Source organism: Symphalangus syndactylus, chromosome 2 (genome assembly GCF_028878055.3).
Source record: "Symphalangus syndactylus isolate Jambi chromosome 2, NHGRI_mSymSyn1-v2.1_pri, whole genome shotgun sequence".
NCBI classification, from domain to species: Eukaryota; Metazoa; Chordata; class Mammalia; order Primates; family Hylobatidae; genus Symphalangus; species Symphalangus syndactylus.
In genome coordinates, this window is record NC_072424.2 from 39210036 (window position 1) to 39354214 (window position 144179).

At 43.5% G+C, this 144179-nt stretch overlaps 2 protein-coding genes and 1 long non-coding RNA gene across 9 annotated transcripts; 2 read left to right on the forward strand and 1 right to left on the reverse strand.

Moving 5' to 3' along the window:
* The first annotated feature begins 1550 nt into the window (after positions 1-1550).
* On the forward strand, positions 1551-38328 carry GOT1 (glutamic-oxaloacetic transaminase 1). The gene is made up of 9 exons (XM_055252524.2): positions 1551-7413; positions 14378-14559; positions 28311-28434; positions 28900-29012; positions 29295-29399; positions 31297-31447; positions 31537-31702; positions 32444-32586; positions 37507-38328. Exons 1-9 carry the CDS (start codon positions 7296-7298, stop codon positions 37644-37646), a joined length of 1242 nt encoding a protein of 413 aa, XP_055108499.1. The 5' UTR covers positions 1551-7295; the 3' UTR covers positions 37647-38328.
* A 2515-nt stretch (positions 38329-40843) lies between these two features.
* Positions 40844-109359, reverse strand: CNNM1 (cyclin and CBS domain divalent metal cation transport mediator 1). Of its 7 annotated transcripts, XM_055252393.2 has the most exons (12): positions 107492-109348; positions 78289-78432; positions 74994-75134; positions 73595-73764; positions 71474-71573; positions 70989-71036; positions 67290-67352; positions 58929-59092; positions 47171-47354; positions 46873-47022; positions 44768-44869; positions 40844-43739 (listed from the first exon to the last, which is right to left on the reverse strand). In XM_055252393.2, exons 1-12 carry the CDS (start codon positions 109062-109064, stop codon positions 43660-43662), a joined length of 2919 nt encoding a protein of 972 aa, XP_055108368.1. In that variant the 5' UTR covers positions 109065-109348; the 3' UTR covers positions 40844-43659. The 7 variants fall into 7 exon arrangements, with proteins under 7 accessions (XP_055108368.1, XP_055108382.1, XP_055108371.1 ...); XM_055252407.2 differs by lacking the exon at positions 46873-47022 and having other exon boundaries at positions 107492-109349; XM_055252396.2 differs by lacking the exon at positions 67290-67352 and having other exon boundaries at positions 107492-109345.
* Positions 75148-86276, forward strand: LOC129467845 (uncharacterized). Its single transcript, XR_008652493.2, has 3 exons — positions 75148-75861; positions 80070-80152; positions 85801-86276. It is a non-coding gene; the product is annotated as an uncharacterized lncRNA (long non-coding RNA).
* Positions 109360-144179: the final 34820 nt, after the last annotated feature.

Sequence of the window (144179 nt, forward strand, 5' to 3'; positions counted from 1 at the left end):
CCTAGCCAACATGGTAAAACACCATTTCTACTAAAAATACAAAAATTTGCCAGGCGTGGTGGCAGGCACATGTAATCCCAGCTACTCGGGAGGTTGAGGCAGGAGAATCACTTGAACCTGGGAGGCAGAGGTTGCAGTGAGCCAAGATGGTGCCACTGAACTCCAACTTGGGTGACAGAGCAAGACTCTGTCTCAAAAAAAAAAAAAAAAAAAAATTCTAGATGAAAAAGTCCTAGAGATGTGTTGCACAACAATGCATATAGTAAATGCATGTAGTAAATGCAATGTAGATAGTAAACACTAATATATAGTATACTTAAAAATGATTAAGATGATAAATACATTTTTTTACCACAATTTTAAAAAGAGTTAATTATGTCTTGTGGTTTATGTTTTTAATCAACCAACAAATATTTGAGTACCTAGATACCTTGTTGTGGAGGATACCAAGAAGTGCAATTGATGGTTTCAGTTCTCAAGGAACTAGCAACCAAGGTGGGAGAAAATATTGAGTATGCATAAAAGTTAATTAACAATCTCAGGCAATAGAATGATACCAGATGAGGAGAAGAGACATAAAGTCTTCTAGGCAGGAATCTTTTTGGGCTACAGTGATAGAAATATTCATTAGGTACTTAAATGGCTTTCAAACCATTTTAATACATATTTTCTAAATTGACCCTTTTAATAAATCTAGGAGGTATTATCTCCATTTAACAGATGAAATAAAAGCTCAGAGATTGTAATTTGCCCAACTTCACATGGCAGAGCTGGGAACTAGACTCAATGTCTTTCAGTGCTTATTCCTAGTGGGATTTATCTAAATTGGCATTGAAGATTTGCTGCCAAAAGAGTTTTCAGGGTTAAACAGAATCCAAATGTGCTAGGATTATCATGGCTTTGTATTTGCTAAAATTAGAATTATTCTGTCAACCTGCTAAAGAGCATCAAGTAACTTTTAGTAAAAAGTAACAGATCATTTTTTCTTGCTATTTACTGGTTAGGGAAACTCAAATCATACTGTGATAGAATGACGATGAGCATACAAGGCTTCAATTTCACTATTTATACACAGCCATTTAGCCAACTGCAGTCCTATGAAAGACATTCCTTACCCATCTTGTCTGACACCACTCCTTAAAGTCATAATACACATACTGTATTTGAGATAGTTCTGATCTGACCCACGTATGACAGAGAGCAACATTAACACAGCAGAATAAAGGCAGTGAATAAAAATTTAGAAGCACTTATCAAGGCTAAGACTATATGAGTTACACACATTTTTAAAAACCACATCCTGCTATTTCAGTAGATTGACTTCTATCCACAACGTGCAGGAGCATTAGGTTTGTTCATACAATAACCCTATCTGATTACCCAGGGTCAAGCTACTGTTTATCTTTACTAGACAGAACCCATATCCTGAGTGGGGGACCTCAAATCTTCTGTGTTTTTTGCATTACCTGGTGTGCCACTTCTAGGCAATCCAGGCTCTGACATTCTTTATACATAATCACCTAAACCATAATAAAAATACTCCATTTTTTTTTTTTTTAAATGGTAAAAGTAAACACAGACACAGGGGTCAGGAGCTTTGCCTTTATTTTCCTTCTCAAGAGTGCTCAACATTTTGCAAAAGAAGGACAGTGCTGCCCTCTACTGCTGAATGTTGAAATATTATTAATACCTGAGGTTCCTACCAGCTTTGTGTACTAGATTACCACAATTTATTATATTGTTTTAAACGAACCCTTTAAGAGTTATTTAAAAGACTGTGTGCTTGGCAAACACATTGAATTTGTTTCCTTCATTATCTCTTCATACACCTTCATCTTGTACCAAAGCGCAGGATTTTAGGACATGACGCAATCAAAAGAAGGACATTACAACTTTGGGGAAGAATGCTTAACATGGCTCTAGAAGTAAAAGACTGTACTGGTGATCCATTTAAGGAGAAACAGGGCAAGGAGAGGAAATTTTCTTCTGACTTCAAGGTCTGTAGCCTTCCCATTCTTCTGCTATTTGGAGTGTCTTCATTTGTTTTTTTGCTAAGGCAATCCATTTCCTTCTTTGTGTTTCTTTGGAGAAGGCTGCTGCCCCAGGATGTGGAGAGAATAGTGTTTCTAAAACATTTTTCTATTCTTCAGAAAAACATAATATAGCTATACAAAGGGCTGTCATTAACATTTACATTTTAATTAATTATTAATAAAGTTGTCTTGTTATCTTTAAATTGCCTTGAGATTTTATAGATCTCTACAACGACTTCTTGGAGGGCTCTAGATATTTTGAAAATTGTGTTCTGTTTTCTTTTCCATTTGAAAAATATTTCAGAATACATGCCTGCAAAGGGCCAGATCAGGCAGACTTCAAAGAGAGTTTGCCTAACCATTAGCACCCTACAGCAACCCAGGGACTAATTTCCTCATATCTATGACAATAGTAAAAACAATAATTTCTGTAACTGTGTTAAATGTGTGTATATCAACACTAAGCAAAATTCTTTTTAAAAATAATTTACATATAAGAATATTAAAACTCAGACACATCAAGTAATTTACTCAAAGTTTCAAAACTACAAGAGGCAAAGCTAGAATTTGACGCCAGGCCCAAGCCTACGTACTGTTCTACTATGCCGCTCGTAATTTAATAAAAAAGCTAAACAAATCTCAAAGGCAAGTGCTTGTAAACAACATCTGTAATGATAATGACGGTCCCAGTTAACACTTGAGTACTAAGTGTCAAGTACAATTCAGAGTTTTGTATGAAATCATTAAATTAAATTAAATCATTTAATCCTCACAGCAACCCCATGAGGTAGAACTATTATTATTCCCAGATGAGGAAACTGAGGCATACAGAGGCAATCTAGTTCCAGAGGCCATGCTTTTAACCATTACGCTAAACTGTTTCTTAAGCAACATACGAAAACTATACAGCACAATTTCTAAATGGTGCCATAGAACTTAATCACGTTCAACAAGTAGGTAAAACCATCAGTAGTTTTCAGTCCTATTGATCTGTTATACAAAGATTTCAGCAGCTTTAAATAAAGTTCTGCATATGTGGGTACTCAGTTCAGGAACTAACCTTAGACCCTGTCCACTCTATGCCCTTCTATGAGGTAGGAAACAGAAAAATATCCTCACTGGGTTCAATCCATGTGTGCGGATTATGAGAGGAGTCATACATAAGTGAGGGAAGGAGAGAACTGAGGGAACAGAAGGAGACATGATTCCATGAAGGCACACTCAGGAACAAGCCAGTTAATTTGAGAGGAGAAGTTGATAAAGGATCACTTTCCTTAGCAAGAAGAGTAAACTCATTACAGTGGGAGAACAGCACCACCTCAGGAGCCCTATGTTTATCTTATAACACACTATTTAGCCACACTGTGACTCTATAACAGATATCCACATACAGCTTTGGTTTTTAAAGAAATATTTGCTCAGCACACAACTCAAGCTTCTAAATATCCTACCCGTAGTGCCAGCACTCACCCAAATATAACGACTCCAAAGCACTTTGTGCTTGAGTGCAAAGAATGATAAACTCATCCCTCCCCTGACTTTTTCCTGAGTTTAGACCTTCTGGGTATTCAGGGGCAAGACTGAGTAAAATAAGCATGTGTGGCTTGGTGCAGTGGCTCACGCCTGTAATCCCAACACTTTGGGAGGCTGATTGCTCAGCCCAGGAGTTCGAGACCAGCTTGGCCAACACGGCGAAACCCCATCTCTACAAAAATTAGCTGCGCATGTTGGTGCACACCCGTGGTCCCAGCTACTTGAGAGGTTGAGGTGGGACAATCACCTGAGCCCAGGATGCAGAGGTTGCAGTGAGCCGAGATCGTGCCACTGCACTCCAGCCTAGGCAACAGAGTAAGGCTGTGTCTCAAAAAAAACCCAAAAAACCATCCATACGCAGATTTGCTTACAGGTTCATGCAGTGCTCACTGCTCTTCTTGCCTGTCCAGCCCTGCAGGCTTCAGATTTCCAAGACAGTATGTTCTAAAGGAATTCATTCCAGGTGATGCTGTTGCTATATGGGTTCTCAGTTCCTCTTTTCCACTTCTGAAGAAAAGGTTTCAGGGACAGGAGCAGGGAAAGGCAGAAGGGAGATGCTAGGAGGACTCCTGAACAGACAGTCATAAGGAAGGCAGGAGGCAGTGAGAACACCAGCCTTTCTCTTCTGACCCTTACTGCCCTTTCCCTGGACACTCACTTTATCTGGCTGCCTACCTGTCTGGGCAGCATCTAGCTCTTGAGTCTTTTGCTTGAATTATCCATTCAGCAAGGAGGCAGTGTTGAGTCAATTCTAAGCCAAAGTGTTAAAATTAGCGATGACTTGGAAAGCATTCTGTTTATTTCAAGACTGGCATTAAATTAGAGGGGCAGCCTACAGGGCTCAAGACAGAAAGGTACTGCACTTAATCTCCAAGAACCTCACCGTCCCTAAGAAAGCAGTTTGAGACTTGGATGCTACATAATATATAGGCTTCCTTCTCCCCCAGTAATTGCCCTTTTTAAAATTCAGAGTGGATATTGTGGGGACATGGAGAAAAACTGCACATGGCACCTTCTTTGTCCCTATCAGCATTGGCTTGATTATGGGGCTGCTTAGGATGTTAATAAATATTTGGTCTTAGCCAACAGTGTTTAGGTAACCTAGGGTTGTTTTTCTCCCAGGGAATGACATAGGGAGTGACCATGATATTGCTGGCCAACGCTGTGAAGATCATACTTTTAAATCAAATTCTGGGAAGGTTAGGCTATACAATGCCCCCCTCAGCAGTTGCCCTCTGCCCCTGCTTTTGGAAGCACTGAAAGTTCATTGTCATTTGACCTTCAGTGTTGAACTTGTAATGCTTAAAATGTTATTAGTGAAACACTGTGGGCAGTTACCTTTAAAACCAGAGGCAATGTTTCAGAAAAGAAATAGATAACACAGAAAGTTGACAGATGTTACACAAAGTTCTTTGGCTTGTGTTTATTACTCTGAATGAAAATTCATTTTAAGATTTATAGTACTATCCAGTGGAGAGGGGCTGTGATATTGTTTTCTTCTGAAACACCAAGAGAATTGACTCTTCTACCATTTGTTGAAGGCTTAGTAAGTGCAAGAAACCTAGGGAGACTTACAGGTCCCTAGCCAAAAGAAGCTACATGGCCAACAAGCATATAAAATACTCAACATCACTAATCACTAGAGAAATCCAAATCAAAACTACAATGAGATATCATCTCACACCAGTCAGAATGGCTATTAATAAAAGTCAAGAAATAACAGATGCTGGTTTCTGGTGAGGTTGTGGAGAAAAGGGAATGCTTATACAATACTGGTGGGAACGTAAATTAGTTCAGTAACTGCGGAAAGCAGTGTGGCGATTTCTCAAAGAACTTTAAACAGAATTACCATTCGACCCAACAATCCCAGTATTGGGTCTATACCCAAAAGAACATAAATCGTTCTACCATAAAGATACATGTACATGTATGTTCACTGCAGCACTATTCACAATTGTAAAGACATGGCATCAACCTAAATGCCCATCACCAGTAGACTGAAGAAAATACGGTGCATATACACCATGGACTACTATGCAGCCATAAAAAAGAAAGAGATCATGTCCTTTGTAGCAACATGGATGGAGCTGGAGGCCTTTATCCTAAGTGAACTAATGCGGAAGAGAAAACCAAATACTGCATGTTCTGACTCACAAGTGGGAGCTAAACATTGAGAATACATGGACACAAAGGAGAGAACAACAGACACTGGGACCTACTTGAAGCTAGAAGGCGGGAGGTGGGAGAGGATCAGAAAAAATACCTGTCAAGTACTATGCTTACTATCTGGGTGATAAAATAATTTGTACACCAAACCCACATGACAAGCAATTTACCTATAAAACAAACCTGTGCATGTATCCCGAACCTAAAATAAAAGTTAAAAAAAAAAAGGCAGTTTACCATCTACGAAGGGTGTGGCAGATATGCAATGTTAACAATAGCTGACATTTACAGTCCTTCTTATATGCAACTAACCACTTCGTATATCTATTAACTCACAAACTCCCCACACCAACTCTGAGGAAAATACTATTATTTCCACAGAGCGGGAACTTCCACAGAGAGGTTAAAATAACTTGACTAAACCTGCCCAAATTCGTAAGCGGTAGCCAGAATCTAAACCTAGATAGTCCGGTCCCGGAGATAGGTTCTTAACCACAAAGGCATTTTCTAAAATTGTTAAAGTACAGAAGCACAGGAAAGAGACATTTTGGCCAGAATAACGGTCAAGGGAAGGCTTCATGGATGAAGTGGCATTCGCTCTGGGTCTTGAAGGTCAACAGATGGAAGGGCTCCTGGGGAGGAAGGACTCTAACGGGGAAGGAACAGCCTGACGAAGAGGAACTTTGGGTACCAGCCAGCTGACGACAGCAAGATCTGGTCCGGTGCGCGCGGGAGGAAGCTGGGAAGGGACGCCACGCCCAGATCCCGAGGTCCTTGAGGACCAGGCCCTCTCTGCAAGGAATCGGGGAGGAAAATCTCAAACTATTAATAGAAGAGCGGCCAAAAGGAATTCATGGGCACCCCTCCCTGTTGGAAGGACCTTCCCGGCCAGAGACCAAGGCTGGCAGCACAGCCATACTTCCCTCAGGGGGAAACAGCCGACAAAGGTGGTCAAGGTCGCCCGCGCGGGCTCCGGCGCTGCACGTCCTAGCCGAACACTCGCGTCCCGAGCACAGACGCTGGGTATTTGGCTGCCAGCCCGGGCCCGCCAGGCCGGGCCTGGCAGCGCCAACACCTGCTCGGCGGGAACAGGAAGACCTGTGTTCGGGAACTCCCTCCGGCCACCTCCCCGTATCCTCCTGGCCCTCGAAGGTCGAAGAGGTGGCCTCTCAGGGACACCCGCAGCACTCTCGGCTCCTCCCCTCAGCCGGGAGACCCAAGGAACAACAGCCTCTGCGATAGGAGCACGCTCTACCAATCAACCGCAGTCTCCGCCCACGCCTCAGCCGGAGTAAATTGCATTGGTTGCATCATTCTCGGCCGCCGATAAGATTGTTTTCTTGGATTGGCTAATAGCGTTCCTTCTCCCCTGTCTCTTCGTCGTCAGAAGCTGACGATTGGTTAATCGCGTTGCCAAGCTCTGGACGCGGCTCGACCATTGGAGGCCGCGGGCCCGCCTCCGCCGGCTAGGTGAAGGTGAGAGTCTCCTCCAGTCGCAACGGCCAGACCTGACCGGCCAGCTCCGAGCGCGGGGTGAAACCTCTTGATTCCTACTCTCTCGATATGGCACCTCCGTCAGTCTTTGCCGAGGTTCCGCAGGCCCAGCCTGTCCTGGTTTTCAAGCTCACTGCCGACTTCAGGGAGGATCCGGACCCCCGCAAGGTCAACCTGGGAGTGGGAGGTAAGGATGTAGTGCTCTGGAGTGTGAGCAGCTCGGGTAGTGGAGCGGACAACCCAGGTCATGGAGACTGCGGGAGAAGCCGAGGCCCAGTGTGGCGCTGCCTGGAGAGGGCGGCGCCGGAGAGCAGGCTGGATCCACAAAGGCTTCCTAAAACCTGCCCATTTTACAGATGCGGGTGTGGAGTCCCTGGAAAGGGGCGTTGTGTCCGAGGCCGCACAAACCAGGTGTAGCAGCCAAGACACAGACTCAGTCTTTCTGATTCCCCGTTCTGCTACATCCTCCTAAGAAATGAGGCTGCCGGAGCTTGTAGGGAGAGGGAGAAAAATAGGAAGCCTGATAGGCTTAGGGTTCAGGTTGCTAGGAAATGGGTAAAGGAGAACTTTTAACGCTAGGAAGCTCTGTTCTGGGTCGGTAAATATTTGAATGACCACCGAGTATCAATCAGGCACCTTATTAAGCTTTGGAGGGGGAGACTGAGGCTTGATTTTGCCCTTAAGGATTTAAAAATCTGCTGGTGTTACACAATGCTTTGAGACGGGTTAACACTGCCCCCGGGGGGTCTGGGGAGATGGTTCTGGCCGTCACAGATGTGGTAGGAATGGGTAGAGATGGTGCAAAGGAGTGGAGAGAAGTATGGATGGTAGAAGCTTACTTTCCACACATCCTGTCTTCATTTCTTGATTCAAGTGATTCTCATCTGTACCTTGGACAGCTCAGAGCATGGGCCTCAGTTTCCCCATCTGCCAAGAAGATTTATATTGGAGTGCCTCTCAAATTTTTTACCCCTAACCCTCTCTGATGAATTTGTTATTCTTCTCACTATCATTTGGATGTTTGAAGCCCCACAGACACTTACTTTCTCCATTTGGATTTTGCCACGTGCAAAGACCAGCCAGAGAGATGAAAATGGGTAGAATAAAGTCTTATGCTAGGGAATAGACTTAGAATAAAAGGACTAGAAATTGTGGAAAGAGAAGGTGGAATCATTTTGTAGCAGAGTGTGACATGAAGGACGCTCAGAATCAGGTTTCTCATAGATAACGTTTTGTCTGTGCGTAGCATTTGTTAAAAAAAAAAAAAAAAAAAAAAGTCGGCCGGGCGCGGTGGCTCAGGCCTGTAATCCCAGCACTTTGGGAGGCCGAGACGGGCGGATCACGAGGTCAGGAGATGAGACCATCCTGGCTAACACGGGGAAACCCCGTCTCTACTAAAAATACAAAAAATTAGCCGGGGGTGATGTTGGGCGCCTGTAGTCTCAGGTACTCGGGAGGCTGAGGCAGGAGAATTGCTTAAACCCAGGAGACGGAGGTTGCAGTGAGCCGAGATCGCGCCATTGTACTCCAGCCTGGGCGACAGAGCGAGACTCTGTCTCAAAAAAAAAAAAAAAAGTCTTCACTAAGGAGTATGGGGAGGGGTAAGGAAAAATCCATTGAAAAGTGATGGTTTGTTGTAGCTGGTAATTTGTTGAAGGTGGGTGATGGGTACATGGGCATACGTTATATTATTCTCTCAGCTTTTGTATAGGTTTGAAATTTTTCATCATAAAGCTTTTAAAGTAAGTCAGTACTACGTAGTTTGGCCCATTGAGGGAAAATGATGTTTTTAGCGGGCAACAGAGTGGGAGAAATATTGAAAGATTGCCTCAAATTGAATTTGAATGGACACCATTCGGTCTCTTAATTTAAATCCAGTCCAAAACCTCCAAGCGTTTCTTTGCAGCCAGATACATAAAGAACTAGTATTACTGTCCATCTAAATACATCTTTTCAAAACATCAGATTTTGCCTGCCACGGTGGCTCACGCCTGTAATCCCAGCACTTTGGGAGGCCAAGGCAGGTGGATCACCTGAGGTCAGGAGTTCGAGACCAGCTTGGCTAACATGGTGAAACCCCATCTTTACTAAAAATACAAAAATTAGCCAGATGTGGTGGTGCACACTGGTAGTCACAGCTACTCAGGAGGCTGAAGCAGGAGAATCGCTTGAACCTGGGAGGTGGCAGTTGCAGTGAGCCAAGATCACGCCATTGTACTCCAGCCTGGGTGACAGAGTGAGACTCCGTCTCAAGAAAGAAAAAAAAAAAAAACAAAAAACCACATCAGATTTATTTTATTAATTCAATTTACCTTTGAACTATCTTACAGGGTTTCTGTGAGGATTAAGTACATTTAAAGTGTTTATAGCTGTATCTGGCACATAAGTAGGATTTATATAAGTGTTAGGTATTACTGTTATTGTTGTTTTGGCATTTCTTTGAGTGATTCTCATAAAAGATATTGAATAAAAATTTTCAGTTCAAGAACTGCAAAATGAACTAATTTATGACATTGGTTCAGAAATAAACTGCTCATGCAGAGAAAAAGCACCCCGACAGCACAGGCCAGAAGCGATGGACTCAGGATTGGAGTCATTGACTCAGACGGCCACCTCAGCTGTGATGGTGCCTTTGTCATGTTTTCCAGGAACTCCAACTCCTTACCATGAGCAAATTATTTATGCATGTAATCCCATTTAATGCTCACAACTCTGGAGGGTGGTTTATTACTATTACTGTTTAGAGGCAAGGAAGCCGAAGACTGGAGAGGTGAAGCAATTAGCCCCAGGTCATTTGACCACTGGGTGGTAGAGCTGGGAATCCAGGCCAGGTCTCTCAGGCCTCAGAGTCTCTGCCCACACCTCTATTTCAGGTACCTCCAGGTGGTAGCCAGTACACTGTAGTGGGAAGAGCCAGGAGACCTTGGTACAGGCCCAGCACCCTGGTCCAGCCGTGTGACTTGGAAGGGTTATTTAACATCCCTAGGGCTCATCTGTTAAATGAGGAGTCAAGACTGAATGACCTCTCTCCCAAATTCTACTCTTAAGATTCTACTGGGCCAGGTGCAGTGGCTCACGCCTCTAATCCCAGCACTTTGGGAGGCTGAGGAGGGCGGATCACGAGGTCAGGAGATTCAGACCATCCTGGCTAACACGGTGAAACCCCGTCTCTACTAAAAATACAAAAAATTAGCCGGGCGTGGTGGCAGGCGCCTGTAGTCCCAGCTACTCGGGAGGCTGAGGCAGGAGAATGGCGTGAACCCGGGAGGTGGAGCTTGCAGTGAGCCGAGATCGCGCCACTGCACTCCAGCCTGGGCAACAGAGCGAGACTCCGTCTCAAAAAATAAATAAATAAAAAAGATTCTACTGTACTAAAAGTCTACTCCACAATTCACTAGCACATTCTATGACTGTAGCATAGGATAATAATTTTACTGGCCTCATCGGTTGTCTGAGGATTAAATGAATAATTGTGTGTGAAATGTGTTATGTAAAGAAAAGTGTTATATATAAATGTTATTTTTGATCATCACTGTGACCCGTCTTTTTGTGGATAGCAGGTGTTTGGATAAGGATCTAATTAGAGTAGAATAAAAGGTCTCCTTCCAGCCCTTATATGTCCTAGTCTTATTTATACATATCCCCAAGTATACCCCTTGTGAAGTAAATGTAATTAATCATTGACCTTAGGGAAGATACTTTTTTCCCCCAAGTTAAGATAAAACCTAATGGAGGTTATCTAGTTAATGTTCCAGTGATTCTGGACACATTTAGAATAAACTGCAACTGTAATCTCAGACAGTTCCTACTTGCAGCTAGTTTCCTCAGTTTTTCTTCTTGCTGTGATGATTTAAATAATTTCCTTATAGGTAAACAGACGAGAGTATCACATTTTCCACTGCTAAGCACAATGCTTTCTAAGTTGATCATTTTAGTGCTTCTCAAAGCTTCAGACTGAAGTGGTTTTAAGGACATGGGAAATGGATCCAATCTGGTGCAACCTGTAGCAAGAAGTTTCTTCAAAGACTCCAGTCCATTTTTTCATGTGAGCCTAGCTTTCTTTTGGCCCAGATAAACTCTGCTAGCTTTAATATTTCTTATTTTCCACATGGTTTCCTAGCATCTTCAAATAAAATAGTTGGAAAGATATGCTTTATCAGATGTTTCTGAGTACCCCTGCCCTTCTCCCAATTAGGCTCTTGAGTGGGAATAGGTGAGGGAAGTGGCAATCTTAGGAGGAAGATGAGGGTGATGGTTTGACCATTTAAATCTGTGTTCTTTCTTCCTTTCCTTCTGCAAAGCAAGACTGCTGGGCCCACCTGTAGACTGTGTGACTCCCCTAAAAGGGTTTATGTCCAGGAAGAAGAGCAGTGGGGCATGGAGCTGGGGAGCATGCTGATAAAAAGGCCCCTGACATGGTCCCAGGGGCCTGCTTGCTTCAGGCTTTCTCTAGACATCTCTTGCTTTTAAAAAAGCACATGGATCCATGAACTTAATAGTATGACAGCCTAGCTCTTGTCATCTCTGTGATCCTGGGCAAATGATTTGACTTTTCTGGCTGCAGCAGCCAGATCCTTAAAATAGACATCACAATATCTATTTTGTGGGTTGCTATATGAATTAAATGAGAGTAAAGAAATGTATTTAGTGCAGTACCTTGTATGTACAGAGTATTTAGTAAATCCGTGTTGTTATTTCTCTGCCCTCAGGTTCCGTCAATGTCTTTCTCCATGCCCCAGACCTCATCTCTGAATGTCAGGCCTACAGTGGACACATCCTACAACTCCCTCAAATTCAGCATGTTCAAAGCACAGCTCATCGTTTCCACCTTCCCCTTGATCTTTTCTTTTATCTTCCCCTCGTGTTCTAGATCTTGGTCGACCCCACCACCACCACCCACTCATTATCCAGACTTGAGGGAGACTTTGGAGTCAACAGCAGCCCTTTCCCCAATCCCCTGTCTTTTTATTTGGTCAATAGGTTCTGTCTTTTCTACCTCGAATCTGTTTCCAGTGGCACCCCTTTTCTTCATCCCTGCTGCCATTGTGTGAACTCAAGGCCTCATTATTTCGCTTCTGGAATATTGCAGTAGCTTTCTACTGCTTCTACTTCTAGTAACTCACCCTTCTTAACTACCGTCTCTGTCCTTCTCTCCGGTTTATTTTCTGTGGTGTCACTCAAATGATCCCGTTAAAATGTGCAGCTGCTCATGTCACTCTCTTGCTTAAATGCTTTCAGTGGTTACCCATTGAAACTGAAGTTCCCTAAAAGAGACTCCAGGATTCTTTTAGCCACTCCCCGCTAATCCTTAATGGATTCCACGTCAGAGTCATGAAAATGCAGATCCTCAAAGACCTCATGCTCCCCAGGCCCCTGGGGCCTTGCACAGGTGTGCCCTCTGGCATGCCCTTCTTCCCTTGTTTACCTTTTCAACTCTGATTCATCTTTCATTCTTCATTCTCTGTAAAATCTTCTCTGATTCCTCAAATTAGAATTAAAGGCTCTATCTATGCTCTGTGTTTCTTGGAGGGCAGATGAGATCTTATTTTATCAATCTCTGTAGCTTCTACTAGCCAGTGCCTGGCTTATGGTGAGACTTAGTAAGTACTTGTTATGTGAGCGAGTGAATGAAAGAGTGAATGAGAAACTCAAGGGTCCAACAAACAGGAATGAAAACTCTTGGGGAGAGCAGGAATAGTGGTTGTTGTTAATGCCTGACCTCATTGCTCCAGTCACCCAAGAGAAATCTGGTTCTGCTTCACTAGGGCAGTTAGGAGAAGCATTGGGAACAAATCTAGAACTCAACCTGGGAAAAACTGGGCAATGGAGAAAGAAGGGGAGTTGTAAATTGGCCAGTTTTTTTTTTAGTCACAGTATAGACACAATGCCTCTCCAACCATCCCCAACCCAAGTAGTAGTATTAGAATTTTAGAGTTTCACAGAGTATTCAGTAGTGGTAAGAACATCAGTATTCCAGTCTTTTCTTTCTCTTTCATACTTTATTTATTCATAGCACATTATTTATGAATGACGTATTATCATAAATATAAACACATAGCCTAATAATGTTATCGAATAGATATAACACCCAGACACAGAACTGAAACATAACAGAACTGGTTTTTCTATAAACATCCCAGATTTTTTTGCATCTACATAGTATCCTTTGTAGGTAGTTCAAATATGCTTTTCTTGTTCCAAGATTTCTAGAAACCCCTTTTAGACTGGCTATCAAGGCATGTAGGACCCACACAAGAGATCATTTTTTAAAATAATTGTTCTCCGTGAGTTTTACCCAGTTTATTCACCCACTCTTTTCAATGGAGATGATGCAAATGCTATTCCTGAAAAATAATTGACTTTCAAAGGACAAAGATTTGGCACTATTGAGGATATTCAAAATAATGAGATGTTGCCTCTAAAAACAATTCCAAAAGAAGTTTCAAGAATATTTTGAACAATGGTAGCATTGTGATCATAGATAGGTTGATGTGCTTTAGGGACAATTCTTACTTGGAAGTAGTTAAGGACCTGTTTAAGCAGGTCCTTGGGTGATTGTGTCACCTGTCATTGAAATCGTCAGGGCATTTGCTTATCATTCATCTTATTTCTGCTCTTCTAGGACAAGAGGAGTGGTGGGCCTTCTTCCACTCCTTCTCCACGTTTGTGTTAAAGGTGCCAGGTTCATGTGGAAGTAGCACCTAGGCTTTTTCCGGAAGTCTCTTGGGGAGATGGAGAAGGAAGAAGACTGCTGGGCCAATGGCCTAGAGACCTCAGTGCACTAGCGATATTGACATGACATTTGCAAGATGCTTTTTACTTTGCAGAGTGCTTTTCTATGTGCTTTCTCATGTGACCAGGCACTGTGATGTCCCAGTTTTATTTCAGCATTCTACTTTTTGGAGGTCACGTAGTTAAGAGCTATAAGTTCCACAAGGATGGGGACCACATCTGCCCTTATGTTTGCCCAGCACCTAGCCCAATGCTTGGCTCAAATTAGGTACTCAGTAAGTGAACAAATTTTTCTCCAATTTCCTTCACTGTTCTGTTTTGACCGGAAGGTGGTGGGATTCTCCTGGTTCACAGTTACAAACTCTTAACTTGGACACAGCCTGAGCCTCCTCTATGTATAACTCTTTTCCATTTTCCAGCGTATCGCACGGATGACTGCCATCCCTGGGTTTTGCCAGTAGTGAAGAAAGTGGAGCAGAAGATTGCTAATGACAATAGCCTAAACCACGAGTATCTGCCAATCCTGGGCCTGGCTGAGTTCCGGAGCTGTGCTTCTCGTCTTGCCCTTGGGGATGACAGCCCAGCTCTCAAGGAGAAGCGGGTAAGTTTTGGGTAAGGATGTATTTTCTCTTTAGAAACTGAAAGTAAAAAGATGTTGAGAATAGTTTGTTTAAAATATTAGGCGTTATGTCTATTGAACTGCCAATGAATAAGGGTTTCAGTAGCGCAAGTTCAGGAACCTGATAGTGCAAATAATGTGGCCATGTACAAAGCACGGCTTTTTCACTTGTTCAGTTTTGCCCAGTAGATCATCAGATTTTAGCTACTGCATTTGAAGCAGTCAGTGGAGATGCCAAGTAGAAAGAATTTAATGGAATGATAAAGACACCAGGGTTCTAGATCCAACTCTGCCACTACTTTTGATCATAGGCAAGTCATTTAGTTCTCTGGCCTCACATACACGTTAGAAAAAGACCACATAGTGCGAGTCTATGATCCCATGAGGAGCACTTGCATAGGGAATTGTTTAAGGGGCCTCTGAGTCCCCTGAAATTATATGCAGAATTTTGTGTGTACTTATTTCTCGGGAGAAGGTGCATAGCTTTTATCAGATTTTCAAAAGGTGTCTGTGGCCCCCCAAGGGTTCAGGAGCTACTAGGAGATGCCGTCTAAAGTCCCTGCCAGTTCTAATATTCTTTAATACTTCTACTGTTGATCTCAGCATCTATCATTTAAGTGCTTCCTGGTATATATTCTATGTGCAACTGGAGATACATGGAGGAAGAACACATTTGGAAGTAGACACAGCGAGATAGGCTGTGTGTTCCAGGAAGTGGAACAGATTCTCAGTGTTGTAGGAATTCAGAGGGGAGAGAGATCTATGAGTGCTGGAGATGGCATTTGAGCTGAACCTTAGAGAATGTGTGAGTGAGGCCGGGATGCTGGTTCTCAGCTCCAGCTGGATGTTAGTATTACCTGGGGAGTTTTTAAAAACATACTATGGCTGGGCCCTGTGGACCCCATGCCAGGCCAGGTAAATCAGAATCTTGGAGGCACCACCCTTCTCCCCTCTCTTTCACTCCCTTTTCTTCTCCCCCATGGGCATATTTTTTAAATACTCCCCAGGTGTTTCCAAAGTATAGCCAGTTTTGAGAACCACAAAATATGGAAGAGGGGCAAGGATATTCATCTTGAATGGTAGGAGTCCAGGGACAGAGGCAAGAGCTAAGCAGGTCTAGCTTGTAAAGAGACCTACCTGATGAGAGCTGGGAACATGTTGGATAGGTTAGACAGGCTGATTCTGGCAGCCAGGGCAGGAAAAGCCAACTGAAGGTTGGAGCAGAGGAGTTACCCAGTAAAAGTATTGTTTGAAAAAGATAAGTCTGATTGGGTGGGTGGAAAAAGGAAGAGCTCAGATTTTTGCACTAGTCCAGTTGGGAATTGTGCAGTTTAAACCAGTGGCCACTATTGTTCCCCTGGGTCAGTGTTGTGATGTAGCCTGTAGTTCATGCGTTGAGGAGACTGCATCTTGGAGTCATCTGATTTATTCCCCACATGCTGTGTATGGTAGGTTTTTCTTTTGTATATCATGTTACCCAGTTGCCCTGATAAGCAGAATGGCAGAGTACAATAAAGGTTGCACACACGTACATTTGTACATGTACCAGGAAGCTGGGAAGGCCCTGGTGAAGGTCTTGGGACTCAGGTCCATGATTAGGCAAGTAATGAATTTGATTAAAGTTTTGTATGGATTGGAATGAGAGACTATGATTTGCCTCAAGGAACTGAAGGCATATGGTTAGAATAGTTAAGAGTATAGAGATTATTAATCATATTGGGAAGTTGTTCTGAAAATCCAGTGTTTCTGCAGAGGTAGAGGAGAATCCTAATGAAGTTTGAAAGTGGGGAACTGGCTGGGCGTGGTGGTGCACACCTGTAATCCCAGCACTTCTGGAGGCCAAGGTGGGCAGATTACTTGAGCTCAGGAGTTCAAGACCAGCCTGGGCAACATGGCAAAAACCCGTCTCTACAAAGACATACAAAAATTAGCTGGGCATGGTGGCATGCACCTGTAGTCCCAGGTACTTGGGAGACTGAGGTGGGAGGATTGCTTGACCCCAAGAAGTGGAGGCTGCAGTGAGCCATGATTGCACCACTGCATTCCAGCCTGGGCACCAGAATGGGACCCTGTCTCAAAAAAAAAAAGAAAAAGAAAGTGGGGAATGTAGGCCACTGGGGCCTCTCTTCTGAAACTAAATAAATTAGTTGGAATTCTGTTACTGACAAATGAAAATAGAGATTCCGTGTTGGGAGTTTCTTCCTCTAAGACTGCATTTCTTATATAGTTGTTAACTATATTGGACAGATGCTGTTCCTCTGCCCATTGATCTCCATTTGATGACTTACCCTGTTAAGACTTAAGGCTATTGTTTGTAGCTTTGACCCTGGGAATACAGCCCTCCCTCTTAGTCTAGTTCATCCTGTTTTATATTTTTGATCATAAAACAATTTTAAAAGGCCATCTTCATGGCAGCAAATATTTGAAGATACTTTTTGGATACACTCTTAGCATCTATTAATACATCACTCTGGGTACCAGTTGTTACTGAGCTCTGAGCCTTTATATATATATATATTTTTTTTTATTATTATACTGTAAGTTCTAGGGTACATGTGCACAACGTGCAGGTTTGTTACATATGTATACATGTGCCATGTTGGTGTGCTCCACCCATTAACTCATCATTTACATTAGGTATATCTCCTAATGCTGTCTGTTCCCCCTCCCCCCACCCCACAACAGGCCCCTGTGTGTGATGTTCTCCTTCCTGTGTCCAAGTGTTCTCATTCTTCAATTCCCACCTATGAGTGAGAACATGCAGTGTTTGGTTTTTTGTCCTTGCGATAGTTTGCTGAGAATGATGGTTTCTAGCTTCATCCACGTCCCTACAAAAGGACGTGAACTCATCCTTTTTTATGGCTGCATAGTATTCCATGGTGTGTATGTGCCACATTTTCTTAATCCAGTCTATCATTGTTGGACATTTGGGTTGGTTCCAAGTCTTTGCTATTGTGAATAGTGCCGCAATAAACATACGTGTGCATGTGTCTTTATAGCAATATGATTTATAATCCTTTGGGTATATACCCAGTAATGGGATGGCTGGGTCAAATGATATTTCTAGTTCTAGATCCCTGAGGAATTGCCACACTGTCTTCCACAATGGTTGAACTAGTTTACAGTCCCACCAACAGTGTAAAAGTGTTCCTATTTCTCCACATCCTCTCCAGCACCTGTTGTTTCCTGACTTTTTAATGATCACCATTCTAACTGGTGTGAGATGGTATCTCATTGTGGTTTTGATTTGCATTTCTCTGATGGCCAGTGGTGATGAGCATTTTTTCATGTGTTTTTTTGGCTGCATAAATGTCTTCTTTTGAGAAGTGTCTGTTCATATCCTTCACCTACTTGTTGATGGGGTTGTTTTTTTCTTGTAAATTTGTTTCAGTTCTTTGTAGATTCTGGATATTAGTCCTTTGTCAGATGAGTAGATTGCAAAAATTTTCTCCCATTCTGTAGGTTGCCTGTTCACTCTGATGGTAGTTTCTTTTGCTGTGCAGAAGCTCTTTAGTTTAATTAGATCCCATTTGTCAATTTTGGCTTTTGTTGCCATTGCTTTTGGTGTTTAAGACATGAAGTCCTTGCCCATGCCTATGTCCTGAATGGTATTGCCCAGGTTTTCTTCTAGGGTTTTTATGGTTTTAGGTCTAACATGTAAGTCTTTAATCCATCTTGAATTAATTTTTGTATAAGGTGTAAGGAAGGGATCCAGTTTCAGCTTTCTACATATGGCTAGCCAGTCTTCCCAGCACCATTTATTAAATAGGGAATCCTTTCCCCATTTCTTGTTTTTGTCAGATTTGTCAAAGATCAGATAATTGTAGATGTGTGGTATTATTTCTGAGGGCTCTGTTCTGTTCCATTGGTCTATTTCTCTGTTTTGGTACCAGTACCATGCTGTTTTGGTTACTGTAGCCTTGTAGTATAGTTTGAAGTCAGGTAGCGTGATGCCTCCAGCTTAGGATTGACTTGGTAATGCGGGCTCTTTTTTGGTTCCATATGAACTTTAAAGTAGTTTTTCCCAATTCTGTGAAGAAAGTCATTGGTAGCTTGATGGGGATGGCATTGAATCTATAAATTACCTTGGGCAGTATGGCCATTTTCACGATATTGATTCTTCCTATCCATGAGCATGGAATGTTCTTCTATTTGTTTGTATCCTCTTTTATTTTGTTGAGCAGTGGTTTGTAGTTCTCCTTGAAGAGGTTCTTCACATCCCTTGTAAGTTGGATTCCTAGGTATTTTATTCTCTTTGAAGCAATTGTGAATGGGAGTTCACTCATGATTTGGCTCTCTGTTTGTCTGTTATTGGTGTATAAGAATGCTTGTGATTTTTGCACATTGATTTTGTATCCTGAGACTTTGCTGAAGTTGCTAATCAGCTTAAGGAGATTTTGTGGTGAGACAATGGGGTTTTCTAGATATACAATCATGTCATCTGCAAACAGGGACAATTTGACTTCCTCTTTTCCTAATTGAATACCCTTTATTTCTTTCTCCTGACTGATTGCCCTGGCCAGAACTTTCAACACTATGTTGAATAGGAGTGGTGAGAGAGGACATCCCTGTCTTGTGCCAATTTTCAAAGGGAATGCTTTCAGTTTTTGCCCATTCAGTATGATATTGGCTGTGGGTTTGTCATAGATAGCTCTTATGATTTTGAGATATGTCCCATCAATACCTAATTTATTGAGAGTTTTTAGCATGAAGGGCTGTTGAATTTTGTCAAAGGCCTTTTCTGCATCTATTGAGATAATCATGTGGTTTTTGTCTTTGGTTCTGTTTACATGCTGGATTACATTTATTGATTTGTGTATGTTGAAACAGCCTTGCATCCCAGGGATGAAGCCCACTTGATCATGGTGGATAAGCTTTTTGATGTGCTGCTGGATTTGGTTTGCCAGTATTTTATTGAGGATTTTTGCATCGATGTTCATCAGGGATATTGGTCTAAAATTCTCTTTTTTTGTTGTGTCTCTGCCAGGCTTTGGTATCAGGATGATGCTGGCCTCATAAAATGAGTTAGGGAGGATTCTCTCTTTTTCTATTGATTGAAATAGTTTCAGAAGGAATGGTACCAGCTCCTCCTTGTATCTCTGGTAGAATTCGGCTGTGAATCCATCTGGTCCTGGACTTTTTTTGGTTGGTAAGCTATTATTTACTGCCTCAATTTCAGAGCCTGTTATTGGTCTATTCAGAGATTCAACTTCTTTCTGGTTTAGTCTTGGGAGGGTGTATGTGTCGAGGAATTTATCCATTTCTTCTAGATTTTCTAGTTTATTTCTGTAGAGGTGTTTATAGTATTCTCTGATGGTAGTTTGTATTTCTGTGGGATTGGTGGTGATATCCCCTTTATCATTTTTTATTGTGTCTATTTGATTCTTCTCTCTTCTTTATTAATCTTGTTAGTGGTCTATCAATTTTGTTGATCTTTTCAAAAAACCAGTTCCTGGATTCATTGATTTTTTTGAAGGGTTTTTTATATCTCTGTCTCCTTCAGTTCTGCTCTGATCTTAGTTATTTCTTGCCTTCTGCTAGCTTTTGAATGTGTTTGCTCTTGCTTCTCTAGTTCTTTTAATTGTGATGTTAGGGTGTTAATTTTAGACCTTTCCTGCTTTCTCTTGTGGGCATTTAGTGCTATAAATTTCCCTCCACACACTGCTTTAAATGTGTCCCAGAGATTCCGGTATGTTGTTTCTTTGTTCTTGGTGGTTTTAAAGAACATCTTTATTTCTGCCTTCATTTCGTTATGTACCCAGTAGTCATTCAGGAGCAGGTTGTTCAGTTTTCATGTAGTTGAGTGGTTTTGAGTGAGTTTCTTAATCCTGAGTGCTAGTTTGATTGCACTGTGGTCTGAGAGACAGTTTGTTATAATTTATGTTCTTTTACATTTGCTGAGGAGTGCTTTACTTCCAACTATGTGGTCAGTTTTGAAGTAAGTGTGGTGTGGTGCTGAGAAGAATGTATATTCTGTTGATTTGGGGTGGAGAGTTCTGTAGATGTCTATTAGGTCCGCTTGGTGCAGAGCTGAGTTCAATTCCTGGATATCCTTGTTAACTTTCTGCCTTCGTTGTTCTGTCTAATGCTGACAATGGGGTGTTAAAGTCTCCCATTATTATTGTGTGGGGGTCTAAGTCTCTTTGTAGGTCCCTAAGGACTTGCTTTATGAATCTGGGTGCTCCTGTATTGGGTGCATATATATTTAGGATAGTTAGCTCTTCTTGTTGAATTGATCCCTTTACAATTATGTAATGGCCTTCTTTATCTCTTTTGATCTTTGTTGGTTTAAAGTCTGTTTTATGAGAGACTAGGATTGCAACACCTGCCTTTTTTTTGTTTTTTATTTGCTTGGTAGATCTTCCTCCATCCCCGTATTTGGAGCCTATGTATGTCTCTGCACGTGAGATGGGTTTCCTGAATACAGCACACTGATGGGTCTTGACTCTTTATCCAGTTTGCCAGTCTGTGTCTTTTTATTGGAGCATTTAGCCCATTTACATTTAAGTTTAATATTGTTATGTGTGAATTTGATCCTGTTATTATGATGTTAGCTGGTTATTTTGCTTGTTAGTTGATGCAGTTTCTTCCTAGCCTCGATGGTCTTTACAATTTGGCGTGTTTTTGCAGTGGCTGGTACTGGTTGTTCCTTTCTATGTTTAGTGCTTCCTTCAGGAGCTCTTGTAGGGCAGGGCTGGTGGTGACAAAATCTCTCAGCATTTGCTTGTCTGTAAAGTATTTTATTTCTCCTTCACTTATGAAGCTTAGTTTGGCTGGATATGAAATTCTGGGTTGAAAATTCTTTTCTTTAAGAATGTTGAATATTGGCCCCCACTCTCTTCTGGCTTGTAGAGTTTCTGCTGAGATATCAGCTGTTAGTCTGATGGGCTTCCCTTTGTGGGTAACCCGACCTTTCTCTCTGGCTGCCCTTAACATTTTTTCCTTCATTTCAACTTTGGTGAATCTGACAATTATGTGTCCTGGAGTTGCTCTTCTCAAGGAGTAACTTCGTGGCGTTCTCTGTATTTCCTGAATTTGAATGTTGGCCTGCCTTACTAGGTTGGGGGAGTTCTCCTGGATAATATCCTGCAGAATGTTTTCCAACTTGGTTCCATTCTCCTGTCACTTTCAGGTACACCAATCAGACGTAGATTTGGTCTTTTCACATAGTCCCATATTTCTTGGAGGCTTTGTTCGTTTCTTTTTACTCTTTTTTCTCTAAACTTCTCTTCTCACTTCATTTCATCTTCCATCACTGGTACCCTTTCTTCCAGTTGATTGAATTGGGTACTGAAGCTTGTGCATTCATCACATAGTTCTTGTGCCATGGTTTTCAGCTCTGTCAGGTCCTTTAAGGACTTCTCTGCATTGGTTATTCTAGTTAGCCATTCATCTAATCTTTTTTCAAGGTTTTTAACTTCTTTGCGATGGGTTCGAACTTCCTCCTTTAGCTCAGAGAAATTTGATCTTCTGAAGCCTTCTTCTCTCAACTCGTCAAAGTCATTCTCCGTCTAGCTTTGTTCCGTTGCTGGTGAGGAGCTGCGTTCCTTTGTAGGAGGACAGGCACTCTGATTTTTAGAATTTTCAGTTTTTCTGCTCTGTTTTTTTCCCATCTTTGTGGTTTTATCTACCTTGGGTCTTTGATGATGGTGACGTACAGATGGGGTTTTGGTGTGGATGTCCTTTCTGTTTGTTAGTTATCCTTTTAACAGTCAGGACCCTCAGCTGCAGGTCTGTTGGAGTTTGCTGGAGGTCCACTCCAGACCCTGTTTGCCTGGGTATCAGCAGCAGAAGCTGCAGAACAGAGAATATTGCTGAACAGCAAATGCTGCCTGATCGTTCCTCTGGAAATTTCGTCTCAGAGGGGTGCCTGGCCGTGTGAGGTGTCAGTCTGCCCCTACTGGGGGGTGCCTCCCAGTTAGGCTACTCGGGGGTCAGGGACCCACTTGAGGAGGCAGTCTGTTCGTTCTCAGATCTCAAACTCCATGCTGAGAGAACCACTACTCTCTGCAAAGCTGTCAAACAGGGACATTTAAGTCTGCAGAGGTTTCTGCTGCCTTTTGTTCAAGCTCTGAGCCTTTCTTCTGCTTGGAAGGCCTCACCATTCCCAGGCTGCTGTCTTAGTTCACTAATAGCCTCTTAATTTACCTTCCTGCCTCTAGTCTCTTCCCTATTTTAGTTCATTCTGCATGCTGCAGCTAGGATGACCTTCCTTGGCAAAACAAGCTACTCATGTCACCTGTTCCCACTCCCCACCCCCACTACCCATAGCTCCCCCATTGCCTGTAGGGTAAAATCCAGACTTTGAGCTTGGCATGCAGTGAATGTAGGTGACAGGTGACGGTCTTCATCCTGTTCTTACAGTTGCTGATTTCCCCTCACTCCACTAGAGGTCCTGCCATTCTAAGAGCCTTGCTGTTTTCTAGACCTACTGGGCCCTGTCATGACTAAGAACCTTTGCCTGGCCCTTCTCTCCACTTGGAATGCCCTCCCTTACTGCTCTAGCTCTCCAGTCCCCACCTCTAAGTCCTTCAAGAGCTGATCAAGGGTCACTTCCACCCTGAATCCTTAGGTATTTTAGGCAGAGCTTGTTTAAGCTCTCTGAGTTATCACAGGACTTTGTTCACAGCTTGGGAATAACAGTACTTAACTGTGCTTACTATAATGGATAATTTTATAAGTCTTCATCTCCCACAAGACCCTAACTTTCCCCAGGGCAGGGATCATTGTTTACTTATTTACCTTGCAGATTTTCAGCATTTGGCTCCTATCCAGGTACCTCAGATTCCAGAGGTTTGGATTCATTCATTCCTTTAGTCATCAGATGCCCACTACTAGAGCCAGGCACTATTCTAGATGCTGGAGCACAGCAGTGACTCAAACACACAGAATCCCCTGCCCTTGCATTCAGTTTTGGGGAGAGGAACAGACTCTAAATGTAATCTTATTGACTATATCAATAAGAAAATGATATAGTATACTAAAGATATAAATGCTATAAAAATAGAGTAGGAGGAGGCATGTTAGGAATTCTGGGAGTGGATACAGTTTTAACTAGGGTGGTTATGATAGAAATAGAAATGACATTTGAGCCAAAACTTAAAGATGAGATATAAATGAAAGAATGAGTGAACAAGCAAACCAACAGTAATCATTTATTCCCTTAGATTTTTCTTCTCCAGATTCAACATTTCCAGATCCTTTACCCATTTTGAGGAGACCTATTTTCTAGACTCCTCACTGCCTTGTATTACTTTTCTACTTTCAGATCTTAGGATCCAGACAGAAATGTCCATTGTTCATCCCTGGCATAGTACTGTTTCAGCTTTGAGATTACTGAGCATTGCAGAAAGGAGGGCTCATGGGCCATAACTCATTGTCACATCATGACATCCCACTCTCACTTTGATTGCCTCTAGGAGACTTGGGGCTTTTGCTGTGGCTCAGATCTTTTCACCACTGTCTTCTTTCTTCATCTAGTTCAGCACATGCTTATGTAGTACCATGTGCCAGATGCCATGAGAGATGCTGGGGGCACCCAGATAAATGCAGCATGACTCTGGCCACAGGCAGCTCCCGGTTGCTCTCCTACTCCTCACGGTGAAGTCATAGTATCGGCAAGTTGTTAGACAAGGGTTCTAGAATCCAGCAATCATATGCTGACATGTCCAGCAGAGGCCTGCTCTGTCTAGTTTCATACCAAGTCTTCCTGGATTTCCCTTGTTCTGGATACTCTTATTTACCCAGGTCGAGTTGCCTGGCTCCTTGAGAAGTCTGTACTTACTTCCTTTGATGTTATGATTTTCCTTTATAATAAGTACAGGACATTCTTAGGCTGTAGGACAATTTGCCAAAAATCAGTTCACAGAATGACCAAATTACTATGTTATTGATTCACCAAAAACTTGTTTCCGTTAGTTGCTGATGTTTAGAGCAACTTGTGTTTCACTGAAGCCATCCAGTATTTAATATAGTTTTAGGGAGTGATAACTTCTTGAGAATTTGATATTTGAAGTGTCATATATGTCATGAATGTCAAGGATTAGTTAATGTAGAGTGGGTTTATCTCTTCTAAGCACATTTTTAATGTATTCTACTGACTTTTTTTAAAAATGAATTTGCTTTCTGTAGTGGGAGAGAAAGGGTGGAGTTAAAAGTTGAGCGCAGGAAATGAAAAATTATGCCTGGGAATGTTTCCACTGGTGTCTATGCATCTGTCATGTTTCTAGAAGTTAAAACCATGTTCAAGGGAGGTCTTGCTCATTTGCTTAGGAAGTATTAGCACTCTAGAGTGGTTTAGGTATCTGAAATGTGCAGTCATGTATGAAATTGACATTCAACTTAGCTGGATGACAAATCCTTAAAAAATAAATGCACATTTGTGTTGTATCATCTTGGTAGCAATTTGCATAAAGAATTCAGGTAAGCCACAATGTGGGGGCAAAACTTTTAAAGTAATAGCAAGGGATGAGTGCTCAGTAAGAATCACTGTAAAGAACAGAGAAGTTGGCACACCAAATCTGACACACACTGAGCATTTTCACCCCAGTGCACTGCCTTTGCCCCTCTCTGTAATGTACAGCTGTGTTTAGTTTTGCATCCCCTTGAATGTCAACTTTGCTTACGTTTCACATTTCAGGTAGTATTCTTTCACAGATGTTCACACCTATAAATACAAACAGAACATTGGTGCATAATAGTGCCGATAATTGGTAACATTGCCTTGTTCCTGGCTTAAATGGGATTTCTACTAAATGATTCATTGTTTTTAAACTGACTTATGGGTTAAATGAATTTTTTTCATCATTTTCAGGAAGTATCCACTGTTTACTGTTTTACTAAGCATTTATCTCAGGAATAGCCAAGCTTTTCTTACCTGTTGTGGTGATCATTTGGGTTTTCTCTATCTAGCAGCATGACTGGTTTTATATCTCTTATAATCCATTCATGGGATGACTCTCAATCAAGGGGGTAATTTTAATGTACTGCTGGATTAATATTGTTCATTAATGTTTACTTGGGAAGTTGGTATCAAGGTACGAGCTAGGTCTCTCATTCTACTTTTTTCCCTTTTGTTGTCTTTTAGCAGCAATGTTATGTTAGGTTCTTAAAAAGATTTAGGAAGCTTTTCTTCTCTAAGAAGAGTTTTAAAACCTTTTTATTGGCCAGGCGTGGTGGCTCACGTCTGTAATCCCAGCACTTTGGGAGGCCGAGGCAGGTGGATCACGAGGTCAGGAGTTCGAGAGCAGCCTGACCAACATGGTGAAACCCCATCTCTACTAAAAATAAAACAATTAGCTGGGTGTGGTGGCACGTGCCTGTAGTTCCAGCTACTCAGGAGTCTGAGGCAGGAGAATCACTTGAACCCAGGAAGCTGAGGTTGCGGTAAGCCGAGATCGTGTCACTGCACTCCAGCCTGGGCAACAGAGCGAGATTCTGTCTCAAAAAACAAACAAACAAAAAAAACCCAAAAAAACCTTCTTTATTATGGAAAATTTCAAATCTATATGAAAGTAGAGAAAACAGTATAAAGAATGAATCCCTATGTATCCATCACCTAGCTTCAACAATTATCTGTATAGGGTCAATCCTGTGTATTTCCCTCTACCCCACTCCCTGCCTCCCTGCCTCCCTGCCCTCCACCAAACCTGGATTATTATTTAATAATAAATCCCAGACATCTAAATAGGTGTTTTAAATTGTTGTAAAATGTTATGGCTAATACATGAATACATTCATCTTATTTTTAAAAAAACAACTTATAGATTAGGCCAAAGTCCCTTTCAACCACTATTCCTACATCCTTGGACCCCTCCCCAGAGGTTGCCACTGTTAGAAGATTGGCGTGTGTCCCTCCTTGTATTTGTTTATTTATTTGAGACAGAGTCTCACTGTGTTGCCCAGGCTGGAGGGCAGTGGTGCAATCTTGGCTCACTGCAACCTCTGCCTCCCAGGTTCAAATGATTCTCATGCCTCAGCCTCCCGAGTAGCTGAGATTACAGGTGTGTGCCACCATGCCCAGCTAATTTTTTTTGTATTTTTAGCAGAGACAGGGTTTCACCATGTTGGCCAGGCTGGTCTCAAACTCCTGGGCTCAAGTGATCTACCCACCTTGGCCTCCCAAAGTGCTGGGATTACAGGCGTGAACCACCACGCCTGGCTAGATAGACTTTTTCGTGTGATCTTTCTCTTCCTTTCTCTTCAGTCCTTTAGACAAATTGGGCAACATGTGGTTTATGACATTTTTCTGCTGAGAGACTTATGCTGAAACCTAATTAGAATTTTGAAGAGGCGAAATCAAAGATCTATAGGCAGAGAACTACATCATTAGAATGTAGTGACTCGGTCTAGAATGGAAAACCTGGATTTGTGCTGAGCTGTGCCACTTAACAGCTGTGTATCCTTTGGGAAAAACATGTCTCTGAATCAGTTCCTCATGTGTCAGGGGATATAGACTTGACTTTAGAGGGGATGTGGGCATTGAATGTACGTGAAAGCATTTTGTAAATGATAAAATATAGGAACAGAAAACCAAACACCGCATGCTCTCACTTATAAATGGGAGTTGAACAATGAGAACACATGGAAGCAGGGAGGGGAACATCACGCACCGGGGCCTGTTGGTGGGTGGGAGGCAAGGGGAGGGAGAGCATTAGGACAAATATCTAATGCATGCGGGGCTTAAAACCTAGATGACGGGTTGATGGGTGCCACAAACCACCATGGCACATGTATATCTATGTAACAAACCTGCACATTCTGCACATGTATCCCAGAACTTAAAGTAAAATAAATAAATAAAATATGACTTTTATTATTGCCTATGTTAGGTCACTTTAGGATGAGAGGAGGCTGGCCAGGCGCAGTGGCTCACACCTGTAATCCCAGCAGTTTGAGAGGCCAAGGCAGGCAGATCACAAGGTCAGGAGTTCAAGACCAACCAGGCCAAAATGGTGAAACCCCGTCTCTACTAAATATACAAAAAATTAGCCGGGCGTGGTGGCAGGCGCCTGTAGTCCCAGCTACTTGGGAGGCTGAGGCAGGAGAATCACTTGAACCTGGGAGGCGGAAGTTGCAGTGAGCCGAGACCATGCCACTGCATTCCAGCCTAGGCGACAAAATGAGACTCTGTCTCAAAAAGAAAAAAAAAAAGATGACAGGAAGCCAAGGAGAGGAAAGTAGTATTCATGCATCACCTCTGTTTTGTTAGAACATACTTCTAAGGATTAATAAGGCTGAATTCTAGAGATGAGGAGTAGCACAGATTGATATCAATGACAAGTTAGGAACACTGTTTTAGAGGCTTATGCTAGAGAGTAAGTTTGATCTTAGGATGGGTGCTGAAGAGATGGGTTTGCCTTCCAAGGCATGTGCACGCATGCACACACACACACACACACATACAAATGTGGCCTCGGTGTGTCCTCTACCTCTGTGTTCAGAAAGGAAGCTTCTTCTAGTGTCAGACCTCCTAGGTTGAAGACTGGCACTCCTGCTCAGTAGCTGGTAACTTTGAGCAAGTTTCTTCACCTCTCTCAGCCTCAGTTTCCTTAGTTGTAAACATGGGCAAATCATAGTACCTTTTTCATGTAGTTGTTGTAAGGTTTTGATGAGATAATATGATTAAAAGGCTTAGCACAGAGCAGGCACAGAGGAAGTGCTATTACCTTATTTTTGTAAATATTATCTGACCTCAGCATTATCAGCCTGTGACCCTGTTTCTTCTCTTTCAGGTAGGAGGTGTGCAGTCTTTGGGGGGAACAGGTGCACTTCGAATTGGAGCTGATTTCTTAGCGCGCTGGTACAATGGAACAAACAACAAGAACACACCCGTCTATGTGTCTTCACCAACGTGGGGTGAGTCTTTCAGCTGAAGTGAGAGGAAAAACAGAAACCAGAGAGAATTATCTTCATGACTCTCCCCGGTTACACAGAAAATGTAATCCAGCCCTGGAACAACTGACCGTTGGGAATGGCTTGAACAGTGGGTTATGGCAGTGCATGAGAAACCTGCTGCTCAAAATCAAGTTAAGAATACTGTTTCTCAAGACTCTTAGTAGGCTTATATCTACCAAGGTTATGTTGAAACTCCCCAGAGGAGGCATAGAATGTAGATGCAGGAAGTATCATTGTAGTAGAATATAAGTCTGGCATTAATGTGACTGGTTGAACTTGTTCTTGGTTACAATCATTCCTCTACATCTTAACCCCCAGCCTGGATGATGCCCAATGGACATTGAGCCTGGGAAGCTGACTTGCATCCTTTCCACTCATGCCTCCTAGTGTTTGTAAAGTGCTTAACTTTTTACTCCTTTGATGCAGAGAATCACAATGCTGTGTTTTCCGCTGCTGGTTTTAAAGACATTCGGTCCTATCGCTACTGGGATGCAGAGAAGAGAGGACTGGACCTCCAGGGCTTCCTAAATGATCTGGAGGTGGGTGATTTAGAGGAAAAAGTAGAGAATTACATGGTGTCAGGAATCTCAGGCAAAGTCTTTGGACCAGTTGCTAAGTGAAGGAGTCTGAGACACCTTCCCCACACCCGATGGTGGTTTCTGACATAGCATGTAAGAGAGAGGGCACAAAAGAGACATGAAAGAGTGACAAGAATATGGTTGCCCTTTGCCCTCCATCACTGACCAGTCTGCTGCTGACTCTGTCTCCCTCTCCCAATATTCCCATCAGTGTCAGAGCTGACATAGCTTCCTTCTCCTCAGAACGCTCCTGAGTTCTCCATCGTTGTCCTCCACGCCTGTGCACACAACCCAACTGGGACCGACCCAACTCCAGAGCAGTGGAAGCAGATTGCTTCTGTCATGAAGGTAACTGCCCCTTCAGAGCATCTCTTAAAAAATAGTATGTATTCTTATTTAATGTATGCAGAAGCAATACCTGTTTGCTGTTTGCTGAGGAATTACGAAAATGGAGAAAAGTCCAAAGAAGAAAATAAGTATTAACTGTAAATTGTATTACCTAAAGAAGGATACTGTTAATGTTTTGGTAGATAGAATGTGAGACTGTGTGTGTGTGTGTGTGTGTGTGTGTGTGTGTGTGTGTGTGTGTGTGTCTAGTTCTATGTATATGTTTTACAAAGATGAGATCATTTTGTCTGTACTGTTTTTTGCAACACAATTTGTTTTTCATTTTCACTTCTTTATATACATGTCATTGAATATTTTGCAGCATCATTTTTCATAGCTATATTATATTCCTTTCATGGATATGTCGTATTAGGGATGGGGTAAATCATCTGATGAATATTTAGGTTTACTTCAGATTGCTTGATCTGATGAAAAATTATGTAACAAAATTTCCTTTTATTATTTCTTTGGCATAACTTGCTAGGTGGGAATTCCTAGCTGAAAGTGTGTATATTCTTCCCTAACAAGTTTGTAGAATACTTATTAAGGAACTGCTGTGTATTGGACACTGTGGGAATACAGTATTGAATGGAGCAGATGCAGTCCCTACCCTCAAAGACAGACAGCCTGTTTGGGGAGATGGACGAGTACTAAGGCAGCTGTGATGCTGTGAGATAGCTGTGTTGACAGTGTTATATGGGGGTACATAGCCCAGACTTTGGGCAGTGTATATGTGGGAGTTTGGGGGTTGGTGGCAGGAACCTTCCTGGAAGAAGTGGTTTCCATGTTGAGTCCTGTAGGATGGGGAGGAGTTAAGAAGGCATCAGCAGACGGGTTGACAGGGAAGGGATGCGCTCCGCAGAGGACAGAGCATGGTCAGAAGCCCCAGGCAGAAATCATGGGGAGTGTGAGTGATGAGGCTAGAGTGAATAGGGGCAGGCTCTGTGCTGAGGCTTGGACTTTATTCTCAGGGTAGTGGGGAGCCACTGAAATCTTGGATGTCGGGGAGTGACATGATTGGATGTGCATGATCTTAAGGTCACCCTGATGTCATGGCAGGGAATGGATCAGAGAGAGGCAACACTAGACAGGCTGTGGGAGCAGTTAGGAGACCGTTGCCATAACCCCGGTAGGAGTTGATGGTGACCTGGATGAAGTAGGTAGCAGTGGGGACAGTGAGATGCAAAAGGATTTGGGAGCTCTTAAGAGACAGGACTGATGGGACTTGGGGAGTGCCAGGATGTGGGGGATGAGCTGTAGAGTTAGGAGTCCAGACTCCCCCCAGTCCTGCCTAGTCAAGATACACCTAAGAAATGGGAATCAAAGTACAATCAAAGGCTTGGACAGTTCCGGGGAGGGAAGTGGCGTCCACTCAGAGAGGACAGCTATAGAAGCAGGTTCCCTGTGGAGAGCTCTTTGAGGAGATGAGTGACAAGAATGGAGGCTACTCTGTTCCCTTCCTCTTGAGTACCTAGCAGAATAGCCTCGAGGTTGTGAAGAGCCCTGGGGATACCAAGCCTACACTTGACTAAGGCTCTCACACCAGAAATTCACTGAGGAAAATCCACCAGTGTAGGACATTGTCTCCTTGCGTCAAAAGTAAGCCCTGTTTCTCTAAGCTGAATTGGGACACTCTAGGACAATGTACTTTTAAAAAGTAAAGCTTACGGAAAAGGTTACACTTGTTGGTTGTAGAGAGAAATGGATGTAAAGTGGTGTTTGGGTGCATATAGTCAAGAAATAGGAGAAATGGACAGTGTTTGAAATTCCCTCCAGGCATCAGCTGGGGAAGGAAGGCCGGTGTCTGAGATTGGTGCCAGAAGGATTTCCTGCCCTGACTCACTTTCCTTCCCCACAGCACCGGTTTCTGTTCCCCTTCTTTGACTCAGCCTATCAGGGCTTCGCATCTGGAAACCTGGAGAGAGATGCCTGGGCCATTCGCTATTTTGTGTCTGAAGGCTTCGAGTTCTTCTGTGCCCAGTCCTTCTCCAAGAACTTCGGGCTCTACAGTGAGTGCTCTCCCGAGGAGTTACAGCCCCACCTCCTTGCATCACTCCCCACTTCGGCAGCCACAGCTGATTCTGGCCCCTCTCTTTAGATGAGAGAGTCGGGAATCTGACTGTGGTTGGAAAAGAACCTGAGAGCATCCTGCGAGTCCTTTCCCAGATGGAGAAGATCGTGCGGATTACTTGGTCCAATCCCCCCGCCCAGGGAGCACGAATCGTGGCCAGCACCCTCTCTAACCCTGAGCTCTTTGAGGAATGGTAAGGGGCTCCCAGTCTGGTGGGCCGGGGGGTGGGGAGTGCAGAACAGTAATTGTCCCAGTACATTTAACTGGGTCTCTTCCTTTCATTTTGGCAGAAGCAGGATAAAATTACTTTAACTTCTTTGACTCTCAGATATTTGTAAAACAGGGACTGATACCTACCTCACATGTGCATAACACAACACCTGGAAGACAGGAGGGGGCGCTCAATGAATGGTAGTTTTTCCCAATTTCCCCTCCACCCAGTCTTCCTCCCCATAAAGTTGGAAAACCCAAGAAGGTATTCCTAGCAAAACAGAATATCCAACGTCTAGGCAGTTTAACAGTTTGGGAGCTCTTGGTTTTTATCTGTAATTTACATATACTTTATCTTATTTTAGAACAGTAATTTTTATATAGTAGCTAAATCTGCAATCTCTAGTAAGTCCTGATGAAACATATTACCCTATTAATATCTATAGCAGCACCTCGGTGAAGCCTCAGTTGAAATGTGAGTGTATTCTAGCCAGTATACCCGAGACTAGCACTAGACTCACTAGTAAATGCAGTCCTTTCCTTCTGACCCCTAAGTCTCCCTCTCTGGTATGTTAATCCACCCATCCAGACATCCGCATGCCATAATAGGCAGGTTGTGATCCCATTGTCAGCTGTCATTTAAATTACGGTTTTTAAACCTGTGTGTTTTCGGGTACCATCTTTCCTGTCTGGATTGGTATTTACGTCGCTGTCCATGCTTCAGGACAGGTAATGTGAAGACAATGGCTGACCGGATTCTGACCATGAGATCTGAACTCAGGGCACGACTAGAAGCCCTCAAAACCCCTGGGACCTGGAACCACATCACTGATCAAATTGGCATGTTCAGCTTCACCGGGTTGAACCGTAAGTGGTCCCCACCACCTCCAGCCCATGCTTGCATGTAGACACACAACATTCCTTTCAGTTGCTCGCCTTGAGCTCACCTTCATGGCCTTTGCCTAATTGGGCAGCCATTGCTTTGGACCAGGACAAGTTAGGTTTTCTTAGGGTGTCCCACCGTCTCATAAACTCTTTGGGTCTCAGAAGAGTATTGTGGTCTGCCCTGCTGACCCACAGCCAAGATATTTCCATGTTTGTGGGCTGGGAAGTGGCTCAGAGCCAGCTGGGAGGTAACAGGATTGGTAGCTGGGAGCTTTAATTTATGAAAAGTTCTTATAAATGCTCAGGTACATTTTGGGTTTGCCTTAATCCTGAATATAAGTATGTATGATTATTCAGGGACCTGATTTCTTAACAGGTCTTTCCTATTTCTAGGTATTATCCTCAAAAAGAGGTTACAAAGTTATCTCTGCATTTCATAAACAAGAACCTAGATTGGGCTGGGCGCAGTGGCTCACGCCTGTAATCCCAACACTTTGGGAGGCCGAGGTGGGCGGATCACGAGGTCAGGAGATCAAGACCATCCTGGCTAACACGGTGAAACCCTGTCTCTACTAAAAATACAAAAAAATTAGCTGGGCGTGGTGGCGGGCGCCTGTAGTCCCAGCTACTCGGGAGACTGAAGCAGGAGAATTACTTGAATCCAGGAGGCAGAGCTTGCAGTGAGTCGAGACCGCACCACTGCACTCCAGCCTGGGTGACAGAGTGAGACTCCATCTCAAAAAAAAAAAAAAAGAACCTAGATTGGTGGTTGGAATTAAAAGCTGATTGAAAATCTAGTAGGCGATCATGCATGATCTTGGTCAGTTGTCAGTAGGGCACATCTGCCATCTGCAGTCCCATCTGATGACAGAAGAGTCATTTCTTCTTCTTCTTCTTCTTCTTTTTTTTTTTGAGATGGAGTCTTGCTCTGTTGCCCAGGCTGGAGTGCAGTGGTGTGATCTCGACTCACTGCAACCTCCACCTCCCAGATTCAGGTGATTCTCCTGCCTCAGCCTCCCGAGTAGCTGAGATTATTCTTTAGTAATTCCCACAGTGCAGATGTGACGACTCACCTGTGTGTCCCAGTGACTCTAGGGAGGGATGTGTGGCTGGCTTGGTTTGTAGGTAGAATAGCAGAGGCCGTGGGGAGGTATTTAACTGGGGCCATCACAGTGCCAGTGTGAAGTGGGCTCAGAAAAATCCAAAGGAAATAAATATAAATGAGAGTTAATAGAGCTTATATTGTGGACCCCTCAAAATACTTTGGGGTAAAATGAAGCTACCTAAGAAAGTAAAGAAATAGCTCAGTTAGCTGTAGATGTCCTCTTGACTGTGGAATGGAGAATTAGTTCACTCACAATTATAAAAATATTACATGTAACAGAAATATTAATAGTCTTTAGTAGTTATAGTCTAAAAGTTCACAATATGGGACTGTCTACCTGTAAAATATCCATATCTTCCCATTATCCACAGGAGGAAATTAGTTTTATTAATATTATGAATTGGAAAAATGATGAGGATAGAACTGTGCTTATAATACAAAAGTTATATTTTTAGCACTTGACATCATTTGCCCTTATTAAAAACAGAGGTTTTGTTTTCCTCCCAACTTTTTTTTTTTTTTTTCTTTTTGAGACAGAGTCCTGCTCTGTTGCTCAGGCTGGAGTGCAGTGGCAGAATCTTGGCTCACTGCAACCTCCACCTCCTGGATTCCAGCGATTCTTCTGCCTCAGCCTCTCAAGTAGCTGGGACTACAGGCATGAGCCACCACACCCAGCTAATTTTTGTATTTTTAGTAGAGACAGGGTTTCACCATGTTGACCAGGCTGGTCTCAAACTCCTGACCTCAAGTGATCCACCTGCCTCAGCCTCCCAAAGTGCTGGGATTACAGGCGTGAGCCACTGTGCCTGGCCTTTTTTTTTTTTTTTTTTGAGACAGGGTCTCGCTCTGTCACCCAGGGTGGAGTGCAGTGGTGCAATCTCGGGTCACTGCCACTTCCACCCCCTGGGCTCAGGTGATCGTTCCACCTCAGCGTCCGAGTGGCTGGGACCACAGGCGTGAACCACCATGCCTGGCTAATTTTTTATAGAAACGGGGTTTCACCATATTGCTCAGGCTGGTCTCAAACTCCTGAGCTCAAGTGATCTGCCCGCCTCAGTCTCCCAAGGTGCTGGGATTACAGGCATGAGCCACTGCACCTGGCCGGAAAAGTTTTAAACATACAGAAAAGTTGGAGGAATTGTACAGTGAACCTCCATATATCCGCCACCTAGTTTCTACAATTCTCACATTACAATACTTCCTTTGTTATCTTTTTTCTGTCAGAATTAGGCTTTTAACCTGGAGTCCCTGGATGTATGTTTAGGAGAACTGTGAAGCCCCTGAAATGATGTTTAAAAAATTGTATATGTGTATTTTGGCCCTGCTCTAGGGAAAGAGTCCATAACTTTTACTAGCTTCTCAAACTGTGACACTTCCCTTCTCTGAAAAAGTAGAAAGGCCTAAAACTTTCTAAACAAAAACTTACTAAAACAAAACCAAAAACCAGGGTAGGAGCCGTTTAATCACTGCTTCAGGGCACAGGCTTTTAGAAACAGTGGTGCACCCGGGGCTGTGTTGGCTTGAGGCTCTATCCCCTTGGGTGACCAATTCACACAGGTAAACCTCTTCTGAAGCTTGCTTTGTTTGTTCACTGGTTTGGAGGGGTCAAGGGAAAACTTACCCTTTGCCCTCTGAAAGTTTGCTGGAAATCAGCTGACAAGAGGCAGATTAATAGGAGAAAAGGCATACAAATTTATTTATTTATTTTTGAGTCAGAGTCTCACTCTGTTGCCCAGGCTGGAGTGCAGCGGCACGATCATGGCCTACTGTAGCCTCAACCTCCCAGGCCCAAGCAATCCACCCACCTCAGCCTTCGTAGTACCTGGGACCACAGGTGTGTGCCGCCATGCCTGGCTAATTTTTAAGATTTTTTTTATAGAGACAGGGTCTCCTTATGATGCCCAGGCTGGTCTTCAACTCCTGGGCTCAAGCAATCCTCCCTCCTCGGCCTCCCAAAGTACTTGGATTACACGCATGAGCCACTGTGCCTGGCCAGCATGCAAATTTATTAACTTGCACGGATGTCTTACAAAATAGAACTCAAATAAATGGCCAGATGATTGATGCTTTTATACCATCTCGGGGTTACAGAAAGAATGGGAGCTTGGAGCTTGCCAAAACAGATTATGGCAGGCAGAGAAGAGAAGGCCTGGTTAGCAAAGGTGGTCTTGTTATATTATGTAGATAAGTCACAGGTAGCAGCCCTCGGAGAAAATAGCAGTAAAGGTCTATTTCTTTTAGACCTTTAAAGGCATCAGACTCTCAGTTAATCTCCCCTAGATCTGGACAAGGGAGGGCCTCAGAGAAAGCCTAGCTGTAGCCACACAGATTTTCTCTACAGATACAGATCTCTCCCACAAAAGACAGCTTTGCAGGGCTACTTCTGTATGCAGGCCCTTCCACAGCCATCTTGAAATATGTCAAAGTATATTTTGGGGTGAACTATTTTGGTTTCCTTCAAGGAGCACTGAGTCCAGGGTCCAGATTTTTCACTTCCATAGAGAGGCAGTGTAGCATTATGGAAGCAGTGTACAGCCCAGACTTAAAATCCTGCCTGAAAATCCCACATCCACCACTGACCAGCTGTGCGACCTCGGAAGGCCATTTAACGTCTTTATGGCCTATCTGTAAAACGGGCATGATAAAGTTATTATCAGGATGAACTAAGATGCAGTGCTTAGAACACTGCCTGGCACATAGTGTTCACACCTCTGATTATGATGATTTTATTATTATTCCATTTCCTCAGGTTGGTGGTATCTTAAAGGTACTAATTACTTAAGCAATAATTCACTAAAATTCTTTATTTTTTTGAGACAGAGTCTCACTCTGTCACCCAGGCTGGAGTGCAGTGGTGTGATCTTGGCTCACTGCAACTTCCTCCTCTTGGGTTTCAAGCAATTCTCCTGCCTCAGCCTCCTGAGTAGCTGGGACCATAGGCACATGCCACCACGCCTGGCTAATTTTTGTATTTTTAGTAGAGACTGGGTCTCAGTATGTTGGCCAGGCTGATCTCGAACTTCTGACCTCAGGTAATCCACCAGCCTCAGCCTCCTGAAGTGCTGGGATCACAGGCGTGAACCACTGTGCCTAGCCAAATTCACTAAAATTCTATCAATGGATTTGCCAAATAGCAAAACTGCTCTAGAGACTGCCGTATAAAGGAAGTACAGGTAGTCTCTTCTTACTCATACGTGATGCATTTCTGCAAACATGGAAAAACTACTGCATCTGAGAGAGAACTGAGGAATGAACAGAAGTCTGATGGTGCCAGTTCAGAGAGGTCTGTGTCATTTCTCAGCTCGTTGGTTAATTCACACAGGATTGATCAGGTACCTCTTGCATGGGGCCTTGCCCAATGTATTGTAAAAATGAAATGTCAAAGGGAGGCTGCCGCGGGTGCTCAGCGCAAGTCCAGGTTAGGGAAGAACTAAAGGAAGCACTTCATAGCCAGCGTTTCATATCGCTCTCCATCTGATGGTTGTTTTTAGGTGATAGGGGTGTCCCGGTGGATGTAATGTATAAGGCTTGGTTGGAAGGCAATCTCAGATTAAAATTCCCATCAGTAGTAGCCATATTGAATTTTCTGGGGATTCAAAGGTGAACTAGTAAGAGTACTTTCCAGAATCTAGTGAGTATATTTTTCTGTTTGTCAGTTGGACAAAATAGCGCCTTTTGTTTTGCTTCTCTCTGTTAAGGGGAAAGAAATAAAGCTGTAATTGTCATATAATTGCTGAGCCTCCACTGCTTTAAGGATCCCCTCTGCTCTGATTATGTCTTCTTTTGGTTTTCAACAGCCAAGCAGGTTGAGTATCTGGTCAATGAAAAGCACATCTACCTGCTGCCAAGTGGTCGAATCAACGTGAGTGGCTTAACCACCAAAAATCTAGATTATGTGGCCACCTCCATCCATGAAGCAGTCACCAAAATCCAGTGAAGAAACACCACCCATCCAGTACCACCAAAGTAGTTCTCTGTCATGTGTGTTCCCTGCCTGCACAAACCTACATGTACATATCATGGATTAGAGACACTTGCAGGACTAAAAGGCTGCTCTGGTGAGGCGGCCTCTGTTTAAACCGGCCCCACATGAAGAGAACATCCCTTGAGACGAATTTGGAGACTGGGATTAGAGCCTTTGGAGGTCAAAGCAAATTAAGATTTTTATTTAAGAATAAAAGAGTACTTTGATCATGAGACATAGGTATCTTGTCCCTCTCACTAAAAAGCAGGAGTGTTGCATGTGGCGGCCACGTGCTTCTGTGTGGTGTTTGACTCTGTACGAAGTCTAGTCCCAAAGATCAAGTTGTCTGAAGGAGCCAAAGTGTGAATGTGGGTGTCGGCTGTGGCATTAAACTCATCATCTCAACCCAGAGTGTCTGGTCTCCCCGCTCTTTCTGCATGGTGGTGTCCCTAGTCCTAAGCTTTGGTTCTTTAGGGTGACTGTGGTAAGAAGGATATTTAATCATGACACGCACAGACACACACATATTTAACTGAAACAGAAGTTTCATCAAACAGTATTTACTCGTGATGTGTGTAGTGCATTCTGATGTTTTCGAGCCATTCTATTGTGTTCTACTTCACCTAAAAAAATAAAATTAAAATGTTGATCAAGACATGGAGTTGATTTTGTGACCACTAATGGGTTGTGACCCACAGTTTAAAATGAATGTTTTAGAGGGTTTTACTGGGGGCTAAAGGAAAAACTACAATGTATTCTTACAGTATAGCTTCCTTCAGTGAACTCACCATGTAACTCCCTGGTGATTTTGCGGGCTTGTCATTTGGAGGCCAGCTGTCTTCTTGTTACTTAAGAAACTGGACTTCTTGGACTTGTGAGAGGAGATGACATCACTCAGGTTGATTATAGAACATCAGCCCGTCCCCTGCTGTCAGAGTCCCTCCTGGTTTATTGAAACAGAACCACAAAAACATAGATCACAATTTCCAGAGTCCAAGGGCCGCTCCAAATGGCCATTTTGTAGAATTTGGTGGGCTTGGATGTTACTTCACACAAGAGGTCTATTATTTGGAGTTTTTAAATATTTAAAGTTAATTCTTGTGATTTTAATAGGATCTGCCACTTTCTAGGACTCGTTTGGGTTGTTAGAAAATCCTACAGTCCTGAGGGATGGCAGCGGCCTTAGAAGTCATCAAGTCCTGCCTCTCCCCCAGTGAAATAGTCTCTCCATATTGTGTCTGACTCATCCATTTCAACTGGTGGGGTGGTGGTGGTGATGGATTCTTTAAATACCTGGTGAGGCATCCCCTTCTGCTGGTGGAGCCTCTTAATTAAAAAAAAGAGGCTCATTTACCTTTAGCTCATGGTAAAAGTTCATCTTTGTTCCACTCCCCTGCCCCTCCTTTCCTTCCTTTAAACCACAGATAGTAAATCTACTGGCACTTCTAATCTACCACCTTTCGAATATTTGAAAGTAGCAGTTGTCATTCCTTGTTTACACTTTTCCATGTGAACTGCCTCTCCCCCACCACTTTTGTTTCTGCACAGGATGTGGTTTCCAGATCCTTCTCTGTCTGGCTGGAGCCCCGGGAGTCCTTCAGAGGACACTCACTCTGCCACTGTGTGGTTGGGCTGGTGGAAGTTCATGAGTGAATGTGATTAGATGCCCTCCCACCCATCTCTTCACAGCTTTCTGAACAAATCAGTCTTTGTTCTCCTTCCAATGTAAAGATGCTTGTTAGTAAGGGAAGGCAGCCAATAGAGAAGTTGAACGATTCCACCTTCTGTCAATCTGCCATTCTCTCCAAATGCTTTAAACCACTCATTCTCCATGGGGATGATGCTGCCTCCATGGGGACGAAAATTGGCTCTTTGGGGCAAAAAAAAAAAAAGCCTGAAATACTAAAATGTCGCCTTCCAAAGTGCAATTCTACCTGACCATCTTATTAGTATTTGATTTCTCTTGTTAGGGAAAATGAAAATTTTCTCTTTAGGGGGCTGCCAAAACCATCAAAGATAAACACATCTTTAAATCTAAGTGACAGTACCAAAGTGCTGAAATGTTTTTAGGACTCGAAAAAAGCCCATCTCAATGGGAATCTGGCCTCTTGTATTCCAACAGATATGTTGGTCAGTGTGGCTCCCACTGCATTCACCTGAAAAAGGGTTGTGAGTCTGGGAAGCCGGCAGGACTCCTCAGGCCTCTGACATGCCAGTGAACTTCAGAGGTGGGATTGTTTCACCAATTTTGCCCACTCGAGAGTAGGGCACTCCAACCTCCAGGCTCTGCCAGTTCCCAGGCGTGTAACCGTGAGCAAGAAGACAGTAACCTTGCAGACAGTAACCCCTCCTCCACAGGGTGGTTGAGAAAGAAATGAGCTAATGGGTACTTAGCACAATACTTGGAACATAAAGCCCTTGGCAAAATAGTTGTTTCCATCATTTATTATTACCATTAGTGAAATGAATAGCCTCTACTGAGGTTCCTGAGAAGAATCTTAAGAGGTTTTGGCATAGGCCCCTAATCCTCCTGTTTGCTTTGAGAAATTAGTAGTAGGTGTCAGATTTCAGCCTTCCTTCCACACAGGTATTAAATGCCCAAACACATCTTCCCACCTGCCTGGCTGTTCCCTCCCTCCAGCATCGGCTTAAAACTGACCAACAGGCCTGGCCCATTCTTGTATTCTGTTCCCTAGCCTTTGGTTGCAAACTGCCAGAGTCATGCCACTTGGACTCCTTTCTGAAGGTTCTGCAGAAGCGAGCTAGTGTGACCAACATTCTATCTCAGGGGCTTGTCTGGGTTTAGCCCCCAAGACCTTGAATTTGGACGGCACCCAGCACAGCACCTCACCCATCATGTGGGTTCAGCAAATGCCAGCCCTTCTCACTGTCGTCTTAGTTCCTTCCTTGTCTTTATGCACACTGGCTTCTCATTTGGGTTTTACTTCTCATTTCTGGCATTCACTCCTGCAAAATCTTACCATCTGGCCTCCCAAAGTACTGTGCCAAGGCTTCCCCATGACCTCACTGCAGCCTCACACCTGGCCCGGAGCAGCATGCCTCTTCAGGCAGGTGGGCCACAGGTGAGATCGTCACACATGGGCATCACTCAACCTGCATCTCAAATGAAGCCACGTCAGAAGATTCCAGGGGCAAGGAAAACAGCCACATTCCAGGAAAGGCATTTTCATTTTATTTAAAAATTATTTACAATTTATTGAGCCTTCATAAATGCTTTATTTTAAAATCTTTTTTTTAAACTCTTTTTTTTTTAACCTGAAGAAAATCTTTGTGGGGTGAGGGTATACAGGGAGGAGAGTGGTGACAGGCTCCATAGGGATTTTGCAAAGGGATGGTTGTAACGCAACAGCAGTGGCTTGAGCCTGGTGGCCTCAGGGGTGATGAAGACCAGCCAGGCAGGCACCCCTGGGCCAGTGGTCAGCTGGGCAGGAAGCCTGATGATGGTAATTCTTGCTCAAAACTCACCATTTATTGGTTTGCATCTTAAGTACCCAACACTGAGGGCTGACACTTTGCCTATTCCTACCAGGCAAGAGCAGGTGTTGGGACTGGATGGCTGTGAAGTTATCTACGAGAAGTCATGCACTGCTGAGCCTCAGGCCAGGCCAGGCCAGGCAAGGGGTGTGGTGAAGTCAATAATCATTGCTGGAAAAGGCATCTCTAGCTCCAAAGTCTTTACTTCCGCATGCTGTGGCCCTCCTGTCTGCAACACCTGCTCTGGGTTGTTGGGGAAGAGGGGACAAAGTTATGTGGGGGTATTGGTTGTACAATACTCTAGGGTGTGCCAAGAATTTCTGAGGACTTCCACTTCTTGGTGGGTGCCAGCCTTCCCCATCAATTGATGGACACTTGAGAAGACCACTTATAATTAAAAACCTGTCTCGAACTGCCCAGTATTCACTTCACTCTGCATTGCAGAAACGCTGGGCTGAAAGTTCCACTATTTAAAATAGTAGTGTTTTTTGTTTGTTTGTTTGTTTTAACTCTTTGTAGGTCTGAGACCTTTGAGAACCTTATGAAAGCTTTAATGCTCTGGAAAAAACATACAAGAATAAATACATTAAATACTGACAGTTTTAGGGGTTTCATAGACCCTCTGAAGGTCTATGAAACTATGGACCCCCTGGGGTGATGGACCCCAAGTTAAGAACCCCTGAGTTAACAGTTCCTGTGGGTAAGCATTTTCTTTTGAGATGCAGATAACCCAGAGGAATGATCAGTCTCCCTCCTCCCTGTGAATGACTGAATGGGTGTGGGGAGGTGGGAGTGAGGGTTTCGGAGGAACGGGAGGGAAGCTGGATGGTGTACCACAGGGAAAGGTTTGGGAATGGTTTGGAGACAGCACTCGATCAATGAGTTCAATGAGTACCTGACTGAGAACATCTAAAGGGTAGGAGACAGATCAGAAAGGGAGACAGTTATTCTGAAGACAAATTTCACTTACTTCCAAGTTTTCCCTAAGGCTGGCTGTGGTTGCTTTTCTTTTCTCTTTCTTTCTTTCTTTTTTTTTTTTTTTTTTGCGAGGGGAGACAGAGTCTCGCTCTGTTGCCTAGGATGAAGTGCAGTGGTGTGATCTCAGCTCACTGCAACCTCTGCCTCCCAGGTTCAAGCGATTCTGCTGCCTCAGCCTCCCGAGTAGCTGGAACTACACGCCCAGGAGAGATGGGGTTTCACCATGTTGGCCAGGCTGGTCTCAAATTTCTGACTTCAAGTGATCCACCCGCCTTGGCCTTCCAAAATGTTGGGATTACAGGCATGAGCCACCGCGCCCTGCTTTGTGGTTGCTTTTCAGAACTGTTTTAGTCTTGGAAGCAGGTATGCGTGGTCACTCTGCCATCTGGTGGTTATGCTTGGAATTACAGCTGCCCCAACTTCAGGAGAAAAACCAGAGATCTACTAAGTCCTTGGAATAAAGGACACTCAGCTGATCTGCTAGGGTGTAGTAAGGGGTGGGAGAGAGATAAATGCATGAAAAAGAAGAATGATTCTTCAACGTTCCTGTGTAACTCTCACTGAAGTCCCATGAGTTATGTATCTTTCTTGGCTGACCTGGGCACTCTTTGGTTTGTCATGGCTAAACTTGTTTTCAGCACTTACAGTTTTTCCATGTACGTTTTGTTTGTTTTTTGCTTTGATTTGCACTTAAGACCTGAAGTTCCATCTCTGGCTCCCAATTGCGTCTCTCTGCTCCCCGTTCCTTCTCTTCCAGAGCAGAATTATTGATCGATTGACGACTGCTGATTAGGAGCCAAAACAGATGTGTCCCTGGTAAAAACAGTGACTTGAGGTTCCATCTCACATTCTTTCCATTCCAGCTGAGACATACTTCCCCAGGCTGCTGGAACCCTTATTTAACAAGAAACCAGTCACTAACAGTTTTCTGTGCTGTAATGTCAATCACATGCCAACATGGCTAAGTCCCACTTCTTTAAAGCTCTGGGGGAAATTCTTAGTCCATCCCCTGAACTAATCTTCAGACCTCCTACTCCAGCCTCCCATGTGCCTGTCTGCCAATGGCACCTTCTGAGCCAAGCTATGCATGAAATATATTAGAAAGTTAATATTTTGTTCTGGAGGAAAGAATGGCAAGTTCCAAGACAATAGGTCTCCTATGGCATCAGGGGATCCCAAAGAACAAAGAAGAACATCAGGGTCCCAGAGTGGCATTGTCAGCTTGCAGTCGGGCATCTCTTCTCCAGTCCCAGACTATGCTGTGGAAAAGACCATTTCTAGCACGTTCTATTAGAGCCACCTCCTTCTGTTATGGCCATGTCAAGGTTCTGAGTTGAACTGGAGGTAATGAGGGAAAATCTGCCAAACTGACAGCTAGGGGCGAAGAGATGGAAGGGAAGGCAGAACGTTCTGTCACCTGTGGGAGGCCTTGGGGGAAGCACATGATGGGAGAGTGGGTTCTCCCCCAAAGCTCTGGAATTTCACACACCCAGTGAATGCTGGCTTTGCCCTGTCATGTGATCAGAGGCGTTAAATTGGAGTTGTCCTCAGAGGTTCTCTCTCCTTCTGGTGACCTCTTCCTTTTTTGGCCACCTGAAAAAAACAGGTTGCAAGTATCAGCCTGTAACACTGGAGGAACATTCATAATTGCTTGGCAGTCTGAGTTCTTTTCAAAACAGAAGCAGAAATGGAGACAAAGCCCTTGACAGCGTGGCTAGAACTAACCTGCATTGTATGCTGGTGCTGATATTGGCATATTTACATCTTGAAAGATTAGGACGTACTTTCCACATAAGATGCCATCTCTGAAAAGTCACAAACCCAGGCTTGTGCCTGGAATTGAGACTTCCTGGGGGGGACTGAGTAAAGCCCATGTAACACCTCAGGCCCATGCCTCCTGCGCCCTTGGGGGCCAGCCCCTCTGATGGCCAGACACCCTCAGAGAGGACCAATCTCATAGACTTTGATGTCCCATGAATCAGGGTTGGTGGCTGTAGCTGGGAGCCATTTCCAGAGACCTGCATTCTCTAGCTCTGAAGCAACCTCCCTTCTGCAGTGGGGCAGGTGGGCATAATTACATAGTTGTCCTCAAGGATGAGAGAGCAATCTGTTCCCAGGTCTGTTTTTAGGAAGGAATATCTTCACCTTGTTCTCTCCACCATTGACTTCCATCTGTGGAGGAGATTGCTCTCTTTCTATTGAGTCTCCTGGACACCAATTCTTTAAAGGACTAGACAGAAAATATTAGAGGCCTGTGGGCCATATGGTCTCTGTCACAATTACTTGACTCTGACATTATTGCCATAGATAACAAATGGATCTGTCTGTGATCCAATAAGTCCTTACTTACAAAAACAAGCAAAGGAGGGAGGTCAGAATTGACCTTTGGGCATGGTGTGCAGACTCCTGTCCTAGAGGACAAATGACTGAATGGGACAGATCCCAAAACTATCAAGGGTGCAGTGCTGGCCCAACCCCTTTTGCGGATTTCCACAATTGTACCTCATTAGGGTTTCTAAGAGGAGTCCATGGCTCCTCCCCCAAGAGGAAGATGCTAACATGCTTTTCCTACTAACCATCAGCAGGGCGGCTTTCATCTGGGTGAAGAACTAGCTACTCACTCAAGGTTCTCAGCAGCTTCTTGCCCACGTTTTCCTCAAAATCGCTACTGCAGGGGCTGGTCTCTGTATCCAGGTTGATGTTACAACATTCACTATCTGATGCTGAGAAAGGAAAGAAGAGAGAACTCAAGTTGTCTCAACCTACACACTCAGGCATCAAGACAGGGTGATTCTGAGTGACATCCCTCAGCAAGTGAAGTTTAAGACGTGAGCCAAGGCGAGCATGGTGTAACAAGGCAGGGATGCCCAGGGAAGTACTGGGTGTCATTAGTTAGCAAGAGGCATTTTAGTGCCACAAAAGGAACAAAAAGATGGAGAACAGGAGCCGGAATCCAACGATCCATGCAAAGTCAGAAATCATTCCCTCTTCTCAAACACTGTTTGGCAAGAGAGAGGGGTTAGAGAACAATGTGTTCTCCACCCAGTCTATTTGCCAGACTAAAAGCACACATGAGGATAGGTGGAGGTCTCCTTGGTCTATTTGCACAAACCCTGGAAAGCCACAGGGTTCAACAACAATGCCCCTGTCTTCTCCCGCAGGACTCAATGGGAATTCAAAGAGTTACAGAATCTGAGAGCCCAGAAGGGGCTAAGCCTTACCACCAATGCAAATAAAAACCTAAGGCAGAGTGGTGTGTTGGAAACAGCACTGCACTGAAGCCATGAGGCTGAGCCTGCCTCTGATGCAGTTTTTGGACTTGAGCAAGTTATTTCCCTTCTCTAGGCCTCCAGGGTCCTCATGTGTCACAGGACGAGGGTGGACTAGATGATCTCCAAGACCACTCCATCGCCTTCATTCTTATTCCTTTGTTACATTTTCTTGCTATGTGCTTTAGCTACTAGATTTGGTGTTGGGGGCAGAAAAAGAACATCAGTTCTAAATTCAGGTCCTGGAACAGTGACTATGTATGTCCCAGATTTTCTGGGTCAGCCACAAGTTTAAACAGATTGTCTTGTTGACTTTAATTTTTTTTTTTTTTTTTTGAGACAGAGTCTCGCTCTGTCGCCCAGGCTAGAGTGCAATGGCGCCATCTCAGCTCACTGCAACCTCAGCCTCCCAGGTTCAAGCAATTCTCCTGCCTTAGCCTCCTGAGTAGCTGGGATTACAGGCACCCACCACCACGCCCGGCTAATTTTTGTTTTTTTTTTTAGTAGAGATAGGGTTTCACCATGTTGGTCAGGCTGGTCTCGAACCACAGACCTTAGGTGATCCGCCTGCCTGGGCCTCCCAAACTGCTGGGATTACAGGCATGAGCCACCATGCCTGGCCAACTTTAAAAATCTTGGAGCACTTTTTCAGGTTGTTGCTCTGGACTTGAGAGGTCTTATACTATGGATTGAAGTAGGTCTGACAGGTCGGGTAGGGGAACTGCTGGCTTGGGTGCAGGCATAGGGGGCTACTGAAAGCTTGGGGAAGTACATCTTAGTGAGGCAAACACAGAAGCTTCTCAGGACTGCTGGGACCCTGGGAGCTCAGAGCAACACCACTGTCAAGGCAGAAATGTTCAGTGTCTCAGAGGGAGGTGATATGGTCTGAGACCTCAGGAAAAGTCTTATAGACTACACCTTTGGTCAAAGCCACAGCTAGTTAGAATGACGGCTGATTTCAGTTTCCTAATCTGTAAGGTAGGCCTAATAATAGCTATGTAACATTTATAAAGCATGGTACTGAACACTGTGATATGCCTTTTATGTACGTTATCTCATTTCTACTCAAAGCTACTTTATAAGATAGCTGTCATAATTTATACCTATTAACATAAGGATACTTATCTATTCAGATAAAAAAAAAACTGAGTCTTAGGTTCAATAACTTGCCTAAAATTGCTTAACTCCTAAATGAAGGAGCCAGGGTCTGAATCCAGGCAGAAACCCAACTCCTAATACTGCCCTACACAGTTTTCCTAGGAGAATGAATCAGACAGGGCCTGATGCATGGTAGATGCTCAGTAAATGTTTCCTTTCCCTGGCTGTGTAAGGAGGTCGGAGGTTTAACGCAGGGGCTGCAGTCCCAGGGCTCCCCTCAGCCAGCTTTCCCTGGGCCATCCCAGTGCCCAAAGGCAATGATCCCCCTTGCTGCACTGGGCCCAGGTGGCCTCCCTGACCTGCTCTTGTGGGAACGGCTGCAGGAGACAGCGTGAGCTGCTGTGTGCTGTGCTCCTCGAAGTCAGTCATTTCTTCCTGGGTGAAGGCCAGCTCCTCCATCCTCAGGTATACTACCTCGCTGGGGCTTCTCAGCCCGTCTGAGCGGCTGCCTGGGGAGGACAGTGAGCGCATCACCTCTCTGCTTTGGAGAAGACCCAGGGCTCAGGTGGTGTGAGCCCTGGGCAGGGCTAGAAGAGGAAGGCAGGGTCGTCCTCATCCCACACCAGCCCGGCCTGCCCGTCTGCCCAGCTGACTTACACGGCAGGCTGTTCCTGTTGTTCAGGAGCGTGATGGCGGGGTCATCCTTGGGGGTCTGGGGTGTGCCCCGGGTTGTGGGGGCCTTAGTGGAGTCCCCGTCTGTGAAGGCCTCCATGTCAGGGGACTGAGGTGAGCTGTCCATGTGGCAGGCAGTGAGTGCGTTCTGATACTGCTGCCGTGTGATCTGGAAGGAAGAGGGCAGGAGCTTAGGAGCAGCTAGGCAGAGACCTCCCGGATGCAGCCAGCCTTCCCAGGCTCAGAGGCAGCCTCGCTGGGGTGCTTGGAACCCTCGGCCTCTGAGGCCTGAGATCCATGAACGGGGGCCTTACCCACGCTGTAGCAGTCCAGCAGGGACAGTGAGGGGGCCTTTTGCTGGTCTGCCACCAGCTCCCACTGTTCATTTTTACTGGCACCTGGAAGAGCCAAACCTTCTGAGACCCTGGAGAGGATGGAGGGCATCTTCTGAGAGCAGGGTGGGTGCCCATGGAGAAGTTTAAAACACCCATTTATACTATTGCCAAAGGCCCAAAGGGTCAGTCGGGGGTGACTTGGTGAGAATAAGGTAGGACTCCAGCAGGGAAGCTCTCATGCCCCAGGTCTCAGTGTTGGGAAGCTGGAGGCTAAGGCCTGAGAGAACACGGACATTTCTGATTTGGACTAAGTCCATCCCTGGATGTAGGGTCATGCTCCTATGCTGGCTAGGACAACATCAGGGAGGTTTCCCAGCTGTCTCCTCAAATCACAGGAGTCAGACTTGTTACTGTCCTCATGGAGAACTGTGGTTCCATGCCATAAAGCATAGAACATACCATTTTGATCTGAAAGTGAAGGCATCTGGAGGGTCAGGCTGCAGCCAGACCAGACAGGAGTCTCCACTATTCCAGGCAGGAAAAATATGGATCAAATATCTCTTCTAAGAGGCAGGAGGGTGTCTCTGTCACCCCTGTTCTCTGGATGTACATAACAAACTGGCACTGTGAATCCTTGCTAGCAGTGAAAACAGACTAGGTTGTGTGCCACCCAGTACCGGAATGTGAAACCGCTCATCAGCGGCTGGCACTGGGGGAAGGATGGAAATGGTACACGGCATAATATCCTTCCCAATCATACCATCTCCTAAAGCATTTTCATCCCTCCTTCACTGCATTAGCGCTAGAGAATGGACAAAACCACAAATTCTGCTCATTTTGCCTTCTGTTTCCTCTGGGGCAGAATTGGTATTACATGTTGAAACAGAAAAGATTTCTGCTGGAAATAGGAGAGGGGATGGTTAAGGCTTACATATTGGGACGGAGAGTAGGCTTGAAGTTAGCTTTGTATCCAGCAAGGTCTCAACAGTGGCTCCTTGTCAACTACTGACAAGACCCATTATTTTACTGGACACGATCAATCCTTTCTTTAACAAACGTCAGGATATTTTGCAAGAGAACCAAGCAAATTCTAAGCACAACTAATCTAATCACAAAACACCAGTTAAGAATGCATGCCTGGCCAGGTGCAGTGGCTCACGCCTGTAATCCCAGCACTTTGGGAGGCCGAGGCAAGCGGATCACCTGAAGTCAGGAATTTGAGACCAGCCTGGCCAACATGGTGAAACCCAGTCTCTACTAAAAAATACAAAAATTAGCCAAGCGTGGTGGCAGGCGACTTAATCCCAGCTATTTGGGAGGCAGAGGCAGGAGAATCGTTTGAACCTGGGAGGCGGAGGTTGCAGTGAGCCAAGATTGAGCCATTGCATTCAAACCTGGGGGGTAAGCGCGAGACTTCTCTCAAAAAAAAAAAAAAAAAAAAAATGCGTGCCTTTTTGCAGAGCATATGGGACACACACATGCAGAGATTCCAGGCCTGCAATCATACTATTGCCCATTTGAGTGGGCAAATAGAGTTTTCTCTTGATGGTTTAAATGAGTGATTCTCAAACCTCAGCATCAGAATTATCTGAAGGACTTGTTAAAACAAGATTGTTGGGTTTAACTCTCAGAGTTTCTAATTTACTAGGTCTGGGGTGGAGACTGAGAATTTGCATTTTTAGCAAGTTCCTCTGTTCCTGGTGCTGCTAGTCTGGAGATCACACTTTGAGAACTGCTAACTTAAGACCTAGTTAAAATCAGATACAGGTACTACACAGGTTTTGGCTTTTTTCTTCTAAAGGATTTTAAAGGACAAAGCAGCAAAGTGTTAACAACTGACTTCGATATTTTTCAGGTCAAAATGGTATGTTCTATGCTTTATGGCATGGAACCACAGTTCTCCACTTAGCATTTATCCAAACTCTTCAATCGATTCAATGTTCTTATTGAGAACACCTGACTTTTGCAACTCCCTCTGTTGGGAAGTGAGAAGTCAGGTTCCAAAATTGCCCCTAAAGATGAGGAAATTTGGCTCTAACACCAAAGGATGGGAAAATTCCCTAAATGACACTTGGTATGCCCAGTAAAGCAGTTGATCTTACTCTGTTTGGGTTCTTTAGTTATTTTAGCTTTGGCTTCTAGTTTAGTCAAAGGCCAAATGTCCCTTCACCTAAGAAATATGGCAGGAAACACATCGCCAAGAACTAAAGTTCAAGTCCCAATTTTACCACTTTCAAGCTGGGCGACCTTGGCCAAATATATATACATTTTTTTTTTTTTTTTTTTTTTTTTTTTGAGAAGGAGTCTCACTCTTTCACCCAGGCTGGAGTGCAGTGGCACGATCTCGGCTCACTGCAGGCTCCGCCCCCTGGGGTTCACGCCATTCTCCTGCCTCAGCCTCCCGTGTAGCTGGGACTACAGGCGCCCACCACCTCGCCCGGCTAATTTTTTGTATTTTTAGTAGAGACAGGGTTTCACCGTGTTAGCCAGGATGGTCTCGATCTCCTGACCTTGTGATCCGCCCGCTTCGGCCTCCCGAAGTGCTGGGATTACAGGCGTGAGCCACCGTGCCTGGCCAATATATGTACATTTTTAATCAGCCAACGGGCAAATGAATACACTGGCCACGTTGTTAACCTCTCTGATCTTATAAAAGAGGCCCAGAGATAATGAGATAACATGAGTGAATCCATTACACAAAACTGTTAGGAATGGTTGTTTAAAACATGCCCACATGCATGTCTCACCATTTGACTTTATAATGGACATACATTTCAAAGACAGCTGTCAAGCTTACCATCTCATTATGTCTAAATTGCCGATGCCACACACAAGGTGGAGGTGGGGGAAGGAGCAGTGTCCCCTCTGCCCCCAGAGTCAGTGTGACTGGAGATGCTGTGAAAGCAAGACTAGGTCTTGGAAAAATAAATCCTTAATCAAGAAAATAAAGCAAAAGGGAAAGTAGGGGAAGGCAGGCAATTCCAAGTATGGACAGTGGAGAAGGGGGACAGAAGGAAAGGCACAGTGAGTGAAGAAAGGAGAAGAGGAAGAAAGAAGGAAGGGGCTGTTTCAGTAGGCTTTGAAATGGATTTCCTGGCTCAGGGCCCCTATGAGTTGGTAGACTGGCTGCGTCCCCCAAGCTGAAAGTCTCTTGGGAATGACTACTGTTGCAAAATGCTCTATATTATTTAACTAATTTATTTTTGGAAAAGTCCAGATTTTATCTTCAGTGAGTTGTACCACTCTTTTTTTTTTAATTTTTTTTCTTTTTTTTTTTTGAGATGGAGTCTCGCTCTGTCTTGCCCAGGCTGGAGTGCAGTGGTGCAACCTCTGCCTCCCAGATTCAAGCAATTCTCCTGTTTCAGCCTCCTGAATAGATGGGACCATAGGTGCACACCACGACGCCCAGCTTATTTTTTTGTATTTTTAATAGATACGGGGTTTCACCATATTGGTCAGGCTGATTTTGAACTCCCGACCTCAGGTGACATCACCCTCCTCGGCCTCCCAAAGTGCTGGGATTACAGGTGTGAGCCACTGCGCCCGGCCTCTTTTTTCTTTCTGTTTTTTTTTTTTTTTTTGAGATGAGTCTCACTCTGTCTCCCAGGCTGGAGTGCAGTGGCGCAATCTCGGCTCACTGCAAGCTCCGCCTCCCTGGTTCACGCCATTCTCCTGCCTCAGCCTCTCCGAGTAGCTGGGACTACAGGCGCCCGCCACCACGCCCGGCTAATTTTTTTGTATTTTTAGTAGAGACGGGGTTTCACCGTGGTCTCGATCTCCTGACCTCGTGATCCGCCCGCCTCGGCCTCCCAAAGTGCTGGGATTACAGGCGTGAGCCACCGCGCCCGGCCACTTTTTGTTTTTAAGAAACAATGATAAGCCCCTCTTGTTACCTGGAATCAAGGATCCAGGAACTCCAACCCTCTTTTTAAGCACTGTCAGGGAGGAAAGGATGGGAAGAAAGTATTTTTGGTAACAATGCTGAGTGAATGGGACACACTTCCTCGTAAGGTACCGAGTTCCTCATCATTGGAGGCATTCACACAGATGTTAAACCACCACTTGTCAGTGATGCTAAAGAGAAGATTCAGACAGCCACAGCCAGGGTCTGACATTAGTGGGAAGAAGCATGGCAGTGTATGGCAGTGAGGCTGGGGAGGGGTAGGGGCTGGAGAGGGTCTGCAATGTTGGTAGGTGTTTATATAAAAGGAAAGGTACTGCCCAATGGCTAAATCCTCTATGTGACTCACAGCTTTAACAGCCTTGCTTTCACACAGCTTTTTTAAAAAAATTTTTTTTAAATCATGAACTTCTGCCATGTCAATGTGTTGCCTTAAAAGAAATTGTTGACAAGGTGCCAATGTATCCAGGGAAGCAACTCTGCTCTGCCTCTCCCAAAGGCATTTCTAGGTTCGGGTATCACTTCTTGTCAGTTCCTTCCCCTTGTTCAACAACTTATGACAACTTATTTTAATCTAGCATAATACTGTTGAAGAGAAATGTAACGTGAGTCCCATGGATAATTCAAAGTTTTCTAGTAGTCACAGTTTAAAAAGTAAAAACAGGTAAAGTTAATTTTAATAACATATTTCATTTAACCCAATATATCCAAAATAATTTCACATCATCATGTGATTAGTTAAAGTGATTAGTGAGGAATTTTACATTCTTTTTCACACTGGTCTTGAAATACAATGTGTATTTTGCACTTATAGCACATCAGTTTGAAAGAGTCACACTTCATGCGTTCAATAGCCACATGTACTAAATGGCTGTATTTATACATGGCTACTGGCTACTGTACTGGATGGTGAAGGTTTAGTGGACCACCTAAACGGCTGTGCCCAGTTTCGATGACCTGGCCTTGCAGGGCCAGCAGCACTCCCACTACTCACCAGGACAGAACCACTGGTCCTGCCCAGCTTCTCTCTCTACCCAGTCCCTCGAATGCATCATGTCTACTTGCCTTCCATACCCGTTTAAGGGTGTCCCTTTGCATGGCATTGCCTTAACTCTCCTCTTGTTCTTTCCAAATTCCTAAAGTACATTCACCAGCCAATTAGTGCTTAAAAAATTCCAGATAGTGGTTCACACCTGTAATCCCAGCACTTTGGGAGGCCAAGGTGGGCGGATCACGAGGTCAGGAGTTCAAGATCAGCCTGACCAACATGGTGAAACCTTGTCTCTACTAAAAATACAAAAATTAGCCAGGCGTGGTGGCACACGCCTGTAATCCTGACTACTCAGGAGGCTGAGGCAGGAGAATCGCTTGAACCCAGGAGGCAGAGGTTGCAGTGAGCCAAGATCGCACCACTGCACTCCAGCCTGGGGGACAGAGCAAGACTCCATCAAAAAAAAAAAATTCCACATAATTTTGTAATGAATTAGATAGTACCCTGCATTGGTCACTATTTTTCAACTTACCTTAAGCTTCCTCTCTCTAACTAGGTCTTAATCTACTTATAAGGCAGAGGATATATTTTTATTAGATTTATATTTCTGTAGTATAGCTCATGGCACCGAGAACCATTGTTAATGCTTAACAAATACTTATCAATTAGTTGACTGAGGGAATCAAGCCACTTTTCAACAGACTCCATGTTTTTGTTTACTCTTCTTTGCAGTAGATATAACCATTTATTAGCAACAGCTTTAGTTCAAATTGTCTTCTCTTATAGAGTGGCCAGTTTAGAATCCAAGCACCCACTACGCTACAAAGGACGCGGAGGTCTGTTTATTCTGAAAGTAGTGAAAAGCAAGGGTGCCTTTCTGGACTTTTTGACTTAGCAGCCAAGGTGTCCAGAAGTTAACCTTTAGGCTAATGTGATATCTCCTGTCATTTTATTTTAGAGACAGGGTCTCGCCCTGTTGCGCAGGCTGGAGTGCAGTGGCATGATCACAGCTCACTGTAACCTTGAACTCCTGGGTTTAAGCAATCTTCCTGCCTCAGCCTCCCAAGTAGCTGGGACTACAAGTGCATGCCACCATGCCTGGCTAATTTAAAAATTTATTTTTGTAGAGATGGGGTCTCACTTTGTTGCCCAGGCTGGTCTCACACTCCTGGCCTCAAGTGATTCTCCTGTCTCAGCTTCCCAAAGTGGTGGGATTACAGGTGTGAGCCACTGCACCTGGCCTCCTACCACGGTATAATGTTCTGTTTTCACTTTCAAGTGGTTTATTCATCCCTGAAGACACAATGCTGCAACCTAGGGATTTGGCCACCAGACGGTGATGAGGAATCTTGGTCAAGGTTACACAGTCCAGACTGTAAGACATCTGCCAAGTATTCTTAGCTTAATGATGACACAGAACACATTTCAAAAAACCTTCATAAGAATTCTTTGGTACCTTCATAACTTATTAACTACTATTAATCATGGCTTTGTTTAACACCTTTCCCAGATAACTATTAGATGCACCTTTCCATCTCATTTTGTAACTTATCTTGAAGTTCAATTACTCCTGGACTTAATTCTGGACCTTCAGTCTGTTGGATATAAAAAGCCCTTGCGAAACCTTCCAGCAGCCAACCACAGGGGCTTCGACCTGTGAAAACACTCATCTTGCAGTCTTCTCTTTAGCTTCCCCCAAAACTCTCATGTTAAAAAACACAATAACAACAAAAGGAAAGATGGGGAGAGATGGGTGAGGGAGGTAGATAAATGGGCAGCCTAAATAACGTCCCTAACACAGTCTAATCAATCAGGAGGAGGTAATTTTCAATGTTAATCTAAGGCAGAATCTTATATTAAAAAAAAAAAGAAAAGAGAAAATCAAAACAAAAAAGACACTTGTGTTAAAAAAAAAAAGAGCTTGAACTCACAGAATTCCTTTTTGGAGAACTACCCATTTTAATCAAAGTTTTTTTTTTTTTTTTTTGAGACGGAGTTTTGCTCTTGTTGCCCAGGCTGGAGTGCAGTGGTGCCGATCTCGGCTCACCGCAATCTCTGCCTCCCAGGTTCAAGCAATTCTCCTGCCTCAGCCTCCCGAGTAGCTGGGATTATAGGTGCCCGCCACCATGCCTGGGTAATTTTTGTATTTTTAGTAGAGATGGGGTTTCGCCATCTTGGCCAGGGTGGTCTTGAACTCCTGACCTCAAGTGATCTGCCTGCCTCAGCCTCCCAAATTGCTGGGATTACAGGTGTGAGCCACTGTGCCTGGCCTGAAGAGGTTTTTGAATAACACTCTTTTTTTTTGTTTTTTGAAGACAGAGTCTCACTCTTGTCACTCAGGTGGAGTGCAATGGCCTCGGCTCACTACAACCTCCGTGTCCTGGGTTGAAGTGATTCTCCTGCCTCAGCCTCCTGAATAGCTGGGATTACAGATGCCCACCACCATGCCTGGCTAATTTTTCTTGTATTTTTAGTAGAGACAGGGTTTCACCATGTTGGCCAGGCTGGTCTGAAACTCCTGACCTCAGGTGATCTGCCCACATCAGCCTCCCAAAGTGCTGGGATTACAGGCGTGAGCCGCCGCGCCCGGTTAAATAACACTTAATTGGTTTCCACCTTCCTCTCAACTTCTCTACTTTTGACATTTTTTCTTCTTGATTTCAAAATATCCAGATGGAAAGAAAAATCAAATTCTGTGCTGCTCAGCTTCACTGATCCAGCAAAGTCTTCTGTTTGGACAAAAAGGACAGACACCTACACCTGAGAACTGACCTGGGACTTGGGGTTTTCAACACTGACACTATCTCACATTGGGAAACAGACTTTTATGTTCCTTGTGATTTGTAGAATGTTCCTTTTCCTTATGTTCTAGGGTTGGAGATCATTGGCAAGTTTTTTTTTTTTTTTTTTTTTTTTGAGGCCGAGTCCCTCTGTCACCCAGGCTGGAGTGCAGTGGCACGATCTCAGCTCGCTGCCACCTCCGCCTCCCAGGTTCAAGTGATTTTCCTGCCTCAGCCTCCTGAATAGCTGGGATTACAGATGCCTGCCACCACACCTGGCTAATTTTTGTATTTTTAGTACAGATAGGGTTTCTCCATGTTGGCCAGGCTGGTCACGAACTCCTGACCTCAGGTGATCCACCCGCCTCGGCCTCCCAAAGTGCTGGGATTACAGGCGTGAGCCACGGCGCCCAGCCCATTGGCAAGTTTTAAGAAAATCCTTACAAACTTAATGCTAGGTAATCATCTTAGCACATTCCTCTGAGGAGTTGCCAAATCCATCTCCTGAAAGTACTGTCCAATCTGTAAAGCCTAATGATGTTTTGCCCATTGAACATGACTCTTCAAAATCTCCTTCACTTTTCTACTCCAAGCAGCAAACCAAATCTTCATACTGATTTTCTCAACTTCTGATATGAATGGTTATGGACTGAATGTTTGTGTCTCCTCAATATTCATATGTTGAAATCCTAACCCCAATGTGGTGGTATTAGCAGCTGGGGCCTTTGGGAGGTGATTAGGATAAAAGGGTGAATTTCTCATGAAGGGGATTAGTGCCCTTATAAGAAGAGAGCTTGTCAGCACTTTGGGAGGCTGAGGCAAGAGGATCACTTGAGGCCAGGAGTTTAAGACCAGCCTAGTCAACATAGTGAGACCCTGTCTCAATTAAAAAAAAAAAAAAGAGAGAGAGTTTGCTTCCTTTCTTTGCTCTCCACCGTGTGAGAATACAATGAGAGGCAATCTGCAAATTAGGTAGTAAGCCTTCATCAGATGCTGGATCTGCTGGCACCTTGATATTGGACTTCCCAGCCTCCAGAATGGTGAGAAATAAATATCTGTTGCTTAAGCCACACAGTCTATGGTAATTTGTTACAGTGGCCGAAAATGACTAATATAAATGAAAAGAGAAACAAACTTAAAAATTCTGGCTGAGTGCCATGGCTCATGCCTGTAATCACATCACTTTGGGAGGCTGAGGTGGGAGGATCGCTGGAGGCCAAGAGTTTGAGACCAGTCTGGGAAACACAGTGAGAATCCTGTCTCTCTACACACACACACACACACACACACACACACACACACACACACACATCCCACCACACTTAAAATAGAATCCAAATTCCCTACTATGGCCTAAAGATCCCAGGTGATACCACCTGTGATGGTGCATTCTCATGGAGCCTCTGCCTTTGCACACCATGGGCCGGCACTCAGACCCTTAAACTACCAAGCTCCTTCCAGCCTCTGTTGTTTCTATCTTGAACATTCTCCCCCTCCCCTTTCAAGTCTCAGCAAAAATGTCCTTCCTCAGCCTGTCTGATAACCATTTCAAGAACAGTCTCCTTGCCTTCTCTGCCCAATCACTGATCCCAATGACCTCTTTATTTCCTTCACAGCCCTTAGTACTACCTGAAATTACCTAGGTTACGTATGTGGTTGTCGTCTTTCTCCCTCATTAGCCTGTAAGCTCCCGAAAGGCAGCCGCTTGCTGTCTTCACCACAGTACCTCAACAGTGCCAAGAACAGAGCAGGCCTCCATTCAATATTTGTTGAATCACATACTCTATACGACTTTCCATTTCTTTCCCCACAGATCACATGTCCAACACGAAAACCAACCAGACTTAACATATTAGAGTTCCTCTTTTCCCACTTTTTCCCTACCTCCCCTTCTGGGGAACGTCTGCATTAGCAATGAGAAGCCTTCAGGGCTGGAAGCTATGAGGGGCAGAATCGTGGGCTATGGTTTTCTAAGGTTTAACCTCCTTGTCACGTTAGACTTAAGTGTCCACAGTCATATGCACCCATGAGCATTGCTTGGTCAGCTCGTAAAGGCACTTCCCTCGGGTTCCTTTAGCTCCGATGTCCTACCACTCACTCTAAAGCCCACTGACTTCAGGGCTTGGATTCTGGAGGCAGAAAGATCCAACTTTGAAGCCTGGCTGTGCCATTTACTAGACATGTGACCTTATACTCCTCAAACCTCAACTCTTCATCTAGAAAATGGGAATGACAGCGATACCTACCTCATAGGGTGGCTGTGAGACTAAATGGATAATTCAAACAAAGGACTCAGTAAAGTGACTTGCACAGTTTATTGCAAAAAACAGTTATCGTCTCACCCCATCCCCCAGGTTCTATCCCTCCCTCTGGCAACATTCCATGGTTACTTTTCAAGGTTACTTTTATAGGCTGATGTCAGTTTTAACTCAGGGCTGTCCACAAAGTCCTGAAACACAGAAAGCTGACCAGCACACACCCCTCTCCAAATAATGAAGGCGTGTGTTCTAGAAAGAAGGACCTTCTTCCACCCTGGTGATTTCAGTGCACCTCTCATGACCCAGCCTGCAACTGTACAACAGCTACCAAGTGAGCTCACTGGGTGTTCTGCTGGCCTGGGATAAATGGAGCTCTAGCTAGATCTCAGGACAAAGTTTGTCATGGTTTGCAGAATACTAGGAAACAAAACAGGCTGGGCGCAGTGGCTCACGCCTGTAATCCCAGCACTTTGGGAGGCTGAGGCAGGTGGATCATGAAGTCAAGAGATCAAGACCAACCTGACCAACATGGTGAAACCCCGTCTCTACTAAAAACACAAAAATTAGCTGGACGCGGTGGCGTGTGCCTGTAGTCCCAGCTACTCAGGAGGCTGAGGCAGGAGAATTGCTTGAACCTGGGAGGCGGACGTTGCAGTGAGCCGAGATCACGCCACTGCACTCCAGCCTGGGCAGCAGAGCAAGATTCTGTCTCAAAAAAAAAAAAAAAAAAAAAAAATAGAACCTATGGAAACAAGAGGAAAGCGGAAAATGTTAAAGGCTCCTGTGTGATGCCAATCCCAGTGAGGGGATGAAGAAACAGCTCTCCTCCTCTTTAATTATGAGGCCATGAGCCTTTTGCTACCTCTCTCCTGGGCAATTGCACATGGTTCTCTTCAAATAGCTTAGTAATTTTCAAGGGGTCCTACTAGTGACTACAAAAGATTTTCAGTTAACAGACAGGTCAAGTTGTGTTTTAGACTTTAAGGTATAAAAATATATTATCATATGTAAAAGTATAGCATGGTTTCTTCTTTTTAACCAATAGACAGGCAGATGTATAGCATGGTTTCTTCTATACATCACTTGGTTTATTAATCACCTGCAAACTTATCTTAGAAAAATCTTATCTTAGAAAGACCAATGAACAAATCAAACTGATGCCAATGGTAGGGGATCCAAAGGAAATGATTCTGGCAGCAACTTGTGTCAGGCAAGCTAATCTATTGCTTTGTGCCTCATTTCCCCACATGAAAAAAGGGGGCCAGGAGATGTTAAAAGAGTGACAAATAATGAACAGTCCTAAAGCTCACTGAAAACAGCCTTTATACAGCCAGTAGCAGTTACCACCCAGCACTGTATTGGAACACAGGGGAATGGTGGGCACATCCCGCCTAGGAATGGGGGTGGTCTTCTTGTCCCGCTCACCCAGCCAACACTGCCCACTGAGGGGGAGAGGATAACCTTCCTGGGGGAGTTACCTTCACAAACTGCACATCGCTGAGGATGTGGACTGAGTAGTCGGGCATGTAGAGGTTGTTGTTGCTGCTGTACAGCTGAGTGTTGCTGCCCCCAAAGTCACTGCGCTCTCGGTTTGGAGACTCAGAACGATTCAACCCACTGCAGCGAGAAGGGGACCGGTTTACTGCAGATGGTGAGAGATGGAGAAAAGACAAGGAGGGATGGGTGGGGAGGAAGAAGGGGCAGGGAAGGAGACAGGGAAGGAGGGAGAGACAGGTGTTATTTACTGAGGTCCCATACGACTTTCAGGCAATGGTAACACTGGGTGGTGGTGACGAGCCTCACCCTTCCCATCAGAGCCCGGGAAGGAGCTGAGCTGCTTTGTTGATGTTTATTCCTAAGAGGAGCAAACACTTAAGACAAACTCATGGCTCCCTTCCACTCAGCCGCTCCCCACAACCTCTCCCAATGAGGAGCTGGAGCATCTGTTTTCCCCAGACAGCGGGGATGGGTGGTTCACATCTTCCTTGGTTCTTGTCTTCAGGTTAGGTGCACAAGGACCCCGAATGAGATGAGGTCGGTACTATAAGCATGGCTTGCTACCCTAGACCATGCGCCCCTCTACCATGGTGAGGTATTTTACATCAACTCCAATCACAAACCTTATTTTAGAAAGGCCAAGGCCTTGGGTGTGCCCTCAAAACCATCTGTCACAGCACAGGCAACCAATCCTCATGTGGCCATACATTTTAGTGGGAAGAACTCAGGCCTGCCCCCACATTGGCAGGGCCTGGGACAAACGGAAGCCCACAAACCACAAGGATAAATATTTTTAAGTTAGAAGTTACATTGATAAATGGTAAAAATAGGCTTTATCCTCTTCCTTGACGAATGTTCATAGCAACCATGCCAGAAAACAGAGCTGTGAGTGGATAGCCAGCACTGGCCTTAGGGCTTCTGGACCCCTGGTCCCCTAGGATTGTTTGGGTGGGGATTCCAGGATTCTGGATATCTGAAATGTGGTTTAGAAGGGAGGACACAGGCTCTGGCTCAGCACATCCCTTTGGCCCTGAGAACTGTTTGCCCCATACAGATGGGCTGGACTGAGAAGGGCCACAGTGTGGGTCTAGGGCTGGGCTCCCTCTTGCATAGGCCTGAGGGGGGCACTGGGATAATCTGCAGGCCTTCTGTCAAAGATCTCCTGAATTCTTAGCCAGGTTCTTTTCACATTTTTAAGAAATACTTCTTGGAAAAGTTCAATTAAGACCATGTCACTTGGTTTTATGTGAGCTGCCCTCTCTAGGAACAACAGAAAAGAGGATACCAAAGGTGACTCCAAACATCTTCTCAACCATGGAACTACCCCAAGTGGTAGACTGCAAAGCTCCCCCAATCCTTCTGCTTCTTCCAAAAAAGGGGATGAGGAGGCTGTCAGCTTCTCTTAACACAGATTTAGCTCAGGGGGCTCAAATGAAAAATCAGATTCTTTATAGATTCTGCTCTTTCAGGGTAGAACCTTGGGAATGTAATCCTGTCTCTTGAGATAAAGCAAAATATTTGATTGGCCTCTATTTGGATTGAGTCATGGAAGGTTGATGATCTATCTATTTAGCTGCCAAGCTGTTGTCTGGCAAACCATGTAGCAGAAAGAGTAAAATAATAGGTTGAATCATTTTCTCATTAGAACCATAATCATCACTGTCTTGATCTGATTATGGAATTAAGGAGTCCACTTCCAGTCTTCCCCCTTCTCAGTAAGTGTCATCCACTTGTATGCAGTTCCTGAAACCAGAAACCCCAGGATTGTCCTTGACTCCTGCCGCTCCCTCAGCCCCACATGGAGCCTTGCTATCCATCTGACATAATGAGCCCATCGGTCCTATCTCTGTCTCCACTCAAATCCCAGCTACCTCAGCCTCACCTGGACCACAGTCTCCCCACTTAGAATCTTATAATCTGTTTTCACCTCAGCTGCCAGAATCACATTTTTAAAACACAAATCAGCTTCCTGTTTTGTCTGAATAAAATCCAAATTCCTTGCTGTGACCTGGCCCCTGCTTTCCTATCTGATCTTATCTTGGGACCTCCTTTCCCCTCTCTTGCTTTGCTTTAGCCACTGGCCTCCTGGGCGTCCTTAACCATGCAGGCTTTCCCCACCTCAAGGAATGCCATTTCCCCTTCCTACCCCACCTCCTCCCGCCTCAGCTAATGGCTGTCTGCTCCTCAGTCACTAGTTCTCAGCTGAGGCACCACCTTCTCTGAAGAACTTGTCTGGTCACCTAAGAAGATTCCTCTTGTTCTCCTCTATCATGACCCCCGTCCATCCTTTCAAAGCACTTTCACAAGTATTAATTACATATTAGTAACTACTTGTTACATCTACTTAATTCAACTTTTAATTCCACAAGGGCAGAGAGACCTTGTCTTCTCTGGTTATCCTCATTGTACGCCCAGCACCTAGCACAGTGCCTGGCCTAGAGAAGGTACTCAAGGAAAACGTGTAGAATAAATGAATCAGCACGTCAGGGTCCCACAGGGTGATACAATGACTCTTAAAGTTTATAATCTAAATTTGTTTTAAAAAAAGGTTTCAGAGCTCTTAAATCATCACAAAGCTAAAGTCATTAAAGCTCTTAAATCATCAAACTAAAGCTCTTAAAGTCACTAAAGCTCTTAAATCATCACAAACCTAAAGTCATTCTGGGGAAGCTGACTTCCCCAAGAAGTGAGGGTGGGGAGCAAGACACTCCAGAAATGTGGCTGGATAGAGTAAAATAGTGTGCAACTAGAATCAAAGGGCACCAAGAAGCCTCAGGCCTTGACCCAGTAACTTGAGGAAGAGGCCACATGGAGCAGCAAGACTGTTTGTTTAATAAGGGCATGTGAAACAGGGGGTCCTGAAGTCAGGTGCCTAGGGCCCTACCCATTCACTGTATGATGAAGGACCAGACCCTTCTCCAGAGCGACTAAGAACTGACAGGACAGGGACAGTGATGGTGCTGTAGAGAACAACATGAAGCACCAAGGCGATTGTAAAAAGCAGTAGTGTTGGGCAGAAAAAGGTACATTTCACTTCTGGGCCTGATTCCTTGAAAACAAACTGATGAGTTCTTAAAAATAGAACTAGCATTCAAGCCAGCAATCCCACAACCGGGTATCTACCCAAAGGAAAATAAATTACGTAAAAAAGATACCTGTACGTGTATGTTTCTTGCAGCACTATTCACAATAGCAAAGATACAGAATCAACCCAAGCGTCCATCAATGGATGACTGGATAAAGAAAATGTGATTTTGTGTATATATATATATATATATGTGTGTGTGTGTGTGTGTGTGTCTGTGTGTCCGTGTGTGGGTGTGTATGTGTGTACACACAATGAAATATTACTCAGCCATAAAAAGAATGAAATCATGTCTTTTGCAGCAACATGGATGGAAATAGAGGCCATTATCTTAAGTGAAATAACTCAGAAAGTCAAAGACTGCATCATTTCCCTTGTAAGCGGGAGCTAAATAATATGTACAAGTGGACATAGGGAAATAATAGACCTTGAAGACCCAGAAGGGCAGGAGAAGGTGAGGGATAGAAATTATATAATGAGTACAATGTATACTATTTGGGTGATGGCCACACTAAAAGCTCAGACTTCACGACTATGCAATATATCTATGTAACAAAAATGCACTTGTACCCCCTAAATCTATAAAAAAAAGAAGAAGAGAAAGCAAATTGATGAGTTCTGGCTTGGCCAGACCCATTTGTGGCTATTTTAGGGTGGTGGCTGGATAAGTCTGTGTTCTTTCCTCCAGGCTAATTGTTGCAGAAAAGTGGAGCAGACAGTCCTGCCCAAGAGTAGCTTCTTTGGCCCCAGTGCAGCATCTGGAAAACCATACCTTGACCTGGTGGGTTTTGACCTCAACTCAGTTTGGACATAACCAAGGGAAGAGAGTGTGAGCAGGGCTTGTGGCTTCAGCTGCCCAGAGAATCACCACCATTCCTCAATAATCCTCCACTTTGCCTGGTCAGACATGGGCTTCACACACCCTACACCAGTTGTTCCACATCCTCATCTCTTACGTCACAATTCAAGATATGTTCACGGAGGACAACAGGGAAATAGCCCTATTTTATCTACTAAACTCCTTCCATCCGTGGAAGCTTCTCCTGTTGGAGACAGAGGCAACGGCTACATCCCAGTTCCCTCCAAAGCTCTCATCATTTCACTGGCACCCAGTGTAGATGACAACCACAGGGACTCACATGTCAAACACAAGCTACATCACTATTGTGCTGGGAGGAGGAAAAACATGTCTTTTTTTTATTTTTAAGTAAAAACAATGCTATTGAGAGTTTATTTATAAAATCATAAAGGATTCCCAACACCAAACGATACAACTGTCTTACAAAGATCGAGTCTATAAAAGCAATTTTTAAAAGAAAAAAGAACCTTTACTCCATGAGAAGGTCCCAGCTCCTCTGAGTATTGTGCGAGATCAACGTTTTCGTGTCCTGGAGTCTGACATTCCTCAATAGGTGGGATGCTGATGACACGGCATTTTGGTAATTGTGCACATACACTCAGAGGTTTCTGAGCAAGGGACATGGAAATGCTTTTACTAAAAAGCAGAAGAAATCAGTAACAGACAAGTGTCCTAGCAGCATGGCAAACTAGTTCAAGTTGTGTAATTCCCCTTGGCATATCCTAAGAGCACAGAGGCACAGCTTGGGGGAGTGAAGCGAGGAGGAATATCCTAAGTATAGTGCAAGGAGTCTGGAAGGAGACAGATCAAACAGTGATATGTAACACCAATATATTTGGGTGGAGAAGGCACTAGGGTAAAACTGGGGGCAGGGTGGCAAAGGGTATGGTAGAGGACTTCACACTGTAATTGGGGCTGGATGGAATCTCCTCTCCTTCTGCAGTAATAGTCAGGGGCCCTGAAAATCTATACACAGCAGCTCTGGGAATCTTGCTTCATTTGCGACACCTGTATCCAGGGAGCCTTCGCAACCCTATCCTGGAATCAGACCCCAAGACACAGAAGTAGAATGCTAAGCTCCCATTTTCCTTATGGGGATTTGAGGAAAAAGGAGGGTTCAGGGGTTGCCTGCCTACATCTTTTGTACCGTCAGTGAGGGATGAGGGGGAATGGCCTACTTTGGTCTGACTGTAATTGTGCCATGGGCCATCTCTGTTCTCCAAAATGAATGAGGAAGCTTAATTACACAGACCTGTAAGAGTACAAACCAGAATTATTAAAATTCATTATACTGGGGTAATATTTAGCATCAGACAACCTAACACCAAAGCCAGCTGTCTGTCAAAACTACAGTGTGAACTTTAAGCCGAAGTTAGGATCCCAGATGAACTCATTCACTTTACACGGAGCTTTAATGGTTCCCAAATGTTCATTACACAAGAGCCAACCTGAAGGAATATTTCCACTTACCACATTTTGCAAAGTAGAAATATTATTTTTAGAGATTCCCTGTATATTCAAGCAGAAAACTGTCATTATTGATCTCAGTGCACATTATGAATAGATAACCGAGCACTGAAAAAGAACCCTTGGTTCCAAAGTCTCTGTCTCTGTGCTTTTGTGGATTTGAAAGGACTGTCATGGGGAATTCAAAATTATCTCCACCACCAGGAGAAGAAAGAAGGAGTGAATCTGGGGAAAGGGAATGATAATTGCAGTGGGGCTGTGTACTTTCAGGGGAAACCCCTGATCAGAAGTTTCATTTTTAAATGAAAGCACCTGCCAAGTTGGTTAACCACACCACACCCTGGAGGTAATCTGTGAACCACTGTGCTCTTATTTCAAACTAAGGCTCAAATAGAAAGAGACTCCCTATGGATAATGATGGCAATATTTGGTGCAGAGACCCCTGGCCTCAATCTAGTGTGAGCACCAGATTCGTAATTAGCACTGCTTTCAAAATGCAAATAAATCACAGCCCTCTAGGGGGCACAAAATGTCTATATTCGGAGGTGCAGCAAGGTCGCAGGCTGTAGATGGAGAGCAGGATCTAAGATTTAGATTCCAGTCCTTGTCCCTCTACCTACCTACTACACATACAACACTGACTGACTTTCTCAGAACCTGTTTTTTAATCTGTTGTTTTTCAATGACAATTCCTGCCTATCTCCCAAAGTGATTGTGGGGAGTCAAATAAGACAATGACGGTTCTTTTTTAGACTTAAAGGCCCTACTAATTTCTAGGATTTATTTTCCCCCCATATAAGATAGGGTTGAGATTTAGCATATATGTAAATTAATGTATCTGGATCAGAAATCAATATTTCCACTTAGCATATTTTGCAAAGTAAAAAAATTTTTTAGGTACTTTGGTATATTCTAGGAGAAAATGGCATCATTGTTGATCTCAATGCACATTATGAATGGACGATCAAGCACTGAATAAGAACCCTTGGTTCCAAAGTCTGTGCTTATAGGGCCAGAAGTTACCTGGAACTTCTTTCTACAAAATCCCAGACCTCTGAGGCTACTTCTTTTAATGATATGGAACAAAAGCAAGAGTGACAGAGGAAATAGGTCCTGTGGATGTCACCTGATCACTGGGAAGGCAGAGTGATTAGCTCTAGATAGAGACCAGACATAAGGTGGACAGGAATAAGCCAAAGGAGAAACTAGGCACTCCCTACCTCTGTTTTCTCCAACTGTACCCACCATTGCTCCACCCTGCAGAGTTAAACCAAGGGTGGGAATAAGCTTACCTCTTTATGGGTAGGGTTTCCATTGTGTTGACACTAATCTCCTGTTGTGTTGAATATCCACAGTCATGGAAAAGGGGGGAAAGTTGAAAATACTCCCAGGGGCACATGACACCACCCAGAGTTGGATCAGAAGTCTCAGCACTTCCTGGGGGTTCTGCACAGCAGGAGGGAATCACTTTCATCTCTGTATGACATTGGGTTATCATGAACTTTATCACAATCAATACAGATGAACTAGAATTAACCTTCCTTTAATTGGGAAGTTACAATTAACTAGGTCATCTGGTTAACTGAAGGTTAATTAAAAAGGAAAACACATCCTCGCTTTGATCTTTTGGGCTGAAAGTCTTTTAAAATGTGCATCTCCCCTTTCCTCTGAACCTTCACAGCACACTCTTGGCATTCACCAAGATTCACTGCATGTGAAGGAACTTGAAGGTCCATCAAGTGGTCATTTCTAATTTTGCTGGCATGTAGGAGTAGACCATTTAGCTGGTGAGGGCACCAGACTGGCATTTCACATTGACTGTCCGATCCTGTAGTCATTATGAAGGCATGAGCTCTCACGAAGCAAGAAAAACTATTTCTTAGTGGAAAATCACCATTGAGAGACAGACAGAAAACTTCGGTGAAATTTGAGAAGGTGGTTAACTTATCTTGTATAGATCAACATGAGGACCAGATGGTTTTTGATGAAAAAAAGCGATGTGGGGAAAAAAACAGAAGTCAACATAAACACTTCTGCGGTTGCAAATTGGAGCGTTTGAAGTCTCAAAACATAGCCTTTTTTAAATGTTGAGGGTCTACTATACAGACGGAGAAACATAAGCGATTTCTCGATGACTGAGGATATGGTAGGGTCTTAGTATCATTACCCCAGCAACATGATAAGGGATACAGATTTAGAGGGTAGAGGAAATTGGACTGTGTTCTAACTGCAGGGCAATTTAACAAATACTTTCCTGGTTTAGTCATTACTTGCTCTATGAGCCCAAGAGAACAACCTCTAGAGATGAAAACAAACCGTTGATCATTCAGATTTGTTGCATTCTTCTCAGTCATTGAATTATTGTCTAGCTCTATGAGGAATTGTTACCCGATTAAAAAGAAACCCAGTGACTATTTCATTTATCAACAAAAGAGGTTAAACCTAATGAAAAGTTGTTTGAAAGTTTTACATATAGCATCTTTTGTACGAGCAGAGCTAGTGAGAATATGATCATCACAGAGTAACATTATTAGGAAGATGAGGACATGGAAGGAAAGAAAGGTAGAAAGAAAACAGGTAGAAATAAAGCATAGTATTCCACTATTCCTGCTTCATTCATGCTGTACTCCTCATCCCTCCATTCTGTAGTCAGACAAATGAGGAAAAACTCACACTATCCCTCACCCCCACCATTTTTCCATGTGCATACACAGATACATTCCTGGGAGGTAAACTCACAAATGACACCACTGAACCAGCAATGCCTGGGTGGTATGTGCAAATGAGTACTATTTGTGCAAAGTGCTATGCCTTAGTCACAGGAGTGCCTGTTGGAGAGATTAGTTCTCATGCAGGAAAGTGACAGAGGCCAAAGGCTTCTTGCAAACCCCTCTGGATCTACAGAGACCCGAGACACCCATGCATGTTTACCTGGGGAGCCTGCCAGAGAGTCCCCTCTGCTGACAGCGAAGGTACGAGACACAGAGACGGGCACTAAAGAGTCAGGGGCCAAGGATTTGTGAGTTGCAAAAGGGAAGATATAAACACAAAAGGAAAGAGACAAAGAACAAAGTGGGTGAGACAGTCTGTTCCTGGATCTTCACAACATCACATTTCTCTGCAAAAAGGAATCCTGACTCTGAAAACACAGGAATCACATCCTCTTACAAAGTCACTCTCCAGAAAGACAAGAAAATAAAATGGATTTTGCTGAAGGTCATCTGAAAAGATGTGCAACACATCTTGGAATCAGAGGTACAAGCACAAGCCGAGCCCTGTGGGAAGCATGTAGGCAGCATTCTCTGAGGCTCCCATTTTGAGCCAGCAAACATGCTGGGAGCCCAGCGCTGCATTCCCACCAAGCTCTCCCAGCTCCCATGGAGCTCAACTGCCAAGGGCACCTGCATAGGTACTCAGAGGCCTGAATGGAAAGCGTGTGCTCCTGCTAGGGGCATCCTTGAGGAAGCTAGATCCTGCCTCAGACTCCTAGGAGATGCCTCTGGTCACAGTGTTGGTGAAGAACTGTGCATTGCTAGAGGATAGGGATAAAGGAAGAACAATATCTCTAGCAGTGTTAATGTGAATCAACTTGATGAATTAAATAAAGCCACTTCGTGGTAAGTACCAGTGGTCCAAAGTATCTCTCCGTTCCCTTTTCCTTCTCTTTCCCCACAGAGTTTGAAACGGTGCTGGCTATCACTTGGGGGCCCGGGTAGAGTTGAGTGTGTAGTAACGGTCCAGCCCCTCCCCCTTCAAGCAGTGTCTGGGCATGGGAATGATGGGAACCTGTCTTCATCTCTCTTATCTGATCATTCCCAGAGTCCTTTTTAAGGAGCTAAATGAAACCAGTCTGCAGATGATAGCATACGGAAATAGACTGCTTCTGCAGTTTTATTTGCTCCACCAAATGATTTTATTTGAAATTACCTACCTGATAATCCTTTACTCTGACATGAGATGTTAATGAATATTAGAATGGGCCTCTAATATTATGAGACACAATGGAGTTAAGAAACTCTCTATTCTCAAGAAGAATCATAGTTCTAAATGTATAAATGTATACACCAAACTGTATACATTGTATACAATGCATAAATGTATATACCAAACAGACAGGAGACCTGTTCTTTCCACATCTGCACACCTGTGTGTGCACCTATTCCAGCTACCCTGGGTTCCTGGCAATCAGAACCAAGAAGAAGAAGACAGTGTAGATTATGTTCCCTTCACCTCATAGGGGAAAGCCAGAGACTTCTTTGTAGCCTCAAGTTCAACTTTGAAGCATAGGTCATCGTGCCAGTATTCCAGCAAACTCATAATCTCACTCCTCATCCTCTAAGGCTGATTAAGCTAGCTTCAAGCATAGGTGGACGGGGCTGGGCCAAGACCCTACAAGATTTTATTGCCTTTTAGCTTAGACTTAAGCTCTCCCTCAACCTATAGGTTGAGGTTCTTGGCCAGTGAAAGATGCTGGGTGGCTGGACCATGGGCTGAGCATTCACCTGGGATAACTGTGGGGTATGGGCGGCCTTTGAAGTTTTCACACTTCACTACACTAAGTATGGGTTTGGGGAGGATGGAAAATGTCTTTTTACCCCATTGGCTAATAATATTTCTTTTTCCTTCTGAAGATTTACAGAGATGCTCAGTAACATGGGGAGAGAAGGAGAAAGAGTGCTATGCTTCTTTTCAGTTAACTAGTTTTAAAGGAGAAATCAATGTTGCAACTTTATTTCTATCTCACTGATGCAACTGAAAGCTTCTGAAAGCAAGAACTAGAGACAAGAAGGAAGGAAAGGAAGAAATCGGATAACATCTGCCTTCTACTTAAAACAATTTTTTTTTTTTTTGAGATGGAATCTTGCTCTGTAGCCAGGCTGGAGTACGGTGGCATGATCTCGGCTCACTGCAACCTCCACCTCCCGGGTTCAAGCGATTCACCCGCCTCAGCCTCCGGAGTAGCTGGGATCAAAGGCACATGCTACTATGCCTGGCTAATTTTTGTATTTTTAGTAGAGACAGGGTTTCACCATGTTGGCCAGGATGGTCTCGATCTCCTGACTACGTGATGCGCCCGTCCTGGCCTCCCAAAGTGCTGGGATTACAGGTGAGAGCCACCATGCCCAGCCACAGCAATTTTTTTTATTTTTTTATTTTTTAAGAAAGAAGGTCATATAAATTGGGTGGGCTAGGAAGCCATATGCAGGTCTTTTTTTCTCAGAATTTCCACCTCTTTTAGTCTTCTGGAAGAGATCACAGACATTTCTAGTAACATATTAGAATCCCAGGAGAAGTCCCTAATGTGATGGATGATGGAAATTTTCTTTAGAGAACTAAGGTTTGCCAAAGTCCTGTAGCCCGTCCCTCACCCATCCAGAGTTCTACTGAGCACTGATGCTTCCTTCATCAATCTTGATTGAGATTCATTGTCTTAAGTATAATAATGTACCAGGGTCTTTTCAATTTTACAGATCTCCTCCAACTCATGTTTTGCCACTCTTCACACGGGGCAGGTACTTCGTTTCAGCCACTGGCTGGGCTATTACACTGTAACAATTAAACTGTAAATTGTTCCACTATTTCCACTTAGAAATTGCATTCCAGAATATGATGGATCTGAAATCTGTATTTTATTGTGCTGTGTGAACTAGCCAGGACACCAGGAAGCATCTTGGCCGGTCACCAACTTACTGGGTTATTTGAAGCAAGTCATTTCTTTAGTTTCACTCATGTTAAAATGGTATCTACCTTGCCATGTTCCAGGGACTATGATATCAAGCTCTGGGACCCTCTGATAATTCGCACCACAAGGCAATATGTAAAATCTTTTTTTATGATGAGAGGAAAGTTCTTATTTGGCATTGAAGTGATCACTGTAAACACTAACAGCTGAAAGCAATGCAAAATTCAGATCCATGAATCAGAAAGAAATCTAGAGAAATAATTCTTTCTGGATCACACTTTTAATCACAAAAAATGCCATGCCCTTTAAACACAAGTGCAATAACTACACAGGGAACAGCAAGAAGGCGCAGCACAGAAGGGGCAGAGCACACCAGCCATCAGCCCTGTGCCTGCCCCCACCAACAGCATGCACAGCCAGCTGGCAGATACCTCTCCACTAGCTGAGAGGTGGAGAACCAGGAAAGAGAAGTAGATAAGCAACGTATTGCACAAGGGTGGAACTTAGATCCCCAAATCTTGCAGTCACTTCTTACTGAGGACAAATCCCACAGACACAATAATAACATATGAGAGTTTTTGAGTAAAGGCCATGGGTGAATTGTTATTGCACAGAAGGAAGGGCTGAGCCTCTGCCCAAGCACACAAATCACCTGCCTGCATTCCCTGGAAGGTGGCAATAAGCAATGCCTTCCCTCACAACCCCTGCATCCCCCCAACCATGTGAGCAAAGAAGCAGCAGAAAACATTCCAGACATACAGGACCTAAGCTCCCATGGTCTGTGGGTACCTAGCAGGAAGCAGTGTTCCTGGCAGAACATTACAAAGGGGCTGCCAGCATTTGTCTTAGCCCCAGCCCAGGCTCAAAGTGCCTGGTCCAGGTTCCCAGAGCAGGCTGAGGCAGGACTATGATGGGGAGGACGAGGAAGGGATTTGAGAGATACATACGAAAGACAGAAGATCCAGCCAGACTTCCAACCTTCCGCACATCATTATCTAAGGACAGAAGGATGCAGTGGGTTTCAGAGGCAACTCAGAAAACACACTTCTTATGGGAATCTTCCCTCTTCTATCCACCCCCATCACCAATTAACCCCGTAAAAACCAGGCAATTAAATGGAAGGGTAGGGAACAAGTATAAAAAGCAAAATAAACTTGTCTTTTCATACTGAAATCTACCACCCTAGATCCCTAACACTTGAAAATATTACTGCTTTTTACAATTCAATTTTTTGTCACTTTTTTTTAAACACTAACTGAATGAAAAGTGATTCATACACCCATTGTGCAGAGGAAGGAACTAAAGCCAAGGAGGCTAAATGGCTTGTCCAGGCGGATTAACAAGAGTCAAAGGGGGAGTCAAGACTTGAACCCCTGTGCTTTTTCTACCATATCCCATTACTTTCCCAATAAACAAATGGAAACTAGAATACCTGAGCAAGCAGTGGTCATGATGGCTGGGACACCATAGTAAGTAAAGGCTCCATTTTCAAAGCGAAGGCCTTCCTTACCAACCTCCACCTCCACTTTACCCTGGAAAAAAAAAAAAGGAAGTATACTATGAATGTGTATGAGCACTTCCAGTTCTACTATTGACTAGAACCCTAAGCATTTCTGCTTGGACAACAAGTGGACTAGACCCATGTTCTTATCACAGAGGAATGTTAATTCTCTCCAGATTTACATTTGAGAAAGCACTTCCAGCTTTAGTAGCTCTTTGCAGTAAATTCAGTGCTTCGTTGTTCATAAAACAGCATCCAGTCATGAATAACCAAGCTGTCCTTGCGTACTGTAATGGCCCTTCCATGATGCAGGCCTAAGCACTAGCTAACCCAGGACCTCATAAACTGCCCCACTGGTTTAGTCCAAGATTGGACCATTTCTAAGTCAGGTCAAGATAAAATCTAGGCTGGGTGCGGTGGCTCATGCCTGTAATCCCAGCACTTTGGGAGGCCACGGCGGGTGGATCACAAGGTCAGGAGTTCGAGACCAGCCTGGCCAATATGGTGAAACCCCATCTCTACTAAACATACAAAAATTAGCTGGGTGTGGTGGTGCACGCCTGTAGTCCTAGCTGCTCGGGAGACTGAGGCAGGAGAATTGCTTGAACCAGGGAGGCAGAGGTTGCAGTGAGCTGAGATTGGGCCACTGCACTCCAGCCTGGATGACAGAGTGAGACTCCGTCTCAAAAAAAAAGAAAAAAGAAAAAAGGATAAAATCTAATTCTGTGTGAAGCTTGTTTAATTCATTGCCAATAATAGTGATAGCTGATGTGTAATGCGTAGCATGCATGGACATGACACTGTGTTATGTGCACTGCATAGATTCTCATGCAATTCACCCCACAACCCCATGAAGTCCATGCCATTTTTATCCTCAATTTACAAGGGACTCAATTTTGAGGCTCAGAGATTGAATAACTTGGTCAAGGTTAATTAGGAAATGGCAACAATGGAATTTTAAAGCCATAGTTTTCAAATTTCTGAGTGTACACCCTTGCTACTATATTTTATTCCATGTTTTATTTGAAAACTGTTAAGTTTATATTCAGCATAAGACATGAAACTACGTGATCATTACATTATACAAACAATGTAACAGGATTCTTGTTGATTTCCAACAGTGAAGCAAATGACTCCATTTTTTGGAGAAGAGAGGTCATTTTGTTCAGACCATTTGGAAAGATATACGTGAGGCAAGTTATAGTGACAGAGCAGAGAGGCTGGAAGTGGACAGTAACAAAGAGACCATTTCTAAGTTCATGTGAGCTTAATCAAGATTTTAAAATACAACCAGTGTATTTAGGATTCACAACATTATGTTGGGAAAGGACAGGGAATCAGTGACAGAGCTAATGGTGCAGTCAGACAGGGCACCAGCAGTGTTACAAGCTGTAATCATGTCAGACACTTATTTAAGACAGGCCTATTCAGGTATCCAGAGCAGAAGGTGATCATACTTATGTGAGCACTGGGGAGATGTTGCACTTCTTTGAACAGGTCATTTTTCCCCTTCCTGGTCCTCTGAAGGGGGAGAAGATTTCAGGAACTGCAAAGGCTGAAATGCAGCTGAGAGAATGAATGTGTCCCATGTACCTCCAGAGAGCAGAGCAAGGACCAGTATGGAAGTCACAGATGGTGAGATTTCCACTTGACAGAGAGAAGGGTTTAAAGAAGAGTTGTCTAAAGTTTAGGAGGCAGCGGGCAGTTTCATTTCAGGGGATGTTCAAGCAGAGATGAGGAGGTATTATAGCTTCCGCAGAGCAGCAGTTCTGGAAGTTTAGAAGCAGAACCCCTCTATCGGAGAGGTATTCAACCCACCCCAAACATCGCTGAGTTGTCAGACTAAATGTCAAAGATCCCAGCACTCCCAGGACACCAGTCTTCCATGTCTAGGCCCCTCCTGCGGGTCATGAAGAAATGTCCACCCAGCTGGCCTTGTTCCTGAGGCAGCAGCCAAGTCTTGGAACTTGGTGCTGAAGGAGGCATGGCCATTTCTTCACCCTGGAGATGCCCTCGTCTGGCTCTTAGAGGTTCCCTGACTTTCCTACTCACCTGTAGAAGCAGCACAAAGTAGTCCACAGGGCGGTTGCGCTGGTAGAGGTAGTGTTCCGGGGCCTTCTTGTTCTTCTCATCAAACTTCAGCTCCTGGATCACGTTGGGATGTTTCAGGAGCCGGAGCAGGATCTTCTCCGAAAGGTACAGAGACTTAAAGGGCTCCACTTCTAGAGGAGAGTCAGTGGGAAGGGAGGAATCAGCATCAGCTGTGTCCCACCCATTCCAGCAGTGGCAGCTGGGAGAGTCAGAGTGAGCACAACTAGGACCCCTGTGCATGTACCTGGGCACCAGGCTGGCAGGGCTTCTGCAGTTCCTCTGGGGTGGAGGATCCTAATCCCAAGTGTGCATCTCAGGGCCTTACCCACGTCCTCTGGAGATGTGTGTCCCTGCACTGGCATCTCAGGAGAAACAGGTCTCCATTTGGAAATGTCTGTTTTGTTATTAATTTTCTTTGATTTTATTTAAAATTGGACATGGACAACTAAGCCACATAAACAACAAAGACTTTAATGCTATAACTGAATGAAATGCAGATAATTTAATCTGGCTTATTTGTATGACACATATCTGCTGAATGAAATGAAATCCCACGTTACAAAAGACAGGCAATTATTTAAATAATAAGTTGTCAATAATGTGAGGCATCATTGCATCATATTTATATATTACAGCTATTACTTATATTACATATGTTAAACTTATATTACTTATATAACATATGCTCTGGGAAGTAGTTAAAAGAAATCTGTATTCAGAACTAGAAATTCTATCTTAAAGCAGCTCCAACTTAAAATTTTCTACTCTTTAGCACCTAAAACAGTGCTAGCACTCATTATATACTCAATAAATACATGTTGGATTAATTAAATATTGAAGTTAGTGATAGGTATGATCATTCTAGGTCAGCACATTAATTAAGCATGGATGGTCAGAGGGTTCAAAGACAAACTTTACCTTCTTCACAAGAAGGAGTTTATCTTTGGATTTTCTCACTTTTTTTTCTTTCTAAAGATCCCAAGATTCACAATACACTTCTGTATTTTAAAAATTCATAGCTCACAGGCTTCTATGGTACTGCTCTAGGGCACTGCAAGTCTAACAGACGGGGAGATGGCCTCAGGCTTCAGCCAGGAAGTGACTAGAAGAGGGAAAAGTGCAGCAATGGTTTCTTTAGCTCTTTTCTGTGGTAGAAGAGTTGAGTTATATTCATTTCTTCCTCTATAAGATCAGGCCTGGGGCTCAATACGACAGTAGGTGGCATCCATTACCCTGTCTAAGGCAACCTCCTTCCTAGAACATGCTTCTCAGTCCTGACAGCACACTGGAATCAGGCTGGAAGGTATTAACAAGGATTGGTGCCTTGTTTTAGCTTCTCTGGAGTGGAGACTTGTCCTACCTGTGGCCATGAAGCGGTGTGTGGCTAGCAGAAGCTGTGGTGAGATTTTCACCCGCATCTCCGTGTCCGAAAGCTTAAACAAGGAGAAGTCATGCCGCTTCCGCTCCCGGTGCGGGACCCTCTGCTTTTTCCGATTGTCAGCTGTGGGGTCACAGAGGACAGATTGCAGCTATCTCAGAATCATGTTGGTCTTTGGAGGTTTTCCCAGAATCCCAGGGGACAGATAGAACATTTCTGCAGTGTCAACTATGGGTGACATCACAATATCACCCAGGAAGTAGAAGGATTTTGGTGAGGGATAGACAATGGGAGACTGCCATCATTTCAGTGTTTTCCACACTTAGGGGGTGTATAGTAGAAAAAGAGGAAAGCTGGCTTAGGGTATCCAAGTCTGGGGTTCTGGGGCTGCTTCCCCTACTTACTCACCATGCAACCTCTCTAAGCATCAGAGTTTTTATTTTAATCTGTACAAGGTGGCTAATAATATTTAATATAGCTCTCATACTCATCTTGTGCAATTAATTATGAGACTCCAACTGGAAACTACCTGTGAGAATGCTTTTACACAAAGTCATACACACATAAGGGACCTGCATTCTTAGTATCAAGAGGGTTGCAGGGGCCCAGGGAATTTCTGACTCTCTCCCACTCCTTTGCCCTGAACTGGCCTCACCTAGTCTCCTGCTGCTTATGTGAACCATGCTCTGAGTGGTACCTGAAGCATGCCACACAAGGAAGGAAGGTGGCCACCATCTCTTATCTCACAATTTCCCTGCTTCAACCCCAGTCCCTCCACTGGGAGGGAATCAGGGGAAATATAAGGAAGAAGACAGGAGAAGAAATAAGATTGGACCTATAATCTCTAAAGGTGGGTTTTCTGGGTTGGGGCCTCAGGCAGGGTCTGGTACCTCCCAAGAGCCTATGTATCAGGCATGTAATTATTGGTTGAAAAAATTTGCTTTTTCCAATTTAATTTGTTCTCATTCTTTTTAAAGCTTGTCTAAGTATATCTACTTCCCCCCCGCCTCCGCTTTTTTTTTTTTTTTTTTCTTTTTGGTAGAGGAAATGTTTTCTTTGGTTCTTTCTCTTTTGCTTTCCCTGAGTTTTGAGTAAAATTTTCAAACTGCTAGCCCATCTTATCTGCACTAAGGGGAACAGGGAGAGGGATTTGTGTTTTCTCCAAACTTGACCTAAAGAGAAACAGGGCTGTGGGGGAACCTCTGGTGCAAGCTGAGTGGATGCAGTGAGAATGAAAGGGAATGAACCCCTGTGGCAGGAAAATAAGGCCCCAGAATCCGGCTCCCTGTTGTGCCCCCTCTCCTTTTGGGGCTTGCTTTGGGTTTCCTTCTAGAAGGGACAAAGTGCCTTCCTGCTGGCGCAGCTCTTCCATGGCCCGCTCTCATTCTGGGCCTTCACAGTCATCTGGCCCCTGCTTTGACACTCCTTTTGCTCAAGTCACAATGTGCAGACCCAGGCCCAGGTATCCAGATCACGTAGAGGTCAGGGTCATGCAAGAAGAAAGACAGTATCCCTGGCTTCTGGGCCTTTTCACAGCTCTTAAGGAATCATGCCAGCAGCTATTTATAGGTAGAAAGACCCTAACCTGCTCCTGTAGAAAGAGGATCACTCAGCAAGAGTAGCAAATACAGGTTATTAGCCCAGCTCTTTCGCTCTCACTAGTGAGCAACTTTCTGATTTGTATGATGTTTGCCTAAGAGCCCCCCCCCATCAGATTGCCACTTAACATGGCATCATTAGGGAATCATTCCTCTGATCACCCCCTTCATTCCTTAGATTTTAATAGTGTGTGTTTGAAGCCTTAAGGTTGTTCAAACAAGTGCCCTGGGAGGAGCTTACTCATTTAGACTATTATCAGCACCTAACACCTTAGTGTGAATGGCTTCACTAGTTTATCTGAGACATCTGGGATTTTTTTTTTTTTTTTTTGAGACAGTCTTGCCCTGTCAGCCAGGCTCCCATGCTGGAATGCCGTGGCACAATCTCAGCTCACTGCAGCCAGGACCTCCCAGGCTCAAGTGATCCTCCCACCTTGGCCTCCCAAGTAGCTGGGACTACAGGCACATGTCACCACGCCTGGCTAACTGTTGTATTTTTTGTAGAGATGGGGTTTCACCATGTTGCCCAGGCTACACCTGAGAATTCTAAATCAAGAGTGGCAGGCAGAGGTGGGGGAGGGAGAGGACATTTCCGAGCTCGATCCCCATGTGAGGAAGACACGCCTGGTCGGAGCAAGCACAGCAGTGCCCAGGCTCTTGCTTGGGAGGTGCCATGACTCTCTTGCTTGTCTTTGTCAAGGCCTGGCCCACCTTTTAGAGTTGATCTCTTCTTTGTCTAAAAGGAAGGCACTCTTTCTGCACTGCTCACTGCCTTATGGTATCAAAGCTCTTTCTACCAGGAGCCAGTTTCTGAAAGGCCACATCTCACAAAATAAGGACGGAAGTCTGAAATGAGTTATCAGCAAGGAAGAAAAGGATGGCTATTCCGTGAGATGAAATTCTCAGGAGGAAACACTTCCCAGCCTAGGGACTCCCATGGACTTAGATAACATTCCAATCCTAAAGACAAAGCATGCCTTTGTAATGTTTGCAAGCAAAGCTTTGATAAGGTTCAGTAACCCAAAGTACTCACATCTGCATAGAAAAGTCTGTATTGTTCCTGAGTGAGGGAGTTAGGAGGGGGAGCAGACCAGAAAGAAGGAGGCAGAGACAAGAGCAGGGATGCTGGTGGCAGGGAGAGAACAGAAACCCAGGGTGGTGGGCTGAAAGGCATAAGAGGACAGGGAAGTTTGTAAGAAGGAATATTCAGTTTTTGGCTTAGGCTGTGAGTAGGCAATCTCATGACAGTCTCCACTGCTCACTGATGTTCTGGTGTGAGTGGAACCCCTGTTGGGGTCTGCATCTAGGTGGATGAAGCAACCAAACAAGAACACGGGGGACAGAAACAAGGGCAGAGAGGCCTCTGGGCACCGTCCTGGGAACACTGTGTTTCCTGTAGTCCCTTTTCTATCCAAAGGCTGGGAGGTCTCCTTTTCATAGTTTTGGCTCAGTTCCTGAAAGTTCCCTCCTGATAAACACTTAGCTAGCATGTTCCCAGCGACTCAGAAGTGATTCCAGCTAGGATATCTTGCCACAGCAGCACCTGGCATAGGTGGCTGACACACATCAGGGCACAGGGTTTGCCCTGACACCCTTTCTATAAATCAAACGAGGCTTTACCTGAGAGTCTTGGAGGAAAATAAGATGACCCTGGAGAACAGCCAAGGCCGTGCACTTACTGTAGAGATCAGTTTCATCCAGGATCTCCGACTTGATGATCTCCTCTATGATATCCTCCAGTGTGACAATGCCCATCACCTCATAGAAAGGGTCTCCTTCTCCCTCATTATTCACCCGCTGGACAATGGCCAGGTGAGATTTTCCTAGAGAACAAATGAAATCACAGTTAAGTATCAGGGACATTTTCAGAGTTCTTTCTTTGTGAGAAAAATGATACAAAGTTGCTGTCTGACCAATCTCAGGACTGCACTCATCCCTGGACCTCCTTAAAATGTGAAGTTTTTATGCAAGCGCTTATAAATGCAAACCTTATTCTTCTAGATTTGTGTTCCTATTTAGGGAAGTTACTGAATATACTCAAAACCAGTTAATTTTTTTTCTTTGAACTTTTACATATTAGCAAGTATATGTTAGCTGATATAATATACACTAATTTAGAGCAAGAATTTACAGTCAGAATTATGGTAAAAGTCATTCTCCTCCCCTAAGCCCCCTTCCCCGCTAACTATCCCAGTTACTATTCCTTGGCAAATCATTTAATCTCCACTGAATTAACATCTCTCATCTAGAATCAGGAAATAATGCCAGTGTGGTGATTTTAAAACATGGCCTTTGTGGTATGCCTCCCATGGAGAGGTGTGGTCTACAGCCCCTCCCCTTGAATCTGGGCGAGCTTGTGACTACTTCAACCAAAAGAGAATGGGAAATGAATGTCCATTATAGGACTTCTGAGGCTAGGTCATAAAGGCATGTAGCTTTTGCTGCAAGAACATTGTAAGAAGTCTGAGTACTGCCCTGAGGCCCCCATAGTGGAGAGGCCACATGTAGGTGCTTAGGTGCCAGTCCCAGCTGAGCCCACCCTTCCAGCTTTCCCACCAAAGTGCCAGGCAGTTTGGCAGAAGAAGCTGTCTTGGAAGTGGATCTGCCAGTCTCAGCTGATCTAGCCCCTTGTCTCACTCACTCTCCAGCCTTTCTTTCCTTCTTTCCTTCCCTCCCTCCCTCCCCCTTCCTTCCTTCCTTCCTTCCTTCCTTCCTTCCTTCCTTCCTTCCTTCCTTCCTTCCTTCCTTCCTTCCTTCCTTTTTGAGATGGAGTCTCTCTCTGTCACCAGGCTGGAGTGCAATGGTGTGATATCAGCTCACTGCAACCTCCACCTTCCGGGTTCCAGTGATTCTCCTACCTCAGCCCCCCAAGTAGCTAGGACTACAGACAAGCACCACCACGCCCAGCTAATTTTTGTATGTTTAGTAGAGACGGGGTTTCACCATGTTGGCCAGGATGGTCTCGATCTCTTGACCTCATGATCCACCTGCCTTGGCCTCCCAAAGTGCTGGGGTTACAGGTGTGAGCCACCTCACCCAGCCTCTCCCCAGCCTTTCAAGCAGCTCCCAGCTATGGCCCCAGACACTGTGAGGCAGAGATAAGCCATTCCCGCTGTACTTCTTTTGAATTCTTGACTCACAGAATCTGTGAGCATAATAAAATAGTTGTTGTTTTATGGCTCTAAGTTTTGGGGTAGTTTGTTAGCAGCAATGGTAGCTTGAACAATCAGTACCTATAAGGTGACTGTGGAGCTCAAATGACCTAGTGAATATGTGAAAAGACTGTATACTATAATGTGTTACTGGCAGAGACTTCATAGACTTCATTTTTATTGCCCAATGACTGAATAATAATAGTTTCCATTTATTGAGGTCTTACTATGTGCCAGAGAACTCTAAATTTATCTATTTAATTCTCATAACAACCACTGAGGTGAGTGCTATTCTCCACATTTTACAGATAACAGAACTGAGGCACAGATTGGTTATGTAGCATGCCTGAAGTTACACAGCCTGTAAGAGCAAAGCTGGATTGCAAACCAGGTAACTAGGTTCAGTACTAACCCGGGGACTGAAGTTTTGTCTAACAGTGCTGCTTCATATCGGTTTGTTTTCTTCTGCTGTATAGACACATTTCCTGGTTCTTTTTCTAAAATAAAAATCTGGTTGGTTCCTTTCCTTGGCTCAGAGACATTTAAGGAGAAAATCTGGGGTACTGACTCAGATGTTATTATGGAAAACAATAAAAAGCAAGTTCATGCTTTATTAGTACCCTTTATAAACTCTTTTTTTTATTATACTTTAAGTTTTAGGGTACATGTGCACAACGTGCAGTTTAGTTATACATGTATACATGTGCCATGTTGGTGTGCTGCACCCAGTAACTCGTCATTTAACATTAGGTATTTCTCCTAATGCTGTCCCTCCCCCCTCCCCCCACCCCACAACAGACCCCGGTGTGTGATGTTCCCCTTCCTGTGTCCATGTGTTCTCATTGTTCAGTTCCCACCTATGAGTGAGAACATGCGGTGTTTTACCCTTTATAAACTCTTGCTTGGCCATTGCTAAAAAATATCAGTCAAGAGGAGTCATCAGTTAGCGTGAGGCATAAATAACCATTAAAATGTAAATGAACTTCTGTATCAAATATCTGAAATCATAAGATAGCTACCCCTTGGAGTTTTTAAACTGAAACGAAATTGGAAAGATGGCATTTGTATCACCCAAGAATGGTCTCTAATTTTTTCCCCACCTTCAACCTAACCTTCAGCCTCCTTCTGTACTGATCTGACCATGTTACAACTCTCCTCAAAAACACTCTGTGGCTCTCTACTGCTTACAGAATCAAGTCCAGGCTCATTAGTTTGGTGTAATATCATCAAGATTCCACAATGTGGCTCTTCTCTGTCTAACTGTATGCCCTGCTACATCCCCTAATCATTCTATATTTCAGGCTTACCAGGTTACCACCACTTCCTTGATTTCTCTTCCCCATTGCCGCCATCTCCCCTACCCCCAACTTTGGGCTCTAGCCCAGGTACCAGCTCTCCAAGAAAGCTCCCCCAGATCTACCCCACTCTGAATCTGAACCAACCTCTCTATTACAGCATTTATCACAAATTGCTACTTCTTGTAACTAGCAATGTATCTGTCCTACACTAGACAGCATTTCCTCCTCAGATCATGAACTACTTTGGGACAAAGGATCATATACTTAAATAAAGTTCCCTCCATATATCAGACAGCCAATCAGTGCCTGATGAACCGAAGACTGAATAAAAACTCATAATTTATACAATAGAGGATATTAAAACCAGATACTAAAGAAAGCCTTTATTTTTTGATAAAATATAATAGTGTGTTTAAATTAAAATTTAAACCGTGCATCAATGGTTCTAAAATTATCCTTCTTGGAAACAACTACATCCTATCCAGTTTGGCCAAAGTACTTTGTAGCTTAAATTAGATTATATTAATTGTTAGAATGTGCTCAATTTAAAGTTTTTCATTTCTAACACATTTTTCTTAACTTATGGCATCTATTCTCACTTTTCTGCTAACATGTGCTAGCAGATGACAAAACAAATGACTAGTATAATGAAAAGCCTTGGAAAAGTGATTTCTTAAAATTGTTTCCTATAATTGGATTTTTTTGTAATGTGAACCCTAGAATACATATAATAAAGCCACACTCCCTACCACTAAGATAATTTATTCATATGATGAAATTAAATTAACAGTTTTTGATATTTTACAAAGAGTATTATAATTTCCACATTAAAAAACCACCATTGCTCTATACTTTGAAAGTTCAGTTTGAGGACACACTATATTATCACCAAGGAATAGAGATTTTAAGCCCTAATTATATAATATTTAAGATAATGTACCTAGATAAGCTATTTAGAAACATTTTATAATTTACTCTCAGCCTCTGAGCTTCGCTCCAAAGCCTGTTGAGATCTGCTACACACCAATGAAGGAAGCCATTTCTTCTTAAGTACAGACTGGGATGGGAATTGTCAATCACCATCCTTATTCCGAGTTGACACTCACAGAGACAAGAAAACCAGTTGTTTCCATGTCACACATACCACACACACACACTCATGAAAGGTTGGTCTTTAAGAGCCCTATGCCTGCACCTCCCCTACTCCCTTCCTGGGCCCTAGAGGTGCTGGGGGTGGCCCTATGTGTAGCCAAGCTTGAAACAAGTGCAAGTCACTCCCTCCTGCCACAGCACTTTGTACACATCTCTGTACTGGCATTTATAATAACAATAATAGCTGTTATTATTATTACTGAAGCTACCTGTTGCTATGCACACTCTAGGGGCCAGGCACAGTGTCAGGCATTGCACACACATTATTTGACCCTGGTTGTTTTCTATTTATATGTGTTCCCCACCCCTACTCGTGAGGGTAAGCTCCCTGAGAGGCAACAGGTATGCTACATCCTATTTACTTCTGTTTCCTCAGAATCTAGAATAGCACCTGGCATATCATCAGTAAGGAAATACAAATCAAAATCTTACAACTCTTAAGAAGACAACTCCAAAAGTGGGCAAAAGATTTGAGTAGATATTTCTCCAAGGAAGATAAACAATTGGTCAATGCACGTGAAAAGATGCTTAACATTGAGAAGTCAACAAATAGTAGCTGGTAACTGGACATCCACACGCAAAAAAGTGAAGTTTGATGCCTACCTCATACTATACATAAAAATGAACTAAAAATGGATGAAGCACCTACATATAAGAGTAAAAACTACAAAACTCTTAGAAAAAAAACATAGGCAAAAACCTTAGAGTAGGCAGTGATTTCTTTGGACACCCAAAACACAATCAAATAAAAAAAAAATAGATCAAATGGACTTCACCAAAATTAGAAATATCTGTGCAAAGTACACCACCAAGAAAGGTAAAAGACAATTCACAGAATGGGAGAAAATATTTGCAAATCATTAGATAAAGGACTTATATCCAGAATATATAATGAAATACTACAACACATAAAAAACCAACTCAATTAAAAAGTGAGCAAAGGATTTGAACAGATATTTCTCCAAAGAAGATATACAATTGGTTAATAAGCAAATGAAAAGATGCTTAACATTGTCATCACGAGCCAGGCGCGGTGGCTCACGCCTGTAATCCCAGCACTTTGGGAGGCCGAGGCAGGTGGATCACAAGGTCAGGAGATCGAGACCATCCTGGCTAACACGGTGAAACCCCATCTCTACTAAAAATACGAAAAAATATTAGCCGGGTGTGGTGGCGGGCGCCTATATTCCCAGCTACTCAGGGGGCTGAGGCAGGAGAATGGCATGAACCCAGGAGGCGGAGCTTGCAGTGAGCCGAGATCGCGCCACTGCACTCTAGCCTGGGTGACAGAGCAAGACTCCGTCTCAAAAAAACAAAACAAAACAAAACAAAACAAAACATTGTCATCACGAAGGAAATCCAAATCAAGATGCTAATGAGATACTTTATACCCACAAGATGGCAATAATAAAAAAGACAGATAATAACAAATGTTGGTTAGGATGCAGAAAAAATTGAACCTCTCAGACATTGCTGGTGGGATTGAAAAATAGTCTGGTGGTTCCTCAAGATGTTAAACACAAAATTATCAAATGACCCGGCAATTCTACTTTTAGAGAAATGAAAACATATATCCACACAAAAACTTGTACACAAATATTCAGAGTAGTATTATTCCTAACAGCCTAAAAGTGAAAACAATCCAAATGTTTCCAAACAAAATGTGTTATATCAATACAATTGGATATTAACCTGCCATCAAAAGGGATGAAGTACACCCTACAACATGGATGACCCTTGAAAGCATTATGCTAAGTGAAAGAGGCCAGACACAAAAGGCCATGTTGTATGATTCCATTTATGTAAAATTTCCAGAATAGACTAATCTACAGAGGAAGAAAGTAGGTCATGGTTGCCAGAAGCTGAGGAAAGGAAAGTGTGGGGCATGGCTAAGTGAGTACAGAGTTTTCTTCTGGGGTGATGAAATGTTCTGGAATTAGATTAGTAGGGATGTTTGCACAACTCTGAATATACTAAAATGCATTAAGTGTGCACTTTAAAAGGATGAGTTTTATGGTATATGAATCTTATCTCAATGAAGCTATTATTTTTTAAAAAGAACGCCAATTGAAAAAAATAATAATCCATGCCTGAATGAGCAGGAAGTTGGTGTGGCTGAAAGTTACAACCTACAACACAAGTTGAGTAAAAGTAGGGACTGCTTCATAAAGAGAATGGGTTGAAATGAGAGGAATGCTGGTTTGGACTTGGGTAATAATTTACAACACACATTATCATTTTGTGCTCTAGGATGTGTGGAGAGTAAAAATGGTCTCCCACAAGTGAGGCCACTGGGAGACAAGAAATAGGGGAGAAGGCACCATATTATGAGTTCTGTGCAGGCAGAAATGGTGAACAGGGATGAGGGCTTTATCACAGGCAGGAGAGGGAAAATATGAGAACAAAGAGCTGTTGGCCTGGTTCACATCTTTCGGAAACCTCATCAACTCTCGAGGATGACTTGTGAATATTTACAACTCCTAAACTGGGTCCAAATGGGGCAGTGGGGGCTCAAATATCCCAAGCATTTCCATCTTTCTCTGGGCAAATGCTCGTATCTAACACACATTATTTCTCCTCTCTACCTGTTTACCATTTCTACCCTTACTTCCTAATGGCATATGTGGTAAAGTGGCTTAAATTTTGGTTTTTCTCTTCTGCCTTCCTATGAGATTATGTGAATGAGAACTGTGGCCTTTTCTGTTGAGCCACCCCTCTGCAGACTAGCAAAAATTCTCAAATGCCTTCTCACAACTATTAGTCCAATCTCAGTTTCCTTCCAACTTTCTAGAAAAGTGAGATGTCTGTGAAATAATTTAGGCTAATAATGAAGAAGAATTTCATTTATACACAACTTCATAGTTTGTGAGAAGGCTTTATACAGAGTACAGAAGAGCACTGAAGTTGGATGTTCTTCAGGACTTCCTGTACCCCTCATGGTGTGAATCAATGATTGGACAGGCTCTCAGGTTTCTCCAGAATCTATTGAGACATGTGTCTTGTGCATATTTTTAAACAAGTTAGCCTTGTTTCCAACTTCCGTTAAAGGGTTCTATCTCATCTGGTGGGCATTTTCCTTGGTGAGGTGGTGGTGGTGGCAGGGTGGAAGCAGAGACTGTATTCCCTTAGGAGCATTACTGCAAACAAGACCACACAGTAAAGTCATATTAAGCTACAGATGTTGAGGAGTACACTAAGCTAAGTTTGCTCCACACACTCTCAGTCTTGAGTCAGGTGCAAAACAATTGGGGCCCTGGCAAAGTCACCCTTCCAATTGCTAAAAATAGTAAACGTGACAAACTTTAATCCTGCTAAGTCCAAGAGCATAATGTATTCCATAAAGATTCAGCAGAGGCAAAAGGTACTTCCTTGGGTGGCAAACTCTTGAATGATACTAGTTTATGAGGCATTTTTACATGTTTCTTGAGCGTACTACTGTGCCACTAACATCAATAGATGAGAAATCTCTGGGCTGAGTTGAAAAATAAGTGGGTTTTATGAAAATGCACTTTCTAAAAATGAAGGCTACATCTGCCTCTGAGGTCTAAAGAACATATTTAACTCTGGGCTCACTGGTGTCTCACTTCAGATCTCGTGACTACAAACTCTGGCCTTTGGCTTGATTTTCTGCCATGTTCCTGGTGATCAGTCTCAACAGAAGCCCAGCACTGTCCTGATGGCCTTTCCTGATTTCTACCAGCTGTGAGCTCCTCAAGCCTTGGTTTGCATCCCTCAAGCCTTGACTACTTCTTCCCAACCCAGCCTCTGATTTACAATCTCTGGCTCCAATCCTGCCCACATCTTGATGAGACATAACAAAGATGATCTACAACTGAGATTTGAACCTTGTTTGGACTACAGTGTTGGGATGCATTTCGGTGGAACAGGAGAAATAATCCTCAATGAAGCCTCAGGGGTTGGAGTCATACTTCTCTAGGATTAACTGATATTTACTGGTGATCTTTCTTTCCACTATTAAACAGGGCCACCTGCTAAGACCCTCCACTCTCAATGCTTTGGAATGCATCTCACCTAGTTCAATGGTTTTCAATGCTGGCTGTGCATTAGAATTACCTGAGAAGCTTTAAGTATATTCTATTAACATAACTTGATCTCACACCTGGAAATTCTGATTTCATTGGTGAGGGGGTGGCATCAATAGTTTAAAATGACCCCCAGGTGAGTCTAACGTTCAGCCAAAGTTGAGAACTACTATCTTGGCTTATGACATTTGTCCTCAAAGTGTGATCCCTGGACCACCAGCATCAACATCACTCGAACTAATTAAATATGCAAATTCTGGCTGGGTGTAGTGGTTCATGACTGTAATCCCAGCACTTTGGGAGGTTGATGCCGGGGGATTGCTTGAGCCCAGGAGTTTGAGACCAGCCTGGGCAATATGGGGAAACCCTGTCTCTATAAAAAAAAAACAAAAAAATTAGCTGGGCATGGTGGCATGTGCCTATAGTCCCAGTTACTAGAGAGGCTGAGGTGGGAGGATCACCTGAGCCTGGGGAAGTTGAACCTGCAGCAAACTGTGATCGTACCACTGCACTCCAGTGTGGGCAACAGAGCAAGACCTTGTCTCAAAAAATAAAAAAGTAAAAATGCAAATTCTCAGGCCCAACCCTAGACCTAGTGAATCAGAATCCCTGGGGCATAGCCCAGTGATCTGTGGTTTAATAATCTTTACAGGTGATTTTGATGCAGGCTAAAGTTTGAAAACCACTGGTTTATGGGTAAGATTTGTCACACTGGTTATGAGGAAGAGAAATCAGTACCAAGATGTCTAGTAAATCCTGGTCCCTTTGGTGTGCCTAGCTTAAGGGTCACAAGACGCTAAGTACTCATGAAAAGAACCTCCCAAAACAAAGGGTAGCTGCAGTGGCAAGGTGATTAATGCTCTATCTTATATTGTGTGAGTGGTTGTAGTATTTTGTTGACATGGGCAAAAAGTAGTAATTGACTATTCAACGCTGGGTTTGGGAAAGGGTCTCTTTGTGGCTTCTGTACCAATCTCCTCTGAGACAGGCTTGAGATATCACATTACCTATTAGGCTCTTGGCACATTTGAGGTCAGTAAAATTACCCATTACTGAAGGTCAAATTAGTGTTTTCCATTGCCCCAAGAATCCAAAGGGCAGTCCTAGTACTGGTTACTGGCAGTGTTCTACCTAAGGTTTTATCATCACTACCTCGTGTCGACATACCCAAACTACAAGTCAGATTTCTTAGAAGATGAGGTTTTCAGGTATTGCTTTTAAAGCAGTGGTTCTCAAATGGAGGTGATTTTGTCCCCCAGGGGACATTTGGCCATGTATGGAGATAATCTGGTTGTCACAACTTGAGGCAGGGAATGCTACTGGCATTTGGTGGGTAGAGGCCAGGGATGAAGCTAAACATCATTCAATGCACAGGACAGTCCGCCAACACAAAGAATTACCTGGCCTCAAACATCAATACTATTGAGGTCTAAAGCCCTGGCCTATTAGGGGGGTGGGGTTAGAGGAGGGAGAACATTAGGAAAAATAGCTAATGCATGCTGGGCTTAATACCTAGGTGATGGGTTGATAGGTGCAGCAAACCACCATAGCACATGTTTACCTATGTAACAAACCTACACATCCTGCACATATACCCCGGAACCTGAAATAAATAAAAATGTAAAAATATACAGAAAGGCAGTGGCAGCAACATCACAATTGTATTTTGATATAGCCTCCAAAGTCTTTAATAAATATAGCCTCATCTATTCTACATGCTTTAGGCACATCCATAGAGAAGAGCTCTCAAGGACTCCATTAGCATACCTCCGATGCCTTAGGGGAATAAAAAGGCAAATAATTGATTTGCTTCCTCTCTTCTTCAAAAATAGCTACAGCACTTTGGTAACTGTTCCCAAGATAAAATATAAAAGCTAGGAGGAAAGCATATTGCTTGGAAATAGAGAACTAAGCAAAATTGTTTTATGGTTTTATGGTTTCTGCCTCACTTGTGACCTTCACCTTATAAAATATAGTGGCTTTTGCTACGTTCTTCTTCCAGGTGTGCTTGCAGCATCTTTTATTCATTTGGTAGACAGCATTGAGTGTCTCCTCTTTCTTACCTTGGTCTTGGTGACTCGGTACCAATGGAAATGTATTCCTTGGAGTAGCAGCATGAACACTACCTGGGCCTTTGTTCAAAATGCAAGATCTGAGGTCCCATCTCTGCCCTACAGAATCAGAATCAGGATCTTACGGGGTGGGGTAGGGTCCAGATAGCTGTTTTTTTTTGTTGTTTGTTTGTTTCGTTTTGAGACTGAGTCTCGCTCTGTCGCTCAGGCTGGAGTGCAATGGCACGATCCTGGCTCACTGCAACCTCTGCCTCTCGGGTTCAAGCAATTCTCCTGCCTCAGCCTCCCGAGTAGCTGGGACTACAGGTGCATGCCACCACACCCAGCTAATTTTTGTATATTTAGTGGAGACGGGGTTTCGCCGTGTTAGCCAGGATGGTCTCGATCTCCTGACCTCATGATCCGCCCACCTCAGCCTCCCAAAGTGCTGGGATTACAGGCGTGAGCCACTGCGCCCGGCCCAGATAGCTGTTTTAATGAGCTCTCCAGGTGATTCGTATGCATACTAAAGTTTGAGAAACACTGCTCTTGACATGTGCTACTCAAAGTGTGGTCCTTGGATTGGAAACATGGTATCACTTAGGAGCTTGTGAGGGAAGCAGAAATTCAGGCCCTCATCTTAGCTTTCTGAATCAGAATTTGCATTTCCTGAAGATCTCCAGGTGATTCTTATGCACACTTGGGTATCAGAAATCCTAGTCAAGACTACCCTACTTCTCTTCCCACCCTTATGACTGGAACTTTTCTATTTCCATTGTGGATTCCTTTTTTTTAATCCTCACCTACAGATAAATATATCTTAAAGACTCCGACTCAGTGATTCTCAACCCTGGCTACACGTTGGAGTCACATACTGATGCCTATGTCCCACCCACAGAAATTCTGATCTAATTGATCGTGGATGAGGCTGGGACACTGGAATGTTTAAAACTTCTTCAGGTGATTCTAATGGGCACTTGCAGTTAAGAACTTCTGTTCCTGTCCTTGATCTTCTGCTCATCTCTCCTGTTGATTAAAGATCCCAGCAAAGCCTATTAATTTAAATATCACAATCACCTCTTTCCTGAGAACTGGATTTACATCTGAACATAGGTGTCTATTTTTTTGTTTTGAGACAGGGCCTCACTCTGTTGCCCAGGTTGGAGTGCAGTGGTGCAATCTCAGCTCACTGCAACCTCCACCTCCCAGGCTCAAGGGATCCTCCCACCTCAGCCTCCTGAGTAGCTAGGACAACAGACTCAAGCCAGCAGGCCTGGCTATTTTTTTGCTTGTTTGTGTTTGTTTTTGTAGAGATGGGGCTTTGCAATGTTGCCCAGGCTGGTCTCGAACTCCTGAGCTCAAGCAGTCTGCCCACTTTGGCCTCCCAAAGTGCTGGGATTACAGGTGTGAGCCACTACACCTGGCCTCAATGTCTATTTTGAACACCCACCCTGTTTGAGATATTTTGCTTGAGCTGTCCTCCTGTCAAAATCACTTACCCAAATGGGAACTCCTAATCTTCAAGACACTTGCCCCTGCTCTTCCTCCGTCTTGACTACAGTAAATGATACCATTAACTCTAGTTACCCTAAGTCATAACCCAAGAGTCATCTTTTATCTTTCCTTTATGTCAATTTAGAAAAAAATCCCCACATTGTTTCAATTCTTCTTCCTTTATTCTTTCAACAAGTAGTTACTGAATGACTACCACTGCTGAGCACTCTTCTAGGCATTTGAAATGCAGCAATGAGCACAATGCACAAAATCATTTTCCTCCTGCAGCTTACACTCTTGTACGTAGAGGTAAGAGATAATAAAGCAAATACATATGTAAAATATATAGCATAAGGCTGGGCACCGTGACTTAAGCCCATTATCCCAACACTTTGGGAGGCTGAGGCAGGAGGACTGCTTGGGCCCAGGGGTTTGTGACCAGCCTGGGCAATGAATCAAAACTTCATCTTTACAAAAAATTAAAAAAAATTTAGCTAGGTGGGGTGGTGCATGCCTGCAGTCCCAGCTGCTTGGGAGGCTGAGGCAGGAGGATTGTTTGAGCCTAGGAATTTGAGTCTGCAGCTAGCAATGATTGCACCACTGCACTCCAGCCGGGGTGACAGTGAGATGTTGTTAAAAAAAAAAATACATATATATATATATATATACACACACACACACATCATATATATAAAAAATATATATATAGCACAGTGCTAAGGGGAAAGCGAAGCAGGGAATAGTGATGAGGGAGTGTGTGGGAGTGAGAGAGCAGGTGTTACAATTTTAGGGAGGGAAGACCGGGGATGAACTCCCTGAGGTGATGTTTCAATAAAGCCCTGAAGGCAGTGAGGTAGGGAGCCCTGTGGATATCTCCGCAGTAGAACAGGGTGTAAAGGCCATGCATTGGGAGTGTAACTGATGTGCTTAAGGAATGGCAAGGAGGCCAATGCAGTGGCTGCAGAATGTGGGAGAGGAAAGTAGTGGGAGCCAAGGTCAGGGAGTTGAAGGGTAGGGGAGGTGCTGATGTGATAGAGCCAGGAAGGCCTTTGTAAGGACTTTGGGTCTTCTCTCAGTGACATAAAAAAAAGCCATTGTAACATTTTGTGTGTGTGTGTGTGTGTGTGTGTGTGTTTCAGAAAGGTGATATGATCTGACTTATGTTTTTGTTTTTGTGTGTTTTTGAGACAGAATCCCGCTCTGTCCCCCAGGCTGGAGTGCAGTGGTGCGATCTTGGCTCACTGCAACCTCCGCCTCCCCGGTTCAAGCGATTCTCTGCCTCAGCCTCCCAAGTAGCTGAGATTACAGGTGCCTGCCACCATGCCAGGCTAATTTTTTTTGTATTTTTAGTAGAGATGGGGTTTCACCATCTTGGCCAGGTTAGTCTTGAACTCCTGACCTCATGATCCACCTGCCTCTGCCTCCCAAAGTGCTGGTATTACAGGCGTGAGCCACGTGCCTGGCCGACTTATGCTTTAAAAGGAACTCTAGCTGCTGTGTTTTTTTTTTTTTTCTTTTAACTTTTATTTTACGTTCAGGGGTATATGTGCAGGTTTGTTATACAGGCAAATTCGTGTCACAGAGGTTTGGTATACAGACTATTTCGTCACCCCGGTACCAAGCATAGTACCCAATAGGTATTTTTTTTCTAATCCTCTCCCTCCTCCAGTGTCTGCTGTTGCCCTCTTTGTGTCCACGTGTTCTCATTATTTAGCTCCCACTCATAAGTGAGAACATGCGGTATTTGGTTTTCTGTTTCTGCGTTCATTTGCTAAACTGCTGTGTTAAGAATAGACATACGACTGAGTGCAGTGGCTCATGCCTGTAATCCCAGCACTTTGGGAGGCTGAGGCAGGAGGGTTGCTTGAGCCCGGGAGTTCCAAGATCAGCCTAGACAACATAGTGAAAGCCCATCTCTATAAAAAATTAAAAATATTAGCTGGCCATGGTGGCCCATGCCTGTAACCCCAGCTACTAAGGAGGCTGAGGTGGGAGGATCACCTAAGGAGTGTGTTTGGCAAAAAGAGCAGGAGTTCAGTTTTGGGCAGGTTTAAGTTTGAGATGTATTTTAGACCTCTAAGTGGAGATGTTCAGTGGCAATTGGAAATGTAAGTCTGGAGTTCATGTTGATAAGTTTGGGAGAATGAATGAAATAACCGAGGGAATGAGAGTAGACAGAGAAGAGATCAATTTCTGAGACCTGAGGCACTGTAACATTTAGAGGTCATAGAAATGCAACATTCATGGAACAAATATTTGAGCATCTGCTATGGGTAGGCACTGTGCCAGGTGCTGAAGATACATCAGTGGATATGATGTAGGCAGAACCAGTAAAGGAGACTGAGGAGGAGTGTTCGCATGTAATGAAGTCTAAGAGATTTTTTTTCCTCTTTTAATTCAAAGTGTCCTTAATTTCTATGCCCTCATCCCATCTTGGACAACTGCACCAATATCCTAACCATTCATCCTTTTGGTTTTTCTAGCTCTAATACATTTTGTACACTAAAACCAGATTAACGATCCCCCAAATACTGCATTTGTGAGGTTACTGCCCACCTCAATCACATGTAGGAGGATCATTTAAGACTAAGCAGGATCATTTCTGAATTCTTCTTCCTTGCATTAAAGGCTCCCATGATTTTTTGGTACATTTTTTTGCCTTCTTTCCCACCACTATGTCAAAACGTATTATTTATAAAATAGCTGGTCCAGAGGCAGTCCAGAGTCAAGGGTGGTGGCTCATAAGCCCAGCACTTTGGGAAGCTGAAGCAGGAGGATAGCTTGAGGCCATGAGTTCGAGACCACCCTGGGCAACATGGTAAGACCCCATCTCTTAAAAAATTTTTTTTAAATTAAAAAATATAAAAGAAAATAAAGTAACTGGTCCAAGAATACTCAGCCAATAAATGGTGAAGCCAAAATTGGGCCCTGGCTAGGATTTGTGGAAAGCTTCAAGACCCAACTAGAAAAGGCTGGATACATTAAGCTCAGGCCTCTCAGATACAGAACTGGTCTTGGAGACTGCCTGGGCGGCCAGTTTGACTCTCTCTCTCCAGGTTCAGACTAACCATACCGAGGTTCCCCTGCTTAAAAATCACCATGGTGACCCAGAGTGATTTGGCTAAGCTTTGGCAGATGGTGTCATTCTCAGGTCACAAACCAACCTCAGATATGAGGATGATACATTGAAAGGCAAACAGGGCCAACTTTAGTCGTTACTTAGCTCTGGGCCAGCCAGGGAGTATGGTCAAACTAGGCTAGTCCCTGGGAGAAGAGAGATATGTGGACTCTCAGGGGCACTATTCGAAGTAAGCTAGATACCTGAGATGATCTTAAAATCCATGCTTTTGAAGGTGTTCATTGCAGCTGAAGACAGCCTACAGATTCTTCAGTGTTCTCCATATCATTTTTGATCTAAATCAAGCTGAATCCTGAGACTCCATTTCCTAGTTTTTGCCATAGTAGTTTCTGCAATACCTACTGCACATTGGGTGCATATGTTACCTCTGGTCTTCATAATATCTCTGCAAAAGGGGGACTGTTATTACTAATATGTAGATGAGGAAACTGAGACTTGGAAAAATAAAGTGACTTATCCAAGGACAAATATTAGTATGTGATGAAGCCAGGAAAAACCCCAGGTCTGTCTGCCTCTTGACCATGTGCTCTTTCCAACACAATGCAGACTCCACATTCCAGGCCAAATCTCAGGTTTACTGTCTCTGACATGTTAAGAGCAATGGGCACATATTCTGTTAATGCCTAGAGGCGTGCTGAGCTAATGACCGGCACCTCCCTAGTGATTAGCAAGAGAGGAGAATGGCTTTGAACTGGGAAGGGGAAAGGAGTCACAATTCCACCTCCTCGCTACACTTCTGCCTTCAAGTCCAAACCTTCTTAGGTTTAGCCTGATATTTTATTTTAGTAGACTGCTTGGAGCTTTGAGGAGTTTTGTTTACATGGCTGTGATATTTGTTTATATGGTCAGGTTTTTTTATTTGCCTGAGATGTCTGAGGAAGGGCAGAGTGATGGGGAAGGAAACTGAATTCTAACTGATGACAGGATAAAAGAAATAGAAGGAACCTCCCACGGCCCAATTTTCATCCCCTGGGCCCTACCCAAAGTAAACAGCTTTCAATTTTGTTTTCTTATTATATACAGTTTTACATGGGCTGGATTAGAGAGAGGAAGGACTTGTTATACAAGATGACTAACTGTACACATTCATTTAACTAGATCAGGGAGGTAAGTGGCAAATGGTGGAGTCTCTTTAGGGCTATACCGGAATTGCCTTCAGACTTCACAGTAAACTCACAATGTAGTATCACTATCCCCCCCCACCCACCCTTTTTTTCTTTGAGACGGAGTCTCGCTCTGTTGCCTAGGCTGGAGTGTAATGGCATGATCTCAGCTCACTGCAACCTCCACCTCCCGGGTTCAAGTGATTCTCCCGCCTCAGCCTCCTGAGCAGCTGGGATTACAGGCACCCGCCATCACGCCCGGCTAATTTTTATATTTTTGTAGAGACGGGGTTTCACCATGTTGGCCAGGCTGGTCTTGAACGTCTGACCTCAGGTGATCCGCCCACCTCGGCCTCCCAAAGTGCTGGGATTACAGGAGTGAGCCACCACACCTGGCCTATCTTCCTTCTTCTTAAAAGGGGAATAGGCCGGGCACAGTGGCTTATGCCTGTAATCCCAGCACTTTGGGAGGCCAAGGCGGGCTGATCACCTGAGGTCAGGAGTTCGAGACCAGCCTGGCCAATATGGTGAAACCCCATCTCTACTGAAAAAAAAAACAAAACAAAAATTAGCTGGGCGTGGTGGCGGGTGCCTGTAATCTGAGCTACTCAGGAGGCTGAGGCAGGAGAATCACTTGAACCCAGGAGGCAGAGTTTGCAGTGAGTCAAGACCATGCCACGGCGCTCCAGCCTGGGCGACAGAGGGAGACTCCATCTCAAAACAAAAAAACAAAACAAAACAAAAAAGAAAGAAGTCTCAGAGTGATACAGTGACCTGCCCCAGTCGAAGCTAGTCAACGAAGGTGCTGGGATCTGAGTTCAGGCCTCTGGGACCCTCTGTCTGTGTCCATGGCTCCATGGTCTGAGGTGGCAAGTCAGACATGTGAGTTCTGGTTCCACCTCTGTCACTAACATTGAGCAGAACACTCTGTCTTTAGATCTCTGGTGCTGCATATACAAAATGGGGATAAAAAATGCTGACCTCACATTTATGGTGAGCACAAAATAAATTACTAAATTGGAAATTTTGTTTATATGGCTGTGATATTTGTTTATATGGCCATTTAAAAAATTTGCCGATAAATAAACATAACGCCTTTGCAACTATGAGGGATTATCATTGCTCTTTTTAGGATTTGTCCTTTCTGTGCCTCAGTTTTCTCAATCATAAAAGATGTGCCGGGCGGTCACAGTGGCTCATGCCTGTAATCCCAGCACTTTGGGAGGCCGAGATGGGCAGATCACCTGAGGTCAGGAGTTTGAGACCAAGCCTGGCCAACATCGTGAAACCCCGTCTCTACTAAAAATACAAAAATCAGCTGGGAGTGGTGGCAGGTGCCTGTAATCCCAGCTACTTAGGCTGAGGCAGGAGAATTGCTTGAAACCGGGAGGTGGAGGTTGCAGTGAGCCGAGATTGTCACTGCACTCCAGCCTGGGCGACAAAAGTGAGACTCTGTCTCAAAAAAAAGAACGAAAAAAAAAAGATGGGACCAGGTGATCACCAAGGTTCCATTTCTGGCTCTAAAATTCTATGCTTTTATAAGTCTAAACAGCTCTGGGCTACAAAACAGTTTGGTTTTACAGGATACTTCTTTGCAATGATATTTACCAGAATTTTAACAGTGCTGTTAGAGCCTCTTGTGTTTATAAAGGGCTCTGAGCTCCTAATCTTTGTATCTTAATATTTGAAAGCCTCCTTTGGAATGAGATGAGAAACAGCTACCTTGACACATACTAGATTTTTGTTGTTGTTGTTGTTGTTCTTAATCTATACAATCAAGTGAAATCATTCTCTACCAAATCAGGAAGAGAAACACAAAAATGTTATTCTACCAATCCTGCAGCAACCACCTTGATTTGGAAAAACAAAACTGTCCCTTTCTCTAGCTTAAAAAAAAGGCTGTACTTTATAGTAATTATCCTGCTCTATTTTATCAGAAATAACCAACACCTTTATCACAAAATAACTTCTTGAGCCACTAAAAGGCAATTATAAAAAAGCCAACTGTGTCATCCAGAGCACCATGGTAACCAACATCACTAGGGCATGAAAAAATAGTTGTTCGTCACTAGAATCTAAGCCAGTTAGTGGTTTGGCTTGCTAAGCAACACTGTAAAAATAGCAGAGTAACAACCCATTATCTGGAGGTCTGACTTCCCACTGTTTTGAATATGGTCCCAGAAAGAACTGTCCCAGGTCTCTCCATTGACTCCCTGCCCTAGGCTTACAGTCAAAGCCTAACGAATCATTTAACCAACAAGTATTGATTGAAGCATACTATATATCAGGCACATGATTCTCAACATGGTATTCACTTAGTTTATCAGTGAAACAGAAACTGTGAGATGAACACAGGAAAAGTGGTTTTGTGGGGAATAGTGGGACAGGGATTTGCTGGAGGCAGATTCAAAGAGAACTAACAGCTGTCAGCCAGAGGACAGAGAAAAATGTGAAAAATAGGGAATACAGTATAAAATAACTACACTCTCATGATCATGATCCTGCGTCATCAAGAAAAGATTAAGTTATATTTAGAATCCTTTGTTAAGGAAGGCAGGAATGGGTATAAAACATTTTAGAAATATCATCATCAAAAATGGTTAAAATATAAAGTTTTAGCATTTGAAGGAAACAAAATTATGTTTGACAAATATCTCCAGCTGCCTAGCTCCCCATTTTGCTGGAAGAAAAGCAACATTATGATAATGGCTTTCCCAGCATTCAGACACAGTGTCGGCTCCCCCGCTGCCTTTCTTTTTCAGCTGAAACTCCTGCCTTAGCTGGAACACTCTTCCCTTCATAATTGCTTAGCAGGGTCCTTCTCCTTCTTTTAAGGCTGAGCTGAAATTCCACTTTCTCAGAAAAGTTTTCTCATATCATCTAGGGACTATTTCTCCCTTCCCTTTTCACCCACTGATGTTTTCTGGATTCCCTTTCCTGTACCCCAGGCTGCCTTGTATCATCATTTCCATCATGGCCCTTCCTTCTTTCTTGTTCCTGGAGGGCAGGGTCAGCACTGCATTTATATCCATGTCTATCTGCCGAGCCCTGGTACTCAGTACATACTACTGAACTGACCTGCCCAGACGCTGTTGAGAGTCACTGGGGGAAAACAGGAGGGTGGCTGGCAGAGGTGGCACTTTCCCTCCTGGATGTTACACAGCCCAGGAGCTCGGCATGGCACCCATGCTGGCCCTCCTTCCTCAGGGCCTTTGCATGTCTGTTCCTGTCTCCTGGGAAGCTCTTCCTCTGATGAACTCCTTGTCACCGTCCTTTAGGATTCAGCCCAAATACCACTTGGCGAGGGAGAGTCTATCTTTACCTATAAGACCAAGTCTATCTATTATATGTTCAGAGCTCCCTATACTTTTTCTTCAACTCACTTAGGACAATTTGTAATTATTTATTGCTTGGTGTCTCTCTCCTACTCGACTGCAAGCCCTAGGAGGGCAGGAATGGTGTCTGTCTTGTCCACACTGCATCCCCAGTGCCTAACACAGGCCTGACCAGAGAGAAGAATGGCCATTCAATACAGGAAGGAAGGAAGGAAGGAAGGAAGGAAGGGAAAGAAAGAAAGAAAGAAAGAAAGAAAGAAAGAAAGAAAGAAAGAAAGAAAGAAAGAAAGAAAGGAAGAGGGAGAGAGAGAGAGGGAGGGAGGGAGGGAAGGAAGGAAGGAAGGAAGGAAGGAAGGAAGGAAGGAAGGAGGGAAGAGAGAGAAAGAAAAGAATTGAGAATCCCATTTTGAAAAGGAACATAACAGTAGCAAATAAAAAGAGAATTTAGAGTTGTTATTGAAGGTCCCAGAATCCCCAAACATGGGCCTAGAAGGAACTCGTTTTAAGACAGTACTACTAGGAAAACCCACAGACCTTCCTCGGAGACACCCAAACGCTTCAAGGGAGCAAGAAACACAATCAAATGTATTTGGTAGCTAAAAAATGGAATTGAGATGAGCTATGATATTCTTCAAATACAAGAATATTCACAAAGGATGAGAAATAGAAAAAATGGAATTTAACTGCAGCCTGTGGGATTTAGATAGATAAAAAGACAAGTTTGACAATGAAGGCTGGTATGGCCTGGAAAAGATAACTAAATCTGAAAAAAGTGTGAATGAGATTCTCTCACAGGTTTTTTTAGTGCCCCTTCCAGTTCAGATTCTATTGTTACCTGGCATTTCTTTTGCCAGGCTGGAAAAAAAAGAATATAACAACATTATAACAATCACAATGAAAATGTTTAAAGGAAAAAACCCCACAAGTTTATCATCTTGAATATTAATTATTTTCACTTTTTCATTTCCTTTCATTCTTTCTCTCTATATACAATGGACTACACTTGGTTTACTGTTTTCTGTATTGTTTAGAAAGTAAGCATCTCATTACAAATTTTACTGATTATTATTTAGCAACATTTAACACATTTTAAAAACGTAATACATCTATTTATAACAGTGAAATGTAACTGTGGATGAAAAAATTTATTTTCTTTTATGGAAGACAAAGAATAGAGCACTAATGCTTTGGCAGGTATAGAATTAAGCAATGGAATGGTTATTCTTCCTGCAAAAATAGCTAAGGTCAGCATTTGGAGTGTAAAGTAAAACACTGGCTTTTTGGACTAGATTATTCTGCAGTGAAAAGGCCACCTTGTGTGTCTGGGCCAGGAGCACTTACTGGCTGGTTGGAATACTTTAGGCCAGAGGTCCCCAACGTTTTTGGCACCAGGGACAGGTTTTGTGGAAGATGATTTTTCCACGAACTAGGGTGGGAGGGGGGACAGTTTGGGGATGGAACTGTTCCACCTCAGATCATCAGGCATTAGATTCTCATAAGGAGCACGCAACCTAGATTCCTTGCATATGCAGTTCACAATAGGGTTCTCGCTCCTAATGCCCCAGCTGATCTGACAGGAGGTGGGGCTCAGACAGTAATGCTTGCTCACTGCTCACCTTCCACTGTGCGGCCCAGTTCCTACCAGGCCACAAACTGGTACCGTTCTGCAGTCTGGGGGTTAGGGATCCCTGCTTTAGGCAACAGACCACTTGCAGGAAGACCAAAGATGGAAGAGGATATTTTTAGCTCCATAATGTCTGCCTAGCTCACCACTGTGTTCCCAGAGTCTAGTATAATGCCTGGCCCAAAGCAGGAATTCAAAAAATGTTTACTGAATGAATCAATGAATAAGCAAAGACTGAGTATAGATTGTGCAGTAGGCTGTGTTACAGCCATGCTAGTGTACAGGTGGAGCAGCCTAGCATACGTGGGTTGTGCTCTTTTGTTTGTAAAGATGGTGTTACTAGCCCAGCAAAGCTAAATTGTTTAATTGAGTTAAATGTCAGTCAGTGCTGTATTACTCAGAAGCTTTGACTTCAGAACAAAGCTTTATTCCTTTCCCCTGTTGTCTATACAGAACTCGGTGCCTCCTAAAAGCAATCCAATAATAGAGTAGTAAATTTAAGAAGTATGATATATCTCTACGGCTCCATTTTTAAAATTAGTCTTCTCAAATTATAGAACTCAACCTTGAGGAAACTATAGCAAAAATACCATCCTATAAGAAAATCACTCAGGATTAGAATGGGACATTTGATTTGTGCTTGATGGCAGGACAATGGGTTTTTCTTTTTGTTTTCTTTTTAAGAATTTCATTATTATGTGCAATATATTTTTAATATAACAAAATATTGAGTTACTATTTCAGGACAGTGGGATGATTATCCTCATATGATTTTCATACTTCTTTTTTCTACTATTCTATATTTAAATTTGTTTCTGTATAAATTATAGAAACATAAATTTCAGTAAAAAATTTATAAAAGCAAAATATGACTGGGTGCAGTGGCTCACACCTGCAATCCTAGCACTTTGGGAGGCTGAGGCTGGCGGATTGCCTGAGCTCAGGAGTTCAAGACCACCCTGGGCAACACGGTGAAACCTCGTCTCTACTAAAATACAAAACTTTAGCCGGGCATGGTGGCACAAGCCTGTAGTCCTAGCTACTTGGGAGGCTGAGGCAGGAGAATCGCTTGAACTCGGGAGGTGAGATCACACCACTACACTCCAGCCTGGGCGACAAAGTGAGACTCCATCTCAAAAAAAAAAAAAAATGCCACCTAGTCATAGTTATTGTATCCTCCATGTTCCCATTGCATTTTTTCATTTCTAGTATAGCACTTTCATTTTAATGCTTTATGTACCAAGGTCTGTCTTACCCATATCCTGTACTTATATACTGAGACATGACTTGTAAATTTAAGGTCACCGGAAGTCATGGGAAAGGTGATGTCCAGCTTGCCTTCTAGCTTTGCAAAGGGAAGTGCTATTCATCCACTATGCTTTAGGCTCTTTGGGAACAGAGATTTTTATCTCTTACCCCTAACTCTTAGCACAGTGCTTTACATGTGAAAAGAAATTGTTGTAATAAATATTAATAGATGTACCTAAAGAAGCTGAGAAACAATAGATGCAACACTTTTCTTCTAACACTAACAAACTTCTAAGTTTGATCTGTTCTGCTGCATAGTCCAAAATGATTTAATTCATTTACTAGTGCTCTGCAGATCTCTTCCATTATATTAAAGTTTAACTCCTTAAGTCATCCATTCAGTCTTTAAACAAACATTTATTGAAAATTTACTATGTGTCATATCCATCGTTAGCTGCTGGAGCTACAAAGATAGATAAGTTTTGCCCTGGAGATGCTCATTATATGGGCGGGAGGCACTTATAAACAAACGCTGATAGTACAGCTTGTTAGTTCAATGACTGAGATATGCACATAAAACAATGAAGCTGGCCAAAAAATCTATTTTTGTATTTTGGGGTTTACAGGAGAAGTTTCCCAGAGGAGGAGGCCCCTGAGCTGAGTGTCAAAGAGCTGGCAATGAATTAGTCAGGCAAAGCATATTCCTGACAGAAGTGCAGTGTGAATAAAGGGACAAAGACAAGAATAGCACAGTGCACCACAGAGTTCAGCGTTGCTGGAGGGTAAAGCTGTGGCAGGGATGAGGCTGGAGGGGAGGGCAGGAAGCAGGTCATGAGTGCATTGCTGGCTGCCTTACCAGCTTAGCCTGTCTCCCGTAGGCAGCAGGGAGCTGCGGAAGGGCTTTAAGCAGTGACATTACCGGAGATTATTTTAGTGGCACTAGAGAGAACGAATTTGAGGGAGACAAAAATGTGAAAAAGTGTAACTTCTTAGGAGGCATTTGCATAAATGAGTAAGAGACTTGTGTTTATATTTAATAATCATAGCTAACATCTACTTAGTACTTATATGACAGGTAGTAAGTAAGCATAATGCAATAGTCTTAATATTTCACACAATCTTATGAGTAAATATTAGTATTATTTTCATTTTACAGCTAATGAAACAGACATAAACAGTTAAGTAATTTGCCCAGGGCCAGTATCAACCCAGGCATTCCAGTAAGTCTTATGTTCTTTTTTTGAGACAGGGTCGCATTCTGTTGCCCAGACTGGAGTTCAGTGGCATGATCTTGGCTTACTGCAACCTCCGCCTCCCAGGCTCAAGCAAGTCTCCTGCCTCAGCCTCCTGAGTAGATGGAATTACAGGTGTGCCCCATTACTGCCCAGCTAATTTTTGTATTTTTAGTAGAGACAGGGTTTCACCATGTTGGCCAGGCTGGTCTCTAACTCCTGACCTCAAATGATCCACCTGCCTCGGCTTCCCAAAGTGCTCAGGTTACAGGTGTGAGCTACCACGCCTGGCCGAATCTTATGTTCTTAATCACTATCCTGTTAAATTTCTGTCTCCTGAATTAGAATGAAGCTCTATGCAGACAAGGACTATGTTGGTGGTGTTCTCCACTGTGCCAACACAACTATTTGTTGAATAAAATCAGTGAATAACCTAAGAGGAACAAATAGTGGATTAAATTATGTACAGACTTAAGAAATCGTCATGCACTGCTTAACTATGGAGACACTCTCTGAGAAATTCATTGCGAGGCAATTTCATGATTGTGTGAACATCATAAAATGTACTCACACAAAACCTAGAGGATACAGTGTACTACACATATAGGCTATCTGTTATAACCTATTAATCCTAGGCTACAAACCTGTAGAGCATGTTACTGTACTGAATACTGTAGGTAATTGTAACACAATGGTAAGTATTTGCTTATCCAAACATAGTAAAGGTAATGTGTTGCCTTATGACGATGTTAGGTGTTATGACTGCTAGGACATCACTAGGTGACAAGAATTTTTCAGCTCCAATGTAATCTTATGGGACCACCATCGTACAAGGAGTCTATCATTGACCAAAATGACATATGACTGCAGTTGGATGCAATATTGGCATCCAATTATTTGGCCAGCTTTGGTGATTGTTATGGACTGAATGTTTGTCTTCCTACAAAATTCATATGTTGAAGCCCTAACGACACCCAGAGAGGCCTCTAAGGAAGTATAGTAGTTAAGATTAAATGATGGCATAAGGGTGGGCCCTAATCCCACAGGATTGGTGTCTTTCTAAGAAGAGAGGACCAGAGCCTCTTGCTCTCTGTGGGCATGCACTGAGGAAAGGCCATGGAGAGAAGGAACCCATCTGCAAGCCAGGAAGAGCATCCTTACCAGAAACTGAGTTGACCAGAACCTTGATCTTGGACGTCAAAGCCTTGAATTGCGAGAAAATAAATTTCTGTTAAGTCACCAGTCTATGCTATTTTGTAATGACAGCCTGTGCAGACGACAGTGATTAATAGGATGAGGTGAATGCAAAGGAAAGTTTTCTAGCCTGGGAGACTAAAGGGACAAGTGGTGCCACTTATTGGGGACAGAGGCCCATGAAGAGGAAGAGGAGAGATTTGCCTGGATCAAGGAACCACATTAATTATTCTGTACTTAGGGTTCACCTCACTCAAACATAGAAATAAAGAAGTTAGGTATTTAAAACCATTTATTCAATAAATGTTTATACATCCCCTAGCCATGGTGGTCACTGTACTTGTCCTGAGAACACAAAGTAAGTAAGATTCATTCTCTGCCCTCAAGGAATTACAGTCCAGTGGTGAGAAACACTGTTCCCTTTTGTAAACCTAGCACTCTAGTGTGAAAGACCATTTTCCTCTTACCCACTTCTAAAGACTTGCAACTCATAAGAAGTAAAAAGATAAAATCCCATATCATCACCTGTAACTGCAGAGTTGTTTAAGATTGGACAAGAGAAGGTATATAGAAATGTTTTATCAAGTTCAATATGCACGTTAGCAATTACTGTAATTATAAAGCTACATTACTAACCTGCAGAAACTAGAGGTGGATTCACCTCCATTGCAGCCATGGGCTGCAATCAGAGGTGAAAAGGCTACCTTTGAACCCTGTGGGTGGCAGGAATTCCAGGATAGAGGAAGGAATAAGACAGGTGTAGCAGGGAAAGAACAGGCTTTGGGGTCCTACAGATGTAGTTCACATCACAATTCAGTCAGTTATTAGTTATGGAAAGTTGTACAAGTCATGTTTTTGATCCGAGCTTTAGTTTCTTCATCTGTACAATGCAGTTAATAACATCTATCCAGGAGGGTTGTTCTGAGTATGTAAAGGGCCTGGCATGGTGCCTGGAAGAATTGTTGGTGCTCAGTTAATGGTAACTGTGGCTCCTATTAATATCATCATTTTCCTCTTCTACCTTCTAAGGGGTTTGTTGGTGGTTAAGTTACTTGAGACGCAAGGAAGTAAGGAAAATGGAAGAGCTATTAAAGACCTGCTTTAGAATTTTTTTTAAATTATTTATTTATTTATTTTGAGACAGAGTCTTGCTCTGTCACCCAGGCTGGAGTACAGTGGTGCGATCTCAGCTCACTGAAACCTCTGCCTCCTGTCTCAGCATTTCTCCTGTCTCAGCCTCCCAATTAGCTGGGATTACAGGTGTGTGCCACCACACCTGGCTAATTTTTGTATTTTTAGTAGAGATGAGGTTTCACCATGTTGGCCAGGCTGGTCACGGACTCCTGACTTCAGGTGATCCACCCACCTTGGCCTCCCAATATGCTGGGACTACAGGTGTGAGCCACTGCACCCAGCCAAAAAAGTTATTTTTAAAGGTAAAGAAAAGCAGTTCAACCCAGCTTTCCTCTCCTAACCTATGGTGCAAATGTATAACTCCTAAAGAAAATGACCACTATTTTATATAGCTTGCAGCCTGAGAACATCCACCTTGTTCATTATGTCTTATAGTCTATCCTAAGTAGATCTACCAAACACTGTTAATAAGGGGTCGCTGAAGGCAATGATTCTCAAACTTTAATGTCACATAGGAGCCACCTGGCGGCTTGCTAAAATGCAGATTTTCATTCAGTGGATTTACGGTGAGGCATAAAATTCTGCATTTCTAATAAGCTCCCAGGTGAGACTCATGCTGCTGTTTCATGGACCTTACTTTGAGGAAGTAGCAAGGCTATGAAAGCAGGTGGAAATATCTTCCTTGGCATAGTATTCTCTGTAATGGCTTGCTTCTCTTTAGTGATCTACCTAAATACAAAGTACCTATTAATAAAACACTAAAGGAGCTTTTTTTCAGACCAGGTTTAGAAATTCTGCACAGGGATTCATTTCAGATCAATAACAACTTTTTGGAACAGCTTACTATGTACAAGGCACTGTGTAAGGTGCTGGGGATATAAGAGTTAATATGACAATTCCTGCTTCAAAGGACTGCTCATTATGCCCTGCATATTGCTAACCTCCTGAGGACAGTCTTCTTGTCTCCCCTGTTGCCTAAAACTGTATAGATGTTTAAAAAATACTAAATGAGGCCAGGTGCAGTGGCTCACGCCTGTAATCCCAGCACTTTAGGAGGCCAAGGTAGGTGGATCACCTGAGGTCAGGAGTTCGAGACCAGCTTGGCCAACATGGTGAAACCCTGTCTCTACTAAAAATACAAAAATTAGCCAGGCGTGGTGGTGCACTCCTGTAATCACAGCTACTTGGGAGGCTGAGGCAGAAGAATCACTTGAACCCAGGAGGCAGAGTTTGCAGTGAGCCGAGATGGCGCCACTGCATTCCAGCCTGGGCAACAGAGTGAAACTTTGTCTCAAACAAACAAACAAACCTAAACAAATGAATGAATGAGTTCATAGGAGTTTCATTTAAAACATCTGCCAGCACACGACAATGAGACACTATCTTAACTGCTCTGTATCTTAACTATCACTTTTAAGAGGTGACTAAGTTAAAATGAGGCCGTTAGGGTGGGCCCTAATCCAATCTGACTGGTGTCCTTGTTAGAAGAGAAAATTTGGACACACAAGGAGACACCACAGATGCATGCATACAGAGGAAATACCATGTCAGGACACAGTTAGAAGGTGGTGACTGCAAGCCAAGGAGAAACGCCTCAGAAGAAACCAAACCTGCCAGACACCTTGATCTTGGACTGCTAGCCCCCAGATCTTTGAGGAAATAAATTTCTGTGGTTTATGCCACCCAGTGCCCAGATCTAAGACCCTACTTCTGTAAGATACACAAACTGTAAGCATAATTCTAAGAGTGGATAGATGAACCTCAAGTTGCAGCGGGAACTATGAATGCAAGGATTAAGGCAAGATGGACGGAACAGGGTGAGACAGCAGCCGAAAATGGACTAAAATAGCTGCCATATATACATTTCTTTCCCTTCTCATCATACCAACACAAAGTCTAGGGCTGTTCTCTCAAATCTGAGACTGAAAGTAGCTTTTAGACCGTTTTCCCCCCTTCCAGGCTACATTTTAATATTTAATATGATTTCAAAATATTGTGGCAGGAACAAGACCCCAGATTTGTTTGCATTCAAAGTTCTAAAGATTATTTATGATGTTAAAGTAGTGAGATTGAATTTTCCCTTCCCTCCCTCCCTCCCTTCCTCTCTCTTTCTCTCTTTCTTTCTTTTTTGAGACACGGTCTTGCTCTGTTACCCAGGCTAGAGTTCAGTGGCACAGTCATAGCTCACTGCAGCCTCGGGCTCAAATTATCATGACATTAAATTTTTGACAAAAAATTTATACAAAATGCAGTCAAATGAGAGTACTGCTAGCCATTAGGAAGCTATATCTGAAGCCTGAATCTGAAGTCAAGGGATTGATTTTTTGGTTTTTGTTTTTAATAAACATTCCAACTCATATCAGATGAATGCCTCCTTCAAAGGAGTCATTCTGGAAAGTTCTACACTTATTCTAATTATGTCCCTGTTTTGAAATTATGATGTCTGGGCTTGCTTTCAGGGTTTCTGAGATAGTCTTTTGAATGCTCTCAATGTTGACTCTTGAAAGTAGATTTGATTTTAAAAAACAATCAAGGGTTCTGGGCCAAATCTGGTGAATTAGGGGGACGGTCAAACTGTGTAATGCCAAGAGGGGTGACTCTAATGTATCCAGGCTGATTTTTCTTGAGCGAACTTGTAGTCACCAGAAGGCACTTTCTGAAGACAAACTCAGACATGAAGTAAACATGTTATAAGCATGACAGCAAGCTTGAGTTTGGGCAGGAGGGTTGGAGGATAGTGATAGCGCTGAAGGAAACCCCACTCATTTGGGTATACAAGTTTTCTAGGATCTCCTCTACCCAGAATATTTCTTCAGGTCCAGATCTATCCTATTTCACAGGACCACAGTTCCCAGAATTACAAGGATCCTACTGCCTTAGTCAACTTTTAAACCCCAACCTGAGTACTTCCCTCCCCCCCACAAAGACAGGGTCTTGCTCTTTTGTACAGTGGTGGGATTACAGCTCATTGAAGCTTTGAACTCCTGGGCTCAAGTAATCCTCTCGCCTCGGCTTCCCAAAGTGCTGGGATTACAAGCATGAGCCACCGCGCCCGGCCCTGGACCTGAGTACTTGATATGTGTGCAATCGATACCTGATGGGAAGTTAAGTATGGGGAAGAACGTCTAAGGTGTCTGGGTTTAGTCTACATGATTCAAAAGGCAGAAGAGCTAGGAGGATTTGGAGACACAAATTTCTGCTCTATATGAGGAAACATTGTCAGCCACTGGAGCTGTCCAGCAATGGAACTAGTTTCCTCTGTAAATAGTGAGCTTTCAGCCCTGGGAGGAGTTTAAAGCAAAGGCTGCTTGTATGGGAACCTGTAGATGTGCCTCCTGTAATAGGTGGGGAGCTATGCAATGATCTTCAAGGGTTATCTCCCACCTACACAGCATCTGACACTTGGTAGGTCTTGGAAAAACACTGATGGAATGGAATAAATAAGGAATATGGTGCATCTTGTGAATCAAGTAGACGGGAAGAGGCCTGGGGCTCAATCAGGAGCAAGAAGTGAGGCAGAAGTGAGATGAAAATAGCCAGGGAGCCAAGAGGTAGAGTCTTCCTTGGGTTTTTGGTACCATAGGAGAGAAATTGCTTTGGGTACCTAGAGCCTCACGTGGTTAGGAAAGGATAATACCTTTGAAGGGGATAAGAGTTGGGAGAGAAGATAGACTACTGCTCACCCTTCTTAAACTCCTCCAGTACCGTGTCCAGTCGGGTGTCATTGAAAACACAATGCAGGGGCCGGTTGTAGAAGCGGGTGACAGTGAGGAGCGGGGTGCAGTCGTCGGGGTCCACGAAGGCCAAGTCCTTGACAAATAAAATGTCCACAATGTTGTGCCGCTGGTCGCCCTCGTACACTGGGATGCGAGTGTAGCCGCTGCGCAGGATCTCGGAGACAGTGGCGAAGTCGAGCACCGCGTCTGAGCGCAGCATGAAGCAGTCTCCCAGGGGGGTCAGCACCTCCTCCACCACTTTGGTGCGCAGCTCCAGGGCACCCTGTATGATGTTGAGCTCCTCCTTCACCAGGTCGCTGTAGGGGTCTGCGGCCCGTAACGTCTCCAGCAGCTTCTCCCGCGTGTAGAAGGTGCTTATCTCCTGGCGCAGCGCCCAGTCCAGCAGGCGGCCCAGCGGGTAGCACACGGGGAAAGCGGCTGCCATCAGAAGCCGGGTCAGGCACACGCTGTGCGAGGCAATGGCCAGCCCGTGCCGCGAGCATACTGAGTAGGGGCAGATTTCGGCGCCCAGGAATACCGCGCCGGTGCACACGAGCGCCGGCAGCCATGGGAAGTGGATCCCCTCTTCGCTGTAGTCTTCCCCGGTGCCCCCGACGCCCGGCGGCAGCGAGGTGTACAGCCAGCCAGCCAGGGCCGCGTTGGCTCCGGCTTGGCCCAGGAGTAGGGTGCAGAGCAGATGGGTCCCCCTGCCGCGAACGGCCTGCACGCGGCGCGCCTGCTCCTGCTCGGCGGCCGAGCCGCTGTTCCGCAGCACCCGTAACTCCACCGGGTCCAGCGACAGCAGGCTCAGGCGCAGGCCGCTGAACAGGGCCGACAAGGCTAGCAGCAGGAGCGCCCCGAGCGCCCGCAGCCACGCAGGGGGCAGCAGGTCCCCGCCTGGGCCGTACAACCGCGGGCGGACGCGCAGCAGGAAGCCCCCGGCGGCGCCGTGGTGGTGCCACGCGCGCCCATCCCAGGCGCAGAGCGAAAAGAGCTTCCCGCCACCGCCCGCGCCGCCCCGCTCCGCCTCGCCCTTGCGCAGCTCCCGCACTCGCACCTGGACTAGGGCCGAGCCTGCCACGCCCCCGGGACGCAAGGGCCCCAGGACTTCCACGTCCGATGCCCAGTCGCTCTGCTCGCGGCAGCGCTGCGGTCCCGGGGGGCGCGTGGGGACCGCGCTGGGGGCCACGCCGCTACCGCCCGGGGGCTCCTCGATGAACACGAGCCGCGGAGCCCAGTCGCCGGTGCCATTCTCCCCCGAGTTGAGGGTCGGTGAGGGCACCGGTGCGGCGGTGGCCGGCGGTCCTGGCTGGAAATAGACACGCAGGAGGAAACTGGTGCCTTCGGCGGCGCGCAGGGTGCCCCCCTCCAGGGACACGCGGCCTCCAGCAGTGTCCTCGGGCCGCAGGCCCAGCAGCCAGGCGGCGGCGGCCGGGGGCCGAGGAGACAGAGAAAAGAAGAGCAGGAGCACAGCACCTCGGCTGCAGCAGTCTCGGAGCCTGACACCCACCGCTGCTGCCGCCGCCGCGGCCGCCGCCATCCTGCACCCAGCGCGGCTGCACGTGATACTGCAGAAAGCCGAGCGAGAGCTGGAGGGAGGAGGAGCCGGAGCCGGGAACCCAGCCGCAGGCAGGTCACCACGTGTACGCCCACTGCGCGCGTGGGCTGGTGGCGGTGAGCATTCAGACTCCGCCTGGGCAGGAGGTCCCCGCGGTAGGCTGGAGGTGGCCAGGCATCACCGCACCGTGCGTAGCGGGTACACACTTCGGTGTATCTGAGATGCAGCCTGAAAAGTCTGGGTTTGCAGCATGGCCTCCTACTCCAAAAGTAAGGTGCCCCTCTACGAACTCCTACCCGGCAGTAATTCCCTGCCGGCTCCACTGCTTCCCCATTGGCCCGGGAAATTTCCCAGCTTTTTGCTTCTCCTGCCACTTGCATTCCCCCTTCTGGTCAAAAGAATATTCTGGAGTCAATTCTTGAATATGTGAAAACGTTTAGCCTCAACTCCAACTGACCTTTCATTATTGCAAAAATTTCTGGATTATTTAAGTTCAGGTCCTAGTTAAGATCCGAATGTCCATCAATAAGAAACTGTTGAAATAAGTGAAACCACTGTGCAATGGAATATTATGCAGCAATAAAAAATAATGTGGTGGATCCATTGTATATGTGATATGGAAAAAAATCTCCAAAGTAATTGTAGAAACAAAGTAAGGTGCAGAACAGCAAGTATAATATGCTACCATTTGTGTTAAAAGTATTTATGTATAAATTTGTACACACACACATTTATATGAGATTTATTTATTTATTTATTTATTTTGAGATGGAGTCTTGCTCTGTCGCCCAGGGTGGAGTGCAGTGGCACAATCTTGGCTCACTGCAACCTCCACCTCCCGGGTTCAAGCGATTCTCCTACCTCAGCCTCCTGAGTAGCTGGGATTGATTACAGGAGTGTGCCACCACGTCCAGCTAATTTTTCTATTTTTAGTACAGATGGGGTCTCACCATGTTGGCCAAGCTGGTCTCGAACCCCTGGCTTCAAATGATCCATCTGCCTTGGCCTCCCAGAGTGCTGGGATTACAGGGGTGAGCCACCGCGACCCGTCCGTTACATCTTTTAATTAATTAATTTATTTATTAATTTATTTTGAGACGGAGTTTCGCTCTTGTCACCCAGGCTGAAGTGCAATGGCGTGATCTCGGTTGACTGCAACCTCTGCTTTCCAGGTTCAAGCGATTCTCCTACCTCAGCCTCCTGAGTAGCTGGGATTATAGGCGCCCGCCATCACGCCCGGCTAATTTTTGTATTTTTTTTTTTTTTTTTGGTAGAGATGGGGTTTCACCACGTTGGCCAAGCTGGTCTCGAACTCCTGACCTCAGGTGATCCGCCTGCCTCGGCCTCGCAAAGTGCTGGGATTACAGGCGTGAGCCACCGTGCCTGGCCGGTTACATCTTAATTATAGTACAATATCAATAGCAGGAAGTTGATATTGGTGTAATGTGTGCGTGTATAGTTCTTTATCATTTTATCACGTGTATGGATGTATGTGACCATCACTGCAATCAAAATACAGATCTATTATCACCAAGACCTGGGAGGGAGACTTTCTTATTAAATTCCTTGTATTGTTTGAATTTACTCTGGGACTATATTATTTTTATGCATTTATTTTTAAACCTTATATAGTAAAATTCACTTTTTGGTGTACTGTTCTATGAATGTTGACAAATGCATATACATGGGAGGCTACAGCAAGAGGATCACTTGAGCCCAGGAATTCGAAGCTGCAGTGAGCTATAATCGCATCACTGCACTCCAGCCTGGGCAACAGCATGAAATCTTGTCTCTAAAAATAATTAATAAATTAAAAAGGAAGAGTTATTTTACATACTACCCTTGGCACCTGGGTTTAGTGTAAAAAACATCCCTATGTGTGAAATCTCATTTTCCATGGCATTTGTGACATGCCATTGTCTCAAAATACACTAGATCCTGTCCACTATAAGCTGCTTCTTGCATGGGTTACTTAAGAGACAGAAGGGAGGTTTAATCTTATGAGGGAACATTGAGGCATTTATTGGAAGTATAAGAGAAGGAGAGAACTGGGGTCAACCATATGATTTTCTTTCTTTCTTTCTTTCTTTCTTTCTTTCTTTCTTTCTTTCTTTCTTTCTTTCTTCTTTCTTTCTCTCTCTCTCTCTTTCTTTTCTTTTCTTTTTTTTTTTTTATTGAGACGGAGTCATGCTCTGTCACCCAGGCTGGAGTGCAGTGATGCAATCTTGGCTCACTGCAACCTCCACCTCCTGGGTTCAAGCAATCCTCCTGTCTCAGCTTCCCAAGTAGCTGGGATTACAGGAGTGTGCCACCACACCCAGCAAATTTTTGTGTTTTTAGTAGAGATGGGGTTTCACCATGTTGGCCAGGCTGGTCTCGAACTCCTGACTTCAGGTGATCCACTTGCCTTGGCCTCCCAAAGTGCTGGGATTACAGGCATGAGCCACCCATCCAGCTGATTGTTTTTCTTAAGCACAAAAAAGCTCTTACTTCTCTCCTGACACTTAGACTTCTTTCCCTTCCCAACCTAAACTCCTCAGCACAAAGATACCTGCTATCCTAAGGGTTTTCCCAGCTCTTTTAGACCACAGAACATTATCATCATTACAATACCACTTAACATCTTTAACAAGCTTTAAAGTTATGAAGGAATTTCTTATTTATTATTCCATATACACAGGAGACCTGGGAAGTAGGTATAATTATACTCATTTTACAGATCAGGTTAAATGACTGGTAAAACTTCTTTGGACCCTAGGTTGATGCTTCCTTTACCTGGTAGAGCTGACGGAAATAAAACGTTTAAAAAATATTAGAGCAGGAATTAAAAAACTGAAATTTCTTGTTATAAAGTATTACATGCTTGTTAACAAAAATTTTAATGCAGAAGAACATAAATAAAAATACACTATGACCCACCAACCAGAGATAAACACTGTTAACATTTTTTATACTCCTTTTTACATTTTCTACACAGATAAGTAATTGAGAAATACATGCACACACACACACATTTGTGCTCTCCATATAGTTACATATTTTATGATTGAATATGTATTATATATATAATTCTAGTCAGCTCCTGTTACTTAACACACCAAGGGCTTTTTCCCCAATGTAATAAAAAATCATTCAGAAATGTAATTTAAATAAATCAAATATATATGTATTACATATGTATTGAGAAAGAGAGAGAACTGTAAGAATGAGCCTATTCCCAATTGCACCAGCTCTATTATTAACAAATGCTAAGCTTGGAAAATCAATCCACTTTTCTGGGCTCATTTTCTCATTTGTGGAATGACAGTTTTAAGCTCCCTACCCTTTCATGAGTCAGTGAGTAAGGGGCTAATGTACACTGTGTGAAGATAATCTAGAGAGACTGAGTACTTTTCCTTTTACTGAACAGGAGGTTCTGGAAAAGTACTGGGTTTCCAGAGCTCTGCTGTAACTGAAAGGATTCCTGGGGACAGGTTCAGGCAGTGTGATTCTGCTAAGGAAGAGCTGCCAAAAATAGCTCCCCAGAATCGGAATGTTTACTGTCTTCTTAGCTTACAAGATGGGCACTTCCTCGCTTCTCAGAGAGATGGAGGAAATAATACTTACCTTTAATATGATGACTATGCTATTTCAGAATGTACATGTTAAAATGCTTTTGTTTATTTCATTTCTTGTTCATCCATTCCGTAAATATTTGTTAATCATCAAAGTGCCAGGCCTTGTGCTAGATATTGGGCATATCAGACACCATCTTTGTCATCTTGGAGCTTAGATTCTCCTGAGGAAGACAGACATCAACCGGAAATTGCCTACCTTCCTAATTAATTAATTACTGCCATGAAGGAGCTGTTCAAAGTGCCCTGAGGGTGCATGGGACCCATCATCTAGAGAAGAGGGTCTGGGAACTCTATCCACAAAAATTAGATGTTATAAAAATGGAAGAATTTATACATTAGGAAGAACATAAAATTATTAAATTTTGTATCTTCTATTCCTTTTTTGTACTTTAAAACTATGACAGTATATTAGTAATATTCCTAATAATATAATCTGTTAGCTTTTTTTTTTTTTCGAGGCAGGGTCTTGCTCTGTCACCCAGGCTGGAGTGCAGTGGTGTGATCTCCGCTCACTGCAACCTCGCCTCTGGGTTCAAGCGATTTATGTGCCTCAGCTTCCTGAGTAGCTGGGATTACAGAAGCATGCCACCACTCCTGGCTAATTTTTGTATTTTTAGTAGAGATGGGGTTTTGCCATGTTGGCCAGGCTGGTCTCGAACTCCTGACCTCAAGTGATCTGCCCACCTCGGCCTCCCAAAGTGCTAGGTTACTGGTATGAGCCATCGTGCCCGGCCTGTTAGCATTTATTGAGTGTTTGCCATGTGCCAAGTACATTATCCCTTTTAATTCTCACAATAGATGAGAAAATTGAGGCTCAGATTGGGTGACTTTGTGAAAGTCACATGATTAATGGCTAGTGGAGCTCAATGGGACACATAGTTTGAGTCCAAGATCTACAGTTCCAAAAGTTAGGAAAACAATAATACCAGGTAACCTTTACAGAAGGCCACTATGTTTCACGCATAAATTAACTCATTTAATTCTCATAAGAACCTTTGGAAGTAGGTGTTATTATCATAATTTCCATTTTACATGAGGAGGCTGAGCTACAGAGAAATTAAGTACACTGGTGTCCAAGATAATACAACGGATGGCCAAGGCACTGCCAATACACCACACTATTTTACACAACACTACATTATAGCAATCTGTTGTACTTTTGTTTGTTTACACACATCGTTTTACATAGCTGCACTTACAATGTTCTTTTTTTTTTTTTTTTTTTTGAGACAGAGTCTCGCCCTGTTACCCAGGCTGGAGTATAGTGGCGCGATCTTGGCTTACTGCAACCTCCACCTCCCAGGTTCCAGCAATTCTTGTACCTCAGCCTCCCAAGTAGCTGGGATTAAAGGCATGCACCACCATGCCTAGCTAAATTTTTTTTGTATTTTTAGTAGAGACGGGGTTTCACCATGTTGGTCAGGCTGGTCTCGAGCTCTTGTCCTCAAGTGATCCGCCTGCCTTAGCCTCCCAAAGTGCTGGGATTACAGGTGTGAGCCACTGCGCCTGGCCAGTTGCACTTACAATGTTCTTACCATTGTAGTATTCTAAACTTTTTTTAAAGTACTCATTATAGCATATTTTCCCTCACTAAAACTATAAACATGCTTTTCCTTTTTCCTTCCCTCCTCCCACCCTCAGTTGTTGTTGTTGGTTGTGTGTGTTTGTTAGTTTTATCACAGGCACAGAAAATTGAGTTAATCATCTTCCTCAGTTGATAGTTGATGGTACACTAGCATCATTGGCTATAAAAAGCCTCTCTTACCCCATTCTAATCCCCAATCTCATCCCTTCCCCTTTCAGAGAGCCACTCTAATATTGATTGATATATCCTTAAGTATGTATGTATCCTTGTGGAATACTTAGTATTGGTTTGTGTTTTTCTTTTATTGAGATACAATTTACATACCATAAAATTCACCCTTTTATTTTTATGTTTTTTAGAGACAGGGTCTCTGGAGTGCAGTGCCATGATCATAGCTCACCGCCCTCTTGACCTCCTGGCCTCAAGTGATCCTCTCCAGTAGCTGGGACTACAGGTGCACACCACCACGTCCAGCTAATTTTGTTAAAAATAAAAAAAAAACTTTTGCAGAGATGGAATCTCTCCATGTTATCTAGGCTGGTCTCAAACCCCTGGGCTCAAGTGATCCTTCCACCTTGGCCTCCCAAAATTCTGGGATTACAGGTTTGCGCCACTGTACTCGGCCAAATTGACTCTTTTAAAGTGTAAAATTCAGTAAATTTTTTTTTTAGAATATTTAAGAAGTTGTTCAACAATGACCATGATCTAATTCCAGAACATTTTCATCACACCTAAAATAAATCCTGTACCCATTCACAGCTTCTCTCCAATCCCTGCCCCAAGCCTCCAGCAACCACTAATCTACTTTCTGCCTGTGTATGTGTTTTTAATTTTCATAAAATTACTATAGAACTTGTCCTTTTTATTACATTTTCACACAACACTCTTTGTGTAAAATCTGTTCATGTTGCTGAACGTATACCTGGTTTGGTGTTCTAAATGCTGCATGGTGTTCCATAGTGGATAGCCAGAACGTTATTTTTATCCATTCCTTTGGAGATGGACATTTAAGTTACTTCCACTACTACAGATAGAGCCACAGGGAAATGCTTGACCATGATCTTACTGGATCTGTGAGGCAATTCCTTTAGGATGTAGCTGCCATGGGACTATTGGACCACAGTGTATGCATTCACTCAGAATTGCCTCTCCACCAGTAGTGCCTAAGGTTTTCTATTTTCCTACATCATAGCCTACATTTGGTATTGTTCACTTTCCAATTTGGCTAAGCTGATGGGCATGAAGTGTTATCTCATTCTTTCAATTTGAATGTCCCTGATTCCTAACAACTTTGTGCCTCTCTTCATGTATTTGTTAGCCTTTCAGGTGTGAAATTGGGAGCTAAAGTTTTGAGCTGGCATTTAAAGTACATCTGTTCTCTTTTATAGGACATTCCACATTCAACAGAACTTCACATATGAAAACATGAACCTATGCTTTACTGTGCTTGCATCTCTGGACCCAACTCAGGCAGAAGCTTAGAGATATAGCTTCCATTCCACAGCGTAGAGCTGGCTGCTTCTACACCTGCCAGTAGAGCAGGTACAAAACAATCTAGACTTGTTAATGCCCACAAGAAATGATTAATTTTGTGTACAGCATTTCTGAGATAAGCTGTTTCTATCAGTTAATAAGAGAAGCTGCCTAGGCTAGGGAGGTTTTTTGTTTTACCAAAAAGGTTAAGAAGTTTTTCTGGAGGGAATGAGTAATCTCCAGAATTTGGGCAGTCAGAAGGTCAGTCCCACTTTGGCTACCAGTTTACTCAACACCTGAATCAGGATGGGGTATCAGACTAGGTCAACAGAGAGCCAGAAGCAGAGGTGATAAACTCTTGCCAAACAGAAAAAAGATTGAAGATGTTTTCTTTACTCAGAGGAGATGAAAGAATGGAAAGCTGTATATATGTAATTGGCTTTGAGTGTTGTTTGTCAGGATAATCAGGCTCTTAAATGGGTAGGGGGAAAAGGTCTATCTGATTGAGACAGTCTTTAGCGCAGTTAAACATTCATTCTTTTTCTTTATACAGCAATGGTTCTCAAATTTTATTGTACATAAACATCATATAAATCACCTGGGGAGTTTTTTTCTGTTGTTGTTGTTGTTTTGCTTTGTTCTTTTGTTTTTTTCAGGTTCTAAAAAATACACAGAAAACTGGTAACAGTGGTTGCTTCGCTGAAAAGAAACCAGTAGCTAGGAAACAGGGATAGGAGATTTTTTGACCTTTTAAATTTTGTATAATTAACATACTTATCCCAGTCAAAAATAATTGACATTCCTATCTCCATTTCCATTATGTATTTCTAGAATAGGGCCCAAGAATCTGCATTTTACTAAGCATCCCATGTGATTCCAATAGAGCTGACTGTTGGCTCAATATTTGAGAAACAATGATATAAAACAATGGTTCTTAACCTTTTTGCAGTTTACACACTCCCACGAGATTCTTTTTTGTGTGTGTGAGACAGAGTCTTACTCTGTCGTCCAGGCTGGAGCGCAGTGGCGCCATCTTGGCTCACTGCAATCTCCGCCTTCTGAGTTCAGGTGATTCTCCTGCCTCAGCCTCCTGAGTAGCTGGAATTACAGGTGTGTGCCACCATGCCCAACTAATTTTTTGTATCTTTAGTAGAGATGGAGTTTTGCCATGTTGACCAGGCTGATCTCGAACTCCTGACTTCAAGTGATCCACCTGCCTCGGCCTCCCAAATTTCTGGGATTAGAGGTGTGAGCCACCACACCTGGCCCTCCATGAGATTCTAATGAGAGCTATTGGCCTTCTCCCTAGAAAACTGCATATCTACTCAAGGATACAACAATGTTAATTTATTGTGAATACAATCGCAAGGGTGCATGGGAACCCCAGTGTGCCATCGTGTCTGTGATCCCCATGTTAGGGATCCCTGATATAGACACATGTCAAGGACTGTGTGTGTGTGTGTGTGTGTGTGTGTGTGTGTGTGTAAGAAAAGAGTAGACAAATTCTACTTTTGATGAATGGGCTCCTTCTCCATTTCTAGAACCAATACCTAACTAATAAAGGAGCAGAAGATGAGTCCCTCAGCACTTCTCTTCTAGCTACATCCTGTTCACAAACATGTTAATGAAATTTTCAGATGACCCTAAAAGAAGACATGTTGCAAACACCAGGAAAGTGAAATAAATTATATAAAACATTAACAATATGGCAGACGGAATGACACTCAACTTGGAAAAATTTCAAGCAGAAGCATCTGGGGAAAAATAATTGGAAAGAAATTTTTTCATGAGGCGGGCAACACCTGGAAAATAGTAATACTGTAAAGAGGCCCTAGGGTGATGCTAAACGGCAAATTAGATACATGTCTGCTGTATAATATTGTGAGAAAAATATGACATTGGTCTCTTGTCATAAAGCAGGGAGATAATAGCTCTTTCTGTTTGGCCCTAGTGAGATAGCACCTGGGATGCTGTTTTTAGTTTTGGACACTTCATTAGCAGAAAATTGTTGATTAGCACTTGGGAATTTGGAGGCGAGAAACAAGAACAATTAAAAGCATTTATTTGACATGACTCAACCATTTAAAACCAATGGCACAAAGGGAAAAAGAAATAATATAGCTCTGTACTTAGATTGTGTTGCTGAGAAATCAAAGGGCTCTTCAACTTCAGCATCGAACCACTGATTATTAGAATAGGAGGGACTTTGGAGATGAATTTTCATAAACTTTAAGTTCCTGGGCAGTGCTGAAATTTTGTTAGCTGAGCAGGTTGCTTGGGGCAATGCATTTCACAGAGATCTAGAAAGGGTCTTCTTAAAACATAGACCTGATAATATTATTTACCTGCATAATACCCTTCAGTGTCTTCCCATGACATTGAAAATAAATCCAGCCTCTTAACAGCATACACATGGTTTTACTGAATCAGGCCTTCGCCTAAATGTTGGCTTAGCTTCCGCCACTCTCCCCTGAGCTCACCAATCGTCAGCCACACTGGCCTCTTGTTTGGACAACTCTCCAAGCTCTTTCCATCCTTATGATGGTTCTTATGGTCTTGGAATTTGCTGCTTATTTCTCCAGCTCCTTGCATTGTTGATTCCTTCTCATCTTTCCTCTGTCCCTGACCATCTTACCTAAAGTCTCCATCCTCATTCCATTATACTTTTTATAAGATTATTATACTCTGCAGTTATCTTTATTTACTTGATTGTTTATTATATTCCCCCTCATTAGGATATAAAGTCCAGAAGAGCAAGGATCTTCCCTATCTCACTCATTGCTATATTCCCAGTGCCTAGCATACAGTAATAGCCAACACTTATTGAGTTCTTAGAATATTCCTGACTCTGTTCAGTATTTTACATACATCAACTCACTTAACTCTCACAGTAACCCTGTGAGACAGGACCGTTATGTCTACCTTACAGATAGGGAAAGTGAAGTGAAAAGCGGCTAAGTATAACTTGCCTAAGGTCACACAGCAAGTAAGTAGTTGAGCCGGGATCTGCATCTCAGCAGTATGACTTGCCCAGGGTCTAGAGAAGAGGCAATGAATTAATTACTTGGATAGTTATGGATGATCATCTTTTTTCCTATGAGAAATTCTGGTAAACAAGAATTTGCCTCCCTATTTGAGAATGTGTGATCTTGAGTCATTTCTTTTGGGGATAATGAGGAAAAGAGACAGTTTAGGGAGAGGAAAAGGGGGAAAAAAAGCAGGAGAGAAAACATATGGAAGAACAAGATTTGAGCTTTCTGCGATACAGTCTTGGGAGAGGCAAAGGAAGTTAAGAGGAAGTAAAGCAAGGATTTGTTTTCTGGTCTATTAAGAGGCAGGGAATTGGGCTGGTGTAAGAAGAGTTGAGGGCATGTGCCTTGTCATGAACTCATGTATCATGAGCTTAAGCAAGACCTATAACCCTGTATTCTGGTTAGAGGATTAAGAAATACCTCTTTAGCTAGGCATAACAGACTAAAGTGTGCCGAAGGCCTTTCTGTATTGAATACACAAGGGACTCTGTCTCTGTGAACCTGTGGGATCAAGGATAAATGGGAGTCAAAGACAACCCTGTGTTACAAAATCAGAAAGACATATGTGGATGGAGGAGCCAATAGGGACATCTTTTTAGTTTGCAGATTATCTGCAATGAAGCAAACAAATTTCCAATCATCTTGTCAAAACTGGTAAGTTTTTGGCAAGCAAGGGATGATAAATTGAAATTATTTGGACACATTGCTATTATTCATGTAGGTGAATGTTAACATTAACAGCCTTCACTGTTTTATCAGCAAAAGTGAAAACATATCTATAAGGGATTTCATTGGTTCACTCATGGTGGCCCTGGCTTCTTCAAGCCTATTTTTCCTGATTCCAGTCTTGTTTGTTTCTCTCCTCCATTCTCTACAATGCAGAGAGTAATCTTTATACAATATAAATCTAATTATGTTAATCCCCTGCTTAAAACCTTCCAGAGGTGCTCTATTGTTCTTAGGATATATTATGTACCCCTTAATATGGTTTACCAAAGTCCTTCACAAGCTGGGTTCTCCAATCTTTTAAAGATATTTAATTTTATTAACTTGATTTTTTAAATTGACAAATAATAATTGTATATATTCATGAGGTACATAGTGATGTTTTGATACATATACTGTATGGTGATCAGATCAGGGTAATTAGCATATCTACAGTCTCAAACATTTATCATTTCTTTGTGTTGGGAACATTCAATATCCTCCTTCTAGCTATTTGAAACTATATATTATTGTTAACTATAGTCATCCTACAGTGGTATACAACACTAGAACTTATTCCTCCTATCTAGCTGTCATTTTGTATCCTCTAAAAAAATCTCTCCTCTATCCCTCCCTTCCTGCTTCTCAGTAGTGGCAAGTGGGATTTGAACACAGATAGGCTACCTCCAGAACAAATAGTCATAACTACTCCCTGCACTGCCACCATTCAGCCATATTGAGTTTGTTTCAGTTTCTCCAATGAGCCATGCTTTCTCTTGTCTTTTCTTGCTACACGCGGTGGCTTTTGCCTGGAAATTTCTCTGTCCACTTTCCTTGGCTTAGAAAACTCCTCCTTATTTATATTTTAGGTCTCAGCTTTGAAGTTTCTCTAAGCTTTCCATGATTCTCGAAGTGTGGGTCAAAAGCACCCCCATGTTGCCACAGATTCTTGTTCTTCTCCTTGCATTTATAATATGATATAATTATTATATCCATTATAAAATAATTATATTATTTTACATATAATTATTTTATAATTAATTATAAATGTCAGGAGCACCCCCATGTTCCCACAGATTCTTGTTCTTCTCCTGGTATTTATAATATAATGGATAATAGCTTATTTTTACTTAATGGTAAGTAAACTGGCCAGTAATAGCCAGTTTTATTTATTGCCAGGAATTTGGATTCTGTCAAATTCTTGCCAATAAATGATGCATATGATGATTCCAGGGACTGGAATATTTCCAGTATCCACCACACAGTAAGAGCGGGGAATATATTGTTTGTATAAACAAACAGAAGATTTAAAAATCCATAGTAGGGGGTTCTCCCACTCTGGGAGTTTTCAGAAAGTACACGCTAAGTGGCCAGGCGAGGTGGCTCACGCTTGTAATCTCAGCTCTTTGGGAGGCGGAGGCGGGCAGATCACCTGAGGTCAGGTGTTGGAGACCAGCCTGGCCAACATGGTGAAACCCTGTCTCTACTGAAAATACAAAAATTAGCCATGCTTGCCGGGCGCGGTGGCTCATGCTTGTAATCCCAGCACTTTGGGAGGCCGAGGCGGGCGGATCGCGAGGTCAGGAGATCGAGACCACGGTGAAACCCCGTCTCTACTAAAAAATACAAAAAATTAGCCGGGCGTGGTGGCGGGCGCCTGTAGTCCCAGCTACTCGGAGAGGCTGAGGCAGGAGAATGGCGTGAACCCGGGAGGCGGAGCTTGCAGTGAGCCGAGATCGCGCCACTGCACTCCAGCCTGGGTGACAGAGCGAGACTCCGTCTCAAAAAAAAAAAAAAAAACAACAAAAAAAAATTAGCCATGCGTGGTGGTCGGCACCTGTAATCCCAGCTACTGGGGAGGATGAAGCAGGAGAATCGCTTGAACCCTGGAGGCGTAGATTGCAGTGAGCTGAGATGGCGCCACTGCACTCCAGCCTGGGCGGGTAGAGGGATACTCTGTCTCAGAACCACCAGCACCACCACCACCACCCAGGCTGGGTTTGGGAAAGGAATACAGTAGTTATTTTCTTGTTTGGCTCTGAGGGGGCGGGGGAAGATACTCTAGGACAAATGGAATCCGGTGCTGTTTTGCTCCGAAGGCTTCCTAGTCAATGGCCCTTCTCTGCTGGTGAATCAGTATTTTGTCTGGGTGGGGCTGAGACTGTCAGGTGAGAGGCTGCGGCCACACAGTCCCCGGCTTGAGCGCAGGGCAGGCTGCTCGCCCTCAGCCAGGCCCGCCATCGCGGAGCCTCCTCACAGGCCCGGAACTTTTGCCTTTGAAAGCGCTTCAAGAGTCATGGAAAGTTCGAGAGCTTTCTCATAGGCCATGACTCTGCAGCGAACCTCTAACACGTGTTCCGCCTCTGCTCTGACATTCCGTGGCTTGAATGCCCCAGAACAGCGGACTCGAGTCAACAGAGCCTGCGGAAGAATTGTGGTCTCTGGAGCCGAGCTCCTGAGAGGAAAATGCGCCCCAGCGCACAAGAGCCCGCCTGAGCCCTCGCGGAATGGCAGCGAGAGCAGCCACCCGAGGCCTGGCGGGAGCCTGTGCGCTCTGAGGGGCAGACCGCGGAGAGTCCAAGAAAACCGATGATTGATGTCAGAGAGGCGAGAAGGCTCTACTTCCAAACAAGGGGGAGCCAGAGAAGATTATTTTCAGCGCCCCCGGGTGGGTGGACAGAAGAGGCTGACAACAGCGCGGAGCCGCCGGCACCCAGCAGTGGGCTGAGGGACCCAGAGTTGAGGAACCCGGAGCTGAGGGACCTGGAGATGAGGAACCCGGAGCTGTGGGACTTGGAGCTGAGGGTCCGAGAGCAGCAGGTGGCGGCTGAGAAGAGAGGTGAGCATCCCCCTCTTTGAGGACTCCTAGAGGGACTAATGGGGAGGGACTATCCCAAGAAAATATGGACTCCCTGTTAATTAAGGGCACAAGATTTGGGGCGTGGCAGTGAAGATGCCGTTTGGGGAAGAGGGCTGAAAATCCTGGATGTATTGGGACTTGCAGTTCTGCAGCTGGGTAACCCTATTTATGGAACTGAGGAAGAGAATAGTGGGTAGGACTCAACTGAATAACCTAGTTGTTATAAAATGTTAATATAAAATCGCCATAGAAATAACCACATCGCTGGCTGTAAATCTGCAAGCTTTTCGTGTAGCCCGAGCCCAGAGATTGGGATAGATTTCCTTCTTGCCTGTCTTCATTCCGTTCCTTCTACCTGTCTGTCTCCTTTCCTCGCTTCGCTTTTCACCTCTCCCCTGACTGCTTCTCTTCACCATCACTCCCTTCTTCCTTCCATTGTTAAACTAGGAGTTCTTAACCCTAGAATTCTGGTCGTCTGTGAACGAGGGTGGAGAGAAAAGAACATCTTTGTTTTGTCTAATATCTGAGTAAATGTTAGCATCTTCTTCAATTATGAAAACAATCACAAAGCACGGTAATATTAGCAGTACCTGTGACTGTCACCAATAGAAATCACAGGAGTGTTAACAGTACCTGTACCCTTGTCACCATGGAAATCACGGAACTGTCACGCACCTTGTGGTATGTAGAAATACTTTTGCTCACGGCTATGAAATTATGAAATTATGAGGTATTTGACCTGCTGCCTGATCTTTTACTTAATGCATTAACATTAAAGCATATCTAATACTATGTCCCTAGTTTTTTTTTTTTTTTTTTTTTTTTGAGACGGAATCTCGCTCTGTCACCCAGGCTGGAGTGCAGTGGCGCGATCTCGGCTCACTGCAAGCTCCGCCTCCCGGGTTCACGCCATTCTCCCGCCTCAGCCTCTCCGAGTAGCTGGGACTACAGGCGCCCGCCACCACGCCCGGCTAATTTTTTGTATTTTTTAGTAGAGACGGGGTTTCACCGTGGTCTCGATCTCCTGACCTCGTGATCCGCCCGCCTCGGCCTCCCAAAGTGCTGGGATTACAAGCATGAGCCACTGTGCCCGGCCATATGTCCCTAGTTTTAAAAGATATCTTGATAACTATACTTAAATAAAATTAGTGTTCTTTGTATACTTCTCATCCATTCCTACTCTTGCTAAGGTGCATGGAAGGAAAATTGGTGCTGGTCCTGAAGTGATTGACTCAAATCTTGGAGCAACAAATCTTTTTCAGTTTAGGTGGTTTCTTTCTTTCAACCAAATTGGAGAAAGACTTAATGTAGCTATTAACCAATAGATAATTAAACGTAATTTTAAATCATAGATCACCATGGGATGTTTGGCATATAACTCTGAGGGGATCAAAGAATTTTGTGACATTGCCATTAAGGAAATGGTCACTTTTCTTATTTACTTATTTATGTAAGCAAGCTTTCTCAGAGCTTATATTTAAAAATAAAATAAAAAGGATTTATTTTGTACACTGACTAATACTATTATAAGTGCATAGATTTGTAAAATAAAATCCACATTAATCTCATTAAGAGATACAGGCATACCTTGGGGATACTGCGGGTTTAGTTCCAGACTAACACATTGCAGTAAGTCAAAGTTTTTGGTTTCCCAGTGCATATGAAAGTTATGTTTACACTATATTGTAGTCTATTAAGTGTGCAATAGCATTGTGTCTAAAAAAGAACAGTGTACATACCTTAACTTAAAAATATTTAGGCCGGGCACAGTGGCTTATGCCTTTAATCCCAGCACTTTGGGAGGCTGAGGTGGGAGGATCACTTAGGCACATGAGTTCGAGACCAGCCTGGGCAATATGGCGAAACCCTGTCTCTGCAAAAAATACAAAAATTAGTCGGGCATGGTGGCCTGCATCTATAGTCCCAACTACTTGGGAAGCTGAGGTGGGAGGATGGCTTGAGGTCAGGAGGCGGAGGTTGCAATGACCTGAGATGGTGGCACTGCATTCCAGCCTGGGCTGCAGAGACAAACCTTGTGTCAAAAAACCAAAACCAAAAACTTTTTGCTGAAAAATGCTAAAGCTCATCTGAGCCTTCAGCAAGTCATAATCTTTTTGCTGGTGGAGAGTCTTGCCTTGATGTTGGTGGTTGCTGACTGACAGGGTGGTGGCTGCTGAAGGTTGGGGTGGCTGTGAACATTTCTTAAGATAACAATAAAGTTTGCTTCTATTGACTTAAAAGATTTCTCTGTAGCATGTGATACTATTTGATAGCATCTTACCTACAGTAGAACACCTTTAAAAATTGGAGTCAATCAGCTGGGTGCGGTGACTCATGCCTGTAATCCCAGCACTTTGGGAGGCCGAGGCGGGCAGATTACGAGGTCAAGAGATCGAGACCATCCTGGCCAACATGGATGGCCTCTACTAAAAATAAAAAAAATAGCTGGGCATGCTGGCCCTCACCTGTAGTCCCAGCTACTCAGGAGGCTGAGGCAGGAGAATCACTCAAACCCGGGAGATGGAGGTTGCAGTGAGCTGAGATTGCATCACCGTACTCTGGCCTGGCGACAGAGTGAGACTCCGTCACAAAAAAAAAAAAAAAAAAAAAAAAATGGAGTCAATCGTCTCAAACCCTGCTGCTACTTTATAACTGAGTTTTTGGAATATTCTAAATCTGTTGTATTCATTTCAATAATATTCACAGCATCTTTATCAGGAGTAGATTTCATCTCAAGAAATAGCTTTCTTTGCTTATCCATTAGAAGCATCTCTTTATCCATTCAAATTTTATCCTGAGATTGCAGCAGTTCTCTCACATCTTCAGGCTTCACTTCTAATTCCAGTTCTCTTGCTATTCCCACCACATATGCAGTGATGGGAACCTCCACTGAGTTTTGGAACCCCTCAAAGTCATCCATGAGATTGAAATCAGCTTCTAAATTCCTGTTTATGTGGATATGTAGTCCTCCCATGATTCACAAATGCTCTTAACGGCATCTTGTATTAGTCTGCTCTTGCATTGCTAGAAAGCAATACCTCAGGCCGGGTAATTTATAAAGAAACGAGGTTTACCAGATTTAAAGCCTGCACAGTTTTGCAGGCTTTACAGGAAGCATGATACTGGCATCTGCTCAGCTTCTGGGGAGGTCTCAGGAAGCTTACCATCATGGCAGAAGGTGAAGGGGGAACAGGATTGCCACATGGTGGCATAAACGACCAGATCTCATGAGAATTCACTGACTATCATGAGAACAGTGCCAAGGAGATGGTGCTGAGCCATTCATGAGAAGCCCATCTCCATGATCCAGTGACCTCCCACCTGGCCCTACCTACAGTATTAGGGATTGCAATTCAACATGAGGTTTACATCTATAATAATGAATCTTTTGCAGAAGGTTTCTAATTGACTTTGCCCAGATCTGCCAGAGGAATTGCAGTCATAGCCTTATGAAATGTATTTCTTAAATCATAAGATTGAAAATTAGAAATTATTTCTTCATCCATGGGCTACAGAATGGATGACATGTTGGCACGTGTGAAAACAACATTAATCTCTTTGTACATCTGCATCAGAGCTCTTGGGTAACCAGGTACATTGTCAATGAGCAGTAATATTATGAAAGGAATCTATTTTTTTCTGAGCAGTAGTTCTCAACAATGGGTTTAAAATATTCAGTAAACTTTGCTGTAAACAGATGTGTTGTCATCCAGGCTTTGTGACAACAAAATGGAATATTATTTATACAACACAGGCAAAGTAGATTTAACATTCTTAAGGGCCCTAGGATTTTTGGAATGGTAAATGAGCACTGGCTTCAGCCTAAAGTCACCAGCTGTATTAACCCTTAACAAGAGAATCAGCCTATCTTTTGAAGCTTCAAGGCCAGGTGTTGACTTCTCTCTAGCTATGGAAGTCCTAGGTGACATCTGCTTCCAAGAGAAGGCTGTTTTGTCTACACTGAAAATCTGTCGATTAGTGTAACCACCTTCATCAATTATTTTAGCTTGATCTTCTGGATAACTGGCTGAGGCTTCTACATCCAGCACTTACTGCTTCACCTTGTAATTTTATGTTATGGAGATGGCTTTTTTCCTTAAACCTCGTGAACCACGCTTTACTAGTCCCATCTTTTCTTGGGCAGCGTTCTCACCTCTCTCAGCCTTCATAGAATTGAAGAGAACTAGGGCCTTGCTCTGGATTAGGCTTTGGCTTAAGGGAATGTTGTGACTGGGTTGATCTTCAATCCAGACCACTAAAACTTTCTCCATATCAGCAATAAGGCTATTTCAGTTTCTTATCATTTGTGTGTTCACTGGAGTAGCACTTTTAATTTCCTTCAGGAACTTTTTCTTTGTATTGATAACTTGGCTAACTTTGTCACAAGAGGCCTAGCTTTCAGCCTATCTCAGCTTTTGACATACCTTCCTCACTAAGCTTAATTATTTCTAGCTTTTGATTCAAAGTGAAAGATGTGTTGCTCTTCCTTTCATTTGAACACTAAGAGGCCATTGTAGGGTTATTAATAGGACTAATTTCGATATTGTCGTGTCTCAGGGAATAGGAGGTCTAAGATTAGGGAGAGAGATGGGGGAATGGGCCAGTCAGAGGCGCAGTCAGAACACACACAACATTTATTGATTAAGTTTGTCATCTTATATAGGCATGGCACCCCCAAACAATTACAATAGTATTACAGAGATTACTGATTACAGATCAGTATAACAAACATAATAATAATAATGAAAAAGTTTGAAATATTAACAAGAATTACAAAAAAGTGACATAGAAACATGAAGTGAGCACATGTTGTTGGAAAAATGGCATTAATGCAGAAACATGAAGTGAGCACATGTTGTTGGAAAAATGGCATTAATGTAAAATGAAGGTTTATAAACCTTCAGTTTGTAAAAAACACAGTATCTGCAAAGTGCAATAAATTGAAGCACAATAAAATGAGGTATGCCTACACATTGCCAATACAATTTTTATGTTCAATATCTATATACATTTTATGATGTTTATGTTATTTTGCTCAATTGGGTACTAATAATAATTGTCATGACAATATGACTCAGAAGACTTTTTTAAATACTCGAAGACTTATGGTCAGAAAAGTTAAAATATTAAGTTTATCATACTTTTTTGTATCAGAGAATTATGATGGGATGATTGATAGATCTCCAAATATAAAAGTATAATACACTCAGATTAAATGCGGTAGGGAAAGTGGAATGAAAAATTATGTTATAGGAGAAATAAAAATGATGCGAATTTCTGAAGATCTCATTCTTCTGTTTTTAAAATGGATGATGGGTGGCTCATGTCTGTAATCCCAGCACTTTGGGAGGCCGAGGCAGGCAGATCACTTGAGGTCAGGAGTTTCAGACCAGCCTGGCCAACATGGCAAAACTTCATCTCTACTAAAAATACAAAAAATTAGCTGGGCGTGGTGGCTAGTGCTTGTAGTTCCAGCTACTCGGGAGGCTGAGGTGGAAGAATTGCTTGAACCCCAGAGGCAGAGGTTGCAGTGAGTCGAGATCACACCACTGCACTCCAGCCTGGGCGGCAGAGTGGGACTTGGTCTCAAAAATAAAAATAAAATGTATGATGGTTGGTGACCATTAAATCATTCCAATATTTACATTCCACCAGGTAGATTTGAAGGGGTGATATAACAATTTTCTTTAAAAATATCTTTTAAAATTATGCTAAAATTCGCTGTATATCCTTTCTAACTATTTACACTTTACAATGAAAAATTTTAGATGTTAATTAATGATGAGCAAAGAGCACTATAGGTTTTTCTTTTCTTTGAAGTATAACATACACACAGGAAAAAGTAATCAATTACAAGGTTACAACTCAATATGTTTTTATGTATTTTAGTGACTCTGTATGCCCTGGAGTGGAATTGTTGGATAGGCTGATAATGGCTCCCAAAGATATGTCTATGTCCTCTACCAGGAGGCTGTAAATGTTACCTTATTTAGAAAAAAGGTCTTTGCAGATGTAATTAAATTAAGGATTCTGAGATGAGGACAGAATCCTGGATTTTCCAGGTGGGCCCTAAATGCTATCATAAGTGTTCTTATAAGAAGGAGCTGGTAGGAGGTTAGAAACACACAGAGCAGAAGGCAATGTGAAGATGGAGTGATATAGCCACAAACTAAGAATGCTGGCAGCCACCAGAAACTGGAAGAGATAAAGAATTTTCCCCTAGAGCTTTTGGAGGGAGTGGGGTCCACCTGATACTTTGGTTTCAGACTTCTGGCTTCCCAAACTGTAAGAGAATAAATTTTGTTGTTTTAAGCCACTAAGGCTGTGGTAATTTGTTACAGCAGCCACAGGAAACTAATACACAAAATATATAGCATATACAAATGTTGAGTTACAGTAGATACTGTCATATAGTTTTCCAGAGTGGTTGCACCAATCTATAGCCCCAGTAGCAGTGTATCAGAGTTCTGGTTGCTCTACATCAAGGGTGGTGGGCCAGATATTAATAAGCTATATAATAGATATTTTAGGCTTTACAGGCCATATGGACTTGTGGCAGATACTCAGTTCTGTCTTTGTAGAATGAAAGACATAGACAGTACATAAATGAATGAGCATGGCTGTGTTCAATAAAACTTCATTTAGAAAAGTAGGTGGTGCATAATAGTTTGCTTACCCTGCTTTGTGTCTTCATGAACTCTTAGAATTTTCTGTCCTTTTCATTTTAGCCATCTGGTTGATGTGTAGTAGTATTTCATTATGGTTTTACTTCACATAACCCTGATGACAAATGAAGTTGAGTACCTTTTCACAAATTGACTGTTTAGTTGTACTCTTTTGTGAAGTGTCTGTTCAAATGTTTTGCTCATTTTTAAATAGTATGATTGAGATATATTCCACATAATATAAAACTAATCCTCTTAATGTATACAATTCACTGATTATTAGTATATTTACAGAGTTGTGGAACCATTATGACTACCTAATTTCACAGCGTGTTCATTACCCGCCCCCCAAAAACCCACTTATACCCATTAACAGTTACTCTCCATTCTTTCTACACTCAGCCCCTGGCAACTACACATCTACTTTCTGTTTCTATGGATTTTCTAATTCTGGACATTTCATATAGATGGAGTCATACAATGTGTGGTCTTTTGTATCTGACCTCTTTCACTTAACCCTTTTCTTGTTTAGAAAAAAAAAAAGTACAGCTGTCTGCCAGCACTCATTTAATTTTACATAAACACACTCTTTGAGGCTGAAGCAAATCTGCCTGATTCTCAATGTGAAAATAAAATATAAAAACTGTTCCTGGAGTTATTTCTAAACCGAACTAACATCAGCATAATCTGACTCATCAGAATCGCTTATTATGGAAAAATTAGATTCATCAAATGAATCTTTGGCCAACAGTTGTTCAAGAATGATGTTAACATCACACGTAGGAATGCTGTGTTTTCTAGAATTTGACATTTTCAATGATCAAGAATTACTATATTTTGTAAATGGAAATGCCAATACTAAAAATAGAATGCTATAAATAGAATGATGTATTTTGTTTCCAAAGTTGATATGCTGAAGTGATGCAAAAATAATAATAAAAGTGAGATATTCTGTGGCAAAGTTATCTCTGGATAACCCTTGCAGCCACAGGTGCTGCTAGCAAGTATTCCTGGGGCAAACGGAAAAAGGGTTAATGAATTTCATATGTCTTCAAAGTTCTTTCATGTTGTAACATGTATCAGTACTTCTTTTCATAGCCAAATAATATTCCATTGTATGGAAATGCCGCAGTTTGCTTATTTCATTGGTTGATGGGAATTTGATGGTTTCCTTTTTTTTTTTTTTTTTTGAAACAGAGTCTTGCTCTGTCAGCCAGGCTGGAGTGCAGAGGCACAATCTCGGCTCACTGCAACCTCCACCTCAAGCAATTCTCCTGCCTCAGCCTCCCGAGTAGCTGAGATTTCAGGCATGTGCCACCACACCTGGCTAATTTTTGTATTTTTAGTAGAGACAGGATTTCACCATGTTGGCCAGGCTAATCTTGAACTCGTGACCTCAGGTAATCTGCCTGCCTTGGCCTCCCAAAATGCTGGGATTACAGGCATGAGCCACCGTGCCTGGCTGATTGTTTCCATTTTCTTGCTACTTTAATAATGTTGCTTTGAACATTCATATATACGTTTTTGAATGGACATATGTTTTTAACTCTCTTGTGTGTATACATAGGAGTAGAATTGCTAGGACATATGATAACTTTAACATTTTGAGGAGCTGCCAAAGTGGTTTCCAAAACAGATCTTATTTGGATCAAATTGTGAACCTCTGTTTCGGGTTTTTGTTTCTTCCCACTGTAGCCATTTGTGTGTGTGTGTGTGTGTGTGTGTATATATTTACTAGGTATAATTCAAGGGGACTCTTCTCTATTATGCTCATATTTATCATTTTTTCATTCAGAGATTCTCAAATTCATGTAATCAGGGTCAAGGGCATACCCCATGATAATGGTTGTTAAGGATTTTAGGATCCTGGGTTTAACATGAGCCTGAATTAACTCCTTGGCTGTACCATGGGGGTGCCATAGATATTTTTCTCTGTAACCATAAGGATCAGAATGTTTTTTTGGAGCAGAGGCCTAGCCAGCAGGAACAGAAGCAGAGGTGTTTAAGGCATAGGGTGTTGTTGAGCCATATGTTCCTGGAAGAGTGGACTTCAGCATGCCACTTGGTGTCTACTTCTCCTCCACATGAGCGATGGGCCATGTATCACACAGTGTATTGGTCTTCTCTCTGAGTGTTCTATAAAACAGGGGCTACCATCTGATTGAGGTGCACAATAGTCACAGGGTAAGAGTCATTCCCCTAAGTCTAGTGTTACAGCTTATGCTGGAATTGAGACATACGATTTAATATGAAACACACAGATAAATCCTGGTTGAGACATATGACCCAGGGCCATTTTAAGGAGGGATCCACTCCCATACTTCTGTTTCTAAGTGCCAGCTATTGAAACTTCCAATGTAGGTCTGTTAAATTTCAAACACGAGTCAGTAAATGCAGCACAAAGCAGCACAGCTCCAAGTGCAAACTCTCCAGCAGGCAGCAGCATAGCTCAGAGAGTTCACTTGCCAGCAGGCAGCAACTGATTCTTACTAGCAATCTGCAAAGCCAGTTAGCAGGCTAAAACAAGTAAAGAAAGGCTGGGCATGGTGGCTCACGCCTGTAATCCCAGCACTTTGGGAGGCTGAGGTGGGCAGATCACTTGAGGTCGGGAGTTCAAGACCAGCCTGACCAACAGGGAGAAACCCCATCTCTACTAAAAATACAAAATTAGCCAGGCATGGTGCTGCATGCCTGTAATCCCAGCTACTCGGGAAGGCTGAGGCAGGAGAATCACTTGAACTTGGGAGGTGGAGGTTGCAGTGAGCCGAGATTGCGCCATTGTACTCCAGCCTGGGCAATGAGAGCGAAACTCTGTCTTAAAAACAAAAAACAAACAAACAAAAAAACAAGTGAAGAAAGATCCCCATGGCGATGATCATTATCTCAACATCTTGCTCACAGTACCAGTTGTCTTATGGTTGCCCTGTGGAGGTCAGGATCAACACACTCCACCCAACATTTCATTCATATGTTGGGACTGATGATGCCACACATACACCAAGAGGGCATAAAAAGATTTATTATTCACATAATGAGGTTTTTTTGGGGGTAACAGGGCAGGTTGCAAAGCAGGCCCCCAAAATGGCTTGAGAGAGCAAGGAGGAGAGACTGGCTTTAGCTTTTATTGTGGATAGAGGGTGGAGCTGGAGTAAGGGCACATTGGCCAGGGCTTATGTCATTTGAGCTTCTTGCCAGTGCCAAAGGAGGGAGCATATAGGCTGTCTTACTGGCTTGTCCAGATATGGGTCAAGAGGGTAAAATGGAGGAGTAGGGCTTGAAAGCTGCCAAAAAGTGGAATCAAACAATTACAATGGATCTTTCATCACTTTTAGAAAATCCTCCAACATATCTCCTCAAATACTGCTGGTGTTCCATTTCCTCTCTCCTCTCCTTCTGGAACGCTAAACACCTGTATATTAGATCTTTTGTGCATGTCCCACAAGTGTCTAGGCACTGTTTTCCCTCTCTGTCTTTGCCTTCTTCATTGTTTTTCTTCTCTCTTCCCTAGTCCTCTCCTACTTCCCAGCAGTCTGGTGTGTGTGTGTGTGTGTGTGTGTGTGTGTGTGTGTGTGTGTGTGAGTTTGGATATTTTCTATTGATTTCTTTTGAGTTTACTATCCTATCTTCTGTTAGGTCAATCTATTTTTATGCACACCCATTGAGTTCTTAATGTCAGATATTTATTTTGAGTCAGAATGTCCATTTGATTCTTTCTATAAATTCCATTTCTCTGTTGAAATTTTGTATCTTTTCATTTTTATTGTCTGTCTTTTCCTTCATTTGAATATATATTCATATATATAAGTCATAGGTATTTTAAAGTCCTGGTTTACTAACTCTGATATCTGTATGACCTATGGGTCTGCTTTTATTGGTTACTAGCCATGTAAGATGTATTATGCTAAAATAATCATACCCCAACTGTCAAGGCTTCAGAAGATGGTTTCTTCCACCAGAGGTGATTTACCCCTCAACCCTTCCTTCCTTTGTTTTTTCCTTCCTTCCTTTTAAACATTTATTTTTAAAATTAAGATTCACCCTTTCCCAGTCTAAGAAAATAGAATGGGGATCTGAACACCTTAATCCAGTTTATGCACTTATTTAGGTCAAGTCTGGTTTGCAATTTTGGTCATACTAGTCCACCAAAATATCACAGATTTATTGCTTCAAAATATCACAGATTTATTGAGGAATAGAGTGGCTGCTGGTTTAAAGTCTGTCAATTCTCCAATTTTGGTACAACTGTACAACTGCCAAAACTCCACCAATTTCTCTATTTTTCAGAAGCAGCCTTCTGACCAGTGTGGATTCTCGGCCTCTAGCTGTGCCCGTATTGGCAAATGTGACAGTAGATATTAGTATTAATCGATCTCCAGGGCTTTCACTTCTCATGGCTGTATTCAAGGCTCTTTTCCCTAACCAGTCTTTGTTTCCTAAATAGTAAGTATTCACAGACTCTAGGAAATTCCATTCTGCTTTTCTAAAGTTTTGGCTCATCTTCAAAATTCAGAAAATACCTTGAGGAGGAAGCTTGTGTTTGAGGCTTCTCAAATCTTCTATTTTGTCACTCCTGCCCATGTGTCTATAAAAAGTTTCATTCGTTTCTGTCTGTAAGCAGCATTCCTGTGCTTGGCCCAATTCCAGATCTCAGCCAGTAGCCAAAGTCCTTGTCCCAGGAGTGAGCACATACCCCAAATATTTGCTCAGAAATGGCAAATGCCCTGAAAGCACTTTAGACCCTTAGATCACCTATGAATGGTTCTCTGCTCTCTGGAATTTTGTTTCTGATATTCCTTATTGCCTTTGTAGCTCTTTGATGCCTTTAAACATATGATTTTTGCAATGTATCTGATGCAGGGCAGGCGAGCCCTAAAGTGGAGCTTAGCCCACAAGGGCTCTTGGCTTTGCCCAGGGAAGAATTCAAGGGCAAGCCAGAGGTAGAAGAAAACAGCATTATTGAAGAAGCAGTGATACAGCTCTGTGAAGCTCCTGCAGAGCAGGGCTATCCTGTAGGCAGAGAGTAGCAGCTCAGGGCAGCTTTGCAGTCATATTTATACCCGCTTTTAATTGCATGCAGATTAAGGGGCAGTTCATGCAGAAATTTCTAGGGAAGCAGTAGTAACTTTTGGCTCATTGGGTCATTGCCATGGAAAGGGGCAGTAACTCCCGGGTGTTGCCATGGCAGGCTGGTAGGCGTGTCTGATCGGAAGTTGCTTTTGCTTTGGCCCTGTTTTAGTTAGTCCTCAATCTGGTCTGATGTCTAAGTCTCACCTCTGGAGCTGAGTCCTGCCTCAGATTAGATACTCCTCCTTAATCTTAAACAGGCTTCAGAAGGGTGGAGGTCCATCTTCTGTTACTGCTTCCTGCTGAGCTTATGGGCATAGGCTCAGCCCATAGTAAAAAAATCTCTGGATGCCTAATCTAAGGGGCCCAGAGGCAGAATACTTTTATTCTCCAGGTCAGTAGATGGGATGGATTGGAAGCCTTGTGCCAGCATTGTTTTACCTGGAATGGTTGTAATCTAGAATACGTTAACTTTAAGAGGTTAAACAGGCCGGGCGCGGTGGCTCAAGCCTGTAATCCCAGCACTTTGGGAGGCCGAGGCAGGCGGATCACGAGGTCAGGAGATCGAGACCATCCTGGCTAACACGGTGAAACCCCGTCTCTACTAAAAATACAAAAAATTAGCTGGGCGTGGTGGCGGGCGCCTGTAATCCCAGCTACTCAGGAGGCTGAGGCAGGAGAATGGCATGAACCCGAGAGGTGGAGCTTGCAGTGAGCAGAGATCGTGCCAGTGCACTCCAGCCTGGGGGACAGAGAAAGACTCCGTCTCAAAAAAAAAAAAAAAAAAAAAAAAAGAGGTTAAACAAGCAAGGGCAAAAAATTAGTGAAAAGATAGCTATCAAAGATCCTAGGAGGAGTAAAAAACAGAGCAGGAAGAAGAGCAAAATTAAAGTGCCTTTTCCTACCCACAGCATCATGTTACCACTTCTGGCTGAGTGTTGATTCTTTTAAGCAAGTAGCAGAGATCCTCCAAAGGCTCGTATATGTAGTTTGTGGTGTCCTCTTTTTGTGCCTGTGACTCATACAAAACATGTTTAATCCTGGACGGGTGTACCCAACTAGCTATTCCCTGAGGTTTAACAGTAGTGTGGGTACTCAATAACACCTGATAGGGGCCCTTCCATTTTGACTGTAAATGATCTTCAGGGGATCCTTCTTTCCAAGTTTTTAGCAGGACTAAGTTTCCTGGTCGAATAGGGAGGTTAATTATTTCCCTTTGGGGAGGGGGCAATATTTTATTTCCATATGCTTGGAGGGTCTTCAGAACCTGGCCTAAGTTGATAATATGGGTACTCATTCTATGTGTCTCTTAATCAAACAGGAGGTCTGAAGTTAAAAAGGGTCTCCATGAGTCAATTCAAATGGACTAAGTTTTAGAGTTCCCTTTGGAGCCATCTTTACACATGAAAGGGCTGTTGGTAAGAGAGAAACCCAGGCCTCTGAAATCTTCCGACAGAACTTTGCTAATATCCTTGTTAAAATATGAGCTTTTGCTGCGTTACCTGAGGATTGAAGTCTCCAGGAGGAGTGAAATTGATAGGTAATACCTAAGGCTGAGGAAACCTGCTGGGTCACTTTAGCTGTGAAGGAGGATCTCTTATCACTCTGCAGACTTTTAGGTAATCCAAATCTTGGGATGATCTCTTTAAGTAAAAATCTGGACACTTTTAATGCCTTCTCTGTCCTTGTAGGGAAAGCTTCAGTCCACCTAATGAAAGTGTCTATAAATACTAGCAAATATTTTAGTCCCCTGAAAAGTGGCATCTGAGTAAAATCTAGTTGCCAGTCCTCCCCAGAGTATGTCCCTTGATATATTGTACAGACTTGAGTAGAGGTGGGGCTATGGGGTGTCTTCCTGGGCCATTACAGGCACAAAGTTCATAGGCCTTGGTGACCCTCTTTACGGTCTGGAATAGTTTCTTTCCCAAAAAGATTTGAAAACCTAATTTGAATAGGGAGTCCCATCCCAAAGGTGAGGAGTCATGGAGATACTTAACTATCTTCTATTGCTCAGCCTTGGGAAGAAAAAGTTTGTTGCTTCCTAGTAATCATCCTGAGGGATCTTTTTGTAAGCCTTTCTGTTCTGCCCAATTAATTTCCTCATGGGTATAATATCGTGTAGCTGACATTGGTGGAGTACCTGGCATTAGTGCAGTGGCCTGTAATACTGGTGTTCTTCAGCTGTGGTCTTAGCTGCTCTGTCAGCCAGAGCATTTCCTTTGATAATAGAGATTTCCCCCTTTTGGCATCCCCAGTAGTGAATAGTGAATAACTGCTACCTCATTTTGGAGCTGGACAGCATCTAAAAGTTCCACGATCTCGAAGTGATATTGTATGGGGGATCCCTTAGCTGTTAATAGTCCCTTTTCTTTCTGTTTAGCAGCATGAGTATGGAGCACCAGGAACCCATATTTAGAGTCAGTATATATATTGACTCTTAAGTCTTTTCCTGATTGGAGGGCCCTGATTAATAAAGCAATTAGTTCTGCTTTTTGAGTGGAAGTCTGGGGAGACAATGTTTTTGCCTTAGTGACTGCTTGTTGGCTAACTACTACATAACCCACCCTTTTTACTTCCTCATGTGTAAAGCTACTCTTCTCTGTAAACCACTTAACATCAGGATTAGGCAGCGGCTCATCTTTGAGATCAGGCCTGCTAGAGTAGATCTATTCTGTGGTTTCCACATAGGAATGAATGATTTGGGGATCTGTTTCCTGGGACATGAACTTTGGTAACAAGGTAGCAGGGTTTAAAATTTGACATATGTTAGGAGTTACATCTGGGATGTCAAGCAGAAGGGCCTTGTATTTAAGTAAGTGAGCTCCTGTTAACCATTGGTGTCCTTTTGTTGCTAAGACCTCCTGTACTTGGTGGGGGCTCATGATATCTAATTGTTGTCCCAAGGTAAACTTTCTGGCTTCTTCTACCAGTAAAGTGGTGGCAGCCATGGCTCACAAGCACCCTGGCCACCCCGCTGCCATCTTGTCTAGCTGTTTAGAAAAGTAAGCCACTGGTCTGGAGCTATTCCCTAACTTTTGAGTTAGGATGCTGTGTTAGTCCATTTTCACACTGCTGATAAAGACATACCTGAGGCCGGACGCGGTGGCTCACGCTTGTAATCCCAGCACTTTGGGAGGCCGAGGCGGGCGGATCACGAGGTCAGGAGATCGAGACCATGGTGAAACCCCATCTCTACTAAAAATACAGAAAATTAGCCGGGCGTGGTGGTGGGCGCCTGTAGTCCCAGCTACTCGGAGAGGCTGAGGCAGGAGAATGGCGTGAACCCGGGAGGCGGAGCTTGCAGTGAGCCGAGATTGCGCCACTGCACTCCAGCCTGGGCGACAGAGTGAGACTCCGTCTCAAAAAAAAAAAAAAAAAAAAAAAAGACATACCTGAGACTGGGCAATTTGCAAAGGAAAGAGGTTTAATTGGACTTACAGTTCCATGCCTCACAATCATGGTGGAAAGCAAGGAGGAGCAAGTCCTTGTCCAAAGTCCTTGGGACCAAAGTCCTTGTCCCAGGAGTAAGCACATACCCCAAATATTTAACCCTCTGCAAAGATCTGGGCTATATGGGGGGATACCTGATACCCTCACTTTCCCAGAAAATTAAAGAGCTGGATTGTATCTCTGTCAGAGTCTTCCCTAGTAGGGCTAGAAACTAATAAGTCATCTACACATTGCAAGAGGGACCCATTAGTTTACTGTAGTTCCCTTAACTCTTTGTCCAAATCATTGCCACAGAGGTGGGGACTATCCCTAAAACCTTGGGGAAGGACTGTCTAGGTAAGCTGAGATGCAGCATGAGTGTTTGGATCAGTTCATTCAAAAGCAAAAGTATACTAGGAATATAAAAAGAAAGCATCCTTTAAGTCTAACACTGTGAACCAATGAGCATCTTCAGGGACTTGGGTCAATATTGTAAGGATTACGAACTATTGAGTGAACTGGGACTACTGCCTTATTAACTGCCCTTAGATCCTGAACAAATCTATACTCCCCGTTTGTTTTTTTTACAGGTAAAATGGGGGTGTTACATGGAGACTGACAGCATTGTAATAATCCATACTTTGGGAACTTTGTTCCTAGGGCCTGGATGCCACTCTGAGCCTCAGGTCTCAAAGGATACTGTTTTTTCCATGGGTAATTAACATTGGGTTTTAAAACAACCTTAACTGGGGGTACATTAACAGCTCTGCTGGGAACTTCCGTGTCCCAAACAGAGGGGTCTACTTGAGAAACAATATGTGACGGAAGGGAGGTCTTCTTATCCGTGTTAAGAAAAGCACTTAGAGTTAGGAGAAGTGTTCCTTCCTGGCCTGTTGCCTTCTCAGGAGGCATCCCAAACTGAACTGTGGCCTGTAATTGGGAAAGTAAGTCTCTCCCCATTAGAGGGATAGATCACTCAGGCATGAGGAAGAACCTGTGGGAAAACATATGGTACCCCATGTTACAACCAAGGGGGTGAGTGAATCTCCTAATTTTTGGCTGGCCATCAATTCTCGTTACTGTACAAGAGTAGGAAGACAGTGGCCCTGAGAAATGGGTTAAATCTGAGTAGGCTACTCCTATATCCAATAGGAACTCAGTATTTTTGCCTGTTCCATCAGGAGTTACGCTAGGTTCTTCCATGGAGATTGTAAGATATCCAGTGGGAGCTGTAGAGGACCTTGGGCCTCATCAGTCCTCTACCTTCTTGGCCATTATGGGTCTGGGTGTCTTAAACTCCCTCTTAAGCCTGTGGCAGTCTTTCTTTCAGTGGCCTTCTTGATTACAGAAGGCACACTGATTTTGGCCTAGAGACTGTTGAATGGGGGGCTCTTGTCTGAACATCCCAGATGCTGATCTCATGACATTTCCTTGACATGGGTAACCGTGAGGCAGTAGGGGGCCTACAGCAGCCTCTAACAATTATGCTTTTTGGCCAATCCTTTTTTTTTTTTTTGCCTCTCCCTCTGCCCTGTCCCCATTACTGTAAACCCCAAAAGCAATGTTTAAGAGTTGACTCATGGAGGTTTGGGGTCCCATTGTTCCCTTTTATAGCTTCCTCCTAATGTCAGAGGCAAACTAAGTAATGCAATGCACACCCAGGAGAGCTCACTCTTCTAGGGAGCCTGGGTCTGTAATAGTGTATTTCCTGAGTGCCTCAACTAAACAGCCCTGAAATAGAGCAGGATTTTAATCTTTCTTCTGACTTATTTCTCTCACCTTTTCATAATTTACTGGCTTGACCGCACACTTCTTCATACTGTCTGTTAAACAAGTTAACATATGATTTCTGCATTCAAGATCTTGAGGTCCTCTCTGGTAATCCCATTGAGGGTCTAAATCCGGAGCTGCATCTCTTCCCACATGATACATGGCATGGCCTGGATTACGCACAGCCACTCCATCTGCATGTTCATGAGCAATACCTTGAATTCTTTGTTTTTCCTGTAAGTACAACAAGTGGATGATAATTTCTGCATGCCATGCCAAGTTAAATCAAAAGACATGGTCAACTTAACAAACTCCTCTAGAAACTTTCCTGGGTCCTCTGAAAACCAACCAACCAAATTTTTCCTTGCAGAAAGCCAAATCAAACATGGAAAAAGGCACATATTCTCTGATTGTTTCTCCATCTCCATCAGCTGCCTCCTGCAGTAGACACAAGTTCAATTTAGGGGGCTGATCTGGGGCCCCACTCCTAGTAGTACTGGTCTGGCTTACTTCCTCAGGCAATGGGGAATAGGGACCAGGGCTTGTTGGATGAGGGGGAGAGGTTCCTGATGACTTTGGAGTAGAATTCTGCACTAGAGAACTAGTGGGGCCCCTCTCAGAACTAGGGGAGAGGGGAGGCTCCAAAGAGGGAGCACAGATCTCCTATGGGGAGCAACTAGGAAGGGGTCGTCTAGGACAGCTGATGCAGCTTCTGGGTCTCTGGGAGTATCAGGAGCCAGAGACATTATACAGCTAGCCCTTAAGTTAGCATTCTGGTAGAGAGCTATAAAAACCTGTACAGGCTGGGCGCAGTGGCTCACACCTATAATCCCAGCACTTTGGGAGGCCGAGGCGGGCAGATCACAAGGTCAAGAGATGGAGACCATCCTGGGCAACATGGTGAAACCCCATCTCTACTAAAAATACAAAAATTAGCTGGGCATGATGGCACGTGCCTGTAGTCCCAGCTGCTTGGGAGGCTAAGGCAGGAGAATCTCTTGAACACGGAAGCGGAGGTTGCAGTGAGCCAAGATCATGGCACTGCACTCCAGCCTGGCGACAGAGTGAAACTCTGTCTCAAAAAAAAAAAAAAAAGCCCATACATAGGGAACTTCTTCCCATTTTCTTTACTTTTTACAAAACAAGTCTAATTGTACAATATCATTATGACAAAGAACCATGTCTAGGCCAGATTTGTTGATTTGCTAATTTTTATTGAACCCAAACCTTATTGCCATAGTAAATGAGTTTTTTCTTTTTCAATTTGGCTGATAATGTGAACTTACTCCAGTTGTCTAAAAGACACCTTAGTGGCAAGGCTTTTGGGATGCTTACTGTTGTCCCTATGTCTAGTAAGGGTCACTACAAGGGGTTTCAATTAGCCTAAGTTTAGTAAATGCCTACTTACTTTTCCCTTTTGATTTCCCACTTTCTATTGATAGCAAGGTGTTACAAAAGTAGATTACAAGCTTCAAATGGGCAGTTGAGTGTTAAGCCTAAATTCCACAGAGAGTGAGGATTGTGCAAAGAGATGAGCTAAGCAGATGGTGACCGTGTAAGGGAGGAAGGGAAGGGTAGACAGCATTGCCCAAGTGGAGACCTCAGAAGCTCTGACTTGCCAGAGAACCTACCCAGTAGCAGAGACACTGAAAAAGAATATTGGGTGGCCACTTGTCTAATGCTGTAGGTGGCTCTGTCAGGCCAGGGGCCTAGGAACTCCCATTTCCTTTGACCAAGAGGGGCTTGAGCAAAGCAATTATAAGACAGCACACAGGAAAGCACTTGGAATTGGCAATTAAGAAAATAATATTTCTAACTTTAGGGTAGAAAAAGACAAGACCAACATTCCGCTGGGGGAGCAGCTATAACCCACAATACTAGAGGGAATGTCAACCAAATACCCCAAAGCATCTGGGGGGGGGTCAAAATTACCAATGCTGAAAATTCAGAGTTCCCAAATTACAGCCAATAAGGGTCCCCTCGCCAAGTGTTGAAAACCCTGGGCCACCCAGAGGGTGGCCAGCAGTGAACCCAAGACCAAGTTGGGGTCACAGAACGACATGACTCTGGCATCCTAGAGTGAACAAAACAGGGGTCTCTCACAATCAAGTGTCTTGTTATAATTACCCACACACAATTAACAGAAATTTAAAAGCAAACATAAGACTGCACCCATTTTTGGACTGAAAATAAAATGACTGATGGAACAATACAATGGGGTCAGAAGACAAAGGAGTGGGAGAAGGGGTGACAAGGACATGCTTTCTGGCACTCAAACAATGAGGGACTTCTAAGCAATTGCCTAGCCAAAGGCTGTTACTTTATTCCCTAGTTCTCCTGATACTACAGGAGTGTGGGCAGAAGGAACAATCACTTCTTTACCAGAGTGGAAACGGTGCTGACTGATTTTTAGTGTGGGACCTTGGTGAAGATCTCACCAGGATACCTCAGCTTGCATGGGCTTGGTTCAACTGCGGTAGTGGGAAGGGCTTGCATGGGTGGTAACCCACCGGGCTGCCAGTGGGAGGGGCGGGTGTCACATGAGGTAGACTGCATTATGGCCACTCCACCAGTAGGCTCAACTGTGGCAGTGGGATGGGCCTGCACAGGTAACCCACCAGGCTGCGGTGGGGAGAAGCAGGCCCTACACGAGGTAGTGGAACTATGGCTGCTTGCCCTTCTGATGGGCTCTGCTGCCTGCCGGGGAAAATGTAGCTCTGAAAAGAGCCCTTGGTTAGTGTTAGAGTATTACAGCTCTGCTTTGCTCCCTCTCTGCTCCTCATCTCACCAATTGCCATCCACTGACTGCCCTCCCATCGATGATCGCCTTCCTGCCAACTGCCGTCCAGATGATTACTTTCCTGCTGACCATCACCCTGTGGATTGCCAGCAGGCTGATCTCTGACTGCCGCCTGGCCAGTCCTTGACTACTGCCCTGCTGACTGTCACTGGCTGACTGCCACCTTACAGACTGTGGCTCCCAGATCTCCAACTGCCATATCTCATGAAGCCATCTTCTTTCTTCACCCTGCATTGGGTGCCAAGCTGATGCTGGGCAGGCAAGCCCCAAAGTGGAGCTCAGCCCAGGAGGGTTCTTGGCTTTGCCCAGGAGAGAATTCAAGGGCAAGCCAGTGATAGAAGAAAACAGCATTATTAAAGAAACAGTGTTACAGCTCTGTGACTGCCCCTGCAGAGCAGGGCTACCCTGTAGGCAGAGAGTAGCAGCTCAGGGCAGTTTAGCAGTCATATTTATGCCCACTTTTAATTGCATGTAGATTAAGGGGTGGTTGATGCAGAAATTTGGGCTCATTGAGTCATTTCCGCAGAAAGGGGCAGTAACTCTGTGTTTTCATGGCAAACATAAATTGAAACGGCATGTTGGGGGGGCATCTGATTGAAAGCTGCTTCCACCCTGGCCCTGTTTTAGCTAGTCCTCAATCTGGTCCAGAATCTGAGCCCTGCCTCTGGAGTCCAGTCCCACCTCCTATCTCATATCCAGCCTTTCCAGTTATTGTAAGTGGTAATGTTTACATGCTTCAGACTACTGCATCCTACATGGAAAGCTAAATGTTCAGAGGCCTGTATTTAATAAAAGTGTTTTGGAAGGCTATTAAAGCTTTTAAAGTTTGCTGCAAACTTCAAAATAGCTATTGAAGTTCCCCCAAATAGAAAGTGATTAAACAGACAATACTCAGTGTGATAAGTGATACGTCACGTTTGGGGTATAATTGCTCCTAAGCCAAGGCTAAAGAAGCTAGATTTAGGCAGTCAGGGGACACTTTTTGGAGGCAGTGTTGTCTAAGATGATAACCTAAAGGTTATGCTGGCCTGTACTTCAGACTGAGAAATAATACCAAATTTCTTTCCAATTTGTTTCCACCTGAACCATCTCATTTGATCTTTACAGTGATTGTAGGGTTTGTTTATATCCCCATTCTACAGATGAGGATAAATCTTCCTTACAGGGTTTGGGTGGAATGTTTCAGGTTTTTCAGCTTAAGTTTTTTGATTCCAAAGGCATAATCTTTATCTGCCTTATGGTGCTATTTTTCATAAAGAAGTTTTTGAAAACAAAGTGTGTCATTGAGATCTATTCTCTCATCAGCAAAAATATGGCTCTACCATCCAGTTGCCTCTTGTATAAAAAAGTTAAATACAGTATTACAAAGATTTTAGAAAATATAGGGAAAAAAGAAAAAAACATCTTTAATTCAGTCTTTTCTTGTCTTGTTTTACATAGTTGGAATAATAACTGTGAGTGTGTTTATGTATAATTTTATCTTGCTTTTTTTCACTTAACATTACAACATAAGCATTTCCAAAGTTTGAATACATCATTCATAAACCCAAATCAGTGGTTATTTAGTAGTCTATTGTGTGGACATACCATAATTCCATTCTCCTGAGAGGCAGTATTTTATGGTTGTTGAGAACACAGACTTTGGATTATTTCCTGGTTCTACCATCTTTTATCTGTATGACTTTGGACATCTTAATTTGGGTACATCAATTTCTCTATTTTAAAATTGAGAATACAGTACTCGTCTGTTGAAAGGATTAAATGAGTCAACACATGAAAACCTCTTAGAATACTGACTGATACAAAGTAAATGCTATTTATGAAAGCTATTATTACTGTTAATTTTCCACTGATAAGTATTTAGCTTAAATTCATTTCTCATCTAACAGATTATGCTATTATGAACATCTCTGTTTTTATAGATTTTTGCGAGACTATAGTTACTTCAGACTTCAGAGAGTAGAATTACTGTGTGAAAATGTGTGTGTGTTTTGAGACTGAGTCTCACTCTGTTGCCCAGGCTGGAGTGCAGTGGCGCCATCTCGACTCACTGCAACCTCCGCTTACCAGGTTCAAGCAATGCTCCTGCCTCAGCCT

Bases quoted from the DNA above. Each gene is read 5' to 3' on its own strand.
- GOT1 (XM_055252524.2), top strand. From the start codon at position 7,296: ATGGCACCTCCGTCAGTCTTTGCCGAGGTTCCGCAGGCCCAGCCTGTC. The intron at 29,013-29,294 runs GTGGGTGATTTA...CCTTCTCCTCAG, and splicing joins GCTTCCTAAATGATCTGGAG to AACGCTCCTGAGTTCTCCAT. The intron at 32,587-37,506 runs GTAAGTGGTCCC...GGTTTTCAACAG, and splicing joins CAGCTTCACCGGGTTGAACC to CCAAGCAGGTTGAGTATCTG.
- CNNM1 (XM_055252393.2), bottom strand. From the start codon at position 109,064: ATGGCGGCGGCCGCGGCGGCGGCAGCAGCGGTGGGTGTCAGGCTCCGA. The intron at 71,574-73,594 runs GTGAGTAGGAAA...TTTTTTTTCCAG, and splicing joins ACTTTGTGCTGCTTCTACAG to GGTAAAGTGGAGGTGGAGGT. The intron at 59,093-67,289 runs GTAAACATGCAT...CACCATCTGCAG, and splicing joins CTCTCTGGCAGGCTCCCCAG to TAAACCGGTCCCCTTCTCGC.